We start from the raw sequence: 144179 nt of genomic DNA, 5'->3' as shown, positions 1-144179 counted from the left end.
GGATTTGATGGATGGACCACTCAATGGATTGCGGTCAATGGCTCCGAGTTCAAGTGGAGACCAGTGATGAGTGGCGTTCCTCAGGGGTCGGTACTGGGACCAGCGCTGTTCAACATCTTTGTCAGCAACGTGGACAGCGGGATTGAGAGCACCCTCTGCACGTTTGCTGACAACACCAAGCTGTGTGGTGTGGTTGACACACTGGAGGGAAGGGGTGCTGCCCAGAGGGACCTTGACAGGCTTGAGAGGTGGGCCTGAGCAAACATCATCAAGTTCAACAAGGCCACGTGCAAGGTCTGGTGCACGTGGGTCAGGGCAACCCCCAGGACCAATGCAGGCTGGGTGGAGAATGGGTCGAGAGCAGCTCTGCAGAGAAGGACTTGGGGTGGACAAAAACCTCAACATGGCCCAACAACGTGTGCTTGCAGCGCAGAAAGCCAACCGTATCCTGGGCAGAATCAGAACAAGCATGGCCAGCAGGTCGAGGGAGGTGGTTGTCCCCCTCTGCTCCTCTCTCATAGAGGACCCCACCTGGAGTCCTGCGTTCAGCTCTGGGGCCCCCAACATCAGAAGGACATGGACCTGTTGGAGAGAGTCCAGAGGAGGTCCACGAAGATGATCAGAGGGCTGGAGCAGCTCTCCTGTGAAGACAGGCTGAGAGAGTTGGGGTTGTTCAGCCTGGAGAAGAGGAGGCTCCGGGGAGACCTTACAGCAGCCTGCCAGTCCCTGAAGGGAGCCTGCAGGAAAGCTGGAGAGGGACTTTTTATGCAAGCATGTAGCGACAGGACAAGGGGGAACGGCTTTAAACTGAAAGGGGAGAGATTTAGATTAGACGTTGGGAAGAAATTCTTCACTGTGATGGTGGTGAGACACTGGAAGAGGTTGCCCAGGGAAGCTGTGGATGCCCCATCCCTTGAAGCGTTCAAGGCTGGGTTTGCTGGGGCTTTGAGCAACGTGGTCTAGTGGTAAGTGTCCCTGCCTATGGCGGGGGTGTTGGGACTAGATGATCGTTAAGGTCCCTTCCAACCCAAACCAGTCTATGATTCTATGTGTACTGGTCCCACTGCAAAGTACACTTGTCCTGCAGTGCAGACACAGCTTTACAATAGCTCTGACAATGTGAACCAAGATCAGGTTGTGATTCTTTCCGTTGCCTGGAGAGACGTGTTAAAGGAGTAGTGCCTTGGCTTTTGGAAAGAAAGCATATCATATTTCTCTCCAAAGTCTTTTTCCAGCTGTCCAGGAACTGCATAGTGAGATTGTGGGATTATGACTACACTGTGACATGAAGAGTTGTTAAAGCCTACGGAACCCTATGACTCACGCTTTATTTCCCAATGACTATTAGCCCAGCTGCAGTTTTGACTTAGAACATTCACATATTCAGGAAGAGTTGGCTTGTGTTATCTTTTGGCAGACTGTTCTGTAGCATGTATGGTTTGCTTGTGTCTGGTCCATCCAGACTTAGGAACAATAGCCTAGGCCCATGCTAAAATGTCAGGCATGCTTCAGCAACTATAGGTACCCTTTTCTGCTCTGATACCTGCATTTTATTTTCCTTTCCTTTACTATTAAACAAAGCTTATGATCTTAGAACGGATTCACTATTGCTGTGTAACCTGCACAGACACTACTTTTTCTTGTGCCTCCCAAAAGTACAATGTTTGGGCTGAGACAGACTCTTAATATGGGAACGAGGTTTTAGCTTTGAACTGGGGGTGGGCCAAGCCCTGAAAATGCATATAAAAAACATCAGCAAAGCTGACTTTGTGGCCATACACTGTTACACTGCATATGGAAGGTAAGAGCAAAGAACTATTTGCAGGGGAGGATTCTTTAGGATGGAAGCTGCTGAGTTCAAGATGGAGCAGGGCTAGGCAAGAGCCCAACTTGCTGTGTGCAAAACGTTCTCCATCCCACAAGAGCAAGTTGGGAGGGAAACTGCCTCCAGTCAGCTCACAGCTGTGTTTGGAACCAGATTGCACTGCAAGTTTTGAATGCTTCTTGCTTTAGTTCCTGTATGGTCAGTTAGCAAGGGGAAGATAGATGTCCGAAGGACAGATGCAACGGTAATGATAACTAAAGCTAGGGAGCCATTATCTGGTCAGCTGTTCTCCAGACTCTTGACTTCATGTACAAAGAGAGTAGTCCTGAGGTCTCTAAAAAAATGAGCATGATTGCACCATGAAATATGAACAAAGCTACCTTCTTTGAAGCAGGGAGACATATTAAAAAAAATTAATTTTATTTTTTTTCACCAGTTCATTTGTCTTTCTACTCTCCTATTTAACCTCTGGAACTCCCTCTGCTTCCACAGGGCCTATGGATGCTCCTCATAGGGTAGCATCACTCCCTGCTAAGCCAGAAAAAGTTAAAAAGCTTTACACTACTTCTTTTCTCTGAATCTCTTGGAGTGAGTCTGTTTTATCTTCTCTGCCTTTCAGCTTGTATGCTCTTTTGGCAGGAACTGTTGGCCTGATTCTGATCTTATCTGAAGTGTGTAAATCAGAACAAAGCCCTGTGCCTTCGTGTGAGATATGGGAGCAAACAGCCTGGCATGGTGAATGGCATTAGGTACTGCCAAGAATTCCATTTGGATTTGCAGCAAAAGGGAATTCTTAACCAGGTTCAGTTTATACAAAGGGCAGTTTGCTACTTCAAAGGGAGTCAAATAAATAGAATGACTCAATACTGAAACAGAAGTGGAGGTAGTAGGGATCACAGTAGTGAGTTTTAAAGGCATTTGTTAGAAAAAGTCTGTAGAAGGAGGATAATGTGAAAAAGAGGGTAAGAGTCAATTTAGCACAGGTATGAAGAGTCAGTATAGATTCATTTTTCTGGAACATATTAAGGTGGTAAGACACCTGATATTTTGTTGCAAATCCGATGATTATCCTTTCATTGTCTATTATGACTATGCTTATACCCTCGGAAAGGGATGGAGGCACGGTGGCATCAGACTGAATGGAGAGCAGCCATGGTAACTAAAGTCAGTGTAAGCAAAAGTATAATTTTAAAAAAAGAGTGATTTTCAATTTTAAGGTTCAGTGTTCTGGCCAGCAGTTATTTCGGTAGGAATACAGAAAAAAACATACAGTATTTTAAAGTGACTAGTGGTAACACCACGACTTTTAATTTTTAATTTTGGACTTACACAGCTATGCATCTCTTGGTAACATCTTTGCAATTTGCCTTTGATCTTAAAAGTAGGAAAGAAGTTATCTTTTAGGAGAAAAGAAAATTTCCAAATTCCCAAATTTCTTTCTTTGCATTTTTGCAGTCAATGCTTATGTACACGTATGGATTTACCAACCAATCTATAATATATTATGATAGCTATATTGCTGTAAATTACACCACCAGAAATGTAGTGGAAAAACTTTACGGGGGTTGTTCTGATGGTAAATTTTATTAGGCAGAGAAGTTCTTCAAGGATGCTAACATTTGCTATCTCAACATTTTCCCTGCACTGGAAAGTTTGAAAGCATCCTTGAGATCCATTGCTACTGAAGTTGCATAACTCAGCTAGCAAAATCATGCATCTCAGTCTCACTTGCTTCCAGTACAATATTGCTAAAAGTGGGAGAGCTCAGTTTGTTTCACTTCAAGTGAAGGAAGCACTTTTTCATAATTTATGATTCAACTGCAGCACTTACCAACACAGAATTTTGTGGAAACCAAATAAATTCAAGAAAGGATTAGACCTATGTCTAATTAAGCACCACTGCTGGGTTGCAGACTGTAATTCAAGTAGTTCCTAAATTTCCACTTGTTGGAATCAGGAAGGATGATGGAGATAGACCTCTGCATACCTTGTTCCTCTCTTTAACAGCTTGTAGTGCTTAGAAACACGATACTGAATCATTAGCTTGACAAAGTGTGGCAGATCCTACACTTTTAATACTCATGAGACTCCTCCTGGAGATGCACAATGAAAGGGTAGAAGGGTAAAAAAATTTACAAGGTTTTGGACTCAAAGACCTCCAGAGTCACTTCCAATCTAGATTATTAAATAATTCTGCGATTATCAGACTTGAGGGAACTTGGCAGTATGTCCAAATCACTACTATTGCAGGAAATATCCCCTTTCTGTCTCTTCAGTCTCTTTTACAAGTTGATCAAATTCCCTTTTCAGAATGGGAGGGTCAGTGAAAAAAACATGTCTAGGGAGCTTTCCAGCTTCAGCTTCTGTGCACTGCTCTTTTCCTCTTTGAGGCTAGGTCCAGTGTTTATAATTTAATGTCAGTTACAACTCATTGCTTTCCTCTTCACATAGGATCCGATACCATCAATCTAGAGCTAGTGTTCTTTGACCCACACAGCTGGGGATTCCCTGACTGAGAAGACCTCTCTCTTCCCTCCAGTAACTTAAGAGTAATAACCATTTATGACAGTGTGTCAACTGAGAGATTTCTAACTGCATATATTTGCCAAAATTAGACTTCAGTAAGCCTACCAGAAAGAGATTAGGACTTTTTCATTAGTTTCCTTGCTTTGTGTCTTCATAAATATGGAAACGAAATTCCTTTTCCATTCATTATGCCTTCTGTTCCCAGACTACCAAACTGAGGATCCTGTCCTGCCTGCAAATCCCCCGTCACAGCACTCACTCTTACCTCATTAGACAGCTGGATGAACTCTGCTTTGCTGATAGAGAAGCCCTAAGCTACTCAAGGCCCTGTAAAAGTGCAAACATCAAAATGTGTTTTCCATGGGGAAAAAAAACATCAAGAAAATGGTATTTCTTTTCGTTCCCAGTCTTAAACCTGCACTAGTTTGCAGAAACCAAAATGTTGTGTGTCATATATATTTCATGCATTTTCAGTATTTCCCCATGCTTTTCAAGAATAATTTATGCTTATTTGTTCCCTTAATATTGTTCACCCCTGAAAATATTTTACTTCAGAATTTTTTTTAAAGTTGTCATTATTCCAACATGTGTAATGTAGGTGTACTATAGAGGTCTTCACTTAAAAGGAAGGTTTAATTTAAAAACAATCTAAATGTTAGAAATGTTTTTCTTTTATACCTGGCTCATAACCCTATCGTAGTTCACAAAATATAGAAATCTATTCGTAGTACTTCAGTTCATAAAGGTTTTATTTTGAAAGTCTTAGATCTTGCGATCTGTACTTCAAGTCACACGAACAATACCATCTGTCTTAACTTTTTACATCTGCCAGATCCTCTTCTTGCTGATTTCTGGTTGATTTAATACTCTTCCAGATGAGCAATTGGCCCCTTTGTCTAGTCTCTCATTTCCCGAGTGAAAAGAAGTGACCTTAAGAATGTCCACACTCCCGGCAGCCCAGCCGTGACAGAACTGCCTGCCTGTTCCTTGCGTGCAGCACTTTTCTCTCACAGCAATTTCCCTTCACAGGAATTTCTTTCATAACCAAATTTGGCTGAAAGAGAACAGACTGTGGCTCTCCTCTGTGAGTATGGAATCTCTATTTTTATTTTGATTTGTTGTTTGGCTTTTTGTTGGGGTTTTTTTTGTATGTCAGTGTTCTACATACTTCGCCTTGTCAACTATGTTTACTCTAGAGTAGGAAAAGACATGCTGGTCAGAAAATGACATGGGGTTGAGCAGTTGCTGGACTGCTCTTGTATCATTCTGTAACTGGGTTATCAGCTCACATTCAGGGAGCTGAAACCGGATATTTCTGCATTAGAGGCACAAGGAGAGCTTTTGATTTGAAGTGTATGTTCTCCATATCTTAACTATTTCTTTGTGATACTCATCTTGAGATTTCAAGAGGAAGGTTAAATTGGAGACTTATTTTATAGATGGCTTTAGGCTTTATGCTTCTCTTACTCACTTACCATGTGTTGGGCCTTTCCTGTACCAGGGAAGTTGTGAGCTCTTCCACAGCCCAACACGTGAACTCCTGTTTTCCCTGTTCAACCTCATTGTCACAGTGCACTAGCATTTCTGCCTTTTTTGCCTCTTTGAAGTGAAGAAGTTGGTAATCCAGAGCGGGCTGGCAGAGAGTGGGAGACATCAGAATGAAAAAAATGCTGCTCTGAAAATACCATCTTAATGTTGTGTCCTGATGTTAAAATTCATGTAAGTAGCTGTCAGTGTATGCAGACCAGAAGCTAAAGCTGTTTGTGTGCTGTCTAACATAGCAGGGGAGCCTTTTGATTTGCTGAACAGCTTTGTCTAGATCCATAGCTGCTTCTTTGCATGCTTAATATTATCTTTACAGTTCTAAGAACAGATAAGCTGTTCTGACCCTCAACAGGATCATCAGATAGATCTTCTTAACAGCTATTATACTGATTATTTTTTTAATAGAAAATGCACTCACAATTCTGCACTAACATTGGGATTATTTTCAAGATACAAGCACCCTCAAAAGAGCCTTCAGAGTGAATAGAGCTTTTTTCCCATTTTGTTATCTTTATATCATCAAATATAATCTGGCAATGAGTTTATCTGCTCTGATCATCCTCTCAGCTTCAGTTATTATCCCCCCATAGTCATGGGCTGTCATTAGCTGGGCACACTAGATACTCTAGAGTATTAATGCTTTGTGAGTATCAACGCTTTGCATACTTGCTGGATTGCTTTCAAGCCTGGTAAGTGTCCGGCAATGATAACTGGATAATCTGTGGTTTTATCAAAACATCTATATAGTTAATACTTCAGTTAAACATGACTAATTTATTTCCAAGCACCCATTTCATGACCTTCTTGAGGAATCAGTTCTCTTATAAACTATAGATTTATTTCTGTTATAAGAAGCATCTGCTCTCTGATCACAAGCTAATATTTTCCATTTTTTCAATAGTCCTGCTTTTACATGTGACCCTACCGATAGGTACCTGGATTCCAATCAGCATTACTGTTGTGACATTGCTAATGTGTTTCATCCCATGGATGTTGTACCTGAACTCAGCATAGTGTCTCCACCCTAATGTATTCTAGGTTCTTAACTGGCTTAGGCAATGTTAACAATCCCTTCCACATAACTTCAGCATTTGTTTAGACTTTCTTCCTGAATAAGATTGTGGCACAGTCAATTGAGATTATTTTACAACACAGTTCTTCAGTACAGGCATCAGTTCCTTACCATTTACCTCCAATTGGCTTTCCTTTTCTTTCCATCATGCTCTGTGGCAAGATGAGCTCAGGCTCCGTATTTTGTTAGGCAATTTGGGATAACAGCTAGGCTCTGTTAGGATTCAGAGATGTTAACACATTTGAGGAATACAGCGAATGTAGACAGGGCAGGATGGCATTGTGACAGGAAAGTGAATTTGCGTGGATACTGAGCTGTATTAAAAGGGTGTGTCAGGCCTTAAATATGCATAGCATGTGTTTTTTTCCTGTGATGAATACAGAATCTACAGAATTGGATCTCTGAATCACTGTTGCCATTTCATATGGCTAAAACTTTTAGGAAAGTTTTGAAAATAAGCAAATGGAGGTGACTTGACTGGAAAGCAGATACTGGGAGGTGTTATCCCATAGATGTCTTGATAAAGGCCCTATTTTGTAGCAACTTTTTGATGTCTGAGCTGTGTGAACACATGTTTCAAAGTCAAAAAAGTGTTCTAGAAGTGTTCGTTCTAGATCAGGGACTAGCAGGCCAGGGGCGCTTCCACTCTACTCTGTTTTGGAAGTTGGAAGTTCAGAAATGAAATTTGGGTTTCCTTCTTTGTGAAAGGACTCCATACCCTGTTTTTGCTGCAGGTTGATCTTTGTTTAACAATCTCATAACAGGATGAACAAACAGCTTTAAAAGAGTCAGAATGAAATATCCATTGCTGACCACTTAGAAAAACTCACGATCAGGATCTTTAGTAAGACTAAAGACTTCATCGTCTAAACTAACACACAATATAGATGTTTGTTAGCTTGCCAGCTCCAACGGACTTCAGCAAAAGCTTTAACCAGAGAATTTCAGACTCTGAAAAGGCTCAGTAGTAACTCATGCATAATGTCATATCCTGCACCTTTATTTCAATTTGAAGCACTAGCACTAACCATGATTATCTGAAACAAACTGCATATTGGAGTGCTTCATTTACCAGATGATTCACTGTGGCATACTGTTCTGATATGGCATCCCTCTTAGGTAAGTATTTTGGCACTCTATAAGCTATTCTTGAAAGAACAAATCCATTGTTCCAGTCAATGAAGTGGGAATATTTTCAGTTGTGTAAGTTCTGGATGTACTCATGCTTTTTGGTGAGCCAATTCTTTCAGGTATATTTACCCTAGATATTAACAGGAGTTAACAGAGGCACAAGGAGCCATCTGGTTTTTGTCTTATTCAGTTTTGTTTGGATGACTTTACCTGGTAATTGCTCTGGTTGGGATAGCATTTGCTGTTAATTTTTCAACCTAGTGATAATGGATAAAGCATTATTACCATCCTTATATGTGAGCCTGTTTGTGGTTTAAATCTATAAATCTATGGCAGCAATGCATGATTTGTCCAGATCATAAATTTGCTTTCCTTAAAATTTAAGTAGAAATGCCCTACTGATCTAAAATCTGTTGCTAGGAGTTACACCACTATGGAACATAAACATCACCTCTACTAAAGCACACTCTTATTTCTGTTGCATGCTCACCCTCCATCACTGGCCTCTGGGTTCAATCTGTAAAAACTTTGACTCATGGATAGGCTAGAAAATGAGCAGTCTTTGTGTGCATTTGTACGTGTATGTGTATGGAAGGGGTGAATGAACTCTTAAAACTGCCAAACCACAATTTGCTGACCACTAAAAGGGTTTCTCTTTCTCATCCAACCCATGTTGAAGTTTTCACATGCTGGAAAACTCACAAATAAGCCTCCTATACCCTTTGAAGCTCTGTGCATCTGTGATCATCTGGGGACCTGGCCAGTCTTTTTAAAGGAATTTTTTTCATGCTACCAGGTTTAATGTCTTCATTTAATGTTCCAGTTGTTCCCATTTACTCTTTTTTTTTCTACCAACTGAATTGATTGCTTTTGCTAATTGCACAAAAATATCTCAAAATACCTCAGACTTCCTCTTTCCCAAAATATACATCAGGCTCTGAGTTGTGCTGCCTCAGCTCAAAGCAATCAGTTGGTGTCTTTTTCAGCTCCAGTTGCCTTCCTGTTCAGTGGGCTGCTGAAAGGGAAAGGTTCAAGTTCTATGGGCAAATCCACAGCCTCTTGAAATGACTGTTGCTTCTTTTTTTCTCACCTGATCTTGATCTGCAAGTCCAAATGCATCTGTGTATAAACTAGTTCATTGCCTGTTTATCCTGGAAGACCTTACAAGCACTTGAATATGCCAAAAATACAAGTTTCCGCAAGTCCTTTGCCAGTTCAGGTGGGGTCTCTTCCTTCCCTCCTGACTTCTACTTCCCAGCTGTGGTGTGGCCAGCTATGCCCTGTGCGGGCTGGTTCAAGGGTATCAAGGGCTGGTCCTGGACTGGAGTGATCCCATTTTTTGGAGGGGAAAAAAATTTTGCAACATCGTTGGTGCTAGATCAGACTAGCTGACTGCTAAAAAAACTTCTGCCCTTTTTGACCATCTTGTGAGCCATTCATTTGAGTTTGACATTGAGCTGAAAAAATGCCAGAGCTTGCACTTTGGCTTAGCAGGAATAGCAACTTGAAATTTCTGGGCTTATACTTCAGATCTCATTGCTAACACCACTAATCCCTTTTTGACCTAAGGGGCTCGCCAATTTTAGCTTGTTTCTGTTGGGAGGAGAACTTGACTATGGAGTGAAGTATTTCTCTGGGATAATTCTGTTTAGTTACAAAGAATATGTACTGGGGCCTGTTTGCCCGAGTACAGCAGGGATTAATGACAGAAATCGGAGATCCAGGCCTTTGTCCAGCCAGCCCTCTACTCTAAAACTCTTTTTCTTAACTCTTCTCAGATCATGTCACCTCTGTTTGCCTTGGATTTCTTTTTGCTGCCTTCATTTGTTCTTTCATTACTTCTTTCACATGCTGAAAGATGCAGCACAAAAATTCAGTACAAACCTCTCTGTCATTGCATTTTTAATTGAACCCCAATTCAATTCCTGCCGGCAAGGATCAGCCCATTCCAAAGTTTTTCCGGGGCTTCTTTTCTTTCAGCTGTCACTTAACCAAAGGAAAACTAATGGAAATTATCTCACATTCAGTAGAATGACTTGTTTGTGTGGTACCAACCAGAGTATTTTGAAACAAGAATTCTCCATTGATGTTCACTAGAGCAAACAGCCAACAAATGGAGTCACGTTTCTGTGGGCATGTTCTGGAAGTCTGAGCATATCTCCAGAAAGGCACCCATTTAGGAATTAACGATGATTTTGGTCTCACTGTGTTGAAAGTTATAGATGAATTTGTGGAAGTGGAAGTAGGATGAATGCATCACTTCAATTTAGTAGAATGGTGCATGACTTTTGTTCATCTACCCAAGAAAGGACATACTTACCTCAGAAATGCATGCCTGTGAAACTGAGTTGGGAGTGACTTACACTTGACTGTGTTTTTTGGCTATCTTTTAGTGTTTGGGGAAGAAGGTGGAGGAGGATGTTCTTAACAGAGGAAGTTGTGTCAAATATTATGCCCTACTTTTTTGCATCAGCTGAATTGGAAGTACAAAATGAGGATGGGCATTGGACTTTCAGCTGTAGTGAATAACTTCTAAAAAGGGGTGGATAAGAAAGTTCTGTGACTGTTCAGCCTACAAGTTCTGGTCATCTCTAGCAAACTTACAACCTAATCAAGATACTTGGTCTGTACTCTATCTGTCTTTGGTAATAATATAAAATAATTTGTGAAAGTTTCACCCCCAGCAAAATAGATTACACAGAAGTAGTGGCATCAAGAGCACATGGTAGTATATTAAAAGGTATTTTTAAAGGTTCTGCTGGGAAGGAACAGAAAAGTTTCTATAGCACAATACAACTTTAGCGTTTTAGTGGTTATGATCATATATCATCTGACTTCTCAGTGTGAGCAGTGCTTGTCTTTCCCTCCGTGTAGGGCACTTGCCCTAGACTGGTCTAGACATGGTCTAGAGCTGGAGTTGGTAGCTATCAGTAAACTCCTTGTGACTCTCTCATGTTCAAATATTAAATATTTATTTCATCAGTTTTAACTGGGTACATTATAAATGCTTTTCCTGGTGAGCTGATAGGAAGGCCAGGGCCCTACTCGTGGCAATTTGGAAGTGCTGAGTCTCTTAGTAATTATTAATTTTAAAAAAGAACATGTTTAGTGAGCAAAAGAGACAATTAAGGGCTTAACTGTAGAGATCATCAGGAAATATGTTTTTGATCCTCAAATAAAATCAAGAGAAGCTGAAAAGAGAAAGAATTCTCAGGCAAAATTCCATCTTTTCCAGTTGTGCTGACATTATATTCTAGGTTCTTGATCTTTCTCTACTATGAAAAAAAAATGCCATTAAAATGTTTGGGGGTTTTACCCAAAAAAGAGGATTATTTTCACTACAAAGACTGAGTAACAAATTTCAGTCAGCTTAATTTAGTGTTTTACATATGTAGCTGTGACCTAGGATGGTCACATGTTCAGAAAACATGATGTTTCTGATGCAACTCTAGAGTTTTCAAGGATGTTAAATTAATCATTGAAAAAGGAACATTAAATCTTTTTTTCTCCCAGGTGTTTTGTTGTTACTGAAAAATCAAACTGAGAAGCAGCACACATATTACTTGGGAAGGAGGGAATCTTTCAAACAATTTAGGGTTTTGAATAGATTCACTGTGACATACCAAGGAGGTGCTATCTGAAAAGCGCTATGAGCAAAAGAACAGTTTTTGATGGTCCCCATGCTTATTTATTTTTCCCCTGAACTTGTAGTACCATTCATCACTCAGCACTTCTTCCCCTGAACTCTTATGTTCTTGGTAAACATAAAGCCAGTTCTATTTTGGATAACAGTATGGTTCTGGCAGTCGTTGTGTACTAAAAAATATGTGTTGTATTGGTTGGAGAAAGCCTTTATTTAAATTTAAAATTTGTAGGGCTCCTATTAAAAACCTGGTCTACCCAATAAGACCAAGTCACACAACTTTAGGCAAATGCTGCTTGGGAAGGCCTTTGAATGAGAATATTCAGATTCCAAATCATAATGGGGCTCATTGTCTTTCACCTTGTCCGTAAAGTGATTTGAATCTACATGAGCAAATAAAAAACCACAAAGCAAATATGCTCAAGAACACAATCCTGTCATCTAGAATTGTGGTGACATCCAAACACTAGAATTACTCTCCTCGTCGTCGTGTGTCCATCCCCCCCACACACCCACCCCCCCCCCCCGACTCCTCCTGAGAGACAATTCAGACTTTATCACTATTTCAGACCTTTGTGAAAACAACCATAAGTACATTCATTTGGGTGACAATCATAAATATGTGAAATGTATTACATACTTTGAAGTCTGTAGAGTTCAATCCCTGGGAAAAAAAGAAAAAGTAACATAAAGAGTTTGTAGAAATGTAGGAGCAAGGGTTGGAATTTGTGCTGAAAGCGAAATCCCCAACTCCATAAATGTCTGACCATTTAAAACTAGGGGAATCACTGTAAGTGCTTCATACTCCCTAACACATCCATTCTCATATTAGATGATCTCTGTAGCCCTTTGTACCCATTGTGGCAGATTGCCAGAAAAAGGCATACTTTAGCTGCTCCTCATTAAGAAAAACATCTGAGGAAAATTTTTGAGAACTAGACTTTCAGCTGTATTTCTTCTACATTTTCATGTTCTTAAAAAAGAATTTTTATTGCCACCAAAGAATCTTCAGCGCAAATATCTCCAGGCTTGAAAGAAAAAATGGAAAGCATTGTTTACCGATAATTTGTAAAGTTTTGTGTGAATTTTAGAGCACGTTTTATGTATAGAGAACGTGCACATCTGCCAGCAGAATAAGGGCTCGTGTCTGAACTGCCAACAGCAATAGACTGCGCATGTATCAGGAAGGGTTTGTCAACTGCTCCCTTCTTTTAATTTGCACGGTTAGTGCTGTGAGGTTTATGCAAGGCAGCTCTCAGGGGAGGGGACTGAAAGTTCTTTGAAGTCCTTTGTGGTGGCTGTCTAATCTGGAGAAGAGGATTACTTTCTTTCTGCCAGAAGCACATGACAGTTTGGTAATTAATGAGCATCATAAAGTTCTCTTTTTCTATTAGATACCCATTAGTAAACCTGAGATGGTTGTCATTTTGGACAAAACCATGCATATCCTCATTTTATCCCAACATCAAAGGGGATCTCCTACTGTCTGATGCTGAATGCTCTAATTGTGTTTGCGTTCGGTGGAGTTGGTGCAGAATGCATCTGAAACAAGTCTTGGCATAAACTGTAGGTCCTGTGATTGGACACACAGCCTGAGCCTTCCCAAAGCTAACAGCTTAAATGAGTGGTGGGTTTCTCTATTATTTTAAACATACTGCTCTCTTCCTCTCCTGTCTGTCTGTTTATGCTATTTGTTTTCCTTTGAGAATACAGGAATTAACATACTTTCCACATCCATATCATGCTGAAAAAAAGGAAAGCACTGTGTTGGGCTATTTCCCTTTCCCCTTTTGATATAGTATTACAAAAAGTCTTTCTTTAGGATTTAAGAGCATTTCAGGTATTAAAGCTCTCTTGGGTTGTCTTTTTCACATTATTCTGAAAGTACAGAATGGTTTCCTGCTCTTTATATTTGGCTCTTTTATACTGAAACAGTTGAAAAGTCCTAGTCTGTGGACTTTTTCTTTTTGAGAAAATGTCACCCTTTCTTCCAAAGGGTCCAGTTTCTGAATGCAGTGTAGTTTCTTCAACTGCATTTAATCTCCTTTAGAAATAAGAAGAATGGCTAAGCAGCCTGTTTTATATATTCTGAATTTAAGATTTTTTGAAGGTCAGATGCTCATCCTACACTTGAAATCTATGCCGAATACAGACAGGAAAGAACTCAAGGATATGCAGGCGCCTTTTCTATGAGTGAGGTTGGACCAGAAAGGTCCACTGTAATGAAATGTGATGGCTTCAGAGAGACTGTACGTTTGTAAAGCCAAAAGAAGAATACACATACATAAGATGTCTTATGTTTTATTTCATCTTGTATCATACTATCTTTTTAAGAAGATTATGCCTGGATTATTTGTAGTATCTGATGGGGACATAGTTCTTGTTAGTCTGGATGCTGTACATTGTGACTGTTAACTCAGTATTAGCAAAGAAAGTATTGTTAACTTTTGCACTTCACGTGGAGAAAAAAGTCCTGGTGTTCTAACAACGCAACTGTAAAAATCTTCAGTGTAAAAATACATAAAATAAAGCCAACTGGCTTTAGCTAGCCAAAATGTTTAGCATAACTGAAGGCACCCTGAAGTATGGGTGGAAGGGAAACTGGCAAAAATAAGATGTTCTTCCTTTATAGTAAAACTGGAATAGAGACTGAAATGCTTCTGAAATGAAAGTGCACCTTCCTCACTAAAATCACTGGTAAGATGAACTTAGATAAATAGTTAGGTGAACGAAAATTGGAAAATATTTTTTTCAGATGATATCTTAAATCTTTAAAATATTATAAAATAATACATATAATTATTATATTTGTTATATCTAGGTTCTGACCTTTCAGTCATGATTTTCTGAGTCATCTTTGCCCTTAGGAGATGAAAGGGTTGAGCAATACCACTGATGATACAAAATCACTTGTAATTATAATCCTTGTATTCTCTCATGTTTCAAATTGGATCTGGTCAGAAAATTTATTTGTCATTGCAAAATGGCAATCCATACAAACTTTTGACAATTTTCTATGTATTACAAATATTGGAGCAGGATATTTCAATGGACTTGAAACAGAAGTTCTTTATAGTTTTGGAATAGAACATTTTGACCTGGTAAAGTAGCTTTTTAGCCCATTGTTTAAAACTAAGATGAAAACCTGTGCTTTGTAACAGAAAAAGCCTAAAAACCAGAATGATCAGTTTCAACACCAGAAAAATATTTTAAAAGTTAAGAAAATTTCAAGAGGTTTTTTCCTCTTTCAGAATGATTAAAAAATATTTGTGGAATTTCCTACAAAGAAGAAAATCTACTTTTTGCACAGCTCTGATCCCAGCTATAAACTTGACAAAGGCTTGGACCATTGTAGCAGTTTTAAACTCTTATATTTGCTTGTAATATTTACTTAAAATGAGTGCATAGAATCATATCTGGACTCTTAATTGCTAAAGTGAGAATTAGGATGGCTGGGATATTTTGTGGTCCTTGAAAAAATCAATCTCTTCTGCCATTTTGCACCCAAAAGACTGTTCCATGTTTACTTCTGAGATTGGTACATTACATTTGTAACTGACTCTAGACACAAACTCCAGACACGTTCCACAGCGTAGCCTCTAGCCACCCATATCAGTGTGGGGCTGGGAAAGCCAAAGCCCATCTGGAGTTGCATCTGGCAAGGGATGTGAGAAGGGCTTCTGCAAGTTTATTAGCAGGCGAAATGTGGGTCTGCTGCTGAATGAGGCTCTGGGCCTGGTCACAGAGGACACAGGAAGGCCATGGTACTCAGTGTCCTCTTCAGCTCAGTCTCCACTGGTAAAACCAGCCTTCAGCAATCACAGATTCCTGAGTCCAATACAGGAACCAAATACTGTTTAACATCATTAATGACCACAATAAGACTATGTTATCTGCTATCTTTTAGGTCATTAATCCTGTTTGACCTGATTTAAGACTGATATATTTAAACTCCTGAACTATTTGCCAGGGTCCTCTGAGTATATGTTTCAATTGTGTGAAAGATTAGCTATGAAAATATGAGACTTCATAGTAAAGATAATATAGAATTTATAAACAGAAGCTACATTATCCATCTCGTTGGTTTGTGCTACAGAAAAGAATTTGTGGAGAACCATAGAGTGTTCAACAATAATCCAACAGCAGGAAGAGCTGAAGTATATTCTTTTTCCATAGAAATTTATGCTGATTTGTAGAATTTTAAATCCAGTTTTATTAATGCCTTCCCACTCTCAGTAGGAAATACTCTCACAACATATGAGGAAACTGTCTTATGAAACAAGATTTTATTTTAATAATGTGGATATTATTGTACAGCTACTCAGACATAAAGAGAATGAGTTGTACCTCACGGGTCTCTTGAAATCAGTATGGAGTCTCCAGACCAGTTCAGTGGTTTAGTTGAACTTGGTGCATGCATTTTCTTCCTTTCCTCCATGGGGACAATACTAACTGAACTTCTTCAATTGGTCTCAAGCACTCATGATGCACTTTATTTTTGGTGGCAGGTAGTTTAAGAATTGCTGTACAGGACACTGGTCTCTAATGGTGACCAAAAGCAAATGTCTGGGGCAGATTATAATAACAGGGCTAACATATCATGATACTTCCACTCAGTCATGTGTCGGTCTCTAACAAGTTGTTATTCAGGGAATTTTTGAGTTTGAAATGGCTTCTATGTATTTAGAAATTGTCAGTGGATTTCCCTTATATTGGTTTGCCCAATCTTTCGTTGAGCCTATGTAAGCTAGGGTACTCCTGCTTTTTATTCAGTTAAGAATATCAGAGGACTAGAGGTGACAGAGCTGTTCTTTCACGTATTTTGTCTGCTGGAGGTTGATGGGAATGGTTGGTCTTGTTGCTGGACAGTGCCGTTCCTGTCTGCACAAAAGGACTGATGAGAGCAGACTCCAAGATCAGAGCAGTTAGAAAAGCTTTTTATTGATACAGTGGGTTTTATGCTATTGAAACTTTCTGGTGGTGACATTCTTACTCCTTGCAGAAACATAAAATACACCTTAAAACATTCCACAACAGCCACAAATATGCATACAGGAATTGGCTTAACACATATGTAACTTACACATTGACTGTCTTCTGTGTGATGACAAAGGTGTGATCTCTCAGGCTTTTTATATATGTTCACTTGAGCTGTGTTCAGCTTAGTAGCAATTTGTTTCCTCTGATCTCCTAAATGTTTTGCAGTACATAGTAAGCAGGGGTATTTTTGTGTTTAAAAAACGTCATCTCTCCCTTCAAGACCAAAGGGGAAAGGAACCTTAAGTCTTACACCACATACAGGGAGTGGAATGCATCTCACCCAACTTTTGCTGCCTACAGTATCTTCACTTGATCTAGTCACTCAGTCTCCCCTTATAGCCAAGGGAGGTGAATAGCCATTTAATTTGACCTATTTTAAATGTCTATATTAAGATAAGACAAATCATGTCCCTATTAGTTACTTTTAGAAAATGATTCATCTCAACGTAATACAGACGTATAAAATAGGTCAAATAAACCACCTTTTTCTCTCCACTGACTGTAGAAAGAGATGAAGTCCACCCAGTATTTTCAGGAATGTATATGATTTTTTTAAAATCTAAATTTGATTGAGTAAATAAGAGACTGGTCTATTATTGCATAAAGGCAGTATTAGCCTCAGTGATCCAGCCCACAGTCCTATAAATGCCTCAAAATACTGAAGGAGTGTCCTACAGGGAAAGATTCCCTTAAGATCTTGCAAGAAACTCCCACAAGTGAGGGCAGTAGGTAACGCTGTGAGGAAGTACGGGGTGTGTGGTTAATGTGCCAGAGTCTTTCACTTGTCTGACCTTCTGCTGACAGAACAGAAGCAAAAGAGAAAGCCTGCTATGATGCACTCTGCCTTGCAGGATGCTGGCAGAAATGCTGCCTTGGTTAGACGTGGTCTGGCACTCGTTCAAAACCACCATGGCAAAATCACTGAAAGCCAAGAGAAGAATTGGGGGCTTGTTAGTTTTATGCAAATCCCAGAATTCCTGTAGCTTCTGTCATGTATTTGAAAATACACAATGCAAAAGGACACAGAGTGTGGAGCAGAGCAGCAAAGTGGATCTCCATGGGTTATCTTCACTTCATTCAAACTAGTACAGCCTATCTGAATGCACTAATTATGTCATTAATGCCATAAGAAAATGTTGCAGAGGTACAGTGAACAGGCTACATATACCGCACATAAATTAGATCAATGTGCAATGTGCTGGGTAGGTACAAAATTTTGTAACACTGACAGTTAATGGTAATAGAGAATCAGGAAAGTATAAATTAAATATTCAGAGTTTACCAGGTCATCTTGTGCCTGTCCATCTGCCAGGACTTCAGAATTTTCTTAGCAACAGTGAAGAAGACTTTGGTTTTAAGCTCATTTATGATAGTGTCTTATCTGTATGAGCCAGTCCTATGGTCCCATTGGATGCATCTTGTAAGAAAAAACTAAGTGAATTTTCAAAACAAAGCTGCTTTTCACAGAAAAGTTTAGAGAATATAGTAAAGAAGGGCTGTTTATCTCAAGCTGTTTACGCTGTGCTGGTTACACCAATACAGTTGAACTGCATCAGTGATTTCTGGTTTTCTTGTAAGGAATTCATGCACACAGGGCTCGGTGTGTGTCTCATCACCTGGAGTGTGTGTGTGTAGTGCTGGGCAGTGCTAGCACACTCTCTGCTTCTGCTGTGTGCCTCTACCTCCCTAGGTCCATATCTGAAATAAGTCTATTGCTGGTTCAACAACTTCGGTAAGCTACACAAATGCTGAGCACTGAGCCAGCACCATGCTTTCCGTGCTCCTTGGATGAAGTTCTAGAAAACCTGTAGTTTACAGTTTGGAGCTTTTCTGTTTAAGTCTTGTGTAATTCATCACCAGGACTGTCTGTAAGCTACAGGCAGCCAGGGTCTGCTCTGTGTCCAGTGGAGCACCGCTCCTCACCTCTATCGGTTGCCGTATGCCTGCTGCATCACAAGCTTTGCATCAACACCATTCCTTAGTGTACACAGAGTATCTGTGGGGAAAATCAGTAGTAACCAAAGATTCCACGTGTAAGCAACTTACAAATAGACCTGAAAGTTTATTATGTTGTATCTTAATGTTCAGAAGGTGGCATTCTTTTATAGCCAAGTTTATTTTAGAATGATAAAATACTTGTGGCAAGTCACTGGTGCCAGATTTGTACAGTGACATGGTGGCCCAGACATACTTTTTAGAGTAAAGTTTTCTTTCCCAGTATGATACGGTTATGAGTGAGTTTGCCAAAACACTTTGGAATTGTTATAATTCACCCAGAGCTTAAAATATAGTTTTGTTAACATTTTTTATACTTTTCAGACATCTATTAAGTTAAGCACTTCTTATGCTTACTTATTTGTAAGCGCAGCACCAACCCTGCTTACTATAGCAACAGAACTTCAACAAACTTTATGCTTATTTTAAAAAAACAAGCAAAACTAACATAGAAGTGCTGTGCTGAACCAACACACATTGAATTCAAGCCTTTCACATTTAATGAGAATTTTGCAAAGGCTATCATTGAAAATCAGGCCTGGGTGTCTGTCAAGACTTATAAAATGAAAAATGAAAATAAAAATCCAGCTTCATGTACTTTAAAAAAACTACCATAACATTTAGCTAGCCACAGTAGAGTGGAAGAGCTCAGCTGGCTTATCTGACAGTAGCCATTTGCTTTAATGCAAGACAAGTTTCTTTTGTCCACGTGCAATGAGTGTCCTCTAGAATGGATATGAAAAGTAACAGGGAATTGTATGATTTAATGGTGACTCTCAGTGCCATGCTTTGAACAGACCTATGCTGTCTGTGTTGTCAGCTGTCAGGAGCGAGGCTCTCGTCAGTCATCAAAGCATTTAGCAGAGTTTACAGTCTGCTGTTTACATTACTGGCCAGTACTTTACTTTCCTGAATACAGTTTAACTATTCCACCACCCCCGTGATGAGTATTCTTTTCAGCAGCAGCAGTCCTCACAGCCTTGGAACATTGTTTTTGGACACAAACATACACAAGTTATTAGAACACAAGATCAAAGGAGGTGTCCCACTGTCTTCCTTTCAATGCTCCCATTGTGTTTGTATGCTGAAGCCTGCTAGAGAGTTAGAACCGGAGAAGGGGGAGAAGGGGGGAGGAAACCTTTGTACAAAGGTACTTGTCACTGAGAGAAGCCCATAAAAGATGATGTGAGAAAAGACACCAGGTGGAGTATAAACCACCCTTATTGTTAAGAAATGCAAATAAAACCCCTCTCCTATATTAAAACTTTCTTACTTGTCATTTCTTGGATGCTAAGGGAAATGTTCTGATTATTGAAGTCATGGCATTACTTTTTGCCTTGCTTCTTTTCTTTTCATGTGTGGCACACTGTACAGGATGTCGGCAAAAGTTACTTTTCCTCTTTCTCTGCATATTGTTATAGCTGTTAGCAAATTTCATCTCAGCAAAATATTCACTGGAAAAAACCCTCAGAAAAATCACACTTTAAAATATCTCAAGGATTGCCTTTTTAATGAAGGATATCCTTTCTATTTGTAAATAAACTGCAAGTTAATTTTATTTGGATAGAAACTATGTTTTCCTTGGGGGAACTCTGACAGAAAAATTCCTGGTAATTCTGTATGATCTTTGAATTCTTTCTGGTGGATCTGCAGCGAGATTCCATGCAAGTAGATTCTAGATCCAACACCCGTTAAAATCCACTGAAAAAGCCAGTTGCTTCTAAATTGCTGTAAGCCCTGGTCCAGCTTCCTTCGCTACAGAGAGATATATGGTAGCAACAGTATCTCAGTTGTTCTGAGGCACCATCTCTTGTTTTTTTCACCTTTCCACTCTTCTGATGAGCTGAAGTCAAGATTATTGAGTTGGCTATGCAAGGTCCTTTGAAAGAAAAGGTACAGGACAAAACAAGTGACAATTAGCAGTTCACAACAACAAAGCATTTCTGACAGAGAAGTCTTCCAGCTGCACCAAAACTCAGGCCCTTTGGTGAAGGCAGTTGCTGATGTGGACTTTCAGAGTAATAGATAGCGAGAACAAAGATGAACCTGGCATGACCCTATTTCCTCATCATTGTGGATTCTTCCATGTTAAATGTCTTAGATTAATTTACCTGAATACAATGCAAAGAAGATGTGATACTACCTGAAAAGGAGTATTTTAATGGAGGCAGTACAAAGGACACCTAGCTAGCTGTCTCTTGGTGGTTGTTGTGGGAAGCAATTAATCTGCTGAATCAGCACTTGTCATCCTGAACTACCAAACCTTAAACAACTATCTGTGCATGATGGGTTTTCTCCCCTTTGAAGAGAGGTGAAAGAGGAAATACTTTGATGATGGAAACTATATCCACTGGAGTATGGAGACATAGTGTTTTAACAGTTGAGGACCATGAAGTTTGTGAGGGTTTTCTCCAGCTAATCATCACAGGCCCTTTGAAGAAATGTAGGGATAATCTTGAAGAAAGCCTGGAAAAATTTCTCATGGTATCTGAGCATGTGCAATATCTGGCACGCTTACACAGAAGGACAAGTGATGTAGTGAATGTGCTCATTTGTGATAGACATCTTCCTGCTGAACAGACAATGTTTGAACTTGCTGATCAGTCTTTCTTCCCCCCTAGGGTCAGGGCAGTTGCTGACATCCTAAAAAAACCCAAAGAAAACCTGTGAAGCGAGTAGGTTTGGAGTTGAAAGGATGCCACAGTGCAGACTCATGCCAAAGCTTTGAGGGAATAAGCCAAGGCTGCAAAGTTGCTAAAGCTAGTAGGTGCTGACATGCCAGATTGCAAAAATGCCTGAGGCAAAAGTGCTGAAAAAACTGCCAAGACCATAGGTACCAAAGACAAAGACCCAAAAGCTGAAACTGTGTCTTGTGACAGGCATCCCATTTGTGTGTGTTGGGAATGAAAGAACAAAGCACTCATATGGTCACCAAAACAAAATTTAAATGTCATTAGAAGGATCATTCATACCTGCAAGAGCAGGATTGTGACACTAAATGCATCAGCAGGATAGTAGCTGAAGGAATTGTGAAAAGGTATAATTGCTGCGGGCACTTCATTAACTGAGCAGCCTTCTATAAAATATAGACATAGATTCACAGAATCATAAAATGGTTTGTCTTGGAAGGGACCTTAAGGATCATCTAGTCCCAACACCCGCCCCCCCCCCCCCCCGCCCCCCCCCCCCCCCGCCCTCTGCCATGGGCAGGGACACTTACCACTAGACCACATTGCTCAAAGCCCCAGCAAACCCAGCCTTGAACGCTTCAAGGGATGGGGCATCCACAGCTTCCCTGGGCAACCTCTTCCAGTGTCTCACCACCATCACAGTGAAGAATTTCTTCCCAACGTCTAATCTAAATCTCTCCCCTTTCAGTTTAAAGCCGTTCCCCCTTGTCCTGTCGCTACATGCTTGCATAAAAAGTCCCTCTCCAGCTTTCCTGCAGGCTCCCTTCAGGGACTGGCAGGCTGCTGTAAGGTCTCCCCGGAGCCTCCTCTTCTCCAGGCTGAACAACCCCAACTCTCTCAGCCTGTCTTCACAGGAGAGCTGCTCCAGCCCTCTGATCATCTTCGTGGACCTCCTCTGGACTCTCTCCAACAGGTCCATGTCCTTCTGATGTTGGGGGCCCCAGAGCTGAACGCAGGACTCCAGGTGGGGTCCTCTATGAGAGAGGAGCAGAGGGGGACAACCACCTCCCTCGACCTGCTGGCCATGCTTGTTCTGATTCTGCCCAGGATACGGTTGGCTTTCTGCGCTGCAAGCACACGTTGTTGGGCCATGTTGAGGTTTTTGTCCACCCCAAGTCCTTCTCTGCAGAGCTGCTCTCGACCCATTCTCCACCCAGCCTGCATTGGTCCTGGGGGTTGCCCTGACCCACGTGCACCAGACCTTGCACGTGGCCTTGTTGAACTTGATGATGTTTGCTCAGGCCCACCTCTCAAGCCTGTCAAGGTCCCTCTGGGCAGCACCCCTTCCCTCCAGTGTGTCAACCACACCACACAGCTTGGTGTTGTCAGCAAACGTGCAGAGGGTGCTCTCAATCCCGCTGTCCACGTTGCTGACAAAGATGTTGAACAGCGCTGGTCCCAGTACCGACCCCTGAGGAACACCACTCATCACGGGTCTCCACTTGCACAGTGACCACTGACCGCAACTCTTTGAGTGTGACCGACCCAGCCAATTCCTCACCCACTGAGTGGTCCATCCATCAAATCCATGTCTCTCCAGTTTAGACACAAGGATGTTGTGCAGGACTGTGTCAAATGCTTTGCTGAAGTCCAGGTAGAGGTCATCAGTTGCTCTTCCCTTGTCCACCAACACTTTAACCCCACCAAAGAAGCTTTAGAGATAATTTAATTATATATTATATATATGGATTTTATATATTATATGTACATATAAATTACAAACTATAGATTATTTAATGCAGAGGAGGAGCAGCACAGTTTTCACTTTACTGTCTCTGTGTGCAAAATTTGTTTGAGTTACATGGTTTTTTGCACTTTAAAAAGCACAGGTCTAGCATGATATTGTGCCACTTCCAGGTGGAAGAGAACTGCACCCAGCTGAGACCTTGGGGGGCCAATGCCAGACTTCTTTCATCTTCAGCTGGATAGGATCATGGCAGAAGAGGGGAAGAAAAAGGAAGGAGATAAAGCTGAAGAGCTGGAAAGCAGTATCCTATCACTTACCTCATTACCCAGACAGGAAAATCAGTGTGATTCTTTCATCTATCATATGTATTCGTCCTCCTCCCTCTGCTCCTACAAGTAGGAAACAGCCACCTGGTGGAGGGGTGCATCACTGCTCCCCTGCCTTGGGCACTGAGAGGAGCCGTGTCAGTGGTTCTGGCATGTGGCTTGTGTGCTGTGCAGGGCTGGGCCTTCTCCTCTGGCCCTGTGGACTCTGGGTGTGTCAGCAGAGCCTGCATACTGGGGAGGCGGATCCCATCAGCTATTTATGTTTGCTATGATACGCTGCGTCTCCGATACGTCTACGATACGATCCATGTCTTTGTGATCTCTGACTAAGTTTACCGGTCTAAAGCCAGGTACACCATTAGTGTGTAGTGTACTATTTCTGCCCTGGCCTCTAAACAACTGGTTTTAGGACACTTGCTTTCATGCAGCCTTATACCATACCTAGTTATCATTAGGTCATGTTGAATTGAATCCGAACTTCTTCAGTGCTGGTCTACTTTACCATACACTAGGCTAGCATGTAGCTTTGCCCGCTGTGCTGTAGCTAATATGCAAATACAGAATAAAACTAGACGTGTTGCTTTGGCTGGTACCATTGCATAAAGTACTCCCGGTCAGGATATCGGAGAAACCTTCACTGGCACATACAGGGCTCTTCTCAATCTAACTGACGATATAACTCTTTCTGTTGCAAGTGTTGTCATCAATTTCATTGCACTATTGAATATTGAAAATTAATTTCCAGAGTGGTCTTATTCACTTGTTCCTTGGCTAAGATACATTTATTTCCTATCATCAACTAGTTTATAGTATATCAACGTTCAAAAGGGTTTTCCATCCTCTGAAAATGTCGAGTGTAGTCAGCACTAATGAAAGGGCAATGAATAATACTCTACGTCATGGCTTTCAAACTTTAAGAATTCCACTGGGGTCACTGGGTTGAATTAGAGACCCTTTAATCATTAGTACAGTTTTATGAATGGTGTACTTTACTCTGATATTTTACAAGACGTCACTACTTAACACACTTCTGGCTCCATGGAAGGAAAAACAAAAGCCTTTGTGTGCCTCGAGGTCCCTGTAGTTTTGAGGATCATTATAATTCTACTGAGTCAAATCCTGAGGTCCCTGTTTAGTTGTTATACCATGCTAAATCCTTCTGGAATCAAATGGAATTTGTCTGAGCAAAACCATGCTAAGAATCTCCTGATTTGGCCATTTAAGAGTAGCTAAAGATTTCTCTTTCCCAGATGGAGGAAGAAATAGCTGCAGTTGTGATTCCTACTCAATGTAATGTAACCAGCTTGTATTTGTGTTACTCCTGTGCCCAGGCATTGCAATCATGAATCCCGTTGTATGTGGCACCAGTTGCTGACATTTGGAATTCTTCTGTCAGATTTGCTCTCCTGTGAAAACCTTGGTCTTGTGGGGTGTGTCATTGAGTGTAATTACAAAGGGCTTGCTTTAAACTCTAGCAAATGTTGTGTACGTGAAAGCAGTACTGTACAACAGCGGATGTGTTACAAATGCAAGTCCCTTTGTCTCCGTAGCTGGGACACAAGTGGACCTCTGTAATCTGCTGTGAAAGTGAGGGCTTCTTCCCCTAGTCACTTGTTCAGACCTGCTGAACTCATGACATTTCCAAGGCCTTATTTTGTTCCGAAGAGCTGAATGATGAGGGCACCATTTCACAAAATAAATGAATAAAGCTGTACAATTTCAGGGGTGCTTCCACTGAGGTGTTCTCTATGTCATGTAAAACACTGAAGATAAGCGATATGCCAAATAAAACATTTGCTGATGAAATTACAAAAGGGCACTCAGGTATATGCCAAGCTGAGGAGAAAATAAAATTGGTATTACAATTTTGAAGTTCTTAATATGCATCAGAGAGTTTTTACAGGTTTTCATAGTCTAGGTGAGGCTCACACCCCAAGGAGTCTGCTTCATCTAAATCACTTTCTTCCCCTCTTTTTCCTCCCCAAAACAAGAGGCAATCTTCAAAGGAACAAATATGTCACTTTAAATACACAACATAAAAAATGGGCCAAATAAATTATTAAAATACATAAAAAAGAGATTCGCAAAAGATGCATGTTATTAGCTATTTGACAAGCAATTGATGCTGTTGCAATGGCTGCATTTCACAACACAAGTGTTTTCTTTGCTAGACAGATAAATAGTCAACATAATGTGAGAAATGACTTTGCAGTCATCCAAAGAACAATTTGGCTTTAAATAGTTCATTTAATGGCTTTCCACTGGCTGTGCTGCGCAGTCATTTCATACCAGACCTTCACCACATCCATGTGCTTTGGAATTCCTTCTAAAAATGAGCTCCAAGCCTGACCCTCCTCTCCCCGTCCCAATTCCCTGCAGAAGTGTTACCACATATGCTTTGAATCTTTTTTTCAGATGAGCTCCCAAGTCTAACTCCTTCCTCCCTGTGCTTGAAACGTATGGATTTGAAAGCACTGATGTAGCCTTGAAGTTTTTGGACCAGGCCCATCTGGGTCAATCCCTATGTAGTTTGACTAGTAGTTTCTGGAGTAAAATTCTCAGAAGCCTTCATTTTTTCTTGTTCTGAATCTACTACGCACTCCCTTTTATCTCTCCTAGTTGAACTACAAGGATCTCAAGGGAGATGTGATTTTCATAAACAGAAAAATAATGACCAGCCAGAGGAAGGAAACAAATTTTTAATGACTGGGAGAATTGTCTTTATGAAAAAGTAAGTTTCCTTTTAGTTTATTATATATGTAAAAAAATACATCATTCATCAACTGTAGAAGAAGGGGAGATTTCAAATCTCATCTACTCAATAATAATGATTTTAAAAAGCTCATAGAGACTTTGTCCTACTGCTGCCAACATTTTGAATCACTGAGAAAGGTTTTCCAATCTGCCCCTGAAAACTGCATATTGGCATTAACGGTGACTTCGGAAGGATCACCCGTGTGTGCAGAGATGCCCGTGAAAAACAGTTTGCAGGACTAAGTCAATAGAGCAGCCGCTTTTCCAGGCATGCAGGCTTCCTTCGCAGTCAAGATGCTGCTAAGCAGGGACACGAGGGGCTTCCGGAGCGCTTCAGCACCGCATCCGCGTACCAGGGGCGATGGAAGGCAGTTTGCGAACGGCGCGGAAGGCGTGCGGGCTGCCCGGTGCCCGCATCCCCTCCGCAGCCCTGAAGGGGCGGCCGAGCGGCAGCCACAGAGTCGCGGCTGGCCCGGCGACCCTTCGGCCCGGGTGGGAGGGCTGCTCCGCCGCCGGTACCGGGGGCAGACCCGCGGGCGGCGAGCGGCACCCCGCAGCGCAGCCTGCGCAGGGCGGCGCGGCCCCGGCAGCCCCCCGGGCCGGGCAGGGGCAGCCGGGCGGGAGCAGCTGGGCCGGGGGCCGGCGGCAGCGCGGGGCTCCGCGGGCGGGCCGGGCGGGGGCCGGGGCAGCGCGGCGCATTGTCTGCCCGGCGCCCCCGGGGCTGCGCGGGGAGCGGAGCGGAGCCGGCCCCGCCACCCGTGCCTGGCTGGAAGTGAAACGCGCCCCGGCTGCTCCTTTTTCTTTCTTTCTTTTTTTTTTTTTCTCTCTCTTTTTTTTTTTTTTTTTTTTTTTTTGAGCCTCCAAAAGGCTCACTCGCCCCTTTCATCTGCCGCCGCGGCCCAATGGGAAGGCGGAGGCTGCCTGCAAGTGGTCTAATCTCAATGAGGTGTCAATCATGTTCCCCGGTGGGTGAAGTAAGGTCTTTTGTAACCGCCTCTGTCTTTGGGAAAGAGAGGCGAGAGGAGGAAGGCTGGAGCGGAGAGGGGGACGCCGGACCGTGCTGCAGGAGAACTCAGATTTGATCTCGCTTGTGCGTTAGCAGGGAGAAGCGGAGCACATGGATTTCTAAACACGCTGGGATTTTTTTTTTTATATCTACAAAAATAACAACAAGCGAACCTGACCCTACTGAAAACAGTCAAATGAATCGTAACTGCAGATCAATGCAGAGAGATGGGGAAACTTCACTCGAAACATGGTTAGTTCCTTTCACTTGCTACTTCCTTAGTCCCTTCCCCTTATTCGGCTTGTTCGCGGTTTGTTGCTGTGATTTCTGTACTGGTGTCTAATGATCTTCCTTTATTATTTCCCCGCACACTTTCCTCCGGATCTGCCTAGCTGCCGTTTGTAAACCCAGAGAAAGTCCAGAAGGTAGGGATGGCTCTTTACTGCTCGTAACTTTGAACGTGTTCCCCCGCTGCGGGTGGCTGCCCCCGGCCCCCTGCCCTCTCCCCTCAACTTTCCGGCGCGGTTTGCGAGCTGCGTGCCGGGTCCCGGCTCCGGTCCCGGCTCCGGCGGCGCGCTGGCCGCGGGTCCGGGCGGGCTCCGCGGGCGGCTCAGCGGCGGCATTGTCTCCTCTTCTCTAGGTGATAGTTTTGCGGTGAACGCCTCTCTGGCTCGCAAAGGGCTGGAGGACTGGATGGTGAAGCAGAAATACTCCGGGGGCAGCAGCAGCGGAGGCAGCAGCTCGGGACTCCAGCAAGGCTGCCAGCACCGGGCTGTTTGCAGGCTCTCCAGCGCCAGGGTATGTCAGCTTCCTCGCTGCTCCCACCCCCCCGCCCTGTCTTTTGGAAATAGGGAATACCAAAAGCTCTTTCTACATCCCTCTCACCCTCCCAAGGGTCGGTTGTGCAAAGGAAGGGTTTTCTTTGCCCTAATGCTGCTCCAGGGGGCTGCCCCGTGGGTGGTTTCCTTCAGTCCTTTGATGAAGTTAGGAGCTGCAGAGCAAACTTGGTGCTGGTACAAAAGCCAGAGGAGTAAAGGGACCTGTCCCCTAGTGTCTGGGCAGCGCGATTAGAACAAAACCCTTCATAAACAGGAACAAACGGAGAATCTCTGGGAAAAGCCCAGAACCCTGCCAGCGTGTGTAAGCTTGTGAACCCTGATTGGTGCACAAGTTTGTCTGTGACTTTTTGGCAGAGGAATTCAGGAAAGAAGTCGTCCCCGAAGAGTGTATTTTTATTTACTTGCTCTTTGCTAGTAATGCGTGGCTGACTTTATCTGTAAGAGTTGCTGCACATGTCCCTTGCCCTGGCTGTTACCAGACTGGTCGCTTTCCACCCTTCCTCTTTCCTCTAGTCCTCCTCCCCTGTAAAGCTGGGCTGAAGGAAATGTGTAAATTACCCTCGCCCCCCGCCCTTAATGTTGTCTCTTTAAACAAAAAGGCATGATGGGAGGTAAACAATTCTTAGATATGGTCCTCATAGTGTTTCAGGGTATGATCCAGAGCTTATTGATGCTTACTGAAAGACTCTCATTGACTTCCGTGAGCTTTGGATCAAGCCCTGAAAGCTTCATCAGTGGAAAAGTAACCTGAGAGATGGGGAGATTGGAATCTGTGGTTCCCAGCAAGGAATGTGGCTCTGAAAGCACAAGCAGAGCAGGGCCACCAAACCTCCTGCAGGCTCTTTGCTTTGTTAGCCACCAGTTTTATTGTCAGAAGCCTGGACTTCTCGTGTCTCAGGAAAAATTAACTCGCAAGTGGACAATACTTCATTTAAGGTGGGGTGTTGAAGTGCATAGAAGATGTATAGCTTGGGAAAAGCTAATGATGACTTTTTAGATTTCACCAGTATTGTATTTAGAGGAGGATAAATTGGGAGTCACTGGAAGTAAGGCAAAGGGGGTAAGATAATGATGTGTTTGTAACTGATGAGCATAATCACTTCACATTCAACTTGCAGGTATGTCTGGTTGAAGTGATTCTTAACGTGCTTTACTTGGAGACAATGTGCCAAAGAAAGAAGTTCTCATTAATAACGGTACATACATGTATGATACAGCTGTGAAGAGTAAACCCGTGTGCTTTTAATTATTTTTCATTATGCCCATTTCTGTGAGTCAAGCTTTTTTAGATATATTCTGCCTCTCACATAATATTTTCTAGGAAAGAGGCTCAACTTACCAAGCTAAACATAGGTTTAAATTCAAGAGTTAAAGGTCAAAAACTCTGACTTCAGCTTTGTGAAATGTATTTTCTTCCACAAAGACAGTTTGCTTTTTGAAAACAAGAAAAAAATATCTTTTGTCAAAGATACTTTGCTATACACTGAACTCTTCAGTTTTCAGTTCCATGAGTTCTGCTCAGCTGGAATGGCAGTGGAACAGTATTTCTCTTCTTACTCAAGGTGTCCTCCTCATGATAGCTGAGCAATTAGCAAGCCATTAGCTAAAAATTAATCTACTGGTTTAGTACATTATAAAACTATAAATACATTTAAGTATGTTTAAAAGCACTGTTCCCATGAGGCTTTTTACTGTCATCCTGATAGAGTTGTTTGTGAATGTTTGAAAATATTCACAATTTATTGCCTAATATATTTGGTAGTATCTGTATGCATATATAGCCTGCTAATAGTTTTATTTTAATTGTCATCCTGTCACAGGCACACTGTGACAGCTACATTAAAGTTCCTTTAAAATACGAACTTTTGGTACTATGGAGGGATGCATTTCTAATCCTCCATTGGAACCAGATGTGCCATATGTACAGTCTTTTTGACAAGGATTATGGAGTCGCAGCTTTTGACTCCATAGCTGGGATTGCATGACTGTTTCCTCGTCTGAGATCTTTGATCTCTTGTATAATTATACCAAGATACAAAGTGAATTGTAGTCTAACCTCTTGGCTCTTCATTCACCTCAAGATGTAAAAATACTAGTTACCTCTGCTAATGGTTAGTTACATGGGATTGTGTGGGACAGTTGTATATTCCCCAATAATGTAGTACTGTTACGTTGAATCGACCAAGGGCTTTTATCCTTACTATTTCAGAATACCTCCTAAAATGTTCAGTTAGCTTACAAGGCTCTGTGGAACAGTACAGTTTTATTGTGTCACAGTTGAAACTTTGGCTTCTCATTAAAACACGTTTTTTCCCCCTGAAATAGTTCCTAATTGCTGTGTTTGTGACTTATGGCAGAAGGAGTTAGATCAAACGCTGATGAAAATATCTGCATTCAGAGAAATAACCAGTTGAGCTTAAAAAAAATAATGGTCCTAGAAATAATTTTCCTCCTAGGAATCCTTAACCTGAGTTTTGTTGATGGTGGTTTCATTAGTATGCAGGGCCCTATTTGGTGAAATCCAGCATGCTTCCAAAGACCTGTTGATGGGAGGGGAGAGCACTCAATTGCTTCCACAGCTGAAACTTCAAAGATTTTAATAATTTTGATTAGAACTTGAATGTAATAGTGAAATTTTACTTACATTGCTGTATATAAGCCAAAAATTCTGTCTTGGTTGTAGTTGGAAGACTGTTTTCCTCAAGAACAGAGACACTGAATTGTTAAGTTAGTCATCCAGGGGAGATGACACTGAACTTCAGGGGGATACATGTAGCATTTTACAAGAGGAATGAATGACTAATACAGGAAAGCCATAAAATTTCATTTGTGCTCCTCTCTAAAATGATTGAATTTACAATAGTTCTGGAGGGGAGGTCATTATGTTAGTTCACTGAAGGGGTGTTTGACACAAGGCGAGGGGATTCAAGAATACAACACTTTTCCTGAACTCAAGTTTTGAGAGTTTCTTGGTTAGAGCAGATTTCCCTCAGCAGATGTATCATCCATGTTGTATCCCATCCATCCATGTCTCCCCCTTCCAATTCACTGGAAGAACAGTAACTAGTGTCCAGCTATTGCCAAATGCATCAGACATCTGAGAAGGATCTCATAGTCAATTGTTGGGTGAAGGCAGGAGCCAGGGGAAGGGGAGTGTATCTGAAATATGCGCTTCTGGTGCATATACAACTTTTCTGTTCTAGCTAAGAGCTCTGATCTCATTAAACCATTGCCATCCACCCAGCAGGGGCTGCTCTGCTCTAAATGTTTTAATTACTGTGGAGGCTGAGGGCTGGGCTGCAGCCTTCCATTCCACATCACGTAGAGTTAAAGAAAAAAGGAATTCTGTTGCATCTACGAAAAGTATGAGGTCCAGAGTCATCTTCTAGTTTCAAAGCTAATTGAAACCACTGGGGCTGTAAATCCGTTGAGGCAACCGAATACACTTATTTTGCTGCTTTATGAATGAGTTAACTTGTGCCCAGAAAGGTTTTCTGACACTGTGGATTATCCCATATAATTCTTAAGTTTAAATTTATTCAGTGTGTTTACTTTTACAAACTATTTTTGGAGATCATCATTGTTTGCAAATATTCATGTATTTATTTATTTAGCTGAAAAGTAGTGCTGTGCTAGAGGGGAAAATATTAAATATGACATTTGCTTAGTTCAATTTACTTTTATCTTCAAAGCCATGAGAAATTTTACTAGTTTCTTGCATGTCTCATTGAGATCTGTGCTTGGGATTGGAAAAAAAAATCCTATTTTTAATTTAATCTCAAACCAGCTCACAGTAAGCCAAGTTGTAAGTAATCATTTTAGGTAAAATAGAGCAGTCTTTAACTTACCACTTCTGCTGGGCTCTGGTACTAGTGATCTTCATGTTCAACCCTAACTGATATTACAGTTGAGTATCTGGTCTGGGAATAATACAGTATGAAATGCTGAAGCACATCACACTACTTCAGAGGTGGGGCTTGTTCTCCATTTGTTCTGTGCCTGTAACTGCCAGTGACATTAATGGGCATTCCTTGCATGGCTGAGAGGAGACTACACCAGTGTCAACTTCACTGCATCTCTAGCATGCTCTTTCTTAAATTAAAAAAAAAATAAAAATAGGCCTTTCCCAGTGCCTTTCTGTTAAATAGCATTTGTGTGTGTGCATGTAAAAATATATAGCTTTATGGAAGACACAGCTGGGTAGGTCATTCCTCCAAAATAAAAATAATGAAAGGAAAAGAGACTTTTTTTAGCGATATGTATATGCTATGGCTTAAAGGCTGTTGAAGTGGAAGATTTAATTGTAGCACTACTTTGGGGTCATCTCATGGGTAGAATGACATTTGAAAGACTGCCTTCTTACAGATATGGTGACAAGAGCAATTAAAATTTCCTGGGGTGCTATCTTGTGTTACTGCTTGAAGTAATCTTTCAAACTGAACTATTTTCAAGTACATTAATGTCAGTATTGTATAGACAATTATTTGTATTGACTCTGAGGATTAAAAGAAACAACAAACTCAACAGTGCTAGATACTGGTATGACTAAAAAAAATATTTTGATAAACAAAATATTGTGTATGGCATTTAAAATAAATTGCCAAACTTTGTATTGAAAGAGAGAAGCAGAATCTTATTTAGTGTTGAAATTTGGTGCCAACAAACCAAGATAATTTAATTAGTGGTGTACATAGTATATCTTGACAGCTCTGGTTTGGGAAAATTATAATATGAATATTAACAATCAAAGAGTCTCTGAAAGTATTAGTGCCATGGTGATGAGATTAGTGAATTGGCCAATACTGTAGCAGAAAGCTGGATTCCAAGGGAATTATCCTTGAATGATACCAGTTGGTGCAATTAAAAGCCACAATTCAGTTGCCATATGGAAAGTGTTAGGCATCCTTACATGGTTTCAAAGCTATGTGCCGGAGGTTAAATTGACATGTGAAGAAAAGCATAAATTAAATATTTTGTGTTATGAAATTAAAAGTTGACTTTGCTTGAGCCATATGGAGGAGGTGGATGGAAGACAGTCTGTATTTCATCAGGGCTTGTTTTATAGGTGTTTCAGATTTAATGTGGCACACTTTTAATTTGGCATGTTGATTGGAAAGCTGAATGGCCCGTGAAGTTTCTGCAAACAATCTCATTAACTTTTTTTTTTAAATCTCTAACAACCCTCTTTCTCCTACCCCCTCTAAACTGGAGTTACTTAGGTTGATGTTTGTAAGAAGAAAGTGTATTCTGTATAGTAGCGGGGTAAAGGCCTCATCTAATTATTACACGCTATGTCTCTTGGGCTACTGATAGTCCCTCTTGGTTTAGTGAAACCTTAATTCTTCTGAATGAGAAGGCCTTGGTTATGGAGGACATTTTCTTCTGTATATTGGGATGAAAAGTACTAACAGTATATTATATTCTTTAATGACTTAAATGTAAATAATGTAGTCCAGACTTTACACTAAAACTTCGGTTATAACAAAAATGGGAAATTTGTAGCACATGATTGTCGACATATGGGAATGTTCTTTACAGCAGCATTCATTAACAGAAGGGTTTTCTGTAGGTTTTTGTGAGATCTGTAATAAGACCCAGGAGGAGCTCAGTAAGTGGCTATTTGTAGGCACCCTTCAGAAGAAGATCTTAGTTGACTTTTATGGTTTCTTTTGAATTGGGTTATGAACAGAGAAAAGAGAAGTCTCATGAGTATTGAAACTTTGTAAGAGTTAGTTTTTCCAAAGTTGGGGAAATAATTGTTCAGTGATGATATTTAAATCAAAATGGAACATTGCTCCCTGTGCTGCAGATGTTGGCCTTTATAGAAATCCTTGTGGATGGATTTTGCTTCGTGAATGTCAGCATCAAAACCTGGTTGGAAAGTAAATGGTAGCTGTTGAAATGTACAAAATACTTGAAGCATTTTTTTGTAACTAAACCACTTCTCTAGTTAATATACTAGTTACTCTGAGTATTTGTGAGTTTTCAGACTATGTGATATTTATAGATATCTTTTCATGGAAAATGAGGTATAGTTTTAGTTAAAAAAATTACTGTGAAGAAATGGTGCAATGGACTTTCTCTGTGAATTTATTTAGTCATATCTGCCAACATTGGCAGCAAAACTAAGCTTGTATTTACTCCTACGGAGTAACTACAGCTATGGGAGACTTGAGTTGGCCTGTATGCCATTCAAGAATTATTAACCAAGTTCCAAATGCAAAATCTTCATTGTGTCTGATTTCTTAGCCAACAAAGCGTATTTGTGTTGGAATATCTCATGACATTTGTCTTGCAGTGGTGGAATGCCAGTGGTGTTAGCTGTGGTGAAAGGGCTGTGCTGGCGCAGATATTTTTACTACTGCGTAATCTAAGAGAGAGGGGAAGTTGGCTTGTGTAGGTTCAACTATTGCTGTCCTGGTCTCTGCAAGGGGTACAGCCATACAGTGCACTTGCTTTTTGTGAACTTCTGGATTTATTGTCATCAGAGCAATATGGCATATATTTTGTCTTGTAATTTGCAGAATAGCGATGACACTTCTGAACATGTGAGACATCCTTTCTCGACTCGGAAAGTCCTGTATAGTTAGTGTCCTCCAAATAGACTACTGTCATGTAACCACATGTCCACAGTTCATTAAGGACCAGTCCACTGGCTTGCCATGGGAGCTGGCATTCCAACAGGCTTACATCTGCAAGTAAGTGTTCAGCCAGATCCCTTAATACTTATACATGTGTGTCTCACATGACCTGATATGTGCCTATCGTATGTGAGAAATACTTCTGGTTTAGTCATACAGAATCTAATTGTTTGAGGAAGGGAACGATGCAGTCTTTTGTTGGGAGGTCCTATAACAGCTGTGAAATTGACTACCCCTGGTTTTGTTTGTGTGGTGTGGCCTATTGTATATTATAGGGCAATAAATGACCCTATTGTTTTAGTGTATAAAAGTTCTGGTGGAGTAAATCCTTTTGCTCCTCAGAAGACCAGACTGTGGCCATAGGAGACTGAAATGCCATCAGTGCCTGAGAAGCTCCTTAATGGCCAAAAGGAGCCCTGTAAAAATATACCTAAAAGATCCCAACACTAACCCCTTGGCAGCAATAACGAAGGACCCAGTGGTTCCCTGGTTCAAATCAAGGTCCCTACCAAATGTGAATGAGAAGGAGTTATTCCTTGAATGTGAAGCTGTTGTTAATAAAATTTAATACTTGTGAACAAGACTTATTAGGCAAGCAGCTTCTCTGCTTTTTGTCAAAGTTCTAATAGTTTGATAATTTTCTCCCATAACCCTTCTTGAACTGAAAATTCAGTGGAACTCTGAAACTCAAGTTGACTGTGAAAGGGTGTCTTTTTTTGTACCTTGAGAAGTGCCATCTACCAGTCTTGCTTTTGGTTTTAACAGGTTTGATTTAAATGCAGGCTGAGTGGACTGGTCCATTATGTCATTTGTAATGACAATCCCTTGAGAATATGAGATCCTTCCTTAAAATGTGGGAGGAGATCAGTTATGGTTTGCACAAAATTTGTAGCAGAGAACTTTTGAAGTGCCTGGAATTTTCAGCCACGTATCCTTGGACTTCAAACTAACAAATGCGGGCAGTATATGTTGCTTTAGCTCAGAGATGGATTGGCATGTGGTCAGAACAGTCTACGGACTGTCCATCTAGAGAAATACTTGGTGTTTTGCGATTAGGGTGGAATTTAATGCATTTGGGGGCATTACTGTGGCAGCTTTCAAGGGATTAAGTATATTGAAGTTCCTATTAAAGTATAACATTGTGATTCAAGATCTGTGAAAGAAAATCATGCATGGGTGTTTGATCTTGGGGTGCAGCCACACATGCTGTGAGGCATAAAATAAGGGGATAGACTCAGTAGGGAAGTGACAGAACAAAGTACTGTCTTGCAGGAGAAATGGGATTTGGGAGCAGCCTTGGATCTTTTGATCCATACTCTGATGCGAATGATGAGTGGTATGGAGGTGACAGATTTGTCTTGGGGGAGGAAGGAGAATGGTGGGTAGTGTGTCGCATTGCCCTCGGAGATAGTTTGCTGTCTGATTCCCCAAAGGTTTGATGTGGTAGGTAAGGACTAAGCTGCTTCTTGTCCTATCATAAAAATCTTTTATAATTCCAGAACAGTTAGTTTCAAGAGAGTCAGGTAAAGAAGGTAGTAGCTGTAAAGTTAAGCCTTATGCATTACATGCACCTAAAGAACAAATGCCTGTTTGCGGGAGCAGGAATTTTCTCTGAGCATAGAGTGCCCCAGTCCTGGGCTTACAGAATAACAAGCAGTCTCTGTGTTGCATAAGATGCTGTGGTTAAGCCTGTATCAGTGTTTCTGTAATAAACTACTCTTTTTGAAACAATAAATAATAATTTTGCTTGTGAACTTCCCAATGTTCACATAGCGTACGTGTGTATATACTACAGACACTCATTCCCCTATGAAGAGAGAACATCATAGTCTAGCAAACAGAATATCTGTCATTCCAGCTGAGCAAAGGTCTAAGGCAATAACCCAAAATATCCTGGAAGAAATTCTAAAAAGCATTGAAGAAATCAATCGTCTGATCCTAGAGGAAGGTCTTTGATGTAATCCTGGTAAGTTTATACTGGGAGCCTGCCTATTTCTTTATGGTCAGCCCTAGACTTTCTATATGAAAAGTGGATCAAATAATTTCATATGCTCCTGCTTTAAAAAAAGGTGGTTGATAGTTTTCTAAAGCGTACACACTGTTTAAATGTAGATTGTGGCTTTTAGCCGAAGCCCAGGTGGGGAGGAAAGGCTTTTCAAAACAAGTACTTACAGGAAAATAAATAACACTTTGATATTTTTCCCATGGAAAAACTGTGCCTCATTTAGCCATCACGAATATTTAATTTTATTTTGAGGATAAACTTCATAGATTATCTCAGTTAAAGCCATTTTTATTTATGCAAAGCTTATGTGCATGGTCTTGTTCCTGATGTGGATATGTATGTAAAAGGAGTTTTTCAGAATACCATAAATAAATTACTTTTAAAGGTGTACTTTTAACTAACTCAATGCAGTTAGGTAAGTCTGGTTTTATCCTCTTGAAAAATTCTGCAATATTTCTCTGTTGTGTTTTGATGCAAAAGTCCTGCTGTAATAGAGGGAAAACTTCTCGTTGCTTTCAGTGGTTTTGTATCAGGTTCTCGGCCACATCAGTGGGAGATGAGGGAAGGTTCAAGTGGTGAGACTAACAGTCTTTTTATGTAGCAGCTACATTGCTGGTGGAATGACAACATATTTTCCCCTGCAGATGCAGTTTATCTGATCGTTTTATGACAGGTTCACAAAAGTTTTTCCCGGTTGTACTGCCACTTAAATTCCCATTTGTAATTAGCAATGTAATTTTGCAGAGAGGTTTAAAAGCATGTTTTGAGAGAGGCTATTCCCACAGCACTGCTTAATACCCATTAAAATACCACATTTTTATTATATGAAGGTGTTTTTTTATCTAATTAGGTTGGTTTATTAATGTACTGCACCACAGTCTCATTCTCTCCACCCCTGACCTCCACTCGCCCTTTAAGGCTGTTTTTAATTGTTTATTTATGACCAATAGGAAGCATGCAAAATCTTTAACACTGGACTAACGCACAGTGTAAAGAAGTAAATGAGATATCTGCCTGTCTAAGCTATTGTACAGGGCTTTTCTTTGAAAGACAGTTGCTCTTGGATTAAAACATGGTGATGTGTTACAGAGAAGACAGGAAAAAAACCCCAGCATTGGAAAGGAAGTCTTGTATTCATTGATGCTACATAGACTTCACTGGAATGTGGTCATCAACCTTACCATGGCACTTTTTTCCAGATGTGCTGTTTAATTTCTGGGGTTGGTTTTTTTTTTTTAAATTCAATTTAGAAAAAAAGGAATGAAATAATTTTCTGTGAGAACTGTGTGATGAAAGTCAAAAGTAAGGCATGTTCAAGTAGCTCTGTGTCCTTGGACATTTGCTGTTATCCAGGAGGGACTAGTAGTCTGCAGCATGCAGGTGTTGCCTGTGCTTTGTCAGTGAACATACATGTGCTGTTTAAACACAGAACAAACCTCTGCTAAACCGATTTATTCTTAATCTGTGGCCACCTCTGATTTTCCCCATTTTGGAAAGACTGAAACCGAAGGCACTGCAGTGAGAAGTTCCCTAGATTTGCCAGTAAATGAATAACAGACAATGGGTAATGCCCTGTGGGAGCAGCAAAAAGACTGTGAGGTCCCTTATTAGCTCCCCAACAGGAATCTGACCCTCCTGGTGCGTGTCTGATGGCAACGCTGACAGTCTTGGTCTCCTCAAAAAATGAGGAGGATTTCACCACCATTGGGGAAAATAGGAAAGCTTGTCACATACAGAGCAGAACAGTTAGACAAGAAAAATGTTAATGTCATGCCTTTAGGGGTATGTTTTAAGCAAGGAAGGAGTCCTGGCCTACTGCACAGTCAGAGTGTCTCCTCGCATCAGCAGGAGCCCTGTCCAAAGGCCGGGTGAGGCTTCCTCCTTCCGTGCTCTCCGTAGACACGGGGTCTAGTCAAAATCTGCTGTTCTTGTGTATCCATTCCAATAGCCAGTACTCGCAGGAGAGGATAACCGGTTTTGCTTTCAGTCAGAAACACGTGCAGAGACTTTCCTGAGAGGTGTGCCAGCCTGAGCGACATGCCAGATCAGGGGCAGGATTTGGCTTTCAGCTGCGTTGGCACAGCTTACTGATGCCGGCAGGCGGGGAGCTAATAGCTGACGGCAGGACTGGGTGGAGGGAAGTAACTCAGCTGAAAAAGCAGACTGGTGATGTTCAGTCTTATCTGTCCCTACGTGTCCCCACGTAGTGTGTGTTACCTGGACTTGGCCGTTCACAGCCAAGAATCTTTCTTCTCATGATGATGGTGACTAATGGTGAGTATTTTTTGTCACACTTGGCTGCGTGCCAAACTATATTAGAAGTTTTGTGCACCACTGGTTTGCAGTGGCCCTTCTGGCGGAGTGACACACGCCTTCTGTGTCAGTGCTGCTTCGTCCAGGTAGAGCATCCTTTCTTCTGTTGACCAGGTTCTCCTTTAGCAGCAGGGTTTTCCCAGACTTTCACATGCCTGTTGGAACTGCCTGCCTGTCTTGTACAGAGGGTGGAACGGTACAGGGTTTGCCACACAGTTTTATGACTGTATGCTATTGATAGGACAGATACTGGAGTGAGTGAACTTTGTGGAATATAAAGGGTTACGTTGTTGAAGTTACACAGGCGCCAATCCACTGGCACACCGCAGGTGATCTCAGAGTGAATGTTGTTTAAAGCGCCTGTCCCACGGTTTCACAAATGTGCTCTGACCAGAGGATGTTTTTCTAACTTCAAAGGGCTTCTCAGGCTGGCTCGGTGCCTCACAGACTGAGTCCACAATTCCTCTCTGCTCGTGATGTGTTCTAACCATGTGTGATTTTTTTGGTATGCAATGTTTTCTTAAAGCGGCATTGACCTGTGTTCAACTGAAACTTGCTCTTAAGCTTGTAAACACAAACTTGTCGTGTGGGCAGTTTTCATCTTAACCTGATGTGTGTATTTTTTTTAAGAGCAAGAATAGACATCAAAAGGAGGGGTAATTTATAGGAAAAGAAGGAAAAAAAGAAATAAACTTGCAGCAGCCTTTTGAGTTGCACCATCCAGAGGCTTTTCCTTGAAGATCGAAGTGTGGGTCCTTTGCTGGCCACGAGGAGAAGAGCATATTTCCACCTCAGTACTGGTAGTGTTACAGTAGGCTTCTTTGTCTGAAATGTGCCTCTGCACAAGGGGTGTGCAAAGGAGGGGAGAGCAAGGCAAAAACGAGTAGAAAGTAGAAAGAACCTAGGACACTTAGCAGTGACCTGATTTCCCCCCCTTCCCTCTTTAGCAATGTTATATTAAAGTAAACTTTTAGGAACATGTTTTTAAATATTAAAGGTTTCTTAGGTTTCTTTTTCTTCTGTAGTACTTTGTAGTGTAGTTTTCTGAAGGGGATTATTTTCAGGTTAATGCAAAATACACTTTAATGCTGAGAATTAGAAATGACTGAATCTTTATGGGCCAAATTCTTTTACTGTTGAAGTCCAGTAACCCTCCATTAACTCTGCTGAGAGCAGGATTCGGCCCTGAAACATCTCCTGAGGTACGCTGTGCTACATGAGCTGTGGTTGTGAATCTGGGAGGATGTCGTGTTCCTAAGTTGCATTGGTGGGCACTGGTTTTTGCAATGCTTGTGTGTTTGTTAAGGCTAGAAAAAGTAGGCTGGTTTGAGATTTTGAAGTCATCATTTTTAGTTTACTGTTATTGCTATTACGGATGGGTTTGAGTATATTTAAAAAAATCAAACCACCAGCAAAACAAACCGTTTTTTCAAAGGAAACAATACCTTACAAGTCAGGCCATAATGCTTGCTGTTTGCCAAGGGATTGAAAAGGATCATCTGCTGTGGGAATAAAACATCGTAGTGTGAATGGCATGCCGTGAACAATATATCTCAGCTGTGCAGTGAGTGAAGTTTTGCTCCTCATGAGTAACAGTACTGCGATCTAGCACGTAATAATTAGTCTAGCTTTCAGATGCAGCTTGATCCCAAGGTCCTCATCCGGATAAGATCCTGGAGAAGTTAGTGATGTCTAGGACCTAAGCCCTAACAGCAAACAACCTGTGCTACCCTGCCATCCCATGGTTATCGACAGGAACCATCCCACCACATTTATTTTGGCTAGTTTTAAAGCAGGTGGCCAGGATGAATTCCTAGTTTCAAAGTCACAGCTGCTGCTTTGAAATTGTGTAAGAAGGGCTTTGGTTTCCTAACACAAGATAACTGAGCTGCTGTTTGGTATTAGAGCATCATTATTCTGGGAAATGCACTCTTAATTTTAAAAATATCTTCTGTATGGAAATTGAAAGTTTATACCTTACGATTCTAAGGGCAAAGAGTTGAAAAGATTCCTTGTTTGATTGATGATTGTAAATACTTTAGAATTCCTCAGTAACCTGAGTGAATGGAATCTGAAAGTAGTGTTAAAAACTAATATCAATACTAGAAACACAGAGTTACTGCAGGGATCTCGTTTGTTGGTATTAATTAATTAGTGGGGGGTGGGGGTGTAACTATAATTTAAGATTTTTCTCTTTTAACTGGATGTCCTTATGGCAATTACCCCCAAAATGATATGTCTTTATCATTAAATTGATTAAAAGGACCAAGTGGACTTTGTACCATCACAGTAATGATGATGTGATTAAGTAGAAGGAAATGTTTAGTTACAAATCCCCATTTCCTCTCCTTGTAAAATTTTATTTTAAAATGAGCCTTCTTGGGTGACTTTTTCAGTAGCGTCAGCAACAGTGTCAGCAGAATGGTGAATTTGTGTCGCTGGAATTATAAAGAGAATTCAGAAGGAGTTTGTGTTAAGCATAGTTTTCTTTTTTTATAAAAAAGGATTCTGTTCACTGTGGGTTTTTTCTTTTGTATTCCTTTCCATCTTATGATATTATAATGTTTTTTGCCTACTTTCAAAATTTCATAGATCTATATTTATAAAAAAATATATGTCATGTAAGCCTTTTTCAGTGTAAGAGAAAGTACATTTTATGCAAGGTACACAGCATGGGGTTTTCTGGGCCTTCAATCTCATATGATCCTGTCTCACAGTAAATATATGAAACAGGAATAAGCAAAATGCAATCCCCTCAGGCTGGGTGAAAATGTGCTCTTAAGAAAGAAGATGCGGGAGGGCTGTTTAGAGGCAAGTCTAGACCTTTCATCCAAAAGGAGGCCTGAGAAAAGCGAGTAGGCAGAGAGTGGAGTGTTTCTTTAGCTGATGTAGACAAGCTTGGTAAAGGGTGGAAAAGGCAAAATCAGAGTTCAATTGGTATTGGGGACATGGTCAAAGAAATGAATGTAGGATTCACGCATGCATAGGATATAACAAAATTGTTAACAACAATTGGTTGTTAAGGGGAAGAGGTGAGAATGGGCACATTGGTACAGGCAGTACAGATGAGATATCTGGGCTGTGCCCTTAATCATCTTCACTTGGATCACAGAACAATTTTTGTTCATATTTTTATCTTGTAATAGTAATTGCTGGTAGCTCTCTTGTCTGTTGGAAACTACATGTTCTAGTGCAGCACTTAGATTTATCCATTAACAAGTGGTGCTGGACCATATTTTATGTACAGGTATGGCAGAAAGATCCCCAATAAATTAAAGCTGTCAGTGGTTAAAACGCGGGCTTACTGTGCAATCAATCCTTGCATCTCTGCTAACAGGGTGTGCCGTTGGGGGCTGGTGTAGCCCTTGGGTCTCTACGTAGTGGCTGGGATTTCCTTGGGTAGGATGTCAGCCCTGTTGTACTTAAGGGTAATAGGTTAAATACAGCTTTCTTAAGCACTCTGAGTCACAAGGTAGGTAGGCTTTGAAGTCATCTGAGATTAGCAGACTGGTCTGTGGGCTTGGATGTGAAGGTGGGAGGTGTTTGTGATGTGGGTGATCAGAGATGGATAGCCATTGCTGTAGTGCTGCCTGGTTCTGAAACTCTGAATTAATGGCTTAAGACTGAGATGCAGGAGCCGTGTATTCTAGTCTAGACCCTACCTTTAGCTGTATATCCTTTCTCAGGTTGCTCAAATGTGAATCTTCACAGAGACCCAAGATAGCTAGAGCACTTGCCACTCATTTAGTCTCATTTGTCTTCTCTTTGAACCTACCAGTTTTATCCACTTCTTCCCACTTCCTCATCAGGGAAGTGGGGATAGGTCTCATCCTGTTACCTACCCATGCTGTTGAGGTAGACAGAGAAGTATTTGAAGTTAATGAAGAACTTCAATGCTAGCTGTAAAGTTAGTTCATTGCTATGTTTCTATGAATAAGCCAGGTATTTATTACCTACTTTCCTGAGCAAAGTAAGAAAATAAGAATGAAGAAGAATGTTTGAATTCCCCACAAAGTGTATATAATCCCCGTTTGCAGAAAACCCTCTTACATTGTTTCTTCTTTTGCTCTACAGTAATCTTCCTAAAGTCCTTTTGGAAAAGGGCCTTTCTGAACTGCCCAGCTCTCATCACAATCCAGTGGCCCAAAAAGCCTAACTCTATAAAAAGGGATTTTAATATACGGAGAAAAAGACATTTTACTTCCCGCTCATCCAAATGAGTTTGGACAAGGTTAGAAAGTGGTGGAAGGGACATGTCTTTAATGTATGAGCTGAATCTCCACTCCTTGTGGAGGCCTGTCCAAGGATACGTGCATCCAAGTGATGTAGACTTCCTGCTTATTGCTGTACCTTGCTTTTGGTAATGCATATAAATTCAGTGCAAGATGAGCAGGAATGTAGGGATAGAGCATATGGCTAGCATATGTATAAATCATATTAGGTAAATAATATAGGATGAAGAGAATGCCAGACTTTTACCACTGTTACTAGATGAAGGGGACTACACAGACATAACTAAAGGGTGAAGGGAAACATTTGTTAAAAATTCGACTGAAGATGAGCTCTGATGGACCATCTAGACTTGAGGCTTTGCTGGGGGATGAGCTTTTTCCTGGTGTTTACTTGAATAATGAAATTATCCTCTCTTGAAGGTTATTCTTTGGAGCAGCAGAGTTTGCATATGAGTGAAATGCATGTCAAAATGTTTACAATGAACTGAAGTGGAGCACTGAGTCAAAGCAGCAGGCTTTTGTTTGCACTGGCTTTGTAATGGAGAGCCTTATAATGAGGGTGATCTATGCCTCCTGTTCTGGTGGGCCTTTGTACTATCTGGAGCACAAAGTGGAGCAGGTTTGCAGGTTAATGAACACCTCTTCCCTCCTCCTTGTGATGCTGGCAGTGATGTATCGCCCACAGTCATGTTTAGAAATGGTGACTGATGGTTAGTGATGGATACCTCCAAGCTTTTTAGTTGTTGCCACTGAATTCTCTGTTGGGAACATCATGTGTTCTCTTAAACAATAGAGAGCACGGTTAAATGTATGGTGCTGAAGAGGCACATATTGTCTGATTAGCCTGGCAGCAATGAGCACACCCATACAGCTGTGTGTTTGCAGCCAGGGACATCACAGCCTGTAGCTCCCCTGCTCCCCCCTCCTTACAAATGTGAAGAGAATTCAGGCAAATTCTGCCCGTCTAAAGAGGAGTTAATGGCATCTTGGAACCCGTTATTATGTATTTAAGGATGATTTCTCTGAATATTGAAATGTAAGGATGACTTTAATCTAGTGGCTCTGTGGTTTTGGACAGTTTGGTCAGTCTGGCTGGAATTGTACTTCAGGCTGTGTTGGATATAGGCACTTGTTGGTTTTTTTTTCCTCTCCCTTTGGAGACTTAAAGTTTTCTTTGTCACCTGTTGCCCATGGATGATACTTTCTCAGCAGCTGCCCAGTGCTTCTTTCTTTCCCTCCGAGTTCCTCTAGATGATATGTGTTAGATACCTCTATTTTAACAGCTATTGCCTTTGCCTTACCTTGATTTAAACGTGACATTGTTCAGAAACCAAATCTTGGCGGAGAAACAAAGCCATGTCATGGTCTGACTAGCAGGGTGCATGTCTGGGTGTGGAATATCGAGAATCCTTTTGCCACCTTGCATTGGCTGTGCTGTAACGTTTGAGGCAAGTGTGCACCATACATACTGCCTAATCATACCGTACCCGCTCTACAGATTGCTAACAAAAACCATGTGTAGCATATATGTATTTTTGGAGCTTAAAGAACTTCTCACATCTCCTACTTCCTTACTTGCCTGTTTGTAAGTGGAAAGACAGTGGAGCGGAGCCCAGCTCAGGAGCAGAGTCATGTTGGGAAGAAGACAGTGCAGACGCAGTGCTTGCTGTCTTCCTTGAGGCAGCAGGGAAATTGGAAAGGAAACTGTGATTCAGTGAATCAGTCATCTCTCGGACAGCTCCAGGGGCAGTGCAGCTCTCAGCTGCTGCCTTGCTCACAGTGGATTATAGGGTCATAATACAGCCCACTGTGCCGAAGCAGAAAAGCAGTAAATTCACCCTGGGGAGCTGCTTTATGTTGTCTAGAAATGAAGAATTCCTCTGTAAGAATGTAATGCTTTTTATCCAACTTCCCAATTCCCATGCTTCAGCAGTATATTTATCTTCACCGTTTTCATGCTGTGAATAGAGGAAGGCCAAGAAACATGTATAAAGGACTTCCTTTACAGCCAATGATATGTACAGTATAGCATCCTATAAAGTTAACAGGGATTAAGGTGAATGACCATGTGAGCAAGGGAGGCATCCCATCAGGAAATAATGTCTCTTTCTGTGTAGCAACTAAAGCAATACTATCTACAGACTTTGAATCAAAGGCTTGGACAGCTAAACAAAGCTAATCCCCAAAGATGTACTATTAAACTCATTTCCTATGTATGGAACAAATATTGCAGGAGTTTTGAAAAGCATTTTCCAGATATTGTTAAGAGAAGAGTTGGGGTGTGAGCTATAAAATTCTGATCCGAGTTCAGACTTTCTCCGTATTTGTGGTTTTGGTTTGAGCCTGTCTCTAGTTAGCAGGGATATAAATGTTAAAATTTACCCATGTGGTTTGAGAGCTGTGCTGTGTTAGTAGTGTAAGTCTTGCGTTTTCAGTGCGTCCTTATTTTAGAAAACTTTTCTTTCTGCTGGAGTCATATCCTTTCTTTTACTGGGCAAACTCTGAATATTCTGGCAAATAAGGACAACTTGACTAGACCTAGTAGAGCTGCAAACGTAAAGTGTTATTGTCTTTGAAAATTTCTCTCTCATAAATTTGCTTGAGGTGCAAACTCAGTTTTGTATGCCCTTACAGAGAAGACAGTAAATGTTTTATCATGTTATCTTTTTAGGAAAGCTTTTATTTCTTTATTTCTTTGTTTCAGCTTTGATAGCTTGTTATATTTCATTACTCAAGCAATTGAAATTAATTGGTAGATGTGAAAAGGTTTAAACTGAAGAATGAATATCCTTGGTTTTGGAGAACTTTAAGTGAGAATGATGAACACGTAAGAATTGGGTCCCATAGTGAATGGAACTTTTTTTATATTTTACTTTGAGCCTAAATGCAATAGCAAGAACAACTCTCGCTTTGGGTGAAAGAGCTGTCTGCTCAGATCTGTTAGGCTAGATTTGACTGGGCAGTATGTTTACAGAGTGGGAGGGTAGGGCTTTAAATTTAAATTCTTGTCAGAAGACATAATTTATGAATGGGGCAGTGAGAAATGTTTACCCACATGTGAATAGAACAAATAAGCTAGGCATTGAACATGCTTTCTTCTAGGCTGCTACCCATTGTATCCGTAGCCTGGTGTGTGGCACTTAGTGTAATTTCAGACTGGCTTCATTCTGAGCAAAGGCTGATAATGTGTGAACATGTGTGATGGTCCTGAGATGATGGCAAGCAAGCCCATCAGATGCTGCATGGTGTCCGTTTTCAGAGGGGATTTTGGTGCTGACTTCTGTAGAGGTAGGCTCCGGCAGGCATAATTGCGTAGCAGAGGATATTACAGAAAAGGGTATACAGGCGCTCTCAAATGCTTGGCACTTTGTCATAAAGTTAATCTATTTGCATATTTCCTGTACCTCTGTAAAAACAAACCAGTGGGCAGAGTTCTGAAACCATTTTCTCAGGCAAAGTTCCAGTTGATACCAAAGAGGTCAGGATCGAAAATAATCACTTGTTTAGAAGCATTTGAATGTGACCTTTAGAGAAATCCTCTTTCCTTTTGCTGACTTTTTGAACTCCTCATTAGGGAGTTACTGAAAATCCGTAGGATGTTTCAACGAGTTCAGGCTACAACCCCAAGCTGTCTTTTGTTCCTTTTGGAGCATTGCAGGGGACATTGCTTCTTCAGAAACTAGCATAGACCTACAGCATTGTTACTCTTCACTGTTTCTCATTCCTTGTCAAATTTGCAAGTACTCCTCTGTTAGCCTTGTTAGATCTGGTGGGTAAAATTTCAGCATAGATGCTGAGGCCAATCCAAGGCTGGTATTTTGCATGCATGTAGAGATCTTATCATGGAACCAGTATGGGTATATGGTTCTCTGCCACCATTACAATATCCTTTTGTTTCCAGAGAAACCCCGAAAAAGATATTGGGTGAGCTTGAAGAAATTAATAGAAATGCTAAGGGTGGTTGATCTAAGGTGGCTGAAAGAGTAAATTATTCACTGCTTCTATACTTAGGGAAACTGATAAGAAGGCTTATTGTTACAGACATGGAGTGAAAGAATCAAAAGTACTTTTATTTGTCAGCAATTTTTGTGCTTACTTGTACACACTTGTACAGACTTTTATTGTCATACAGAGTGTTTGTGCAGCCGCTGTTCTGGAATATCTATTGCAATCAGTTTCCATATGTAAACATGCCAGTAAATACTACTGAAGCAATGACCGAATGAGAATTAAGTCTGTATTTTTTGAAGCTTAACAAAGATTATTTAGAACTGTGAAGAAGTGTCACTATGAATAGCAACGGGGAACTTCAGAAAGATTGTGTGTAAAGACATGGTAATTGAGGTCTGTTTGAATGCTGAATAATTATTGGAAAATGGTATAGTTTTTTTTTTTCTCTCAGAATTGATAAAACTGCAAAGTTTAGATCTCTAACTTTCTGAACTATGTAACATATAAAGGTCTTCAAAGTTGAGTCAATTGAACTCAGTCCATTTCCGTTTGTTCTACTGAAAACATAGACTAATCGTGTGCATCTACATCAGTAAAATTGAGATTTATGGAATTTTTCTCCCTTTCAGTGAATATCTTGTGCATGATACCATTCAACATAGAAGTGTTGTTACATTAGTCACGTCTTTAGCAGATTATGCAGACAGCAGTTAGTTGTAACACAGAGCTCTGTCCTTTATAAAGATTAATGATCCTTGAAATAATAAATATATCGGAAATGCCAACCCTGGAAGTTGTTTTCAGTTAATAAATAGAATTGTTTGTGTAACAGTAGACATCTTCCCCTGCTATTTCCTATAAGAGAGCAGAAGTAAAATACTAGAGCAGTAAGGTTTCAGTATCTCAAAGGTGCTATGGGAGAGAAAAGATCCTTTCATGAGGAATATATGTGTTGGGAAGGGCAGGAAGAGGGTGATGACAAGCCATTTTGCAATATCACCTTTGCTTATGGCTTACGGGGAGTGCTGCAAAGAGCTTGAAGCTTTTAACACGTCTGAGTATTGTTGAGTTTTATTCTGGTTGCCATCATTCCGTAGGCAGAAAACAGGTCAGCAGGCACAGGGACCAAAAGCTTGCCTTCTGTGGGTGGGCATTGTTTTGGTGGAGAACCATTAACTTATTTTTAAGTTTGTTACAGTATAGACTTAGCAGTAAATTAATCATGACATTAAGAAAGAATGTATGTATAGACATTACTTCACAGAGTTGTCATAAATTCTGCTCTTGCCATATTTTAATTTCCAAAGCTTTTGAATCTCAGACAAGGTGCTATAGATGTAGTTATTAAATTCTGCAGAAATATTTTTATTGGGTAAGACATTGCTTGATGATGTAGCTGTGAAAGCCAAATTCAGAGACTAGCAAAAGGTTCTTTATCCATGCATTTAGGAGGAAAAATATTATTTTGTAACACTCACTTATTGAAATACTTCTTTTAAATTTACCTTCTTTTTCCTGAATATATGTGTGCGTGTATATATTGTGTCACAGTCGTGACAGTGTAGGGTTCATTCTCTTTGTTATTGGATCATCAATAATGTTGTCACCAATAACACATAGGTGGGAGCACACCTTTGGAAACAGTGATTCTAACTCTTGTGGCTCAGCAGACGCTTGCTACTGTAGAGTGACCTGAGGACATACTGCCCTTTTTCAGCATTTTTGAATACTCCTGGGAGAAGACACTGGGTAGGATATAAAGGGGGAAAAAAGCTCTTAAAAGGTTTACACAGTGTACTACTTTCAGTGCAAATGTTAACTTATGTGGGGGCTGAGTTAGACTAAATATTGCTGAAAAAACAGTGTCTAGTTCCCTGCTTTTCCAAGATTTTTCTTTCATGTGCACTGAATGGAGAAGCCATTTCTCTGCACCTTTCTGCACAAAAACACGTCGCTAACTAGTTGGTTTCTTGTGGGCCTGTTCTTTTGGGTGGTGGTTTGCCTTTCCCTTCAAGCATATAGGGACAGAAAATGTGAGAGGAATCTTAAAATAGGTTGTCTGAGCAGAGGATGAATTGGCAACCAGGCAAAGCATGGAATGGCAAAGTGCTTGAAGAATGAAACCCCACCTCATCCCACCTTATCTGTGTAGCAGACTGTGCCTGGCTGTGGTGGAGATACCTTAGGATCAAGTACCTTGAAGACTGATATGAGGGTTTGGTTGCGGTTTTGGACAGATGGTCTCTGGATAAGTGAAGCTGTGGACACACCAGTAACTGGTTGTTCCATGGGAGTCCTGTCTGCATTCCCTCATACCCGTGGTAAATACAAGGTAATTTGAGGCAGCTTATGCCTTATTTATCCCAGTGGAAGTGTTGACATGAGCTATTACTGTGGAATGCCTGCCATGTAGCCATACTCTCAGATGTCCTAATGTTGAGAAACTAGCCCAAAGCACTTGGTTGACGTTCATCCAGCGAAATTTCCTAGCTCTTAGTCATTTGCTCCATAAACTGTGATAGCAGAGCTGTATCAGTTGGCAAAGTCCTACGGCTCCTTGCTTATGGCTTGGAACAAAATTTAAGAGTTATGTATCGAGTTTAATTTGATGTAATAATAATATATATAGTGTAAACACACTAGATATATATTCTGTTGCTGGATTTAATCAGGAAAAAGTCATGTATGTAGAATTCCCCTCTTCATCTTTCTTTTAAAACCACATGCTTGCTCCTGGTTTGTATTTAACAGCACTGGTAAATGAAGTCCTCTGCCACAAAACAGGTGCAAGCCACCGTCCCGTCCTGCCCTGCCAGCACGCCTCTGTCATTGCTTGGAGAGCCAGAGCTTGGCCTGTCTGGTGAAACTGCCAGTTGTGTTGCGGACACCTACTTAACAGAAACTGGAAGTGAAATCACGTTTTAATTGAACTTTGGCCACCTATTGGATAATTACTTTCAGCCACCATAAGACTGGGCTGGATTTGAAACAGCAGCCTGTTACTGAAAGACACCATTTCCCTTTCTGATCTGCCGAGCCAGCTCGTCCTCCAGAAGCATTTGAAAACATGCGAGCGGAGGGTGAGAACATGAAATTTCCCTGCCTCCTCAAGTGTGTTTGCCTGGGTCTCGTTCTCACACGCACTGTGTAAGCCTTCAGTTCATTGTTTGATCTTTAGTTCTCAGGTGCTGGTCGACACCAGTTTTGATACAAAATTCTTGGAAATCAGAGATGATTTGGAAGGGGATGAAACCCTTGTCCTACCAGACTCTTCCTGAAGCAGGCGGATGGTTTCCTTTCTTGTAAGGAGCAAGCGAGTACCTCTGAGCCTGTGAGAGCCAGCTCGGTTCCTCGCTCTTGACACACACGAGTCAGGACACGTCTGCCAAGAGTTTTACTTGCACTTATGTTAGCGGAAATGTCCCTGATAAGAAGTAGTCGTCGTTGAAGTCTCATCGCTTCAACTGTGAAGGCTTTTCATTTTTTTGCATGAAGACTGCCAATCCATTTATATTTTTTGTTGTTGTTATATAAAAATGTGAGTGAGTGTTTATCTTTTCCTTTGAGATGTATGGAACTAGCTCTGGAATTGCTTCCAAGTTTACAAAACAAGTCTGTGGTTTAGACCTCTCTGATAAACATTTTTTTGTTGCTGTTGCAAAGTTGGATCAGACTTTTATTGTCATAATGGTTGGTGCACTTGGCAGCTTGCATTTTAAATAATTAGGAGATAAAATTGGACTGTGCTTGAAATCCAGCATATCTGTTGTTTTCTTGCTTTACTTGGTGATGTTTTTAATCCCCCTTTTAACTTTGAAGACTAATGTAAAGCAGTTAAGAACTGAGGGTTGATAATTTTTTTTGTCATTTTTGAAACCTAGATCCAAGCCAGCTTCTCTTGCAATTTTTCAGTCTCACCCTCCCAGGACACTCTGAGATAAATCAGTGTCTTTATCAAAAGAAGTAGGCCTTTTGTGGTGGTAGCATTGTAACATAAATATTCATCCTAATTTGCAGAGTTGAGACAATTATATTGAAGTTCCTGATAAACTTTACTTTGGGTTTTGAAGATTTAAAAATATGCTACTTGCTTGATTTCATTCATCAGTAGCCAGTAAGAGAGATTACTGCTCAGATGCATGAGAAGTGAGATGTTCTGAAAAGCTTGTGGAAAATCTTCAGCGCCCTTCATGGCACATGGAACAATGTGACAGAATGAAAGGCAGGCATTGGAGTTCTGAGAGTTTTATCTTTTTCTCTTATTTTTTTCTTGTCCTCTTTCCCTCTTCTTTTTGCTGGACACTGCCATGGGGGTGGTGAGGAAGGAAGCACAGCAAAACAGCAGGCTAAATTGGGAAACATTCTTCCTGCTTAAGGAATTTTCTGTGTTAAATGTATATGTTGAAAATATTCTTTGTATAATTTTGAATCCAGCACACTGAGGAAAAGGATCCTCATTTGCAATATTGTTCAGCACCTTTTAAGGAGCTATTGGTTGCAGTTCTGGTCTGGAAGTGGAGGCATTTTAACAGCTGGAGAAGTAATTTGCTGTATCATTACAATCAAAATTTAAAAAAAAACAACCCACAAACAAACTTGGTTTAACTAACAATAATTTGGCAATATATTCTGCATTCAGCAGAGGATTAACAAGACAAAATTTGTGACAGTGTGGCTCAGGCTGTATCTTCAATATCCAGGCTTGGGAAGAGAGGTGTATTTTGGAATTAAGTAACATACACTGCAAGCATAGAATTCTAACTCATATGCAGATCTTTTTTTATTATTTTTTATTATTATTATATTTTTATTGGGCAGCTTGTGGGAGGAGATCCAGATGCATAGGCAACTGGCAAAGCAGTTTTGTTCTGCTGCTGGTGGCCTTAATTAATCATGTCTAGATTAATTAGCTGATCCATTTGTGGATGCAATGTTTGGGGAAGAAAGTAACTGGGAGTGTTGTGAGCCAACAGTTAGGGCTCTTGCCCAATCATGAATAAGAAAACATACACTAGCTGATATTCTCAGAGCAAATGTGGTCCCTCTTCATGCTTCCTTGTGCATACATATGCAAATTTTAAATGGTGAAAATAGATGTTAAAAAAACACCAACTGAAATTTGAATGATAAAAGTATATACATAAAATCAAGCTGTTTCCTTGTGGAATGCGACTTCTGGGGAGGAACACCCAAGTTTTAAACTTCCTCCTTCAGAATTTATGGAAGCCTCAGAAACTTTACTTTTTTTTTTCCTTTTTTTTTTTTTTTTTTTTTAATACATCAGGATCTCTTTCAGGATTTGACTTTTTTTAAAAAAACGTGTATAACCACAGTACATTTCACAACTTGATTTAATGCAGCTTCCATGTGTCTTGAATACAATAGTAAATTCTGAAACCAATATTTCTTTAGAGAGCAGTAAAGTTGTTTCTTCATGACACCAGTAAGTAGTTCTCTTGCCAAGAAGTATATTGTAAGATTTATTAGACTCTCCATTGCCCTCCCTCAAGTAACCCAGATTTTAGCTTCAAGTAAAGCAAACATGTTCAAAAAGTACTCTTTAACTTCAGGCTAGGCGGATACAAAATAAAATCCTCCAGGGGTATATTACAACTAAAAGATTCACAAGCCCTCCAGGGGGTTTAACTTTTTAAGTAGGCATTTCACAAGTATTTGTTGCATAAACCATTATATGCTCCAGGCTGGAGTTCCTGGAGATTTTTTTTTTAATATAAGACATGCAGCAATAAATGTATTTTTGTGAAAAATAATATCTCATCTTTGCTTAGAAGTGATGTTCTTTGCTTTAGAGCATGTGTTTTCTTGGTTTAATGTTTAATATCAAATTTCTTGGACTGTCATTTTAGTCCACTCAGTACCTTGAGGTGCTGCTGTATGGAAGTGGGGAGCACACATTCCAACTAACTTCCTTCAGTCGTTTTTCGAAATCAAATGCTTTTGGTCTACTGCAACTCCATCTTTGGCAGTTGGAAAAACAAGTTTTGGAGACTGCAAAGGCAAGTGACAGCCATTTATATGTTGGTGTCACATAATTGAATAGACCAGATGGGCACAAATGCTCTGGAAAATATCACATTGGAAAGAGGAGATAGGTAGCCTTTCAGTTTTAGGAGATCTGACCTCACTTTTCATATCTGTCAGAGACTTCCTTGTAAGCTTGGACAAGTCGTGTGTCTGTATTTTCCATGCTATTTATTCTTCTCACAAAGATAATTGTCCTTTATTTGTTTCTTTCAATGTCTAACTCCTGGGGCAGAGTCCCTGTATTCCAGTACTGTAATGTGCAAACCATTGTCTACAGTTTCATTGGAACCTCCAAGTGCTACTGAAATGCAAATGACAAATAAGAATATGAAGAATGGAAAACAAGTAATGCAAGACAACAAAAGGGTCCTTTTAAAATTGTAACAGAAAGCAATATAAGAAGTTTAATCCAACTTTGAGCCTTCCAGAAGTGAATGAGGAGCTGTAACTCAAAAGAGATGTTGGAAGAGAAGCCCTTGAGTATTACAGGCTACCAAGTGACTAGGAGGAGTCTTGATTGGCTTTTTAGATACCTTATTAGTGGAAATGGTGCATTTGAATAAGAATGATGATCAGTTTGAAGTAGAAAGACTAATAGAAACCCTTGTAAAAAGGGAAATTATGTGTCTGTCAGAACAGTGATATTCAAATCGTCAGACATGAAGGATAAAGACAAAATACCGAAAGCTTCAGAAAAGCAGGAAGGGAATGTAAATCCCAGCAAATTTCTCTCTTTCCAGATCTGAGTCCCTTACACAAGAAAAAGGAGAGCCCAGATACCTGTAAGAATGCCTTCTTGAAAGACGGATTGAAGCCAAAATATTGTGTTCATCAGAGCTGAGAATTATATAATAGGTTAGCGGTTTGATAGACTGACAGGGCTCTTGGTGGACAGAGATAGTCATCCTGTATCCAGAGATATTTTGAGATCTGGCAGTAGGAGGATAACTACTAGACGTTACTAAAGTGAAATAGTATTTGTCTTGAGACTTCAGTGTTGGAAAGGCACTCGTCAACACAGTCTCTCGAAGTGGTCACTCCCTACACCTCCATTTTCCAGAAGAGACTACTTCTGCCTGTTTTTTGCAGGAGCATCCTTGTCTCCAACAGGAGCTCATCAAGCTCTGACAAGACAGCTATAAGTTTGCTTCGATCAACCACTGCTTTCAAAAATCGAATCCAGGAACAATGCTTGCTTTAAAACCCCAATTTGTAGGAGAAAGATGAAGCTCTGCCTGCACTACAGTTCAGTACTTCTGCACCGGCTGCATAAAGTTTAGTGCTCTATTGCTGATTGCCAAAGGGCTTTGCTTATGCTTTGTCTCACATAGAAATTTGAAAACTGTTCATGAGAGAGCAGATTTGCACAATTATTGATTCATTCCAAACACTGCATACTTTTTAAGATGTATTTTACATAAAAGCACATGGCTGGTACAATCATGAAGACCTCACTAGTTAATCTAGCTGGCATGGTAACCTGCTGGATTTGTGCACAGCATAAATATGATTGGCTTTGGTGCCTGGAAAAGTATGAAATTTTTCCTGGTGTGGGCATGTGCTGACTGGGGAGGAAAGAGGTGGCAGTAGAAGGTTACCATTAATTAGAAGATGGTTTGATTTTTTTATTTATTTTGTAATTATTTTTTTTTTTTTAGTAAAAGCACACCACTTGTGATAAATCACTTTTTTCACATCCCATCCTCTGTACTCTATTTTAAATTTCCTGCACTGGAGGAGTTAGTTATATTAACAGGCATATACTCAATTATTTATATGCAAGGATTTTTTCTGTAATTTCTGTAAATGTTTTGATGTCTATTGCAGATAGTCTTTGAGGTTTTAGTGTTCTGGCTCTGTCATTTCCATTTGCATTCTTCTATTTGGACCTGACAAATGATATCCTTTTCTGTTGTGGTTATAGCTGATGCTGGTTTTCCATTTTATGGGCCCAGTAAAGTCCTTGGATGCATGTGTGCAGTTCAGTCATCTATATATTTTTTTACAGTCTTCTTCCCCCTTCAGATGCTCATCATTTCAACATGACAGTATTCAAATGTTGCAGCTTCTCCTGGTCTCCTATGGACTAAATAAAGTGAAAATGAGCCAAATTCTTTTCACGTTTACACAAACACAGTGCTTCACTTTGGGAGTGAATGTGTGAAAAAGAGAGATTTGTTTCAACATGCCTGGGACTTTTATGTCTCATACCTGTTCATACAACTTGTGCAATTTTTGCGAAGTCTAACTACATTAATGACAGAGCAAATTTCATTATTAGGAAGCAGTGCTGTTAGTCACATAATATGCTGGAATCAGACAGTTGGCAATAATAACTGGTATTGTTTCAACTCTTGTCTCACTGAAAATTACTAACGTGAAATGTAAATTACATAAATAAAATTACTAGAGGGCCTTTGAGGGCATCATTGTTACAGAGCAGTTCATTCGTTGTTCACCTGGGATGGAAAGAAATGGATTTGAGAGGACACATATACTCATAATTCAAGCTGTCCTGCTTCACAGGTAGAAAGAAGGCATAGCCAGCTGAGGGCTGATCTACTTGTTTATTTCTAGTGTCTTAATGATCCTCTGAAAGTTTTTTAATTTTTTTTTTTTTAAACCAGATGCTAACTAGAAATAAAACCCACTACTAACACATTTACTTTGCATTTAGATTGGAGAGTGTGTTGTTCATGACATAGTTTACAGACAAATTGGAGATCAGGACGCATGATCAGATTTTCTCCATCTGTGGGAAATTCATTGGAAACTTAACATGGAAAGAGGCAAAAATCTTAGATATCTTTCTGGTAGCTTAGATATCTTAGGCATTTTCCTTGTAGCCATAGAGGTGCTAGGATGCTGCTCCGTCTTTGGTTCCTGATAGCTCACCAGCTCCTCTGTAGAATGTTGGGATAGTCCTCCTAGAGAGCTGATGGAAAATCTAAACCAATGTTAGATTGCGTTATCTTTTCTTTGGGGCTAAAGAAGATTTGGAAGGGAGCCAGGGTGATGAACCATCATGGGTTTTCTTTGATCTCTTCCTGACAGTGTGATATGAAGCATTTCCTTATGACTGCAGAGCAGCAGTCAGTCCTGTGGATGCAATTGAAACTCATTTTTGTGTTGCAGATCCAGCTAGTCTCCTTCCTACATTTACTTACAGGAAAAAGGGAGAAGATTAACCTCATTTTGCTGCCTGCATATTACCTTGAACAGGATGGACTGAAATCTGAATAGTGTGCTGTTGAATTCTTGCTGGTTGATTTTTGTGGAGAGCCTGCATGACTTATTTTAATTTTGCTTCATTTTTTTATTTTTCTTTTTCCCTTGATTCTTCCTTTTTTCAGTCATTTGAAATAGGGAATGTAACTTGAAACTGGAAGCAAAAAATTTGCTTTGAGAGATCAAGAGTCTTTTAAGCAGCTTACTGGATCAGCAGTTGCAAAGTTATCATGAGGCCTGAACTCTTTCTATGGGTTTAATGGAAGCAGCACAGTGCAAGAGCAAACATCACAACTCTGTATCCTCAAGGGAAGACTTAGTGCTTTACACATACAAGCAGAACTAAATACTGTACTTTGATGTACTCCTTCTTTTTTTTTTTTTTTTTTTTTTATTAGTTTCAACCTGTTGGGAATAAGTTTTTCTGCACTCATGGTGAAGATTTACCTTGATGTTTTGTGGATTTCATAAACATTATATAAAACTGGAAAGAAGGACACTTCTTGTAGATGGTAACCATCCTAATAGCTAGAAGATACAGATTTGTGTCAGTGTGAGTTTGATACAGTTCCATGTGTAAAACTGTAGTCATCATGTGACGAGATTATTGCAATGTGTAGTATTTGGTCTTTGCCTGGTACTTTTTTTGCTGCGTTTGGTGAAAGCAGAATGGATGCCCGGTGTCCATTTCGCAGAGGTGGGCTGAGCTGTTCCATATGCTGAGTTAGACCCAGTGGGTCTCTGATCGGATACAGTACCAGGACTCCAGTTTTCAGACTGTATATGGTGGGCAGTTACCACAGCACACTGAACTCTGGTGCTAGTCATTATATTATCTGAGTGTAAATCTGGGTGTTGACAGGTGAGATACGGTGGGCTTCACTCCTGTGAGAGTCTCTTTTTAAAATTCTGGGTACTAAGTTCTGTGAGCTTTCTCAAGGCAGGAGCACAGTGCTTCAGCTTTACCAGAGGGTCGGCTAAGCAAGGTCAGCAGCAGCCAGGGAGCGACTCTATCTAGTTTGCCGTATGTTTAAAAATCTTGTTTCTCTATCTAGGATGTCTCATGTGCATTGGGAAAAATGAGGCAAAGAGCTGGTGTAATCCTCTGGGCTGTCAAGGTTATCCCCTGTGGTTCCAGACAGCCATGCCATATAAGCACATTTATAAACTGACCAAGATCCATTACAATAAAATAACCCAACAATGCTCCAGGGTTTTTGATTGTTCATTTTGGGGGTGAAGGGAAGAGAAGATTGCCCCGTTTTTCCCATTGAAAAGGTGTTCTGTTGCTGAAATATGTGTAGCAATGACGTCTAATTGCAGCCTAAATTAATTACCCTGAAATACAGAAACACACCTTTTTAGCAGCAAAAACAAAGCCTCAGAAAAGGAAAACTAATGGCTCGTTCATAGAAGCATCAGGTTTCAACCACTGAAATGCCCTGACACAACAGATCCAAATCCTGGTAATGCCTGTGCTTATCCTTCAAAGGTAAATAAATTAAGCACCATGGACTTCAGTGGCTGGAAATCTGTCATGGAAGGGTAGAATTTCCTTTTGTTCATCATCTTTAAATACAAAGTGTCTCGATGTGCCTGATGTAAATTCCCCCCCCCCCCCCCCCCCCACTTCTCCACTGTATAATGTACTAAACTGATTTCATCAGCTCACTAAATGCTATATGTCAGATTAAGGTATGTTTAAAACTTCCATAAAAACTCCCATACCAGCTGGTACACTGTGGAAATTCAAGTGCAAAATAATAATTTTAAAAAAATCTTTGTTGTAACAGCTGAAATACTTGTATTTGTGTCGACATAACAAAAAGGTATTTTGAACCTTTCCTAGGGTTTTTGTGGAAGGGAAAAATCTGCAGTAAAAAAATCTGTAGGTATTTCTTGTGAGGTTCTGCAATACGTGCAGTACTTCTTCATATCTGGAAATCTGGACTTGAACCAAATTTCCTACTGAAACCAATAATCGTGGTTGAGTAATATCAGTAAAGACAGGGGGACAACCCAAAGCTGGTTTGGAATCCTACTGTGAATTTTATTTCCTAGACAAAGACACACTGTGATAAAACTTAATTTCAAAAATAGTCACATTTTATTCAAAACTGCTGAAATGTTTGATTTTTATGTGTATGAAAAGAATATTTCTAATGTTTGAGCAATTTTTTGTTCAGATATTTCATTTATAGCAAGTAAACAAGCAGAGAAGGTTGAAATTGAAACTTACGTGTTTGAAAATTATCTAAATAAATATCTAGATGCTTTGAATGACCCAGGAAGACTTTTTAGAAAAAGATGAATATGTCACTTGTGGCTTTTTTTTTTTTTAATCCTTCCTTGAGAGGTAATTTTTCTGAAGTTTTGAAAATTGTTGTCCAGCTCTCCAAGGTTTTTAGCTCACATTACATTTATGGAAGTCCATGTTTAAAGTCTGCTTTGATCCTTCCTTGTGTATAGAACTATATGCTATGAACATTTTACAGTTTGTTACCCAAAATAATTGGGACCTGCAATAATTGTATATGCAACAGCATTGTAGTGAAATAATGCTGAACTTCCCATGTGCAACACAAATGTTGCCTCAAATCCAAGGACTCACGTGACAGCTCTTCAAGAAGGTTTAGCAATACTTGGCTTTAAAGGGTGTCTTAGCTAATTAGTGTATTAGAGCTCATGGGCCACGGCTTGTGAGTTCAGAGCTTCTGCTAATTAAGTTTTGAATGTAATTTTAGTTAAACTATTAAAGCTTTGTCCCAGGGCTGTTCTCATTAAGCAGCACTCCAGCTCTCCTGGATTTTCTTTGTTCAGAGCTCTCTTGCAAGTGCATGGAGGCACATCTGGTACTGGCTATGGCATTCACATGGGTCTAAAACTGCTGCAAAAGAAACAATGCAATGAAATTTATCTGGGAAAACAGTGAGATCACAGCATAACATTTCCCTGGAGAAAAGCCTGAACCTTTTTTATGATCTGGCTTAGTACTTAGTACGGTACCCTTAACCATCAAACTCCAGGGCGTATGAAATCTCAAAGGATGGAAATGGAAATATTTTTTTGTTTAGTGAAGGCTAGAGTACACCAAGATAATGATTTCATCTCCTCCTCCAGGAATCATTAAGGGCCTAAGCCCCACTGAGTAACACGTACATAAAAGAATAGTAGGTAGGTAGTTCCTGCAAATGGGTATGGGATCACATACCATGAACCACCTGTGACTTGAGTTACACTGAAACTTCGCAAATCTCTGTTACATTTCTGGTGTTATAATATCACTTTGTTTACCAGCTTTGGGCTTTTAATTAAATTTTACAGGATACTTGCCCACAATATGGATTAGGGCCCATTATGTTACTTGGGGGGGAAAAAAAAATATTACCAAACTCGAGGCTTTAAAATTGGCAGTTGCTCAAATTTATTTTTTCTTAAGACTTAACAGGCATGTCCAAATGAACATGGCAATTTGTTTAGAATATAAATGAATACACTGTTTTGTTGTATCCGAGATCTGTGTAATAGACTGTGACATCTCCTGCTGTGATACCAGGTGAAAAATCTCTTTGAAAAGGGCCAAACCCCACCCGTTCCCATTGGCCTATAATGCATCATTTTCTAGCTGGTGGCCATAGCCCGCTCGCGTGCAGTGGGGGAGGCTGCAGCCTGCTGAACTCGTAAGCTGGCTGCACTTTCACGCTAGTGTTGCTGCATAGCATGCAGATATGGAAAGGTAAGTGGAAAGATAAAACTAAAATGGATACTTGGGAGGTGGCATTCTGTGGAGGTGAAGGGAAGTAGAGGCAAAATTTTTCTCTTTGCATCTCAACAGAGCACCCTATGTAGCAAAAGATAACCTGTTGTTACTGTTTTTCTGTCTCCTGATTTATTTTTTTCCCTCTCTATCTGCCTTTCCCCCAGTCTTTCTTTCCCCCCCCTCTACTTCTCATTTTTTCCTTTCTGTCATCATTTCTTGTTGCTTATGGAACAAGAAGCTGCAGGAGTGACAGGACAGAGTTTGGACTGCTGGGCTAGGGCTGCAGCTGCTTGTCACTGCAGCGGTTCACCACTTGGAGGGAGCTGGAGGCAAACTACCAGCTGGGAAGTGGAGAGGGAAGCCAAGAATGCGTATTTGGTTTGCCACACACAAATACTTTGCAGCAAACAGTGCCCAGCACCTGTGCATGGAGATCCTACCCTGTAGAGATGCTGATAGATCTTTACCTGTTCCTGGGTATAACTTCACTAGGGTGTTTAGCTGTGTTTCTGTGTGTATGATGAAAGTGTGATTTTTCTTAAGTGTTGGGTTTGGCTTGGAGTTCCTGGATTGGGCCAGTCTGAAACTCCAAATGAACCTCAGAAGCTTCTCCCTGAGGAAACCATAGCCATGGTCATGGTTTATCTAAACAGTGGGAACTTGGAGTAGTAAGCTCTCAGAGAACCTTTCAGTCATGTTCAAGGACAGTATTTGCCCTTACCCCTGACTCGTGGACCTGTCCTTTTAACTTCTCTTCCATGCCAGTTATAGTCCTCCCAGTTCTTCCTGGGGCAAGAACTCCGCCTGAGCACCAGCATCATTTCAGATTCCAGCCGCTCTTCCTGTTGTTTCTCTGTTGAGAAACTTGTTGAGCAGCACTTGTTGAGACTGTGGCATGTTTTACTCAAATCCTGGTTTTCTTTTTTACCAAGGAGAAACCACCATTCCCTCAGTTGGCTTGGCAGGCTACCACAGTGAGTTAGCAGTAGGAAGCTCTGTAAGGCTCCTGTTGCAGCTCAAATTTTTAACCCTTTTACTATGTGTCAGGGAATAGTTGCTGCTTTTGAGACTGTAGCAAGGTAGCTCAGGGCTCATCCTGCTAGGCTGATGGGCTGGCTTTGCATGTCTTTGCTTCCTCTAAATCAACACCATTGAGAAAGTTTGTCAGATAAGGTTTATCTATGTCACCTTGTATTAATTTTTCTTTTCACGTACCCCAAGCTAAACATCAAAAGGAAGATAATGGATTGTGGGCATAGTTTAAGCTGTAATAAGTCTTTACTTATGTCTTTGCTATTAATAAGCTTTGGTTACTTCTTTTGAGGGGAGCAAGTTTTCATAACCAGCAGAACTTGGTGAATGTGAGACCAAACGCAAGGACAGTGCTTATACTTCTACAAAGGAGATTCTTTGCATGATGGATACGTTAGTGTGTTTATTAGATGTTGCGTTGGTATGAGGCTATACCTCTTGGAGGTAATAAACAATTCAGCTCTTATTTCCTGTCAAAGACTAGCCCCGTGGGAAAAGTGAATGCATCAGCAGATATGTGTTTTATGTAAAATCCAGTTACTGTATTCTTAACTTGCTCTAATGGTTGCTTCTAAGGAGTGTCATGTCTATGTTGAGGCAGAAGCTTAGGTTAATTTGGTGGTGAGATTATTACTAATAGTTGTATCTAAATAGTATTTGGCATGATAGCCTGAAACGGTGAGTGGTGTGGATGATAAGAATGCTACTGTGTCTGGCAAAGAAAGTAATTTGAATGGCTACGATTGTGGTCAGAATGGGCCAGCATACACTTGTATGCTGTCCGGACTTTTCTAATGTAAACTGCGACTTGCCACGGAGAAAGAATGAGTTTGAGCCAGGCCTGTTTCCCCAGGCTTTTCATTCTCTTATTCCTTCCCCCCACTACAGTAAAACACTGGATATAGCAGTACAGCCGCAGGTCTCTCCAACGACTTGATTACTGTGAGGCTGCTCATCCCTCACCATGCTCGGTGCAGAGCTGTTTCTTACAGCAACCCGGTGTTACTGGCTTGTCATTGAAAAATGGGCCACAGAAAAGGTAATGCCTTGCTGAAGTTGTCTTGGGAGCCTAGTATTAACAAGAGAAGTTATCCTAAAGCTGTGGGCCAATACTTTGTTTAGCTATATTAGGTCTTTGAACTGGTATTTCCCTTTCCTATCTGTCCCCACTTTTTGTAATTGTTTTTTTCCAGCTCAGCCTCAAACCTCAGACTGCCTTGGACATTTCTTTTTCACTTTGTGTTCTGTGTTTGCTCTTTTCTCTCCATGTTGATCTGCGTCCACATCTTTGTTCTCTGAAAAACAGCAGAATTTCTTCTGTGTCCTAGAGCAAAGTTGTACCGTAAGAGATTTCTGCTCCAACACCACCAAAGCTAGACGTAGGTTTGCCTTTTCTCTCTTCCTCATAGACACAACATATCCAATATAGAGATGTGCAAAAGAAGAAAAGTTCAGCTTTTCTTTGAATAATGCTAAAACTGCTTGGCATTGCCTGGCATTGTGTCTGTGTCCATTCAAGAAGGGTGACAAAGCAAGTATTATATGGAACATTTTATCATACTTCTGCAATTATATACAGCCTTAAGGCCATCATTCAGGAGATGGGATGAGGGGACTTCTACACTATTTTCCGTGTTCTGTTGAACCCTTATGGGACTGGGAATAAGTAGTTTCACTTCTTTTGGATCATTTTTCCATTACTATGTTTACTTACATTTCTCACCTATTAAAAATGTGTAGGGCAGGATATATCTTCCACTTGTATTTAGAGTCTGAATATTATTTGGATTTTTAGACACTTTCAAAATGTAACTGGTATTTTCAAAGTTTGCTTAATTGTGTAATCAACTGCATTTCTATGATCATAAATTTCTCTGTTGTCTTAGCCATGAAAGATATCATTGAATCTCTCATATGTTCTGTTCATTTTGGAGGAAATAGACTCCCTTTTGTATATATCAGATTTGTTTAATGGAATTAGCTGTCTTCCTTACCAGAATTATTTTGATGATTTAATCCCTATGGAATTTGATAGGAAATGTAATCTTGTTCTTGTATGTAGCACTTTAGTTATGATGTTCACAGCTGTGAACTGGGTTTCCCTTATGCCTGTCTTACTTCCCCTGTCTTTGTTAATATGAATTTGGCCAAATGTGGTTTATAGTTAGATTTCATGCTCATTACAGTGTGACATGAACTGGTAGCCTGCTGAAATGGGCTTTCAGAGGTTTAAGAGATGGGAAGCCTTACTAGTGTGTTCGAAAAATAAACACTGCGAGGAAGTTTCTTCATTAGATGGTGCTGGGAACTAAACCCTGGGAATTTGAGAATTATCTATGTACATATCTGAGCACTTAGAGCTAAACCAGGAAAGGTGTGAGGTTTCAGCTTAAGTCATACCTGTCAAGGGTTAATGGGAGTTGAAGCTGGGCTACTTCCTTTGCAGCAGTATCCTTTTACATACCTGCTTTTAAAAACCTGCTAACCAAATACAATCTGGCCCTTCCTCAAAAACCCGTTCTCACTTTCCTAAGGTTTAACTAGGGCTGTCTGTCCAAATCTGCTCACATAACGTTTTATATCACATGGGAGAATCGTAACTACCAGTGGAAAAGGCCACAGATTTCTCCTAAGAGCAACGTCTTCCAAGAGTCCGTATCTTACGTGACACCTGAGCTGAGAGCTCAGGATTATACCCACTTGGAGACATTCATTTGTAACTTCAGTTTCTCTTAAATTTGGTATTTGTATATGAACATGCCCAAAGTTTTATAAATACATTTAAAAAATCCTTTTTTTTGGTGTGGTTTCCAGAATTTGCCTTTATCATATATGTTGCTCTGCTTATTCATTTTTAATGAGGACATCTGATTGCTTGCATGATTGACACAATGAAAGGAAAACTCAAAATGGAAATGCAAAAGCACACAGAAGTTGATTAAAAATAAGTAGATTCTAAAATGAATTAAGAATTGCTTTTATTTATGTATTTTCATTTAGGAAAGATATTTTAGGAATTTAGGAAGATATTTTATTGAATGGGGGAGTAGGTTTGTCTGTTACAGCCTTCTCCTATGACTAACTTTGCTTAGAGGCAACTGTTCTCTTTTAAATCAGATCCATGCCTGTTGAGAAGAGCCGTTGGCCAGAAGAAAATTGGGTTGTAAAAGTAAGAGTTCTACAGGTTACCAGATGTGTGTGAGTTCACCCTCATTTTTAGGTCTGAGGTTTGATAAACCCTCCTCTGTGGCAGGTATAAATGACTGCTCAAATAATTTTGAGGGATGCATGTTAAAATCAGGCTGGCTCGCTGTTTTTCGTTACGGTGAGTGGCGGGTTAGCCTCTGAAGCCCGTTATCTTACTACAAGTCCAGGGTGTGCCAGAAAACGTGTAGTGCCTGAGTGTACCTCTAACCATATAGGGATAAGAGTTGTTTTCCCTTTTGTGAACTAATTAAAGATTTTCCTTCCTAACTTTTTTCAGGCATCTTGTTAGTTCAAAAAAGTTGCTCAATGTTTGTAGAAAATGAGAGGGAGTTTGACTTCTGCCTTCTATTTAACCACAGCAGATGCTCTGAACTGTACTCTTCTTCCCAGTAAAGTAATTTACCTTGAAGATGAGAAGTGGAAACATATTGTTTAAATAGCTGACTTGATTACTCAGAAATGAGGCTGACCAAAATGAGTTGATGACTTGTACCTCAAGACTAGGCTATTAAACAAAACTAAACATACAATGGTATCAGCAAAAGTCTGGGAGAATCAGACCTCATTGTAATGGGGACGTTAGGAGTATTTTTTTAAAACAAATAAGCACGCTGAGTCAAGGAATAATGAAAGTGATGCCGCAGTTTGTCTGCAAAACTGCAATTGGAGGTCAGGAGTGAAACTAAGTGGGTAAAACAGCAAAGTGCCAAAAAAGAGGGTACTGGAGGCATGAATGTTGTCTAAAACAATGAACAATGAAGACAAATGTGCTGCATATGACACAATACAGGAAATTATTCTGAATTTTTTAATGACTTGAGCTATCAAGAATGTTGTAAATTATAACTAAGCTGGAAAAGTTTCAGATGCTCAACTTAGTAAAGTTGGGGTCAAAACCTGCAGTACCGACTTGGCTAAATTTCCATAGTTATCTTTCTAAGGTATTCTAAGACTTCCAGCTTTCACAAATAGGAAGTTCATTACTAATTTGGTAACAGTTTGGATATCTTATTTAAATAAAACAGGCATAGGAAAACTTGCAGATTTTATACAACTTGCATGCAAAATCTGCATTTTATTTATGGTTAGCCTTTGTCTTGCTAACACCCCTTGTCACAACTGCTGAGGCACCGTGCAAGTACTCTGTACTTCTTGTCATGTCCTGAGCTCAGTTCATCTTGGCTAACTTTAGATGTCTACAAGGTAAATGTTGACATCTGAGCTAGTCATGCTGGCTCCTTTCATCAGTGGAAAGAAAAAGAACCTTAAGTGAGGTCAGTTTTAACACTTGTGACTCTTTCTGGTAAGCCACGTGAGCAGGGATGTCTATTTTGCTGTTTGTGTTACGCAGAGCAGAATGAGACCTCGTCTCTGACTGGCTCCTCTGGGCAGTACTGTTATATATAGACCATGGGTGAGAATTTTCTTATAGCATTGAGGACGTTGTTATTTTTGAATATATAGCAGGAGGTAAGTAAGGTAGGATTAGCTGCTCAGTGTCTAGCTGCTTTGAAATTTTACAGTTAGTTGTGCTATTTTAACCAGAGGAGATATATCAGGTTTCTAGGGATAGACTTATGTCCACTGTGTGCGCTGGAAGTCACTGCTGTGTCCAAAATTGTCACCTTCTCTCAGGAAAAACAAAAACCCCAACCATGTTCAGTGGCTGAGAAGGAAGAAACTTACCAAAAGAAACACTGCAATAAAAATCTGGGAGAGGGTATGTGTATGTATAAAAGGAGAAGAGCAGACGACAGAAAAAGGAGAAAGGAAGGCTGCCGACTGTCTTTATTCATTGCTGCTTTAAGGAAGGCCATTAAGCTAGAGAGCAAATTGGAATGTCAGCAGCAACATGCAAGCATTAATCTTGCATATCTGAAAGGGAGTAGATTTAGGAACCATTGGCTGTGAAGCTTGGCCTCTGTTGCACTTCATTAAGTGTGGGTGTTTAAGGGACAGCGTGTTTGTGTGTGCATGTGTCAGAGAGAGAGAAAACAGAGGCCAAGGGGCTTATCTTGGCAGAACCAGAACATGACACCCACTATCAACAGTGGGTGCATCTCCTCTACAGATAAGAGGGGGTTTGTCCCTTGATCATCTTGTTCTCTGTGTTTTCAGTGTTTGCCTGTGTGTCACAGCACTGGATAAGCACTCACAGTACTTCCCAGCCTTGTGCTAAAACTATGAATTATCCCGTATATCTTGGTATCTGCTTTTCATATTGATCAGACAGAAAATCCTTGGTTTTTTCCCTAGTGGCACAACTCAAAGTAACAGCTCCGTTATGTTAGAGGTGAGATGTGTGCCAGTAGGAAGAAGTGTGTGTATGTGTAAATAACTTGAGCAACTTTTTAAGTTTTTTCCAGACTGGTTCAAAATATTGAACATCTTTTTCACCATATGTACAACCAGCATAAGGAGCAGGTAGTAACCCTTTCACTCTCCTTTGGAAGGATTATTGGCCAATGGTTACAAAGTAGGTGAGGTTATAAGAAGTCCTGGGTTCTTTGATCAGTCCTCTTGAGCTCTTTAACTTCTGTGTGCCATGCTTTATCTGTCTTGAAAATACCTTTAAAGTTTTTCAATCCGCCTTGTGTCTCGTACCATCCTGTCACCTGCTGCCACTGCTCACCACCACAGCTAGTTGTCATACTTATTTTACGAGGTTCTGTTAATATCTATAAAGCAGTTTGTACTTACTTTCACTCATGGATTTAAGTGTTTTCTTAGTATCTTCCTGATGGCATGGTATTTAGGGACAAGGCTTTGTCTGTTAAATAACTTTTCATTTGAGAGTGAGTAATGCTAGTACATGAGACTTTCTTGAACAAAAGATGATGTCAGCCTCTTGCAGGAAGGAAGAAGCCTTGCCTGTATTTTAGTGGCACAGATAAGAGGAGGGGAAAAAAAAAATATCCCTTCCCTGAATACTTGTGCTTAAAGTAGAAGGAACTGCTATCACTCAGATCTTGAGCTGCTTTATTGTAGCCTGGTCTTCCTCTTTGATGCCTTTTTTTTCCTTTAGAGCCCTGTAGTTAATTAACTCACTTGATTAAAAGCAAAATGTCCAAACTCACGGGTCACCACACTTGGGAAGTTTAGATGTCCCATTTAAAAATAGGCATCAGCACCTGATATGCCTTTTGAAGACAGCGGGAGCCAGTCCTGCATGAGCTGGCTAAATATAGCGGCAGCCCCACCACTTGCCAGAGAGATTAATAAAGAAATTCCATTTGAGCAGGTAGGGTGCAGTAGATCCAGAAGATCTCCTAGCTGTACTGTCTGGTGGCATGGGCTCTTAGAGGAGAATTGCTTTGATTTTATTGTTTCAATATAGCGGTATAGAGAAACTTGCTCAGTCAGATAGTCAAGTTGTGAACGAGAAGGATTTTATGTACCTTTTACTCAGTTATTACTTGGACAGCAGAAGTACTTGAAAATGGCTTTTTTGCTTCACAGCTGCTTGCACAGCTTAGCCCTGTGTGCAACCTTCACTTAGTGAAATAATGAGAAAGCTAAATGATCCCAATTGCACAGTGCACCGTGACTCCATGTTTCAGCTGTCCTGCATTTTAGTTTTGTATTTACTATTCCACATGCACTATTTTTTGCTTCATTTGTGTTATTGTAAATGATTGGCATCAGCTAAAAGGGATGGTGTAAGTCTAGTTAAAGGAGCTGGACTGGCGAATTACTTAAACTAAAGTTTAATTCCACAAATTTATTTCTTGTGTTCCTTGGTTTAGGCATATGTTTTAAGTCTGTGAGATTTGGAAGGTTGGAAGGTTTTGATGTATGTTGATTTCTGTACATAAACACAAGCCACCAGCTGTCCAAAAAAGGAGAAGCTAATCCAGTGAAAAGGCTAAGATCTGAAATGTGAAATAGAAACAGTGGGTAAGAGGAGAAAGCGGAGAGATTAGCCAAGTTAAAGATGCAGGAACAAATTCTGAAGGCTGCAGATAGCTTTTGGAGTGCTTTTGCTCCACGTACTTACACTAAGTAATCCATCCTCTGAAATGAAGCCTGAAAAGTTTTGCTTGCATCAGTCAAAAAAAAAAAAAAAAAAAAAAAAAAAAAAAGCTTTAACTGAAGGAGAGGAGAAGTACTGTTGTGGAATCGTTGATCTGTATGATCAATATAAACTTCCTTTGCTTGACTGCAAAGGTACCTTCCAGTTTTGGACAGGGCTCTGCTGAGTGTAATGTCTTAATATCTGCCTTGGTCTGCAGGCAGCACCAGAGCTGCTTGTTGCTGCCATTGTACTCTTACATTTCAGAAGTGTGAACAGGAATTGTCCAGGACAGTTTGGAACAGCATCAAACAGACTTCTGCTGCTTAGGAGAAATTTGTAATTCCTTCGCGTGTCACTAAAGATGTAAAGTAAATTCAGTGTTGACCAGATTTTGACACACACAATGTAATAGTCCACTGTTAAAATTCAAGTTCATCAAAGATCAGTCAAACACAGCAAATATCTCCAACACAGGAGGCCCTGAAAAGCTGCTGGAGATAGTGTGCCTCTGGGAGTGTGGCACCTCCAGCAACTGAGAAAGAGAAGGTTGATTCTGTACCATGACATTGTGTCTGTACAGGTATAAAAACTTGTTGATACCCTGTCATTAGACCTTATCGCTGCATTTGGTGTGTAGTGAGCAGCATAGGGTTACCATGTATGCCTTGTAATTATAAAGCAGGTTCCTTAGGAAAAAGTTGTATCTGAAAAGCAACTTTTTAACCTTGATTGGTAGGGTTAGTATTTCAAGTATGTGGTATTAATAGATCTTTCACCTTTGTAGATTATTTCATCTTGTCTCCAAAAATCTGATACTTAGAAACACACCCACTTACTGCATACAGATGTTCTGATCTGGGGACCCTCTTCAGGTAATAATTTGGCCTCTTTGAACATAAGAGCTTTTTTTTCCCCACAGGCCACTTGAAGCTGAAACAGATGCCTGCCTGACCAGGAGGGCATACTGATGAACACCAGACTGTCTAAATACTAGCAAAAGAAGGAAAGAACAGTGACTTGCAAGAGTGGGAGAAAACATACTCTAAAAAACCTTCTATGGCCTCTGTATCCATGGTCAAAATATGCTGAGAATTACTCAAACACACCTAACACAAAGGTGGCACTCCTCTCAGTGAGCTCTGTCCCGTATTTCGTCCCAGTAGGTGTGTGATGCAGGCAGGCAGATTCAACATTTCAGGTGGGGCTGAGAGCCAAAATATCTTTGCTTTAATTTCTGAGCTCACATTAATGAGCCTCAGTATCAGTTGCTGATGGAAAGTGTTTACCAATGTCACCGTCTCTCTCCACACTGAAATAATGCTGTTGAAATAATGCCTTTTAGTAATTAAAATAATAATAAAAAAAGAGATATGGAGCTAATTTTGTTTTGTCAATATTGTTGCTAAAGATGGGTCGTTTCAGCAGTTGCAGGAGAGGCACAGGATCCAGATGAGTACTGCAACTGAATGGAGAAGAGGCTGAAAGAAGTATGTATTCCGTAGAAACCCATCAAATAATTCTCACCCCTCTCTCTAAGAAGGAAAACAAAAGCATATTCCCCAGATTCTGCTGCCATTCTCTCCATTCTCTATATATTTCTTTAGTATGGAAAAGATAGAGAAGCTCGTTCCAACAACCTTTTGCATTAGGCAAAAAATAAATTTCTTTTTAACACTTGCACTGCCCTGGGAGGGGCTTGTCTCTGGAAAGCCTCATGTAGAGATGCTCCCCTCGGAGATGATCTGGTGAAATTAAGGCAGGGAGGTGCTGATTCCTGGGGCTTGCTTTTTGTGGGGGATGGCAAGGAGTCCTTTGCACACAGGACAGCTAGAAGCCCACAGGCTCGTTTAAATGGTAGTTCAGTGCTTAGTGCAAGTGGGTTCCAGCTCATCGTCGGGGCATGGAGGCATAGCTGCGATGCAGATAATTATTGTTACTGGCCTGTCACGTTTGTCGTGGTTCTGGCTGGGCTAGAGTTAATTTTCTTCCTAGTAGCTGGCACAGTGCTGTGTTTTGGATTTAGTATGAGAATAACGTTGATAACACACTGATGGTTTAGTTGTTGCTAAGTCGTGCTTACCCCAAGGCAAGGACTTTTCAGTTCCCCGTGCTCTGGCAGGGAGCAGGGGCACAAGAAGCCGGGAGGGAGCAGAGCCAGGACAGCTGACCCAAGCTAACCAAAGGGATATTCCATACCATAGAACATCGTGCTCAGTATAGAAACTGGGGGGAGTTGGCTGGGGGCCAGTGATCACTGCTCGGGGACTGGCTGGGCATTGGTCAGCAGGTGGTGAGCAACTGCATTGTGCATCACTTGTTTTTCGTGGGGTTTATTCTCTCTTTCCTTCTAATTACAAATTATTATTAATATTATCATCATTATCGTTATCATTGTATTCGACTATTATTATTTAATGATTAAACTGTTCTTATCCCACGGGTTTTACTTTCTTCTGATTTTTCTTCCTCATCCCCCTGGGGTGGGGGGGAGGGGGAGTGTGTGAGTGGCTGTGTGGTACTCAGTTGCTGGCTGGGGTTAAGCCACAACACATTTCAAGAGTAAATAGAAGCTAAACGCCATATTAAGTGAAGTTTGAAATAGAACCAGCAAGGAAGAGCTCTACAGCTGGTGTTGCACAGGGGACCACATAAAATCTTGTCTATCTCATCTGCTTTCAGGGGTCTTCCTTTGTGCAGTATGTTTGTATAGAAAATTATCTATAAAAATCTACTTGTGTTTGAACCTTCTGGACTCTTTTTGTTAAAAGCTTTACTGTTGGGAAACTTGAAGAGGGGAAAACTCCCTTCCTTTTCAGAGTATATGCCAGTAGTGTCTTCTGGATACTCAGTCGCCTCATTCTTCCCCTGTAGTTATGTCCTTTCCCCTTTTGTGGAAGAGAGATATTTTAAGTGTGTTGTATTAATTTTTTTAAAGAAAAGAATATGTGGTTGGAAGTAAGCAAATTTCAGGTGGGCCTGGGTGGTTGTTATTCTCCTAAGATGTTGACTGTGTTTCTAATGTCGGGTTCATTTTTACACAGATATTATTTAAAACATAAAAAAAACCCCAAACTTTCTAGTTTCTTCAAAACCATATTGTCCTTCTGCCTGTATTTCCCTTAAAAGTTGTCACCCAACTCTCAAGTCTGAAACTGCAGAAAGTAATTGTTTCAAACAACATCTGGTCTTAAGAAGACATTTTCTATTGTCTGTGCTCCATTAAAAACAATATTTCCCTTTCTGAACTCTTCAGCTGCTTTTCTTTCTGCTGAAAAACTTGGCCAAATCAGATTTAAGGGGAAGATTAACACAAACAAGAGGCTAGAAGGTCAAGGGGGAAGGAAAGTATTTAGTGGTATCACCAGTTTTAAGAGCGTTGTACAGCGATACTGTTGTATCAGTCTTTGGGTAGTCTGTGCTCCTGTGTAGTTTCTAAATGTGTATATCGCATGAGTTTACAGTAAGGAAACTAATTACTTAGTTTAACAGGAGTTGTTTCTTTGGAGTCTTCCCCAGCTTTATTTTGGGTCCTGAAGAAGGTGGATAGAAGCTTTTGGAAATCTGCAGCGTTCCCCTATGCTGACTGTGGAACAGATAGGTAAATCCTGACAGACCAAGACAAATTACATGCACTTGCCTGTCTGTAAGAGACAGTAATATATTGGAAATATATTTCTTTGCCAGCACCTTTCCCACATTGATTCATCTCGTTCCAGAAGCTTAATCATAGCCATTTGAATGTGCCATTGCAGATATTAATTCAGTTTGACACATCCATTTTCCATACACTTGGGAAGGAAATCTCTTTCTACTGGTTCCCTACTTTAAGACACAAAGCAAAACAAAAAACAAAGGAACGTTATGTGATTGGTACCAGCACCAGTTGCTCTATTTGTTTGTAAGTTCTTGTTCTTTTTGAAATAAGCTTTAGTGGCAAGAGAGGCCTTTAGACAATCTGGAGGGGATATAAAGAATGTGCTTTGTTTATACTGAGCAAAAATAATTGGGCTTTTCTGTTGCTGCCTGAAAGCCATGTCTCCTGTTTCTGGGACCTGTTTACTGTGTACTGTACAGAGAGCCTGCAGCCTTTCTGCAGCAGATCGGGACTCCCCTAGCCTTTCTGCTGTTTCCTTTTTTATGGTTGGGCTTTTGAGCAGCATTGGTATGCCCCAAACACCTGCCAGATTTGCATATCATTCTTGCTTGGCTTGAGCATCCACTGCAAAGTTGGCACATGAACTGTGGAGAAGCAGGGCTAGTGTTTTGATTGTATGCCAGAGCCTGATACTGAAATAGGCAGTGGGAAGGAATCCAGTAATTGTTGGCCTCTGATCAATGAAAACTGTCATTAGGCCAGTAAATCGTCGGTATGTGGGCTTAGTTCTATATATCATCTTTGGGCTGGTGTCACCCTGACTCCAGGACGAGAACATTATCAACATGTCATCAAGTCTGCCGGGAGCTTTTTATTACTTTTTCTCCCTTTGATTTATATCCATTCTCAAATTTCACACAGGTCAGGTTCGACAACACGCTGGAGGGACGTTGAGGGGATTGTTTCTTTGGTGCAGAAATAGATTTGCGAGCGCCGACTAGCAGGGAGCCCCTCTCCCTCTCCCCTGTACACCCCAAATTGCTGCCGGTAGAGCTGTGGCCTGGCAGAGCCTCCCTCAGTCGTTGCTAATTGCTGTGGCAGGAAGCAGAGCCTTCCATTATCTCTGCTCGGACCGTTCGCTGGGGTTGTGGCGAGACAACACCTGATTAGCTTTGGCCTTGTCCACACACAAGAGTGGCACAACTTCCGTTTAAATAAAGTGCTACTTTAATTTGGATTCAATGGTGAAGACTCTGTTGCGGGCATTAAGGATTCTGGCTTTTTTGTTTGGCTTGAAATGATTCTGAAGCAATTAAGCCAAATAAAAATAAACCATACGAAATAAATGTCCACGTAGCTTTTTGCACTTTAAAGCTAAGCCTCCAGTTTAAATCCAGTACAGCTTGCTTTTGCAGACAAGCCCGTGCCACCTGTGGTGCTGTGGGAGTAACGCTGGAGCAGCCCCCCTGAGCAGTGCAGATGTACCAGCTCAGGCAAAACTCTCCCATCTTGCCGCTGGGAAATTTAAATCTGTACTGGCCACAAAAGCTGTAGCTTCTGTGGCTTTGCTTATATTTTTCTAAACAGAAAAATGGATGATCATTACTATATGTGGATGTGGGGTGATAATTTCTTCATTAAGGTAGTTGTGAAATAAAGACTTATTCTGCAGTAGCACCTGCAAGAGGGAGATACATTGCTAAAGCAGCAGCAGAATACTCGTAATTGTGATGAAGGCCTAAACCTGCTTTAAAGGAAATCATGAATGTTCTCAGTGTAAAATACTGGCCTTCTCTTTGAGCTGGAGATGGGGAACTAGCAGGTGTTTCCTCAGTAACCTTTTCCGTTAGTCCTAACTATCCTGTATTTTCAAGGCAAAGTAAGGTTATTTCTCAGTTACTGCTCATGAGAACGATTAGCGTTCAAAAGGATGTGGTGTAGGCAATTAAAGCCTATTGTAGTATAAAGTTCTGAATTCAACTCTGAATTGCAACTGAATGCATGTGGTGACTGAAATCTGGAAAAGATCACAGCTGAAAAGAATTTGGCCAGAAAATATGGAAGTTGCCTGTTGGATTACCAGAGCAAGACGGCACATTCAGAGTTAAGGCTGAATGCACCAGTGGCTGTGGTGTACCAAGGGGTTACATGCTGCTGCCTTCTACGTACAGGCACAGCGAGGCCCGATACGGTTAAGAGTCCAGGCCCTGATTTTTCCCACATTTAGTTGAACTTATGTTCTATTTAAAATACCTCTTTGTGGATGCCTTCCTTATATGTCAGATAGCTTTATTTAAAGGCCAAGTTAGATAAAAAGTTGCTGGTTAAGGTGAATGGCTAGCTTTCTATAGGCTGAGTGGCTTTTTTGGAGACCTTTTATTCTAATGAGTAAATCCTCATTAAGGGACATTTTGTTTAAATGTGATCATGGCCCCATTTCAACAAAGCACTTAGCATGTGCTGAAGTATGTGGGAAGTCAGTGAGATTACTTGGATGCTTAAAGTTAAGCAAGTGCAGTACTGAATCGGGTGTGCATGAGCACAAGATTAGTTGCTACACAAGTACAGACCTTATTACTCAAAGTTAAATGTTTTGAATTCTTTTTTAATCTTCTTAATGGGAAAGTGAGTAGGCTGCCTTGAAACTCCTTTCTTGCCAAATTCTGTTTCTTAAATCAAAGCTTGCATTTGAGTTACATGACCACAAAAAGCATTACAAAGTAATAAACCTCTGAATTTGTTTACAGTTGTGTAAATTGAAAAACAGAGAAACCAGCTTAAGATTTCTTTGTTCTTATTTTTGCTTTTCTTCTTCTTTTAGTATTTCCTTTCAGGCTTGGGCCTTTCGACTGTGTTCTTTCCTTGGCTGCATTATGCTCTTCCCTAGGTTGAGCAGGCAAGGAGGGCTTGTGACAAGCTGCCTGTACCGAACTACACAGCTAGCCTTGTTACGTCCGAGCACAAAAACTCTCTTCAAAGGAGCCAGTGTCTTCTGTCAGTACAGTTTAATATGTACAGAGTGACGTACCTGCCTGGCCCAGTCTGTTATCAGAAGGCTTAAATGCAGCCCTGGTCATCGAGGGCTGCACAACCTCTTCTAAATGTCACAGTGTGGTGACTTACTCTGTGTATAATTAGGAAACTTCTATTCTCCCCAGTTCCCCTCCTGCTTTGGTGAGAAGAGCAGAATGCACGCTGTAAGTGCAGAGCTAAAGGCTCTATGTGCAAGGGCATAACAAAAATAAATACAGTGATAATACATTCAGAAAAAAAAGGCAGAGGTCTCTAAACAAGCTTTTGTGTGTTATCTCCAGCAAGCTTATAAGAGAATTCACAGCGTGAATTTGTGTATGTGTGTGATCATTGGCGTGATCATTGGCTTGAGTATGTAGGTTTTAAAGTCTGGTACAAATTGTATTTGTTAGTATTGTCTCTTGTCCTAAATTCTATCCAGAAAGTGAGATCTTCAAGCTATGATAGTTTCTTGTTCCATTTATTTATTTATTTTTAAATCTTTTAAGTTTGTTACTCTTAAATGGAAAAGACACCAAAGCAGAGGAGAAGGAGCTCTGCCCATCAAAACAGGCCTATGGAAATATCCCTAGCTAAAATAAACAGAGGTTTATTGGGCACATTAAGGATTCAGTCAGGATGCAAAGGAGTACCCAACCCATAACAAGCACAGCAGCTGCAAAGTTTGCTTTGTAGGCACTGTGTCAGAGATTCACAAAATTAAGCTGTTAACAGAGATTCTGCTGCCACATTACAATTGGTAAATATTGGGTATGCATACTTATTTGCCATAAGGGCAGAGAAACGTGAAATGAAATGGTCTGTTAATAGTACAATGTGAGCAAATGGAGAATACCTCGGACTCCAGGGCAAAATCCATATGCTGCCAGCCTGTGCGAAACACCTCAGCCCATCCTAGGGCAGAGACTTTTTAAACTGGTGTGCTGAAACTATCCCAGCCACTGTGCTTTATGATCGAAGCCAGGCTGCAGGCATGTTTCCTGAAGTCAAAAGCTTGTTCCATGTTAACAGACGCTCTCCTCCTAGGCTTCCCTGCAATATTTGAGTCTACAGTAGTCATCAATTCAAACGGACCAGGAGGCTGTGTAAAGCTCCGTTCTGTGCACCGCACACCCCTCTGTGCCTTGTTTGCAGAGCCTCTAAGTCTGCAGCAGGTGGCTTTTTAGGGACACTGTCCTCTAGCTCAGGCTGCTGGGGCTGCTGCTGTGGCCCTGGAGACCCTGGAGAAACTGTACAAATAAGGTTTACAATGAACATCTGAGAACTGCATTTTTCCATAAAGTTGGTCTAACTTTCAGGGCCTTCACTTCCATTACGAATGTGTCTTCCCAGCCTACCTGTATGCACTGTTCCTGCTCCTCAGGTTTTTGCTTTGTTGTTTTCTAGCACCCCTGTTATGGATTATCGCCTTTGAGCAATGTCACTAGAGACAGTTTCTCCTTTCTGCCTTGTACAACGCATCTGAAGGGAATGTCTATACTATAAACACTGGTGTAAGAGCAGCTCATGTAGAAACTGAGGATTGCTTTAAAATGTTGCTCAGGACGTACAGGCAGTGCATGGCAGCACGGTGGAGCTTGGGGGGGTGAGATACTGCAGTCAGCTGGCCACACTCCTGCAGCAGAGTGACACTTTGCAGAAGTTTAAATGGATGGAGAATTAACCTGCCTTTTTTTCAATAGTACAGACTGAAAAAGCTTCACTGAAAGACATCATCCACAGATTTATCTTCTTCATACCCAGTTTTCTTTTAAATTCTTGATTTTACTTCTTGCAATGCAGCTCCATGTGTATGTGTGTTGATACCTAACTTTATTTAACATATACACGATCAGGGAAAAGTTCATTTATATGTTAAAGAAACCTGTCTCGCTGGGGCGGTGTTCTCAGTGCTTTCTGAAGCAACAAGGCAGCAGCACATCTTATTTCTGTCAGATAAGCAGTAGAACATCTCCATAATTTCTCAGAAAACCCAGTCTTCACTGGATGTCTGTCTATGCATTTATGCATTACACCCCATTTTGTCCCGTTCCCAGCAATTCATTCTCACTTGGATAAAGGCTGTGGCTGTTGGAGTCACATTGTAAGAAAAATGAAACCCTGAAAGGGCTGTGAGCTGATGACTAAATCTTGCAGATGCACACGGGTGTGCTCATTCAGAAGAGAAGCCCCTACAACTCCAAACCTAGGAAAGTGTTTTAAGAGTTAGACCCAGGTTATCATTGAAATTCACAGCAATGGCCATAGCTTTAGTCTTTTCATCAGGTGTTAAATGTTTGCAGGTGTGGCCCTGAATTAGGGGATAAAGACATCTGGGCATGCCCTTTCTCTTCACCCATCCCATTATTCTTTCTTGCTGTAGTCCTGTCTTCTTTGCCTCATTTTTTGCTTCAGTCTTTCTGATTGCTCCCTTTTCACTGTGTTTTCACTGCATATTCCATTATATACCTTAGCCTAGTTTATATTAATGCTTTTAAATCTTGCCTATATTACCATTTGGATTTCTTGTACCCTTTTGAAGTTTATTTTTAATGAGGGATAATTAGCATTAGTATTAGTTTAATATGATATTTCATATGCTGCTATTATCTTACAGTGATTTTGTATCTATTTTTCATTGGTTTTAAACATTCTTTTTGTATGATTGATCCTGCCAACTATAAAATCTACCCAATTATGGAGTCAAGTTGGTTTCAAAAAAACTATTCATTTCAGTAAGCTTTAGTGTCTGTGTTAAGGTTTCCATGACGGAGTACTTTTAATTTCTTCTGTGCATGCTTTCCAGTCTTCTTTTGTCATTAAGCCTTGCCTCTAACTTCTTCTAAACTCAATGTCTTTGGTGTTTTTAAAAATAATAATGACAATAATTATTGTTATATATGTGTGTAACTTCCTCTAGATTTCTTACTTTATCTTCTTATGTTATCACCGTCCTGGTCCGCGAGAAACTGCCTTGCTCCTTCAGGTCAGTTGGTAGTTTCAAGTAATAACTGTAAGATAATTGTTAAAGCATATAATGGCAGATTTACAGTACTTTGGGGTGAAAGACAACCATAGTCTAAACTGAGACCTGAAAGGCATGACATATGTTCTGGGATGTTGATCTGCAGATGGCCTATGCTATGCAATGGAAATAAGGTCTCCTTCCATTAAAATAAACGGCAAAACTTCCATTTACTTAAATGGGAGAAATAGCAAATCTACAATGTGTTTTTTCTATAATTACACACATCGGTGTGATTCAGACATTCAGACTTCTGAAGGAAATACCTTTTGAGGAAGGTATGTATTTTCCAGTGCAGTGCACAGGTAAATTAGTATGATAAGATTATTGGTGGCTCAGCTAGGAGAGTGTGGAGGCAAGCAGCAAGGTTCCAAGTTGTGCTCCTCCTTTTCCACAGTCCTCAAATGTCTGCTTGCTCCACTCAGCCATTCCTCTTTCCCTCCTTCTCCCTCTCATAACTCTCTTTTGTAAGAGGAAGAGGAAGGCAGGCTTTTATACAAAGCAGATAAGTAGAACAAGGTCTGCAAAACTCTGATGCTGATCGTGGTGAAGAACGCTAGCTTTGACGGCTCAGGTATTGTTGTCCTCTGTTTTTTAAGACCTGAAAGTGGAATTTATGTAAGAAATCAAACATTTGGTTAGGGATAAGTGTTGGTGAGAAGCTGTGTTGGAGCTATGTCTACCTTTCTTCAGTTATGTCTATCAGCTCCAGAATAATTCTTTGTACTTTCTATAACCCTGTGCTCACAAACCAGATTGTAGAAGGCTTGATTGAAGTCAATAACGAGATAAGAAATCTTTCAGGCAATCTAACAGTCTTCAGTCCGTGTGGGGAGAATTGACCTGTCCTTGTTCTGCTTTTCCCATAGAACACTGAAGCTTATGCATTTGCAATATTGAATCTTAAATTCTGTGTCCCTCTAAATCAAATCTGCAATTAGTTGAAAATGCCGGTGTATCTTCAGTTGGAGAGCAATAACCTTTCAATAATCCTTGCTGGGATTTATGAATTAATTTTATCTTAAGGCAATACTTTGTTTAGCTATTGTACATGGTTACAGCCCTGGGCTGGGGCATTGTTAACACTAGTGCTGGGACAGCTGATGTAAATCTTAATAGCATCAGTAGGAAAGACTGATCAAAGTTTTAGGTTTTTTGCAGCCTTGTGCTTCCTTCTTGTGTATCAGGAATTTCTTACTCTCTGCCTTCTTTCTTTTTGTTTGCTGTACTTTATGGTCAGAGAGGAACTGTAGCGTCACAAGAGGTAAAAAAAAAAACAACAAACGAGGAAGCTCTTTAGTGACTAGCATGAGCAGACGACTGTTTAGATAATGAGGTTCATTAAATATGGTGCAAATAGTGGTGCAAATGCCTTCGTCAGTCAAGTGGCCCTTTAGAAGACTTTAGAGCCAGGATATTTCCTTTCATCATTGGAGCTTTGTCAAGGTGCACTGTTGATTAGGGACACGAATGTCAGGCTGTCAGGGTGCTGAGTTGGGAAAGCGTGTCTGAACAGACTTCCAGCAGGAAAATCACTGAACTACACTTAATAGGTGAAATAAGGTGGGAACGGAGAGAGAAAACGGCTGCCACACAAGGCAGCTGACTAGAGAAGAATAGTGGTAAAACCCCTCATTATTATTATCATCATTATTATTATTATCATTATTATTATTATTATCATGATAATGTCATCTTTTCTCATTGCATAGTAAGTGTCTTCTGAGGAAAGACACTGCACAGTAAACAAAGTTCACTTTTTGCACCTTCTCTAAGACTGCACCAGTCACTTGTGCAGATGCTTGGGATGCTCTAAGAAAGCCTTTTTGCAAGGTGCCTTTCTCCATTATACATTTAGCATGTAGAGCGGCTGTCCTTGCAGACTGTGAGAATTACAGACACTGCTGCACTGCCTGGCTACTCACTAAACTTACATATGAGGATGAGTCCTGAACAATACAAGGTAGTAGGACTTCAGAGTCTTTTAAGGTCAAGTCCCATAGTTTAAAAACAAAAACCCTGTTGTATGGCTTTGTGATTTTCACTGTGTGTCAAAAAAGAATGATCTACTAGCTGCAATTACTTTGTAAATTTAAAAAAAAAATGGGTGGCACAATTTTTCTAACACAGAGTCATCAAAATGCAAACCTTGGTACTGGGGCAAGGTGGTGTGCCTGGTGTCTGTGCCATTGCTCGTGTCGTGTTACAGTATGCTCAGATTGTAAGGCTGCTACATGTGGCTGGCAGGACAGAGTCTAATACTCACCTGTGCTGTCACATTCATGGGTTACTGTGTCATTTGGAGGTACGGACTTATCTCTAAAAGTATTTCTGTCCCCTGTTATGCAGTTAGAACCAAAATTTGGCCTTGTAGTTGAGTTAGCAATATGAAGTGTTGCAGACCAGAGCACAGTCGAGTGCTGTTTACACTGAGATCATTTTATGGGATCTTTAATACAGGTATCTTAATCTCTCTGCTTGCTGCTTCTGACTTCTTTGGTTGTGTTGGCCTGTGTGCACCTCTGGCCTTGTCAGTTACTAAATAACAACCCCCCAAGCGCAGACGGCAATCTGAGCCATTAGGCCATGTGCGTGGCAAGATAATGGCTATGACACACTTGAAGTGGAGATGACTCTTTAGTCTTTGTAAGATAATGAGAACACGGTGGCTGAAAAATCCTGCTTGTTAAACCACCCTCCCTGTCTGTGACAAGTGTGGCAGCTGAGGTGCTTTGCAGTGGCTTCCTACATCTTCCCAGCACGTGTTCCTGATTGCGCAGCAGCAGGCAGAAGCCCAGCAGACAGTGTGAAAGGCCTGGCTATGCCGGTGCTCGCTGTGGCACGTGTGCTGTGCTGTGACCATGGGGCGGACGGTTGTGGTGGTACCAGTAGGGTGGGCTGCTGCAAGGGATGAGGGTTTATACAGCAGCTTGGATTTGAAGCAACATAAGGGTGTTGGCTTTGTGCATGTTTAATGGAAACAGCTTCTTCAAATGGCTCCTAGCCCTTATTTTAGTAATTTTTAAATAAAAGTTTTCCATTTAAGAAAGGATGTTGCTGTCTCTTTTGAATGCACCTATTTGCAGAAATGGTTTTCATTCTCATCTGCTTCTCCCTGCCCTTTTTTGTTGTGTGGTTTGTTTCTTTGCGTTGTTTGTTTGTTTGTGCCAAGATCTTTTTTTCCTTTGCAATTTGATTGATCTTCCTTCTTTCAATTCCGCATTGGCTGGCTGCGTATGGAACCCTGCCTGGCTTTAGCCGAGACAAAATCGACTGCACACGATTTCTCTCTGACAGCTTGTACAAGAGCAAACATTTCCGAAGAGCTGAAAGTCTAGAAATTCAATCAGCGGAAAACCTACTGTGTGGAACAGCTTTGCTAGTGCTACAGCTCCCTGCTGGGTAGAAAAGCAATCCAGTTACAATAAATCCTTAAGAGTGGAGTCATTTGGGTAAAAGGAAAAACAAAAGCTGGTTTATACAAACTGATTGAAGTCAGACGTTTTGACTTCCCATTGAAAAAGGAGTCAAGGCCCGGGCTTGCTTGGTAATTTAAAGGGGAGATTGGCTCCTTTCATCTTTCTCTAGAGCAGGGTTCTTAATGTTTTGCTTGTGGAAGAAATATAAAGAGTTTTCAACTTAAGTTAAAATATCTACTTTGATACCAATATTGATGCTGTAGCTGACTATAAAATGAGTTGGTCCTGAATGCTCCAGCAAGAGGTAAAGGCACAATTTTGTTTCCAGCCACTCTGATTTTGTTCTACTGTAGTTACAGAACTGTGAAACTAGGGTAAAACTGGGATGGATCAAAATCAAGGCTTGGATGCCATGCCATGCCAGCTTGGGCAACGATTTGTGCTGTGTTGCTGCTGTGTCGTGAGCTTATGAAGCTGTTGATGCGCTCCAGGCTGCATTCTAACTTCTACCGGAAGTTAAGAGTTGTGCCTAGTGAGTGAGATCTGTTCTGTTTATGTTAATTTTCTTTCATGCTTTAAATACAAGGACTTAAAAATTAGCAGCATTAAAATAATAATTATAATGTAACCTGAGATGCCAGTAATGACTGTAAAGAAATATTTCTCCTAGTTTATATTTAAAAAATTAAATGAAGGTAGCTTGGGGGTAGTAAATTCTCCTGTCATTTTCCTTTATTTTAATAATTATTTGCACCATTCCTCTTTGTGCACCTTTCATACTGGAACACGTTAAATTGACCAACAGGCTTGAATCGAAAAATTAAGGAAACAATCTTCATAAAGTCAACTGAGCAGAGTGAACTGACTGGAAATGCTGAGGTTTCCTGCCTCTAATGCCTTACAGGTGTTTGCATAAGACTAGGTAAAATTTTTCTGGGCAAACGTGAATGTTAAGATGCTGCTGTCCCTTTAATAGCTGCATAGGGTCGGTCAACCGTGCAGCTCTGCATATAGTCTTCATTCCGCTGTCATCTCTCCTCCCTCCCCTCCCAAATGCATCTGGTCCTCGTGGAAAATATTAAAGATTGTATAAACATTGTAAAGGATTTCCACTGGCCTTGCTGTTTAAATAAGATGTTATAAATCATAGCAAATGAGTAGAAAACCTTGCCACAAAGATGGAGTTAAGTTGGCTTTAAAAAGAAAGTAAGGCAGGATGGTAACCTGGTAAAACTCTTAATGTTCCCATTTGTGTCACTTGCTAGTCATAACCACATGAGGAAGACTTTGTGGACCTGTGATGAAACCGAAGAACCCTCAGTTTCTCTTCCAGCTTTTTCTCAGCCTCTCTGAAAGGAGGAAGTGGCCGTTGATCCCAAGTAATGCCACTTGTCAGAGCGTTTTGTGCTAGTAAAGGAGTTGTGTTTCTGATGCTACCTGTTTCAGGGCCGCCCCCTTCCAAGGGGAGCACATCAAGGACTTGCTGGCCCTGGTGATGTGCTCAGAACACGGAAATGGTGCTCTTAACAGCTTTTGACAACATCCAGTATCCTTGGTTTGTTGGCTTCTCCCACTGCTGATTTTGACCTCTCCCGTTTTGTGTCTGACGCCAAGGCCAGCTTTTGCCTGATACATGCACTGTATCTGAAATTACATATAACATCATGCCTGGAGATGGATCCCTGGCATTTGGGGTTGATCTTGGAGTACCCGTGCACTTGTGGAACCTGGACCAAAAGATCCAGTTTAGTTGCCTGAGACCTGTGCACTCATCTTCCTCTGGCCTTGGCCACCATAAGAAGCAAACAAGAGAGCTGCTCCAGATGCTTGGTGGGGTCTTCTGTACTGCAAGCACCTGCAGGTGGCAAGAAATAAATCTCCACATACTTTGTGGAGGGCATCCTCCTGGGCCAGGGGAGGGTTTGTGGGTCTTCATAGCACTGGGAGGCACAGGCAGTGGTCTCTGCTAGAGTATACTGCAGAAGAAGAATAATGACAGTCATACTTGTTCACGGAAATAGTGGAACAAGGTAAAACAAGGCATTGAAGGAGGTCCTACAAATACTAGCTCCCGTAGTGCTTCAGAAACCCGGGCTTGGCTTTGTCATTGCAAGATGAATTCTTTTGTTTCAGGCTAAGGAACTGCATATATATTCTGTAAGACTGCATTACGTTTTTCTATCAGTGTTTCTTGAGAGGAAACCTAATGTTTGGCAAAATTATCTTTTTTTTTTCTTAAACTTTATGTTCTCTTTGCAAAACACAAACACCCCCTATCAGAAAACCAAACTTTTTCCCTGAAATGGTGAAAAACAGCCATAAAAAGCCCTTCCAAGGTTGTTGGATGTTTCTGGGTATAATTCTACCCAGTTCAGGAGACAAAACCATACCAGTGGCCCAATGTTCAGAATTTGGCATGTCCAGAATGTCAGTTGTATCAAAATGAGGATCTGCTCCATCATGGCAGACTGAAGTAGCTTGTTGGAGGTTTTTTTAATTCCTGTCTGTAGCACAGCTCTCGCGTATATCGGCAGAAGTTCTGTTTGAGGAAGATACGCCCATCTAAAAGATTTCTGTTTAGGCCTTAGTGTTCAGGAGGACATGGCTAAAAATACATTGATGTTATCTTTGACAGTCAAAAAAAGAGAAAGAATTTGGCAAAAATGTAAAGAATTTTAATTCCTTTTAATTTGTCTGCTTGAGATTGGAAAGGAATTACGAGATTCCAAGAGCAATCAATAGTGCTGGGCCCCTACTGCTGAGACCATTTGTAGGAGATGCACTTGAAAGATTTTGTGCTTTGGCTTGTCTGTAAGTTGTTTTTTTTCTTTGACAAATTCCAGCAAAAGTAACTTAGCCTATTGAATGCAAATTTTCAATGTATAGAAACAGCTGAGAGAATCTAGCCAGCTTACTAAAAAGCTGGACGTATCAGTTCCTCTGTAATTATTGTTTCAAGTATAGAAAGCAGAAACATGGTATAAAGTCAAGGGTATTGCTATAGGTGCAAATTTTTAAGTCTTTTTTTTAGGCAAAGCATCACCAGCTTTAGGAGGAACCTCAGACTGTAGTCATACTATATTAATACTATATATACTGCTGACTGCTCTCCTGCTGAAGTTTCCTGCCACCTTGAAATGTGGTGTATGACCTCACTACATTCAGTGTTTTACTTACAAAGCCACAAGGCTTGAGGATGCCTGCCTTGTTATTCCCTAGAGGAAAGGATCCATCCCCAAACAATGAGGCAGGAGAGATAATAAGGAATCATTTTATGACAAACCACATTTTATCCTGAAAAATTCTGATAGAAGATTTTAGTTCTGTTTTTCCTAAGCTGTTTACCTGTGTGGTTGGGGGTAATTATTCTGGAAAGAAGGTGTGCATGGGAGTAGCATGAAGTGGGGAGACCATTGAGCTGCTACGAGGAAAAAATTTATGTAGATCGGAGTGGATGAGAAGTGTGGTGCTTTGAAATGAGTGGCAGTGAAAAACTAGTAATTCTGCATATTGTGTTATGGTACTATTGTTTAGATGTGAACCATTCAGAAAAAGAGACCATGTGTTTTTGCTGCTGCAGAAGCAGGGCTGACTGTTTCTCCTCTTCCACCTAAGCCCCTGGAAAAAAACAAGCAGGAGAACACACCTGTTTGTCTAAAACCCTTAAAACTCTTTACATTTTAATTGTTATTTGAGAGATGCCTGTGATTGTGTAGTGGATTAGATTCTCCCTGCCCCGTCCCCTGATATTTTATTTCTTATTGTTACTTGTTTTGCGTGAAATCTGCAGTTCACTGGTAAGGAACTTTATACAGACTTTTATACAATAACTGCAATAGTGGATTTTTAAGGGGTTTGTGTATGGGGGCGGGGGGGAGAAATTTAACATCATTGTTACATTTTCATTTGTTTTGATTTGATATCCATCCTGATGGAGGGCAGAGCACCACCGAGAGAGGTGCTGCCAGGTGTGGCTTCCTACTGCTTTCTAATTCTGTGATCACAGAATACCCGATTCTGCAGTCCTTGCACAGACAAGTCTCCCACTGATTTCAATGGGAAATTTGCCTGCATCAGGGATAAAAGAGCAGGCCCCAAGTTGTGTACAATGATGCAATCTGATCCTCCTGCTGTGGAAATTGATGTAATCGCATTCTCGCCCTCCCCCCTTTTCTCAACCCTTCTTCCTACCAACCCCTGGTGACTCCTGGGGGGCTTCTCACCAAACGGAAAGGAGGATGCAGCTGTGTGCTGAAGCAGCAGGGGAGGTGAGGAGACCTGCTAGAAAAATCTGTGAAGGGTTGCATCCTAGATGTAACCCTAGAAAACAGCTAAGAACACGGACCTGCCTGCCCTGAAAAATGCAGTCACCTGCTTTTGCTACATGAGCAAATGTTTCTTCTCTAGAATTGTGACATTCACGCATGTCCCCCTGCATATGTTGTAAGGCTGAATTCAAGTGCCCTGTGGTTTGAGCAATGTCATCGCTGCCCGCATTCATTCTGTGCAGAGGGACAGGGTTCGCTTTTTTTAGGGCTGCCTGTATTGTTATTGTTGACAGTCTCCGCTTTTCAGCGGTGCTTTTGTGCCCTGGCACGGTGCAGGTTGCTTGGGAATATCGAACGTCGAGAATGCTGCACTTTGTTGCTGGGCGAGCCAGGCGACCTCTCTGATGCTTCCCTCTGCTTTGCCATTTGTATGGGGTTTGGTTTTCTTTTTTTCCTTTGGGAATTCTAGGCTCAGCTGAATTTGTTCTGTGTTTTGCGGAAGAAAGAGCTTGTTAAAGAATTCCCTGATGACTTTGAAGTGAACTATTTATTTTCTCTCAAGGCTTATTCAGTGTAGCCATTTGCCCCCTCTCCTCTGTTTTTTCACCCCAGTGTTTCCTGAGCTACAAGCATTCTTGGAATATATTAGTTGTAATGAGTTATGTGGGCATCAAAAGTTTTCTTTGAAACTATATGGCATCAACATCTGTTAGCTCTTAGAGAACAGAGACGCAGACAAAGGGGCTGAGGGGGGGAAGGAGGAAAAAGATATTAAATTCTGGAGTATGAAGTCTCCGTCTCAAAGACTCAGGGGGAGGGGAAGGGGAAATCTGCTAAACTCCGCAGCTTTGATGTGGTCCTCTGGCCCTCTGATTCCTTTTATGGGAATGTGCGTGGCAGACAGTCCCGCACGGCTCCCTGCCTGCCCTGCCCGCCCTGCCTGCCCTCCCTGCCCACTTGCCTGCCCTGCCCTGCCTGCCCTCCCTGCCTGCCCTCCCTGCCTGCCCTGCCCTGCCTGCCCTCCCTGCCTGCCCTCCCTGCCCACCTGCCTGCCTGCCCTGCCCTGCCCTGCCTGCCCTCCCTGCCTGCCCTCCCTGCCCGCCTGCCTGCCCTGCCCTGCCTGCTTGCCCTGCCTGCCCGCCCTCCCTGCCTGCCTGCCCTCCCTGCCCGCCTGCCTGCCTATCCGCCTGCCCTGCCCTCCCAGCCTGCCTGCCCTGCCTGCCCGCCTGCCCTGCCCTCCCAGCCTGCCCTGCCCTGCCCTCCCAGCCTGCCTGCCCTGCCCTGCCTGCCCTGCCCTGCCTGCCCTCCCTGCCTGCCCTCCCTGCCCTCCCTGCCCTGCCCTGCCCTGCCCTCCCTGCCCTGCCCTCCCTGCCCTGCCTGCCCACCTGCCTGCCCACCTGCCTGCCCACCTGCCTGCCCACCTGCCTGCCCTGCCCTGCCTGCCCTGCCCTGCCTGCCCTCCCTGCCTGCCCTCCCTGCCTGCTTACCCTGCCCACCCGCCCGCCCTGCCCACGCTCACTGCCTGCCCGCCTGCCCTCCCTGCCCACCCTCACTGCCTGCCTCCCTGCCCGCCTGCCCTGCCCTCCCAGCCTGCCTGCCCTGCCCACCTGCCCTCCCTGCCCCTGCCCTCTCTGCCTCCCTGCCTGCCCTGCCTGCCCCAGCACTCCCTCCCAGCAGCCTGCCCAGCCTGCAGCCTAAATCCTGCTACAGCCCTTGTTGCTACAGTAACATTTTCAAGGAGAATGCGGTGTGCTCAGTTCTCAGCTATTGAGATGGAGAATCGAAATTCCTAGTAACAGACGTAACTCTTAAGTAAAAAATAAAATAACATAAATGTTTAGAAGTGAAGTTTTTATTTGGTTGTAATCCTCCTGACCCTGTGGATCAACATGCAACTGTTCATCTAAATCAGGTTTTTAAATGGTGTGTGTCTGTGGTTTTTTATTGCCTGTAATTAAAAAACATGTGTCTGTTTCTATGAACGCAGCATCAATCTGCATTCAGGCATGGTCACTGATGCTGTACTACTTACAGGAATGTGTGGGGTCGGTTTCTGCTTTTTCTTTTATCTTTTCCTGTAGAGCCTCAGTGTTTGTCCTACGTGCCAGGGAGCAGAGGGGAAGAGTAAAAGAAACCTCTATGTCTGTCTTTTCCTCTTATGGGCTCCATTTTTAGTCGTAATGCTGGTGGCATTGTGCTTCAGTGTGACTTCCTGGCCCATTAAAACCCTGACCAGTTATAAAATGATTAGTTGACATACCTGGGCTTTGGGGACAAAGAGGTGGTTTAAAAAGGAATGTGAACCATCTGTTTTGCCAGCACCTCCTGTTGACAGATTTATGGATCAACATTAGCATATGTGTCCAGGGTCACACACCTGTGCTTCCTAACAAGGTAATATTATTTAGCAGGGTATGTTTTCATCCTGAGGATTCAGAGCTCTTTGCAAAGGTGGGCATCAAGCATTCCGTTTTACAGTTGAAAAATGAAGGCACAGAGAGATTTAAGTGACTTACCCTACACCACACAGTGAGTCTGTGGTGGAGCAGTTATTGAATCCAGGTTTCCTCCAGCTGCATAAATATACGTCATCCATTAGCAGGAAAAGACTTAGAGCTATAAACATAATAGAGGAGCATTGATTATCATTCTAGGGGAGCTTTAAGCCCTTGTGCTCTATGAAGACATAAGCCATGTAGGAGGACACAGGCTGTTACCACAAGAAAGGTTCAGAATGCAGTATGTTAAAGCTTTACTGATCACTGAAGTCAGTGGAAAGAGCACCCGTGATTTGAGTGATCACATCTTAAATGAGCAAGTTATTCTGTAATCAAACTCTGTAGCCGTTTTCTAGACACTCGTTCCCCAGCGCACGCCTGGGTAAAATCACCTCAGTGCTCTTAAGTCTGTTTGTTAAAGAGTTTCTTGGTAACCCAATCTATCGTGAAAAGAGGTTGAACAGAAAATCAGATTTACTATATAGCTACACCCGTCTATCTGCTGTGGTGAAGAAGCCCAAAATAAAGAGTTTGGAGGAGTTATTGAGCTTCTCCAGGCTGGAAGGTAGACGAAGATTTGTCCTTTTTTTATTTGTGTCCATAGACTTGTCTGTCAATATAAGCTATGTTGAGGATAAGATCTTGGGGGACATGGGACAATTGATTTTCCAATCAGCGAAGAGATTAGAGGAAAGGTAGAAGAACAAAATAAGGTAAATAGCTGTATCTGTAGAGTAAGTTCATTTATCCTTCTGAAGTAGCTTCAAAGTAAATTTAAATATAGCAAACCCCAGTCATTTCTTTTTTCACTCCTATTTAATCTCAAAGACTGATGATCTTTCTTAGCTGGAAATGGTTGGACCCTTCAGCTGGAAAGTAACTGCTGAATCCATACGTCTATTGATAGAGTTGCTTTCAATTATATCATCTCTTATCTGGGAGAAGTCCTTGAAAAACTGTCTCACCCTATCACACTAAAAAGTAGAAGCCATAATAGTTCCAAAATTCCAATAATAGTGTTAATGGAAGATGTCACTTTGCAACACCTAGCAAGGGTTTCTACAGATTGATGGAATCCAGGGTGAAAACATCACAGAAACAGGAACGTTCTGCCTTGAAACTGAAATGGCCTAAATAAAACTGTCCCCTAAATGGGTCTTCTGACTGTCTACAGGTCATTTGATAATTTTATCTGTTAATGCTTTTTTGGTAGCTACAAGTAATATTAAGCAAGTCCGCAGTATTTTTAAGCTATTATTGCTGGGGTTTTCTTTTTTCCTCTCTAGATATTTTTTTTTTTTTGTATGCAGGATATAAATATATATTTATGAGCATGCTTATCTTCCACAGCACACAACATCTTATGATTCAAGTTAAATGTGCATTCCACAAAAGCTATCAATATGCTCATTGCAGTGATTGACCACTGAAAGAGGATGCTTGTTTACCCACTACAGTAGCGATGAAAAAGCTACCTGCAAAGAGCATGTTTCAGTGTTGCCACTACCTGATTTTCATGGGCTGGGGAAAAGAAATATATCAGAAGAATAAAGAAAGGATTTGTGTTTTATCCTGCTGGAAAGCCAGATCCGTGTGTTGGATTGGGACAAAACAAATTCACCTGCATGTTGCAAGCAACCTGGAGCAAAAAGTACATTTCCTTTCACACTTACTCAGACGTCCGTCATGAAGGCTTTTGTGTAAGTGTTCATCTGCTTTGCGCTTCACTTCCTCAACAGCCTCATGTTCGTGTCCCTGTGGATGGGATATCCTTACAACCATATCATGCAACTAACTGTCCCTTGTACCCATCTGAGGGTCTGTAAGAGGGATGTAAAGATACTGGGGATATTTGTTGCCTCATAAGCCTCTAATAGTCCACAGTCTTCTGTGACTGGAGATTAAGAGGTGGGGTTTTTTTGAGGGGGGTTATCCTGTCTTTATCTTCACAGTATTTTACCAGCAGCTGGAATTGCTCTACAGTCTCCTTCTGTAAGATGAGACTGCAGGGGCTCCAATTCTGTCAGACTGGTGGAAAGAGATGCGGTGATCTCAAACACCATTACCATGTTATTATGGCTGGGAATTACTGATCCTAGAGCAGAGACAGCCAAGCCGAATGCATTTGTGAGCTTCACCATCATAGTTTTTGAGCTGGTATATTTGTGCGAACTTTGTGTTACGGTACCAAAGGATGAATTTCAGTATCTGTTGTGCTACACACACTGTGTTCTGCTATCTCTGTTAGGAGTGCTGTAACTTTGGACATAGAAGCCATCATGGCAGATAAAAGCACTAATATCCTAAACCACAGCAGCTAAACCTATCCAAGATCATCTATCAGACATCTTAGAGGAGAAATATGTTTCCTTAACAACTCTACCTGCTGTGATTATATTATGAAGAAATTTTATCTGAGAGAAGCTTCTGTGCGTGGTGGAGGAAGAAAAACCCATCTGTAATGGATCACAGAGCACCAGGTTCTTGTTTCAGAGAAAGAAACATTATAGAAGTTGAGCTTGCTGCTTCTGCTTAACAAACTGCATTATTGCAGTTGCAATGTATATTTTAATGTTGGTATAAAAGTTAAAGTCACCTTGACTTCTTCTTCCAGTATGAGCTGCTTTACACTTCCTTTACAGAAAGTTGAATTGTGGTGAGTTATGTTTATTATTAAATTATCTGGAATGGCAAACACAAAAAGAATGAAAAAAGTAAAACCTTATGGTTGCCAAAGGAAAGGTAAAATATGCTGCAGGAGAAATAATATTAGGCTTAAACCAAGGCATAGGTGTGTATTGCTCTATAGTGTTTTTCTATATGGTATATGCTTTAATTCTTAATTGTATTTGCCTGTTTTCAATTTTTGTTATAGTGAGGCTTGGAATATATATTTTATTTGTGTAAGGCTGTAGGTATATAGATTACTTATGAACAGGGAAGGAAAGGAAGCTCTCGTCCTAAAAAGGACACTGTAATACAGAAGCATATATTTTATTTGAAAAGGCTTTACGAGTGGGATCTTCAAGCATTTTTGAATGAGAATATTAATATGAAGGCTTCACTTCCAAATGCGGAGAGAGCCAAATGCATGCCCAAAACGCATTCCTATCTTTTGCCTGTTAGTCATGATCACACAAAATTGTGTGCACAAATGTCCATTCCTGTGATATTTGACTGTGTGGATTTGTATGCATGGAAGCTGCTTACTAGCAAAATTTCATCTCCCAGGTGTGTAATTTTCTTTTTTAAATTCATTTATTTATTTATTTAATTGGAGTTTTAAGCCTGGCTGTAAAGCTGTATTTGTAAAGAATGATGATCACCTTAGATGACTGAATATCTGTTTTCACCTGCATTATCCTAAAATGAACGATACTGGTTTTTGAGGTGTGAATAGGTTTCCTAGCAGTGAAGACTAGGCTTGAGTTGATCATAGTTACACAAGGCTATGTTTGTAGTCCATGGGAAATTTCAGGTACCCCAAGGGGTACTAGGTTCCTCCCATCAATTGTTTTTCGAAAAAGTCTTTTACCTCTTTATCTTCAGGTCTGGACAAGATTAAAAATAAAGTAAAACAATAATAATGACTGCTTTGGGGTTTGGATGGGTTTCCTGAAGCATCTTCTAGAGACTAGTTTTCAAAATCTGCCAAGTGCTTGCTATATGAAAATCAGACTCATTTTGGCAACTTGTTTCCTGCAAGTGAGACTGAAGCATTCAGAATAGCCACTTAGCAGTCGACAGAGCCCTCAGTTGTTTGGGTGAAAGGTCAAAGGGCATCCTCATCCTCTTGAACCTCTGTTTCTTGGGATTGCTTTTTGTCTATGTCAAGAATGGAAGCTTGTGCATAGGTGACACAGTGTTCTTGTTGGCAGCTACTTTAAAACCATTATAAAATCTACTCTACAAGACGTTAGAGTTACCACATATCTTGCCCCTTGCAGTCCTGTTGTGAAATGCGTTTCTTCAACTTTGCTCTTTCCAAAAATACTGGAACTTTATTGCATCAATCTGAGAACAAAGAGAGAAAAAAATGCAAGTCTCAGTCCAATGGTTAAAAATAGGGAGGAAAGTGTTCTTGGTTGAATTTGTCATTTTGCATTTGTCATACTTGGAGAAAGTGGTGGATATGATACCTTGATAAGAACTTCACTAAAACAGGAAATGTGTGCATATTTTCTGCCAAAAAATGTGGAAAATTGGGTATCTTAAGGCTAAATCAAAGGATTTTAATGAGGTGCTTGAAGGAGGGGTAAAGCAACTTGTTTCTACTTGTGGAGAACACCTTTTAGAAAAATGTTAATTAACACAGCATTGACTGTGGTGTAATACAGCGAGTAGGAGGGTCCAAACTTTAAAAATGTACTTGTTATCATGATAAGCTACCTAAATCAAACCTTCTCCTTTTACAGAACTAATACATTTATGGATGTAGCCATCTCTACTTACACCAAAAGCAGAACTATTTAACACCATGCTAGTCCAAATGTGAGTTGCCAGAATACACACTCTGTTTGCATTCTGTAGCTTTGGCTCTTACATGCTGGGTGTCTTGGAAGTGGCACAGAAAGGCAGAACCAGGTCAGGGAGAGTTATACTGATGACCAAGATTAAAGGATTCGGTGGGCATAGGGGCTAGGAGGTAGGGCTCAGGAGCGTGAATGCAAAAACAACTGTGTAGATCCTGGAAGGTGAAGACAAGGAGCTTAACCTCAATCTAGGAGCAGAAAGGAAGCCAGCAGAGACATGAGAGGAATAAAGCAACGTAGGCAGAACGATGGGTGAGGATTTGGATGTCAGTGTTTTCAGATAGCTGGTGAAAACTAAGTCAGTAGCTGGAAGCCCCAGAGTGAGTGCCTGGCCTTTAGTCTCTAGAGACTTGTATTAGTAAGAAAACTGCACAGGGTGGTTAGGGCTGACGGGGTTAAAAAAATAAAATTCCCAGTGAGTTGGAATTCATTGGAGTCTGATTGCACAGCAAAGGTGGGAAGCGAGTGACGATTGCCTGACTTGTAACCAGCTGAATAGAAGCCCTGGGGTGTGGGAGATTTTAGAGATTGTTTTTCTTCCTTGTGTATGTATATACTCAGCAGCATTGCTGAGGGAGTTGCAGTAATTAACTCTTCTCTCCACCCCCACCCTCTTAAATCTGAGCTGGGTACAGCAGCACCTATCAGAACGGGATATATGGGACACAGGGTCCTTTCTACCCAGGCCAGGCCACCAGCTGTTCAGAGTTTTGAAGTAGATGTTTGAGCCTGAATCTTAGTCATTTGTGTGATTTGTGTTGGTAACTAATGGAGGCCAATTTATTTCTCTGGGAGACTCCCAGTGAGGTAGAGACGCTTACAGTAGATGGGTTCCTGTTTAGCCACCTATAGAAATAGCATGCTGGAATAATCCTTCTCCGTAAATGTTTCTTTGCTTTATTCTTTCAAGTGCTCGCTGACCTCGTTTATATAGTATTTCACAGGGTACATCTGGTTTTGGTTGTTTCATGACTCAGTGTTCCAGTCTGAAACTGCAGTGTTGTGATTTAAAACATCGTGTCAGGACAGTGATATACAACTACCTATGACCTAAATGTTGTTGCTTTTGCTCTCGGACACGGCTCCTGCCACAGGCCGGGCTCCCGCAGCTGCGCGGGGAGGCCCACGCCGCAGAGCCCGGCTGAACGGCATTGCCGCTGCTGGTTATTTCATCCCCTGGGGCCTGCACTTCCTTTGTGCTCGAACACGCTTCTCCCCAGTGTCAGATATTCCTACCTGGCTCTATGGTGTTTGCTTCTCACTAGAATTTCTTGAGCTGTAAGCTGTGTCTTACACATTGGCCCTTTTCTTGCGCTCTCATCCATTGGCTGAACTTGGGTCGCTGGGGGTAGATGCACTATTTTATTCACGTTAAGGCAATTTGTACAGGTTACTGTGAGAATACTCCATTATATGGTATGAGCTGCAGTAAGAATTGTTTTCTCTGATGCTTGCTCCGCTCTTGTACTTTTCTTTGAGTGTGAGTTTGCATACACTGTCCAGAACCCTTTTCTCAAACAGGTGCATTTTGGTATTTAGCCAGGTTGTGATGTCTGTCTCAGTGGTACTAAAAATATTCAGGTAACTCTCTGCAGGATTTTTGACAGAGTTAATGATAATAAGATGAATGATGGAGTTCGTTTTTTCCTTCCCCGCTCCCCCCCCCCCCAAAAAAAAAAAAAAAAAAATCTTAGAGTTGCCCATGCTGTTCACAGATACATATCTGTCTATCAAAGATAATACATGTCATAATCTTAGACACACAGAGGAACACATTGGAATGAGAGCTGTGGAATTCTGCTTATATGTGCCACTAAAATGTTCAAATGATACTCTCATCAGTTCCAGGATGGATTGTCAGTTTCTGTGCTATTCAACAGTTACATTAGGGTTCAACATCATAAAAACACTTTTGAAGAATTTGGTAATTTATAATAATTTGGTTTAAGGCAGAAACACTTACTGGAAATTTGCTTGCATTAAGTTACTACTTTAACTTAAATAACTAGGAGCTAGAGAAGGAGTGAAACTAGACTAGAATATAAAACATATTTATTTAAGACCCATGTAATGATTAAAAGTGAGAAAATAAGGACGCTAGCTTAATGAATATTAATGCTTCACTCTGCTGTTTTACACTTGTCTTCCACTTTTCTGTTGAGTTACTTGATAATGCATTTTACGTCAAGAAATGTTATGTTCATTTTTAAGTGACGTCTTTTGAAAAATCATAAAAATTAATGACTTGTGGGTTTTGTAGAGGATGAGATTAATGACATCATTTTAACAGGCAACATTTGATACCCAGACGCACTGCTTGCTTTGCTAAAATTTTAAGAGATGGAGGCTACCAGCTAGATAGTACTCTTCTCAGAGTTACATCACAAGTAAGATCGTACCTACTCATTGCATATTTGCTGGTCAGGTTAACAGAAAATATACTTTTTTTCCAAGAAAGCAGTAGGAAACAGGAATTCTGAGATTAGTTTAAAAACAAACACACGCACACCCTCCAAACCAGTTATTAAATATTTACCATTGTGGGAGAGAGCACAGTCACTTCTATGTATCTCATTATCCACAAGAGCAGTCAGAGGTGTACTCACAGAGCTTCATGGAAAATGATGATATGGAGGAATGTGATCAAACAAAAGTATACTAACTTTTACAAGGCCCTGGAAAGACCATTTTCTTGCAGAAATATGATAAGTTATGCCAATATTTAATGGCTTCTTTTCCTTCACTGTCCATTTCTTCCATAATTTTTAAGGTAATGATTGATATTAATCAGCACATACTCAAAAAAAGAGAACTTTTTTTTACTGGAACAAAACCTCAAGGAAACAATGCAGGTTTTGTGATTTGCTTCTTGGAAAGCTAAATCTGGAATGACAGCTTTTATAGCAACATTGTGCTGTGCAGAATCCTAGCATTCTGGCCAGGTTGCCAGCATTTCTCAGAGCCATTTGGTCCATGAATTCTGACTTTATTTCAGGGTATATGTTCATGGACAGAACAATATTTTCGGGGTCTCTGGGGTAGCTATCCAGTAGTGTTTGTAAAATCTAATTTTTAAAATGCTGTTGCAGAAATTGATACTGAAGAGTTCCTAAGGTATGCTTTTGTGGCTTAGTTACTTTTTGATAACTAATCTCAAAGAATAACATCTGGGCATGTGGAAGGCGGAAAGAACCTCTGTCAGCTTTTTCAAGAAGAGGTGAACCGCTTTTATCATGATAAAATTGCTTAACAATAAAGCTAATGAATACAACCAGACATTAATTTTCACAGGTTATTCCCTTATTCTTATCTTGTACAAAAAGCTCTGTGCTGACAATTTCCAGTTCCCAGACTGAAGCTGAGAGTGCAGGCTCTGTGTTCCTGCTATGTTTTTGCAGGTGAAGTTGAAGTGGCCATGAGTGCAGCATGCCACCTTTTTAGGACCATATCCTTCCTTATTATCGTAATTATTTTTCAGTTGCAGAGAGTGTTTGTGGAGAAGCTGGGGAGCCAGAGAATATAATGTAAAGTCAGCGACATTATGGTGATGCTAGAGCCTTCAGAATAAATGGGAGATGGCAAAACATGAGGATAGCTGTCATTGCTTATGGTTTAGCCGGGGTGGGGGGCCGGAGCTGGAAGAGTCTGCTAATAAGAGAGTAAGAATGCTCTTCAGGGTCTTTGTAAGTGGGATTAGCTTCAAATCCCACACTGATGCCCTTTATTACTACTTCAGCACCATTAAAGAAATGGTTTTTTGGGTCTGAGATAAGATCATCTGCATATCTATAGCATCTGCTTCTGTGTTGCTCTAGACATAGTGGGACTGACAAAATTTCATTAATTTTGGGACTGAAGGATCAGGCAGCTCTTCAGATTGTCGTATCTGCTTTTCTTGGGTGACCTCTGGCATATGAAAGTTTTCTGTTTGTTGGTGGAACCAAGTGTTAACATTCCTCTGTAGGTACTGAAGGGCTTATTTCTGCTTTATCGTTTCCATTTGGAGTATTTTTATCTTGCTTGATTGACAGAATGTTGAAATGCTGAATATTAATCTACTTTGTCAAAGGCTTTGAATATGAACTTCTTTTTTTCTTCCCCCTGTACAATCTATTCATCTCCATTAAATTTTTGTCTGAAAGTATGTCCAGAACATTGTAAAATAGCACCAAATGCAGTGACTACCACTAATAAAGTTAATGACTTCTTTCCTGGAAAACAACTTCTGTGCTCTTGTTAGTATTTTAAATTAATCCTGGTGATAATAAATACATATTCTTAACACCTCAGCACTTTGTATATAGTATATTTGTCATTAATTTCTAATTTTTTTTTTTAAACAGGATTTATCTGGGGAAGGCTACAGAGACACTATTGGTGATGAACACTTTCATCTAGAAGGTATTTAAAGAACAAAATTTCTTGGTTAATATTAAGGGATATTGGAGTATGTCAGTGAACAGCTCAGTGTGAGAATGCATATATGAGAGTGCAGTTCTTGATACACTCATGTACAGTTTGCCTGGCAAAACTGTTAAGATGGGAATAGGGTATTATTTCTGTATCTCCCACCACTGTTCTTGTATCAAAAGAAGTCACCCAGTTGTGTCATAGGCACCGAGTGTTTTAATTCAGGGTCTCACAATTTTTTCCTAGGTACCTATTTTGGCATTGGTAGTGGTAGTGAGTATCACTGGCCCCAGCAGAGGTGGTAAATGCATTCACTGAAGATGTTAGCATTGGGGTTTATGGTATGCTGCACACCTTTCTGTTACACAAACCAGACACAGAAACTCCTGCATTAATTTCTGATAAAGACCAGAGACTCTTACTCAATACATTTCTCCTGAATATGAATGGAATAATTATTGCCTCAGACAGTGTATTTCCAAGGCTCATCTCTTCCTCTATGATCAGGCTTCTCCTTGCAGTGGAGATGGAATCACTGTAGTGGGAAGGGCCTTTGGGGGTCTTAAGTATGGACACTGTGTCCTGCGTGCCAGAGAATACATCTGAGGTACCTTGAATTTCAGTTGGGCAAGTGGGGGTTGATGAATGGAAGAGATTAATCTGAGGACATTGTTGCTCATTCTTTTAAAAAAACAAGGAAATAAGACATAGAAACTGTCTGGGATATATATATATATGTATATATGTATATGTATATAAAGAAAAAGTGGTTGCATGTGCTGTGTGCTAGGTTTATATTATAGGATAGTGGAAACAATGTGCCCAACTTATTTAGAATGATTAATCATGTCAAGTTTAACTTGGAAATTTTCTGTCTTTTTATCATCCAGTCATTTGTTTTTGGTGGTAGGAATTTCTGTCTACACAGAACTTGAAAGATTCTCTGTGTTAAGAATGTCTGTCTTGCAGTTCCCTACGTGTGAAATGTGTTAATATACTGTGTTTCTTGGATCCCATATTTCTATCATGCCGGTAGTGTACAAAGGATGTTCCCTTGTATGTACCTGTAACATAGGAGCTAAATTTCAGCTGGTGCTTGTAGGATACTTTTACTTGTCAGTGTTTGTTAAAAGTGTTTCAGCATTTAACTTCACCACAGTTTTCCTTTCTGCTCACAGTAGGACATAACTCTAATAAAGGGTGGGTTTTTTATTTTCAGAAGTATAGGAGAATCCACTTAACACAGGATATGAGATGTCAGCAAGGTGAATAATTTCATTTTTCTGTGTCGCATTCTACATTTCCTTGCTACTAATTATTTCTTACTTTGTTGTATAGAATTGTCTTGCATAGCAAACATAATATCCAATATATAATATTTCCAAACTAGTCGGAAGCAAGATTGTTTTTATTAGAGTATAAAACCTTTTAAGCTACTTTAATTTCAGTCTTTCAGCAATTTTACATTATTACTTCTGATGCGTCTCTTTCTTATGAAGAAGCTGAGTATTGAGAAAAGATTTAGACACCAGGAGCAGGTCCTTTCTCTGTGTGCTGCCACTGGGGAAAAGCTGTTCTGTGGCATCTTTCCAGCTGGGAGGCAGGTAACTGTTCCCACCCAGTGCTTAGGCAAACGCGTGCAGATTGCCAAGGCTTGGTCCTCATCCCTTCTGCTCTCAGGTCTCCAGGCTATGTTTTCCATGCTGGGGACAGCGTTAGCCACTTCATTCTGGAGTGGGATATTAAAAGTCTTATAATTAACAGATGATCCTGGAAGCATTTGTATTAAAGTAGGTTGCTTTCACACTTTTTGTTTTAGTGGCATAATATTTTTGCATGTTTGTGATAGTACTAGCATAAAATTGTGAATATATAGCAAATAAAGCGAAGCTGAAACATGATTTGAGACCTTTGTTAGGGCACAGCTTGAATTCTGTGTGGTACAAGATGGCCACTGTCATAGCTCTTTTCTGCATAGAAATATTTTGTATGAAAATGCAGTTAATATTCAGGAAAGATACTACTCTTTCCATCTAAAGTAGTTGTTCTGCCTTTATTTGGCTACTTCACAATCTTTACCTATGTACTGGTGTAACATAGATGCTGCATGTGTGGTAACGTTAACATTACTGGTAACTAGTTTCAGAGGCAGGGAGCTGTAATGCGCTGAAATGTGGTTGGTTGGGCTGAGCTCACAAAGGACAGGAATGGCAAAACAAAGACTTGAACCTCACTCTACCAAGTACCAGGCAAGTGTCTAGTCAATAAACTATATTCTGTCTTCATAAATGCATGGTGGGGATGGGAAAAAAAGAAAAAGAAACATTTCTCAGATTTGCAAAAAAGCACAGCAGGTGCCACAGTTCTTCTGGGTTAGGGGAGAGTTACAGCCTTCACACTCAGAGACTTTATTGGAGAATAAATCAGAGTTCTTTAGAAGACTCTCACTGAAAAGACAAAGTGGCAATAAGAGAAATAATTGAATTCCTTATTTTGTTTTACATAGCCAAGTTCATTGCCTTTTTTTTTTCCTCCCTCTCTTTCTTTTCCCCCCCTCTTAGCCGTCTGAGCAGTACAGATAAAAAGAACTCTCTTTGCTGGATTTAACTTCTGTGTTGTTATGTAAAGCTTGATCAAATCCTTTCGTCTTAACAGACTTAACTGGCCAACAGCAAAAGGCTCGGGATTCTGGGATTAAGATTGTATTTGGTAAGAGGACTGGTGCATTAGTGCTTTCTTTTGAACTATGGGAAGAACAAAGTAAACATCAAAAGCATTAAGCCATGAGAGCGGATTGTTGACTCAATGTTGCTGCATGACAAGAGGTTAGAACTCAATAGTGGCGACTCTGTTTACCGAGTGCTGTGCAGAAAGAAACAGTTTGACCAGTATTGTCTATTATGTCCAGCACCTGCCTTTGATTTTGCTTCGGGACAAGACACTAAACTGAAATTTTTTGGATATTATTTTACATGTTCCGTGATTTCCTTAGATAAGAGACACCAATGAAAACCTCAGTCTCTTCTTATATTACTCTGTTTCCCTTCTTCCTCTTTCAGTAATAACTCCACAATCGGGCATGTTGGATATGGGTTCTGTAGTGGATTCATTTGCAACTTCCATTCCAAGTTTAGTAGTGCTTTCCCACTGCATTTCAGAGACTTCTACTCATCAAACTTAAGAGTACTTGTGCAGTCTGCTGTGGCTGTGTACAAACTTCTTGTGCTTCAACTTTCTTGTCTAGCATCTGCGCAGGAAGCATGTGCTTCATCCCTCTTCACGTGTAATATAAAAGAGCTTGCTTGTGTTTGCTCTTCCTTGTCCCTAGATAGAATAGTAGGTCTGAATGACTGGAGGGGCTCTGGAAAAATTCACAAAAACTAGCACAGACATTGGGAGATACTTTTCATTTCATTTTGATGGAGAAGCTAAAATGGCTGGCAGGAATTGAATGTAGCACCAAACAGCAAGTCCATCCATTGTGGAGACATGCAGGTAACTCAGAAAGATATCTATTAGTGTATTCAGTGATGACATCCAAGTTCTCTCTGCTCTTCAAGGCGTAAGTAAGCTTTTTAAGGAATCATTCAGGAGCCCTGCTCCTGTTTTCCATAACTTTTTTCACCTCCTTTCCCCAGACCTTTTGGGAAATTTTCACAACTGAAGCCTGCAGACCAGGAGAGCTTTCATACCTTAACCACTCCATGTCTTTATGAAGTGAACTGTGTTTCCTCCATCGTATCACTTGAACATTTGGGTTTTTTTCAGAGCAGCCTGTTTTCTCCCTGCTTGTGACATCTGAACCAGAAGCAGGAAAGTCTCCCTCTGACACAGACTGATCGTGGAAAAAAAGGCAATTTCCTTCTTGTCTCAATACAAGCTTTTTAGAGCCCAGTGGGATATAGCTATCAGTCTACTTCAGCTGCCTTTTGGAGTTCAAGGTGAAGTCTTTAAGCTCAGGAGGCACCGAACCTATCACCCCTATTAGTTAGTTATGTGATAATGTGATTTCTCATGTCACTGTTCTGAAAAGTATGACTAGTTTTTCTACTAACCAGAAATCTTGCATCTCTGTGAGATCAATCTAGTCCTGTACCTGTCAGAGGAACTGCCTCTTATGCTGATAGGAATCTGTTCCCTGTTGCATTTGTCAAGCGAGGGTGATGTCTTGATTATTATTCTCTCAACAGAAGACTGGAGAAGATCCAAGCCTTCCTGGTGCCTTATCTGAACATGATATCCACAGTCCTGCTGAAAGTAGTGACAGAGCTTGACCTGAATCAACAAACCCTTTTTTTGATATGTTTCCCAAACCAGATGTATCCAAATCCCTAGATGTAAGATGTTGCCTTGTCTGGTACCAGAAAGGACAAAATTATTCAGGTCATCTTCTTGCCCATAAATACTAGAGAGCCCTCCAGCAGAGTTCAAAGCACATGTTGTTGCTGAAAAAAAATTCTGAGATCTGTAAAAGAGCTACTTGTAGCACTTTCCACGCACTTACACAGAATTTCTAAACCTGCAAGTAAGGCATGCTGTATTCAGCAAAGCAGAAAAGTAATTAATTATGTTCTTAATATTATTATATGTTTTTCAAGATGTTACTAGTATGTCCAGACAGTCCTTCATCTCTTCTTCCCCAGCATCCACGGAATCTGTGGTCAAGTGGGAGCTGAGGTGTGGTTAACTGAGTTCCACCATGCAGAGCTGTGTTGTCATTTTTGACTTTATTAAGAACTGACAAGCAAACAGGGAGCCAATAGTAAGGAATGAACTAGTGGTTTAAGGGTGCTGATCTTATGCCCAGTGCTGGTCATCCTGCTTCCCCTGCTGTACACATCCCAGACTTCCCAGTAAAGAGATCACACTGGCTTCCACATGGGTGCTGCTGACATACCCATGCTTCCACCTTGCTAGGGCTGCACAGTTGCAAGGGAGGGCATGGGGTGGAGTGTGCCTTCTCCACAGTGCCCTGCAGCAGGGCTGCGCTCATGCATTGCCAGAAAATTCCCTCTCCTCTGTCTCTCCATTTGGGAAAAATTCAGTGAAGGCTTTAGTTCCTGGAGTTGTTTCTACAAGTAGTAATTGAAAGAGTATCTGTTGGGTTGTCCACTCAGAGGAGGAGTGGCAAGGTATGGTGCTTGGGCCCGAATTGTTTAGAAAATTGTCAGCAAAGGAAAAATTGATCAAGCATTTTAACTAGTTTTAGCTAACCTATTTGCCTGTGAGACACTTTTTACCATACTTTGATCATCTCTTAGCTGTAATAAATTCATGTATTGTGCTAGACTGAGCTATGAATGGCTAATAAAAGGCAGTTATTTCAAACTGCATGCTCCTTTCTAGTTAATGCCTTCAGTTATGATGGTTATTTCATTTATTTTCTAAAGCTGAAATAATTTTCTATTATGTATATGAAATTCCAGTGTATTTATAGAAAAGACATAGATTGGATCTTGCTCACGGGCAAAGGTGCTTTATCTCAGCACCATTGTTATTACCTACCTAGTGCTACTGATGGAGGCTTGGTGCTTTGCAGAAAATTAAGGTGCCTTCTCTGTCATGTTCTTAAACCAGATACCTATTCATCGCTGACACTGCAGAGTGCCAGTAATTCTACCTTAAAAGTGCTGTTGTGGTCAGCTTTCTGGGACATTATATGGGAACTCTGCATTTTAATGACTTGTTGCTAATCCTATGCACTTACCATAGATTTGGTGTGCACGAATATATGCCACGTGATCACCTCAGCCTGGTGATCATTTTGCTCACTGGCTGTATTTTTTCAGCTGCCAAGAGGTTTCTGCTCTACCCTTTCCTACTACTCAATATGACATGAAACAACTCTGAAAAATACCTTCAGCTTCAGGGTGACCCACTGGCACCAGCCACCCATTATCTGACAAACAGCTAGTCCCTGCTGAGGCTGGAAGCTGATAAGCTGGTTACTGTGAATTGGAAGGAGTACCAGAGAACATGGGGTGGAGGGGGAAGAAAAGGAGCAGTGGAGAGTGCCAAGAGAAAACTGCTTAGTTTGGCAGTCAGAATAAAAGTCACCAAAGAACATGAGACTGGTAGGATTAGCAGAAGTTTTCCTGTGGTCGTGCACAGATCCAGGAAATTATAAGAAGCAGGTAGGCTGTTTGCCATGAGTGGGAGGAAAATCTTATGGCATAAGGCACTTTAAAAAAAATATTAAAAAAAATAAAAATTGTACAAGTGTTCCTTAACATTAGCTGTTCCAGTTGAGGGGGGTTGGTATTTGGATCAGAAGCTTTTACTTCTAGAGCTGCTGTTTCAAGTGCAGCCAGGTCAGTAGTGATGAAAGACTGTTGCCATCCAATGGTTGTCCATGGCCTGTGTGTAATGAGTTAGTGGTCTCCAGGTGTCTCCAAATGGACCTTTACAGTGTCTAACAGCTCCCACCCATGTTGGCAAGCAGAGCACAGAAAGGCAGTGAAAAGTGGGCTGCTATGTCACCTTGGAGGGCGAGCTTTCCTCCTCACACTGAGCCGCTGCTGTGCGGAAGCTGTGTGCTCTGCTACCAGTGCTGTGCTTGTTCCCTGCATGTTGGGTATCGCTCTCTTCAGCTGACAACCCACCAGCTCCTGCTGGTGCTGCCTAACGGTTTTTGATAGATGATGTGTTTTGTCTACGGTTTGAGAGTTTTGTTCTGAGTTATTAATCCTCTGCATTAGACTGGGAAGATCATACCTGCTGTAAGTAATAGCTTCACGTTGAGCTCTGTATTCAGATCATTCTGCACTGCTGGAAAGTTGTTATTCCTGAACACAAGCAGGTTGTGTGTTTGGTTCAGGGATAAGATAGCAAAGCTGAGAACAGAGCCTGGGATTTCCTGCATCCGTGTCTGTCCCTTACAATATGACAGAGAATAGGTTTTTAACTGTAGCACACAAGGAAACCGTCCAAACTTGCAAGTGGTCTCTCTTCTTCATGGTGGCTGAAGAAAGCCAAATGTTAATATTAATATAATTGTGTGTAACGTATAGAAAATATTTTAGTAAAAAACCAAAATAATGAAAAGGGAAGTGTACTAGCATCTCAAAAAAGCAGTTGATCCCCAGTGAACACCTTAAACATGGAAAGCTTCAAAATAATATATGCCTGCTTGGTATTTCTAATAATATTGGTTTTCAATACTCTTCCTTTCTACTTAAAACTGTCAACTTTTCTTTCTTTCACAGAGAAGCTAATGATCTTTCTGAATGTTCATTTAAAAAAGAATCCATTAACAATAAGAATATTCATTTACTCTCAGTTCTAGGGTAGTCGTATACTAGTTTGCTAGCAGGCAAAATTCACCTGTGGGTATAGCTGTTGAAAAACCTCTGTCTGCACATCTCTCAGGTTGCTTCTCGTAGCATGTGAGAGCCCACCATCAGGGTGCACGTGGGAAGCAGCAGAATCAAAGTGCAAAAAGGGTGTAGCTTAGGGACATCTCATCAAAGGCGTGAGAGCTCTTGTATTTGCCTTCCATATCCTGAAGGTGAGCAGAGCATCACGGCAGAGCTCAGGCAGCAGACTGTGGGCACGCAGCTGGTTGCTTGCATTGGTGAGTGAAGCTCAAGAGGAGCTGCCACGTAGCGCGACTGAGGTAGGTGTGAGAAATGGGTTCCAGTGATACAAGGCTCATGCTCTGTGCATGAGGTTTGAAAGGGCTGGGCCTCAGTAACCTGGACTCAGCAAACTGGTCTTAGTCATTGGTGTTTCCCTTGGGCTGTCAACATTGTGATTCAGAAGAGGAAGGAACTGGTGGCGTGTGTAGGCATATCTGGGTGAGCTGTTCATCTAGCTCAGGCTAGGTAACAATCGCACAGGAATGCAGGCTGGTGCACAGCTCTGCAGTAGCTGCCTCCTGTGAGGCTACGCCTGTCAAACCCTTACCTCCACCCAGGGCTGGCTGGGTTATAGCTAGCCGTGTCTATCTGCACGTCCTGCTCTCCTGCCTCTGCAGTGGTGGCTAATCTGGGAAGCAGGGACTTCCATCAGATACACCTTGGCAAACTGATGGACTTGGACATATCTGTGAAGGACAGCTGATGTAGTGTGTATGGTACAGAGATAAAGCTGCATTACTGTACATGTGCAGCAGGATAAATGTACTTGAACTTTGCCCCAGGACATCCACCACCAAGAACAAAGAATGAAATATGGGAACAAGTCAGGAGTTTGAAAACAATCTCTCTGGAAACATGATGAATACCAGTGGTTTCATTTATTCTACTTGAAGAACAAAGGTCCTTTTCTACTTTTAATTTCCCAGCAACGATTATTACCAGTTATTTTTCTTGTAGCTTTGACCACAGTTCATGGAGGTTTTATTAAACATGTTTTTGTAAAGTAAGTCAAAATGCCATTCTTCTCTGACTCTCTTGTGACTCTCTTTTTTCCCCTTTTTCGTTTTGCTTTCTTTCTTCCATTTTTTTTTTATTTTTTATTTTTTTTAAACTCATATGAAACTAGAGCATATTTCCAGGCAAAGATTTGGGGCCAGATAATACTCTCATGCTGGTGTTCATGGAATTATTTCAGTTTTGCAGTCCTGTAATTGAAAGAAGTTTTGGCCCTTGCTATTTCAGAGGACAATGTATTTGTTTCAAATCCCTCGCCTTTTCAGGAAACAATACATTCATTTTTAGAAACCTTGAATACTGCATTTAATAGGCAGTATGTCCTGCTGCAACTCTGAAATATTCCTAAAGTTGCCAGTTCTCTTGTGTTTGGCTTGACATTGACACAGCCAGGCAACTGAGTTTCAGAGTGCTCTCTGCTGGGTTTTTGGTAGCTTTCTGCAATAAGCTTTTGTTTAGAACCCATGTGCATCCTCCTGTAGGGCCCTTCTCTCCTACCCACAGGGAGAAGACCCAGAGTGTCTCATGTGAGGATGTAGTTTATGACAGAGTTAAATAGTTCTTGCATTTCTGGGATTGAATTTAGAAGCCATCATTTCATATAGACAGCTAGATCGATGTAAAGCCAGGTAGATACCTGAACCTTCGGGCTGGATATTTTAGACACAACAACCTGTCATCCTGCTGAACCTTACAAATACACAAGCATGTACATGCAGACTTAGAGAGGCAATTTCAGTGAAAAGCATATTGCTTTTGCCAGTTGCTGTTCCAAATTCAAAGTGTGTATCAGTCAGGGTGCTTTTGTGTGCTTCAACTCCACTTCTGCTGCAGTAGCTACAGAAACCCAAAGTTTTACCTCACCAGGCAGAACAAGTGCCCTTTGTTACCTAGACAGATTACAGCTTTTTCTAAAGTCTGCTCTTCATAAAAGCCCAGCTTGAACAGTGGAAATTCTGACTTGCCTCAGATACTGAGGAGACTTTTATAGTTTCAAGTAGCTCCAGGGTTATATTTTAAAAGTTGAATTTCATCACATGTTTCAAGTTTGGTGGAAAAAAAAAAAAAGGCATGATATTTTTAGCAGAAAAAGGTCCATGTCCCCCCCCCCCCCCTTTTTTTCTTAACAGATGTTTCATCTCAATCATATCCAAACCTCAAAGCACAAGTAGCAGTCAACCTTATTCTCCTGTGGAGAAAAAGATAAAATGTCATTTGTTTGGAAGAGGGTTTTTTTCTGTAACCACAACTAGTTTGTGAGTAAAAGCAAATAATAAATGCAGCACTATGGGGTTGTGGAAATGAACCTGAAGCAACATTTCTGCTCTTGAAAGAGCTCGGAGTCCAGCTGCTCTTGTTAGATGGAAAGTCCCAACCCCCCAGCCTACCAAAAAAATAAAAATACCAGTAATCACGCTTTTCTTGCTTTATAAACCTAATCCAGCAACCCAGGTCCTTTCACCAGTAAAATATGTTATACAAAGTGCCCAACTTTGTACCAGAAAGGATTTAAAACTGTAAGGGTAACAAAAAGAGTGGAAAGGAATAGTAGTTGTAAAACAAAATATCCAGAAGTAACAGAGCTGCTACCCGAGGAATTTTCACAGGGCTCTGGAGGAGCGGAGAGCTTTGCTGTGCCTTGCAGCTGGGGCTGCGCACAGGGCTCGGTGCCGTGGAGGAGTGGTCGAGGGGAGCCAAGGCAGCCCTGGACTCTGTGCGCAGATTTGTTTAGGAGGGAGTTATAGTCCCTCTTAAGGATTTGGAGACATAAAGCTAAAGCATGTGGTGCTGCAGACCCTTGTTTCGTTACTTTAATGGAGCCTTTGCAGAGCATGGAGCCATCTGGGTGTGGAAGGATATTCTTGGCAAACTGGCCTTCAGGGGAGGACTGCTCTCTGTGCCCGCTACAGGACCCTCTGGGAGCTGCACTGAGCACCCACCCACCTGCCCTGTCCCAGGCCACCTGTGCCTCTGCAGGGGCGGCTGCCCAGGCCCCATGAGCAAGTAGTGATTGCCCCCCAGATGTTAAGATGCTACATATGAACGAAGTTCACGGTGATACTGTCTAGGAGGATATTGCAGGGGTTTCCACCAGAGGGGTTGCTCAAAGTGGGAAGCTGAACCTTGAGTTGCAAAACACATGGGCTCTCTAGAGCAAAGGAAAGGCTGGCTTCTCCCAGCAGCATGCTCCAGCCTGTCTCCTTTTCTGCATTTTGAGCACTACATAGCACAGTGGACTTCCATCTCTGGTTGTGGTCTTTAGGCGGTACAATACTTATAACGGTGAGCAGTTAACCTGCATTTGTTCAGTGAGAATCTTTTCTTCTGATGAGATCTTATGTGCTCTCTAGACTTTAAATAAGGTGGTTGGGTCAGGCCTTGATGAATTTTATTTCTCTGCATGTTTTGCAGTATGTGAAGTATCACCCCAGTACCATTTCTCACCCATGTGTAGATATGAAAAGGAAGAGACTTCCTTCCTTCCCCACCTCTCAGAGTAAGGTGTAGAGCTCTGAGGATGGGAACCGTGAACCTGCTACTGAATATTAACTACAAGAGCGTTGTCAGATGTGCAACTGATTCATCACAGCCAAAATAATGTGTTACAGTACAGGTCCACAACATTGCTCTCTACAAAAGGCTAGCTTTGTGAGGGTCAGAGTGACATTCTTCCTTGTGGGCAGCAATTCTGATGAAACGAGTATTACAGTTCAGATACCTTTAGCAGCCCCGTTATCACTGCAGAGGTGGTGGAAATACAGTTTTTCCTACTGAACATCTAAGTTAGATGGGAGCAAGTTGATATCAAAACCTACATTATTAATAACATTACCTACTCAGCCTTCATTTGAATAAAGGTTTATGTAGTCACTGGGTTTTTTTCTTCTTTTTCTTCCCTTGTGCATCCCAGGGGGAAAAAAATCCAGAGACAAAATTTAAGATAGAAAATCCTATGTGAAGAGCAATATCAGCAACTTACAGTGAGAAGGAATTTTTAAAAAGTAAAGTTGTTACCAGTTACTAACCAAAATCAGTGTATGGCCATCTTTAGAGAAGAGAGGTCTTTCTTCTTTTGCTTTAAGTCACAAATGATCAGCTGGTGTCCCCATCTGTCACTGTTCAGCAACAGAATTCAACACTTTGCAAGCCCATTCAGAGCTCCAGGGATACATAATACTGTTGGAAAGTAGTAAGTGGTCCATATGACAGTAACGGTTTTCACTTAAGAAGTACTTAGCCATGTTAAATGACACAGATAGTTATAGCAGATTGCATTCTGTTAATGTGGCTTTTGATATGCTCACTGATCAAACAAGTCTTGCTGCTACAGGTATCATCCTGAACTATTCTGACCAAAGCTTATGGAGATTCTTCCCCCGTGTCATTCCCTGTCCCCCCTTCCCTGTCCCCCCCCTTTTTTTTTAAGATAGGGGAGGGGAGGGAGAAATGATCTTCTTTGATCTCCGATGAGGAAGGGAAAAAAAAAGACTGTTCTGTTCAGGCTTTTGGCTAACACAACAAACAGTGTTTAAAATTTAACTTTGCTTAATTAATTAGTGATTCTGTTTAGTGCTGTCTGATCTTCATCCAAAAGGTATTTTGAAGCTTGAGAACTGAACATCAAAGTGTGTTGGGTGAAGATGGTCAAGTAAGGCATTTAATCTGGCAGTTGCTGTTGATGAAATACAGCCAGTTGGGGAACTAATTGGAAAAGGGAATCATAATCTGGCAAAATTCAGCAAACTCCCTCCCTTCAGCAAACTCACTCCAGAGAGAGTGTGAGAAATCTAGGTTTAGTGTTTAAGCATGTATGAGTTACACCCTAGCTAGCAGAGAGACTGTATTGTCCTTTGTGTCTGCATCTTTAGCACAATTTTTTTTTTCATAAGGAGATAGTAAAAAATTCCTCCCCACCCCCCCCCCACCCCAACCCAACAGCTGAAAAAAAGATGCCAGACCTAGACAGAAACCTGTGATTCTGTATCAAGGCTTGGAAATACTTCTGCTTAAATATGTGAAATTATTGGTGTTGACAAAAGGAATTGAAGCTTTATGGGAGGTGGTGTTGCACAGACCTGGGAGTTTGACTATTTTTTATTCAGGAGAGAAAATGTTGCCTGAACATTTGAGTGAATTTCAGTTTAGCAATTCCCCAGTGTCCTAGTGGTGACTTGTTGGTTAGAATCATTATCTGATGCCTGAATGATTAAAACATATTTTGGTTGTTTATTTTTGTTGGGGTTTTTGCAAGCCATCACATGGTCTGAGTCACTATCCGTCTGTTTTGCGCTTAACTGTCTCCCCCTGGTCGGGTGCTGGCATTAGGTCTTGTGACATCACAAATTTTATTTTATTTTTTTTACTCTGTGGTGGGCAATTGAACCTTTCATTTGTGTTGTGACCAGCAACAGGAAACAGTGAAATAGAAGAAGATGACTTCTGTCTGTATTTTCAGGTTGAAATACCCATCCCAGACTAGTACAGCACTTGCTAAATTGGTTTTGACTTGTCCCACTGGACTTAAAATGGACAATTAATTTCCCTACAGTAAGTTTCAGAGAAGGCAGCTTGATCTTTGTTGTTTTGAAGGGTGTGTCTAATTCATCAGCTTCAGCTTTCAGCCAGAGAAAGCTGAATACATGCTTTTGGCACTGACCCAGGGTGAGCCTGTTTTCCTATGTGCTTGTTCTGGTGGCTGTGGAACAGGAATGTTACTCCCTTCCTGGTCCTGTTCTGCCTACATTCATTTGCCACTGGAGAAGACGACCTTTGCTCAAGCAAAGCTATCTCCATCGGGGATGTATTTCAGTCAACTCTGTGGAATAAAACCAAAGCGTGTGCTTAATGGGGGTGGTATTTCTTAATCCATGGCCTCCAGGAGAACTTAAAAGTGAAATCTGAATGTGAATGTAATTGTTAATTAAAGGATGACTTCTCAATTTAGGCTTTCAAACATAGTTGTTACTGCTCTGGTTGTTGTCGTGCAGTCAGCGAAGAATGTCAGTTATGTTTGTCAAACCTGATTTGCAATGAAAAAAATGTTGACAGAACCAGATAATCTAGACATCAGAGACTTCAGGAAAAACAACACAATTAATTCTTTTTCTACCCCTTTGGTCCTCAAAGTCTCTGACTTGTAAGTTCTGCTGCATCTGCTGGATCTGTAAATTGGAAGTGAAACCCTTACCCTGTTGACGTCAATAAGAATTTTACTACTGAGCTTGGTTGGACCAGCTCTTTGACGCTCAATCCCATCAGTCAAGTATTGCTATGAAGTTAAATTTGAGCTGTTACAGAAGTACTTCTGACTTCATCTTCTTGCTTGATATGTCTGTTTTTCAGTTTTCCTTTTATCCTACTCCCCCACAAGTCTCAGGTTCTAGTGTGTGGTTTGGTTTTCCCCACATAGAGATAATTCAGTCCCTTTGTTTCTGGTAGTCGTTTTAAAGAATTGCCATGCAATCCAGTCTACCCGACTTGAGGTGAAGGCTAATATTTCATTTCAAAGGGTTTGGCTTCATGTATGCCAGATGCTGACTTGCATAGGTGGCATTTTTGTCAGTTCTCCAATTTTACCTTTACTCTGCTTTCTCTCAAAAATTATTCAGTAATGACCCTGAAGTTAAGATAATAGTCACTGGTAATGTCCAGTCGTAATTTATCAGTGTGGAATTACATAGCTTCTCCCATAGTTCTGCATTCTGAGTTAAGGCCCTGTGATCCATCACATACCTTTTGGAATGGCTGTCATCCCAAAGAGGCTCCGAAGCAGTTCATCTTTAGCCCGAGTTCTCCTAACTACTGTGCAAATTGGGACATGGTAGCTGTAACTGAGACCTGAACATTCATCAGAGTTGCATCCTTTTTTTGTTTCTGGGCACAAGATCCTCTTAATCCATCTGACTGAAACGCTAAACACAGTTGAACAACAGAGTGAAACTGTCCTTGCTTCGAGAAGGAAGATTATTTGCTAAAGAGCAAGGTGCCACGGTGCTTTGCTTGAGATGAGGCTTTGAGAAATCCAAAATGACAAGCCACCTGAGCGAGGGTGAAAGTTTAAGCAGTCACTTTTCCACCTGACTGCAGCTCTAGTCCAGCTCTCCCCCCCAGCCCCTCTCAGAGCAGGGTGGAGGTGAGTGCAGGACAGCTTGGCTGTCTGAAGCCTAGTACTCCGTGCTCATTCAATACTTGCAGCACAGCAATCAGTTTTACCTTGTTTCTGGGATTTTTTTGGTGATTCCTAAGAAGCAGTTGGAAATATAACCCCCATCTTTTCTTAGGAATGAATAAACCCCTGCAAAAAAGACTTAATTTGAGTCTTAATACCTTTAAAGTGGTGTTCATTCTCCCTCTCTCTTCCTCCCCCACCTCAATTACAAGCAATTGGGTGGTAGTAATTAACAATCTTAGAGACAAACATCTGCTAGTACACTTAAGCCAGTCAGTTTGTTTTTCATGAAAGAATGGTATTTCACAATTTTTCCAAGTTAATATTTTTTCTTTATTGTCTTTCCAATTTCAAATATTGTCCAGACACATTTTTATAGTTTCTTAAGGTTATAGAAGTGAATACAAGACCATTAATAATGAACAAGAACAAGAAAAGAGAACGTCGTAAAGAAAACATATGCAGTATTTCAACTCATGAAACATTCTGTTAGGGAGCATTGTTTTTGAGAACATATGGTTATTCCCATGAGAAGCAACATATATATACTTTTTTTTTTTTTTCCTCCGATTGTGGATTCCCACAACAAGGCTACGTTTCTCTGTGTATTCATCTATATAGCGTGTTCTCTTTGTCAGGACTTGTTATCTGAGCGGGGAGGTAAGCAAGTATTTTTGCACAGATGATATATTGTACGTGGACCTATTTCTGATGGGCTAGACTTTGGGAACACAAGTTTATAAATTCTCCACACTCCTTTGAGATAGCTATCTTGTCTGGTCTAGTTTAATATCATTGGCAGAGCTGAAAGGAAGTTCACATTGTGAATATATCTGAACCTTGGCATGCGGCTCACTGGTGGATCTCTGTTTACAGGCTGCCAGTTTTAACTGTCCCAAGCAGACATTCTCATTTTATTTATAAGTAGGTTCAGCATGTGTTTGTATCCTTCATGAAGCTGAGCGAGCGCATGTCAATAGTCAAAACTAAGTATAGAAACAAGATACCAAACACTTACCCTTCTTTTCTCAGACAAAACACTCGTACTCCAGTATGTATTTTTAAATGTTCATTGGGTTTGGGTAAGGCACACAAGGATATATGCACAGACACATTATTTGATCACTCGTAAATATTAGTTTAATACCTCCATATTCCCCTTTAAAGTTTCCTCATTTAGATTTAATTTTTCTTTGCTGAATGAAACTTGACATCAGGATGAGATCACCAGATTTCCCCATTTCATCTGAGCTCCAGAATGAGTAACTGATTTCAAAGGATAATTCCCCAGAGCAGCAAGGCCAATGAGTTCTTCAGATCAAAGGTCAGCGAAGCTCAAAGAGGATAATTTCTGGCATACAGTATTTAAACTCTCTCAAGGAGTGTACTGCAAGATGTATCCCCTCCTTCCCCAACAGTTGAACTCTTGTTTTTTGAGAAGACTAATTTGTCAGAGCACATTTTTCCTCTGGTATGTGCATTATACATTAAAGTGAAAGCTTCCGATCGGAACACACAAACTGTATATCCAGAAAGGTTATGAAATGTGCCAGTGGAAGGGCTGTTCCTGAACCCAGAAGGTAACTGCGCCGTTCCTCTCTGAAGCACCCTGTGGGCTGGGGAACTCTGGTGCACTTTGCACACACCAACAGCTTTCAGCACAGTGCAAGAGCGCAGTGGTGGAAGGGAGAGAATGGTCTGTAAGACGTTTCATTTTGACAGAAAAAACCCACAAAGAGCATTGGGGCAAGGAACAGTCACCTTGTGCAGGATCAGTTCTCTCAGCCTAATGTGGTTTGCCATGCCAGTGCCATTTGGGATGCTGTTCCTTAACATATACAAGACCACTGTAGAAGTCTTTTGGCCATTATATACATTTAAAACTGTGTGATAACAGGAGTGGATTTTTTTTTTCTTTTCAATTGGTTGTCCACTGTTTCAACAAAGCTAGGGGTCATACCTGCCCAGCTTTCATTTATTTCACATTCTCTAGAACAAGTTGGTGAAGGATTGCAAGAGCCCCTCATACACGTCTATCAGCTTAGTTAGAAATGTTCATGTGAGAAGCTTATTGCTGGTACCAATGAGCCACTGAAAATCTAGGGGCATGTATAATAGTTATGAAGAACCACTGTCAGTGTAACTGTCCTTGTTGTGAAGGTCTGTGCTACCTTTTCATTTCTTGTTGATTTTAGAAGGAAACAACAGGGCTGGGCTAAGGTAGACAAACAAATGTTGTCTTTTGTTTTACGGGGGTCTTTCTGTGGCCTTAGTTTGAACTCCCAAGAATATGGAGTAGTATTTATGGACCGGGTGAGTACAAAGCAAATGGCCCTTCTTCAGATATACTTCAAAGTTCTGCATTGTAGGTAATATTTATTTTAGTATGTGCCTTCATTATGATAAACACTTTACAAAAACCTCCTGAGGAACAGTCCCTCCTCATCCGACAACATCAGGTTAAAAGCACAAGGGAAGAAACTGCTGGAAGCAAACTTTTTCTTCCTTCAGCTGACCTTCCTGCTTAGCTTATGTTTGGTGTTAGGGAATCCTGGCGTGGCTTGGAGTAGAAATCAAAGTGTATCAGTGTGTCAGTATGTGTATAGTAAATGCCATGTCTGCTTGCATTTGCACAGTGCAAATTACAGGTGTGTGTTGGGAAGCTTGCGTCAGTATAATATCAAAACTGCAAATAAATATCAAAGACAGGAAATTCCAAAGGTTAGGGTTTCTATCTCATTCCCCCTTTCTTTACTGCACGTGCAGAATCTTCTATAGACCACTGTTTTGAAAACAAAACAAACAAAAAAAAGTAATACAATAATGTTAAATTTAAACAAAGAAATAAGACTTGATGGCGTGATATATATCGCAGGGTGGCAATGAGAATGTTGTGGCAGAAATCTTAGCTTTTGGAATTTCTGAGTACAAAGCTATGGTACGGGTAGTTTTTTGTTGTGGTTTTTTGTTTGTTCATTTGGTTGGTTGGTTAGTTGGTTTGGTTTGTTTTCCTAAGATAATGGCTCTGTTTCAAATTTGAAAGAAAATGCTGGAAAGTGGCTAATATAATATCTTAATTTCTAGTGTGTTAGTGACTTGTTTTCCTGGGAGAATGATTGGGAGGCACCTCAGTAGTGCTGAACACCAGGAAGGCCACAGAGTAAACCCAGTTTGAAATGGGTCATCCTGAACTGGAGGGCATTATGTCTCCGATTTTTCAGGAGTCTGACTTTACTGAACTGGCACTTATATAAGATCTTACTTACAAAGGCATCCCCAAGAAACAGTTCCTGCTTAGCATTAGGATAAAGGATTTGGGTAAATGCAAACGCGGCAGTGCAAGAGAAAAAACGCTCACTTTTAAGACCGGCATTTTCACAGTATATTCTATGTTTTGGGGAGCAGGCAGGATTGCTGCTGTGCCTAATGAAATATGGGCATAACATTGTTGGCACAGGTATGGATGTATAAAAAAATCATCTAAAAAGTTCAAGGGTAGGGTTAAAAAAATCTGTGTATATTTTCATAACGCTAATGAATACAGAATTAATTTTCTTCAGATACAGGGTTTCATCATGTGCAAGGCTGAGTGCCTCTGCAGGAGACGAAGGCACAGCTATTAAGTTCCTGGGTATTTGTCTTTTAATCCATGTGAGAAGTATATGTATATCTTTCTGTATTATATCTGATATGATATGTTGTGATATATGTCTGAAAGATGTTAATATTGATGCTTTTTATGAGTGCTATTGAATTGTGCAAGTACATAATGTTTTAACTTGAAACTTAGGTGAAATACACTTTTTCATACGTACATGAAAAAAATGCAGCTTAGCCTTTTTGGCAGGTAGTGTTACCTTCTTGGAAGGTAGTAATGTTTTGTGTATTTGAAGAGGGGAATTGGAACAGGGTGAAGACTTCATTTCAGCTTCAGTACTTCATTCACTGCTGGTGAATGCAATGTGTTTTTGCAGTATGTCACAAACTTTCAATATTTTGCAAGTTATTAAACTTATTTACAGTAACAGTTCTGCTGATTTATATTCTCATAATACTGTGTGTGAACTTCCTGTGACTCTAGTGATGTTTGTAGGAGAGGCTGTGTACCAAAAGCTGTTGATAGATTGTCTGCTGAAATTATCCCAGATGTATAGTGAACACAAAAGCAAATCAAGTATAATGATCCTCTCATACAAGTTTGCTGAAATCAATTTCACCCTAAATATAAAGACAGATTTGCAAATATAAGGCTGCTTTGACATTTCCTTGTAAGTGTTTTTTCTTAAATATATTTTTTGCAGTGGCTTTGCCTCCAGAGAAGACAGATGGAGTTTGCAGTGGAGATGAAAAGAAAGCAGAAAAAGAAAGTGACACACGCACAGGTTCCAAGAAGCAACTGAAATTCGAAGTAAGTCCTCTATATTTTAAAGTTTCGCTGTACTGACATAATTATGGTAGAAAAATAACCTGTGGACCAAATAGTGTCCTCTGATGCATATATATAGCTACCAACAGTTGTAATGGGTACAAGAGGAAGTAGAATTGGCACAAATCAGTGTCTTACTATTGGTGCTTCTTAGAGAGTGATTAGTGACATTTATTTCCAGGTACGGAGAGAGTCAAATGATGATCATAGGATCTGTAGGATCTGAAATGTTTAGTAAGAGGCAGCATTCAGTTTAACCCTTTATGGATGATCCTTTCATTAGTAATTTATTATGCCAGCTACCATGTTATCAGATCTTTAGATTGACTTCCATGGACTGTTGCACTTGATTAAATCTGCCTGGTGCAAAAGGTGTAAGCTTCTTTAACCATCGGTCTTCTGCGCCTGGGCCTTCAAAGCGAAATAACTCTGGCATGCTTCACAGGAAATCCATCTGATCACATGGCAGAAGGAAAAGGATTCTGGAGGGCAATGAGTCTGATGGTCTGTTTCGTTTAAGACTTACAAAAATCATAAAACTGCCAAACAGTGTGTGCAGTTGGCAGGTTCTGTTTATAAAGGGAGTGATTTAATAAATATAAGTATTGAAACATGCTGTCATCCAGCTAGAGGGTTGTCTGTCTTGGTGAGGAGGAAGATACTGTGGTACCGGCAAGAAACAGCGTGATTTTTCATCTCTCTGCACTCCAGCAGACATGGCAAACTTCTACCTTTCAGTGCTGTCAGCCTGTCACAGTAATGAGCTTTGCGTTCCTCAATTGTTATTTAAAAGACCATGCAGCCACCTTGCAGCATGGCTTGAGTGTTCATTTCCTTCTCTAGAGCAGATTCAGTCGTCTGGTATGATTTATTTTTTACTGTTTTAAGGCTGATTAAAAGGACGTCGCTTTCCCATAGGCAGTTCAGGTGTTGCTAGGTGCTTGTGTGCCTTCTGGGGGGAGGTGACTTTTCCTGCCTTTTTTTTTCAACCCTCCTTTCTTTTTTTTTTTTTTCCCTCCACAGCAATAACTTTTTCTAGGCACATGTTACAGCTTACCTTAAGCAGCAGACACTTGCAGACAGGGAAGGCATGATAAATTGCAATTAACAGTGCCTTGATATTTGACCGTTGGAGGACACCTGTCAACATGGCTGGTGCCAGAGTAGCTGGAACTCCACCATACCAGCAGAGTCGGTGTTTGTTCCCAAGTAGTTCTTGGCATGCCATAAAGGTTAGCACTTGGTGCTAGGCACCATGACTAATGCAGGGAAGGTTGCCATGGCTCTTAACTAAGCAGGGCACATCCTCACATAAAGATGTTATGTTAGGCAATGTGGGACAGGGAAGTATTAATATGTGGCAAGAAACCAAGTATTGATATTTTTTCCCTTGTTCTACAAATGAAAGTTTTCCAGCTATATAAGCTAGGAGCTAAGAGATCGGTGAATGTTTCAAAAGTATAAAAGAATCCGAAACACAAGTGTTGAGACAAGAGGTCTAAATCCGAGGTGGATGTGATTTGGCTTTTAAAGGTGCTGGGAATGTTTATGTAATACGAAACTGTGTTTCCACAGTAGAGTGTGGGGCACTTGGCAGCTTTCAGCCAGGCTTGTTATAACTGAGAGCAGACTGCCTTTGAACTCAGCAGGGGACAGGGGGTACCCGTAACTGCTGTAGGGAATTGGTTTCAAGTCAGAAGATCAACCAGGTATTTTGAGCTCTATCATGCTGAAGCTATTTGGAGCTGTTTATTTTACTTGCATACAGTGGCTTTCATTTTAATAGCACTGTAACTTTTCTGTTTTGCCTTGTTGTGGCTCTGGATAATTCTGATTGCACAGGTTTTGAGAGAAAGCAAACGATTTGCACCCAGGTGACTGGAGTCAGTCAAAGTGCATCCTTTGTTCTTGACTGAAGTCTTGGGTTTGGTTTGGGGATTTTTTTTCCCTGTAACAAATTGATTCTTTCAGGCTTTCCACAGATCACGCTTTCACTGACAGGAGCACAGTTAAAATAAGGACGAGGCATTGCTCCCAGGTTGTTCTTACCTGCCAGTTCCTAGGCAGGCTCCATTTTGGGAGCCTCAGCGGTGTGATGCTGTACTGCACGAACTCTTTGGGTATCTTTGGGTATCAAATATCTGTGTCAAGGACAGGTGCCACTGGTGGGGATTTGTGCCGCGTGTCCACTTTGTGTTGATGACTGCGGGCACTGTGGTGTACCGCCTCATTCTGTGAGTCTCTTTCTCTTATCTTTCTCTGTCTGAGTTAAGCAGAGTTTTCCTTCTCACTCTTTAGTGGGAAACCTTATTATATTTCCAGAGCTTCAGGGAGTCGTTTTCTTGTACCTTTTTGTGCTTTCTGCAATGAGGTGGAAAGCATCTTGCAGATTCCCTGAAGTCTAGCCCAAGGGAGTTAGGATTATCGTGTGACTGTGATGAGACTCCTTCCTTGTGGTGGACAGAGGCCTCCCCGGGACATATCCTGAAAGCTTCCTCCCACGAGAGAGGGAGGAAGGAAGCAAGCAAGCAAGCAGCCTCCTTCCACAGGCTCTCCTCTGCAAACAGGCCGTTCGCTTTAGGTAATCAGCTGCTCTTTGCATGTTTCTTAGGAATTGCAATGTGATGTGTCTGTAGAGGAAGATAACAGGCAAGAATGGACCTTCACACTGTATGACTTTGATAACAACGGAAGAGTCACACGCGAGGTAAGCAAAGTACAGCTGCCCCTTTGTGTGCAGCGTTTGCTAACAAGAGAAGTGTTTTATAACAGGAACATTTTTTCTTATATGAAATAGAGGTGTCCTGCCAACTTAAACAGCAGTTTCCATGGACCCTTCACTCCTAGAAACAATCCCACCAGTAGTTTACTGTTTTCAAATGTACTGTACCACTTTTTAAGCTGGTCGTTGTTTAATATCTGGGATTAGCCTTTAAAAAATAGTACTGGCATTTGAGGACAAAAAGTATCTGAAACAACTGAACAACTAAAGACATTGTCAAAATAAACCCCTGCAAATGTATATTGTTCTGGCTTCTATCCTGCTTTTCAGAGTTAAGCTAACCAAATATCAAGGTTGCTTTCTGACATTCTTTCCAGTAGGACTAACTATACTGTTCTGTTGTTTTCATGAATATTAGTCTGATCTCTGCCTTCTCCCTCCAAGTATAAACAGCATTGATGATATTTGCTGGAGGACCATAGTGAATGCCTGTCAAAGCATACCCATGTGTATTTTTTATTATCAGGATGTCTTCAAGACGCATTTCCTGTGCAAATAAGAAGCCAAATAAGAGGATGTACAGATTACATTTTCAGAACTTTTTCTATCTCAATTGAATGATACTTCTTCTAGAATAACGTCTTTTACTGACGTTTACTGCAATGTGCTGTCATTGATTTTTTTTTTTTTTTTTGTGAGGTGTGTTTACAGGCTCCCATGCTTTCAGATAATTAGCCGAAAATTGACAGATTTTGTCTCTCTTGGCTCTTAATGCTGGTTACTGTGAAAATTACTAAGAAGTGGTTGAAAGGAATAGGGTAAATACTGAAAGTGTAGTGGCCTTAGGCACCAAATGAGGGCAGAATTTTTTCCTAGAAGACTGAAGCAAATCTCTTTTGGCATTTATGAACAAATTGCCAAATGTGGTAGTTGTTCAGGGGTTTTAATATATATATATGAATATCATTACTAGGCTTTTTTTAATGTCTCTACTCTGATAGTTCTTTGAATATCCAAATGAAATCTGTGCCCCTCATGCAAGAGAATAAGCAGACGAAAAGTTACAGGCGAAGTCCAGAATTCAAATGGGAAGATGAGACAGAGAGAGGGGGCAAGGAGAAGGGTGGGATGGGGTGAGGAAGTAGTATTGTATTTGTTAATGTATGGGGAACAGAGACCAGAAAAATGTAAATAACTTGCCTGAAGTCTCACAAGAGCGTAGTGGCAGATTGAACCCAGATCTTTCAAGACCCAAGGCTAAGTCTTCGTTACAAGATTATCGTGACTCTCAAAGAATAGGGGAAAAACACACAAAACCCAAACCCACACACATGGGTGTCCTTTACATTCAGGCATGGAATTCCCATTAATGTCAGTGGGAGTTCCATGTGCTGAACATAACAAGAATATGCTTTTAAGTATGTATACAATAATTATTTGTGATTATGTGGTACACCGAAGAGCTTAATTTGACTGTACTTAGAGAATATGTTACAGCCAAATTCTACCTCTCCCTGCTACAAGAGCAGACTGCAGCTTAACTGAAACCAAATCTGTGCAGGGATTGGAAATTATACTACTCTGAGGTCTAGAGGTTGCTATGTTCAGGCTTGAACCTGTGCCAAAAAAAATTCTTTTAACCAAGGGACCAAATAGGTTGATAATTTTCATCTCTTTACATGTGACCAAAGATAGAAACAAATAGTATGCACCATTGCACTTACCCAGTTAAGTTTCACACTTCTTTTTCAAGCTGTTCCAGTGCCATTTGTATAATCCATCTTGATGGTTGTCTTCTGTTGAATCCAGATGCTATTTAAGAGTTGTTTGTGCAAGAATGACTAATGATAGCAGCTTATAGATAATCTTGGCCACAAAAGAAGAATTTCAGTCTCTTCATATGACATAGACTTTCTCGTTCTATTAGTCCCTGAGAGACTGGCAGTCAGCATAGTGGGTCTGATACTGTTGTTTGTTAAGCAGCTCTGTTCCTGATCTACCAAAGGCCTTAATGATGGCGAACATTAAACATGTGAATAGTTTCAAATAAAATGAATGGGACACATGCTTTGAATTAAAAGTATCGGAAGCACATTGCTGGATCAACGGTTGGAACAGCCAGTCTGAGGAAGAGGACTGATCTGTACTAGTGCCATTTAGTGAGCTGATGAAAATGCTTTCAGAACTGGTCAGCTTTTCTAAATGAAGGTCCAGTGTTCTGGTGAGAAAAGCTAGTGTGGACCTTTTCTCCTTCTTTGAAAATTTCACTGTAATGTCTCCTGGATTTATAGCTGGATCTAACAGAGAGATGAAATTTCTTAAGTCATATTTCTATCTGTAGACCTTAAGCTTCTTCACAAAAAGAAGCCAGCCTTGTCATTCTTATTTTTCATGTTGGAAAACTGAGACGCTGGAAAAGGAAGTGACTTGCCCACCCACATTCATTTAATTTGATTCAAAGTCATGGTGTTTAAAACATTGGACTTCATGTCCAGAGACTTTCCAAAGTAATACAGAGTGTTAAGTTTGTAAGAGATGTGTAGGTGGGGTGCAATTTTACAAGCAGTCTAAATGTTTTTTTCATTAAAATGTTTGAAAATTGTAAATAAGAGATGGGTTTAGTTACTGGATAAAATTTCCCTTGGGTTTTACATAATGACAGATCACCACAAGAGCATTCAAATTCCATCATAGTGAAATTTCTTCTGGACCTTAACAACATCTTCAGAACTTAATACTGCTTTGATTTCCTCCTAGAGTCTGTATGACTTATTCCGTAGTCCTTATAATTAGAAATTCAGATCTAGTCATGCTTCTTGAAGAGAGACACCCGTTATGAAAGCATAATATTGGGATGGCAAATTATAAAATTAGCATTACTGTATGTTATTAAACTACTGCTTTTTCTGTCATAGACGACCGTTATTTTTCAGTCCTTTTGGTGTAGTGGGTGATAACTTTTCGTGCTGTGATATGTATATTAGAAAATTTGGCTATTAGTGTTCCCCTTCATTCCATAAGCCAGAAGAGGACAATTCATTATGTACTGCAGGCCTTTTCAGAACTGACAGCTGCACTGTAATTATCTTCACATGGATATTTGTAATCGGACTTGAAACTTGGATAATTGAACTAATGTGTTTTGATCCGGGAGGTTTTATATTGAGCTCTCTGAATGTAATTATACTTCATAAACACTAGCCTTTTTTCTTTCTTTTTGCAATCAGGTCTTTCTTAGGAAATTGAGTTTCTTTGGTGAGTGGCTGCACAGGAATAAGCACACAAGAAAGTTGCTTGTCAGGAGTTAAAAAGAGGGAATTTCTTCTAGTGTAGTTGTTGAGTAGATAGCAAGTGAGGCTCCTTTCAGGTTCCAAATAAGAATTATTCAACAACGTATGTGATCAAACAAAGCTGATGTTGCAATAAAACCATCCTGCTGTATGTAAAAATCAAACTACAAACAAAGTACAAATAAGACATTTGTACTTTTCTTTTTCTGCGGGAAAGGTAATGAACTGATATTGATGTTTCTCTTCATGCATTTTTAATGGTAAAAATGTTCTTTGTATCTTAAATACCCAATTTTTCCTCTTATGTTTCCTTTCTTCTTTTTTCTTTCCCTTTTTAGTTATTTTTGTTCATATCCTCTGTAATGAGTGAAAGGGCTTGAGGTTATTTCTGCATTCAGAACTCAGCACTGAATCTCTGACTTTGGGAAGAATACTGGCTTTTTGGGGGCTACTGTTTAGCAGTCTGACCCTTACATGAAATTTGCTAGTTTTCAGTTTGTCAGCACCGTATTAAGTCATGATTTAGAAAGAGCAGTGGAACCAACGGGTAGAGGAGTACTGCCTGTCTGTGTCACAGGGGCTATCATTTCAACCATTAGATTTGGTGGATTTGCATCAGAGAGAGATATTAAGAGAAAATACCGCTTTTCCTTTTGGTTTTGAGGGGAGCCAAAGACATCTCTGCCAGCCAAGTTACAAAGAATCAAATTGAAGGTTTTCTTTCAGTGTTATTAAACTCATTGGGGTTTTTTGTTTGTTTGTTTGTTTGTTTTGTTTTGGTGGGGTTTTGTTTTCGTTTTTGGAGAGGGGTGGGGCTTGTGCCAATATCTCATTCTGTTAAATTAATTCTGCTGGAAAAGCCTCGTAGTTTCCTTTACAGAATCTCTAGTTTGCTAATTAGTCCTAAAATGAGAAGCTATGCTAATACTGGAAAAACAGGGTTGTCCCTGTGCCACTAATGTTCCTTAGAAGTAAAAGGCATAGGAACCTTCTCCGTCACATGAGTTCTGTGAGGGATGAATAATATTTCCATGTAATTTACTCTTGTTCTTTTTTACAGACCCATTAGTTTCTCTGAGTATTCTAAATTCCTGGTAATCTCCTACTGGAGATCTGTAAGGTATTCTGTGGATAAACATGTCAGTTCAGCATACATGTGTGGCCTTAACTGGTCACTCTTAAATATTTCAAATGAAAGGATTTCTGGCAATCTATTAAGGTTGCTCTTTTTAATATACTTTGTTGAATTAGCTGCTTGATAAAATAGCATGTGAAGAACACACAGATTAACACTGTTAAATCCTTCAGCCCTGGAAAAACCAACTGTAGTGTTCAATAAGCAAGACACAAATAAATCTGGGTATGACACATGGTGGCTGCTTGGATACTACCCAGCAAACCTGTGTTTTGCTCTTTGAGGAAAAATATCATAGTTTCAGTTTTCTTAATTGATTAAACTAGCTATCCCAGCAGAAATTCCACATGCTATCAGCCCTTCAGAAGTTACGTTAGATTCATGCAACCTACTTCCCAGCTAAATATAGTCTGTTTTCTGTAAAGGAGAGAAAATAATTTAAAAAAAAATTATTTCTCTTACCCATTTAATATATTAGTTTAAAAATCCACAGTGATTTGTAATTAGAAATGGTTTAAAAGTACATTTCAGTTATAAAAACAAGCAAATGATATTTTTGGAAAAATGGGAAACACTGAAAAATCTGTTCTTGTTTATTTTTCATGTAAAAAGGGAGAAAGTTTGAGAAATGTGGGATGAAACTTCTTGCGTGGGAAGTGCCAAGCAGTCTTAAGCAAAGCAAAGCAGTTGCAAAATTATGTGACTACTAAAAATCTTAACCATTATGCAGAAAAGTTAGATTCTTTGGTAGCAGTTCTCTGAGACATACTAGCTGGTGAACCAGAGAAGAGGAGAATTTAACTACCTTTTATTCTTAATCTTTGATGCTGCATTTCTTGAGGACAGTGAAATGTGCAAGCTGGTGTGTAGAAGGTAAAGCTGTCTCAATGGTTTTAGGGAGTTCTTTAAGGAATTTAAATACAGATAATGTTCAGTGGGATAGCTTTCAAGGGGAACATAAATTGCCTCAGTCTTCTGGCAGGCTACTGGAAGATGAAAATTCTTTTGGGGGTAAATACAGACATAACTATAAAATACAAATTTTGTACCATATATTTTAATAGTCTAGTGCTACTAGTTTGACAAGAAGCCATTACCATCTTAGCTGCCAAAAAAAGGGCTGTGAGACAGTAGTTTTAGTCACAGTTCAAAACTTGGTGACGAAGACCATTCCTAACAGATCAGTGCCTCAGCAATTCATATGTTATGATTGTGAAGCAATAACTGGAAAGCAACAGGAGGCTCAGGCTGCCTTGTAGCTGGTACCTGCTTGGCCGAGACCCTGGCAGATGCCAGAGTAGCGAATGACCCAAGCAGAGCTGTTTGACCAAATGAGAACTGTCAGTTTGCTAGAACTCCTAACCTCAAATTAGGACCACAAGTAAATGAATCCTATAATAAAAATGTTGGTGTTTAAAAGATCAGCATAAGCATCCCTGACCTCAATCTTGGTATATATCCAGTCTGATGACCACGTTTGTTCAGTGCTAGAATGCAGATCAGTTCAGATCATTGTGGAGGAAACTGGTCATTAAACATGTAATAAAATGCACAGGCAGCAGAGCGTCCTGATACCTCTGTGCAGCCTCTTAAACTGCTTGGAGCCTGGACATCAGTTTGGGTTAATTTGGGCCTGTTTGGCCAAGAGATGTAAGTTGTGCTGATGCGGTACATGCGTGCACATATTTCTGACTTGCCAAGTATGTGTCACACAAATGCTGCATCTTGGGCTTCCTTGGCAGAGTTTGGGAGTACTCGTTAAACTGCCGAGTCAAGCGTCTTCTTGAGAAAGACCCTCACAGAACACAAGGGGCAGATTGTATGCCAGTTAGCAAGTTAGACTTCATCACTGGACAAAAATCATGTGGAAGGACAGTGGGAGTAAAGACTTCTCTTGTCCTTGCCTATTGGATTTAAAGTAGACTAGATGATCAGCTTGTCAAAAGTCTGGTGTAGCAGAAAAAAGGAAGGAGGACAGATTATGGTGAATGAAAATGGGGCTAGTAACCTCCTGATAGGAGCTTTGTGTGGAAAAATGCCATGTTGGCTAACCAGCACTTGTGAAGGAATGCATGGGAAAGGCTCCATTCACCAAAGCGCTGAGTATATGAAGCCCTCTTAAGAATAAATATGGTGCTTAAGTATTGTGCTGAAGGGGAAGGTCTGGCTTATCAAGGTGCAGGATTATAGCACAATGCTCCTAGAACATAATTTATGGAGGGCATGTAAAACAACAGATATGTTTTGTTTGTCTGTCTGTGTTCTTGCTTAGTTGGGTGTTTTTTCTCATAGATAAAAAAGATGCAGCCCTTCAAGCTGGCTGTCAGATACAACTGTGTCTATTTAGAGGCTGGCTGGGTTTCAAATTAGGGTGGCAGTGAGAGAAGTGAGATGTGTTAAAGAGCTGTGAGGTGTCCACCAGATTGTCACTGAGCAGTCTTTCCCTCATTCAAGCTTTAGACAATAGTTCTTGTCAAGAGGATAGAAAGCAGCTACTGACATGGTAGTAACAGCCCATACGTAGAGACTCTTGCAGCAATGGTAGAAAAAATATGTCAGTGGGGAAATAAAGGAGACACTGCAAATTCTACTCTCTTTTTATGAATATATTGTCTTAAACTCACAAGTCTGGAGAAATTCCAAAAAGTTCAGAAAAGTTAGGGTGCATGTTAAGGCAAAGTCTGGACCCTCTAGGATTTAGTTATTCATTCTGTCTTTTGAGTTGGAAAATCACCTACTGTAAAATCATTTGTCCTGACCATAAGGTCAGTATTTCCGTAGATTCTGTGTGACTAGAAATTAGTATTTCTGTGTAACCTTTAAAGCTGGTTAGCTAATGAGGACTGTGTGCTATATTGACTACTAAAGCGCTGGTACCCAGTAGGGCATACTACGAGCTGCTGTTATTATGGGCAAGACCCCTGGGAAAAGGAAATATAGTGGAGGTTTTGAATTTTTATAGACCTGACTCTTGATCCTCAGAACCACGTGTACTTACAAAATGATAATGTAGATATTTCCGTCATGCTCACAGGCACCTGGAAAGAGGTTATGTACTGGGATAAATCAAGGAATAGGGAAGACCAGCATGGAGAAATTCTCAGATATTCATTGAATGGGATCTTTACAGCCTACAATGATCAGTAGTATGCTTTGGCCTTAGGTTGGTGCCCAAGATCAATTTAGGTGAAATCCCTTTGAGGAAAAGCAGTGAGCCAAGAGATCTGCTTTTCATCCTGGCAATTTAAGGCAGTACCTTATTTGAGACTGGCTGGATTAGATCAACCTGAGAGACCTCTGAGCATCGCCAGCTACCAAACAGTGTTCCTCTGCTTTGAAACAGTTGGCTTATTAAAATTAGCTAGTGTTCTTTCTGATATAGCCAGACATGAAAGCATTTGTTCACATCCCGTTGCCTTCAAAGAGAAGTGTGAAGACTGTTCTGTAATAGGCCTAACTGGATAATCTTTGCTGTTCAACAATGTATGCTTAGAACTGGTTTGAATTTTGCAAAATAAACTAGACCCCAAAACACATATAGTGGTGACATTCAGACATCATTTATTTCCAAGCCTAAGGTTTACAGTTCCGCCACTTCCCTTACTGGTTTTCCTCTATATAATCAATCATTTAACTATCCCAAGAAAAAAATCCCACAAAGTAGTAAGACTGTGATGTCCAAGATTTTCTTCAATTGCTGTATTTGTTTTGGTCCTGTGAACTCAATTTTAAAGTGCAGTATGAATTCCTGGGTTCTGTTGAAATCAAAAAGAAGGGGCAGAACACAATTTTGCTGATTCAGTTTTGGGAAACCTGCATACCTTGTGCTGCTTTTCAGTGTTTTGATCTGGTTTGCCCCATTTCATAGATCTTATCCCACTTGATGAAGGTTTTAAGGTTCTGTGCAAGTTCGGCTCTTTTAAATTCAGTGAATTCTGAGGATGTTTCAGCATTTAATAGTCCCCAAGCCCAAAATAGTTATAAGTATCAAAGCACTACGCTTCACACCATTTTCACAATAGTTTGTCTTTTTGTGTTTCAATCCAACTATAGGATATTACCAGCTTGCTTCATACCATCTATGAGGTAGTTGATGCGTCAGTAAACCATTCTCCTAGTTCCAGCAAAACTCTGCGAGTGAAACTTACTGTGGCACCAGATGGCAGCCAGAAGAAAAAGAGTATCTTGTTAAATCATACTGGTAAGGATGCGCAATCAGCCATTGGAAAAAAAACAGGAAAAACTTCAAGACTCCCTTAAAAATCCATCTTCGTATGTTGTTAATACAAATAAATATATACTTAAAGGAAAATAATTATGTATTTTAAACCCCATGAACCTGTTTTAAGACCTTGGGTGCAAAGTTGCCTACCCTTCTTTCAGTATCTCTTAAGGAGATTAGGGTTACCTCTTCTGACTGACTGTTTCTTTTTGGAATCAGCAAGTGTTGTCTAATTGTCTTTGTGTACTGCAAGGCCTTTTTGACTTGTACCACTTGAACTCTGCTGATATTACAGTGCTCAGTTTGTGTGGAAACAAGTGTAGTGATATAAAACGTTTTTTGCAAGTGCATAGTTATCACTGCTGCTGAATAAGAATAAACAATTCAGCATAAATAACTTTTATGCATCCATGCATAAAATTTGCACATTCTTCTATACTGACAGAGCCTGCCATTATAAAATGGCTTGTACTCTGATGGCTTATTCACCTTATATGCACTGTAATAATAGTTTTATCAGCGTAATTACCTCAGTAAGTAAAGTAGTACGAAACTGAAATACTTTAAAAAGTAATACTTCCGTAGAAAATGTGGGTACCTTATCCAAAAGGAGAGCCTTTTTACCTCAGTTTTAATATATACATCCACTCAGTCAAGTGCAGACATAAGCAAATTCACACTGCTGGGGAGCTAGGTGTTGCACTAGTACAGTGTCAGGCTCCTGACTACGAGCCCTCCTGAGGGGCAAGTCTATCCGTGTGAATGTGGCTCCATTTAACCTGCCACATGGCTTGCAGCCTAACCATGAGTAGTGTCCTACAGTCAGGCTGCCTAAAATCTATCATGTGGACAAAATTACTTTTGAGAAGTTTACGCAAAATGATACATTACATCTTGATCTGCTGACAAGAAAAAAATGTATTTGCAGTGTAGCATGTTGGTTATGCTGATCAGCAGGGACAGTAAGGTGAGAATAATGTACTTTCTCTTGGCAGATTTGCAGAATGCCAGACACAGAGCTGAAAGCAAAGCTAATGAAGAAGTAAGAAGCTCTGAGAAGAAGCAGCGGGCTTCTCTCAGGTAAGGGGAAAGAACCCTGCCTCCTGACAGGCACTGGGTGCCTCTGAGGAAACCTCAACCACTGCTTGCTTGGTTGCTTTTTAAAAACTAGAGGAATTACAGGATTTTTCACTGTGGAACTGCCAGCAGATTCCATGGATGGATAGTTTGTATATTAAAACAGAAAAGCAATCAGTAGCACCCATTACTCAAATTTTCTTCTGTTGGCTTTTTGGAGGACATGCAGTGTCTTTTTAGATGCCATCTGCAAATATTGGACCTACTAGTGGTGTTTATAAGCACAGCCTTTTGTCTAAAAGTTTCCTAAAACCTTTCCATCTTCCTAGGGGCCTTTCTCTTGTCCTCCTTCCAGCCCTTCTTTTTCACTGGTCAGCTCAGTTAGCTCCAAGCTTTATTAAGTCAATCTTGTTTATTAGGTCAGAACAGACCTGCTTCTCCTTACCACCTTTCCATCTAAAGGAGGAAGCTTTGAGCTGGCGCTGGGTGTACAGTACCTAGCAGAAGGAGGAAAGAAGGGAGCTCACAGCAGAGCAGCAGTCAGCTTTACAGCAAGTGGGCTACGTAGGCTACGTCCCACAGAGTAAGTGACAAGCAAGAGCTTCCAGCAGGCTGCCTGCTCCATGCTCCATTCTGCTGAGGTGGTTCTGGTTTAGAGCAACTGGGGGATTGCTCAGCTCCACTTGCAAAGTGTGTTTGCACGTTCGGTAGAGGAAAATTCATCTCCTTCTTGCCGCCTCACAGTGACTTAGCAGAGCGGTCATCTCCGCTGGCTCCCATCTGCCAGAAACTGTGCTTCCCCGATGCCACATCTGCTTTAGGTCAACTTCTCCCTCACAGAGTTAGTCAGTAGGTAGTACCCCTGTAGGAATTAGCCTGCTTTGCTTAGAGCCAGTATATTTAATGTAATCTTGCGGGACAACTGGGTTAATTTAATTTCTCTCTTTTAAAAAAAAAAAAGTTTCAGAATTCATTTCACCATTTGAAAAAACACCTGTCTGTTATCTTTCAATGGAATCCAGCCTGTGTGACTCAGAATGCATCCATTTCCAATAAAGCACAAGCACAGTGGCTTCTTTTATGAAGGGCTGCAGGAACACTTGCAGTCATCTGTTAGGTAAAAAAAATGTTTTGTTGAATGTACAATCTTATTTTGGATGCCAGTCCAGAACAGGCCTTTCTCCTCTGAAAATGTGTAATCTTGTGTATCTATCCTGTTATCATGAGTTCTACCTACCTGATATTACCTGCACTGAACTTCAGAGTACGTGATAATAATTTGCAATGTATTTTTCAAGTAATAAAACTTTTTAACAGCTAAGGAAAATGTTAATCTCTCAGTCACATGTAGGTGTGCTATTCCTTTTCTGAATTTGCTATTTTAATAGATAGAAAAACAAATCAAAAGCAGATATTTTTGGTGCATTTTAATGTAGATCAGTTCATCCAAACAGGTTGTCTTGATGTATAGGTTTGTTTTAGGATTTTGTGGTTCATGCTGAGGCAGAGGGAAGTGTTTGCTGAAATGCTACAGTAATGACATTGAATCATTAGTTGTGTTTGTTTCTTCAGCTGCAAATTAAAAAAAAAAATAAAAAATCCACTTTTGGCATTCCTTGGATTTAGGGATATTTGTCCAAATACATAATACATTTATCAGGAGAAGGAGCATTCAGTCTTATTAAAAATGACAACAAAACAGTGCCTCCCTTTTTTTGAAAGAATAAAAATGCTAGTGAGTTATCCCAGTGAGTAAATCCCAGTACAATCACATTTCAGATTAAAAGAAGACTAAAATGACTTCTAATCTTCTGTTAGCAACTCTGTACAAAATCCTCTGTGAACTAAAGAATGCTCCATGGCTTTGCTTGCTGGCCTAGATGTGTTGTTCAGATCCCTCTGCCCATTAGCAAAGGTTTGCCCTGTGTGAATTGAATGGACTGCTTTTGTTTGATAACCTATCAAACTAACCTAACAAAAGCAAAAATCCCCTTTCTGTTTGAAGTTCCCCTCCCATCCACCTTAAATTCCTGGTTTTGCAAATGTAGTGGTCTTATGAACAGCAGCCATTTCCACTTAAATCCAGTCATAGAGGCATCAAATGTTGGGGTAGAATCTTGCCTCTGCTGCATTTGTCCTTCTCACCCCCTAGACAGTATAAATCTGTATCTTGAGCAGAGTATGTCCGCATCAGACAACTGTCAGCATCTGACAGTTTTTCTTGCATCTCATTAAATGTGCACAGGATAAAGAATGTCCTGTTCACACTGTGTATGTTGCAAGGATGTTTGTGCACTCTAGCCGAATTGCTAACCCTCAGGAAAGCTCCCTGAGGCTCATATCAGAATCTCACGATATTAATGCAGAAGCTTCCCCTTTGAAAGCAGCAATGAGGACTTGTGAGAAGTGCACAGATTTCACAAATTCAGTCACTTAGGAATTCTAGGCAAGATGTGATTAATATTCAAGATAAAATGGATTAAAATGTTTTTATCCTGAAGGCGGGAGATAGTTGGGTTAGATTTTTCATCTGCTGGAAGCTACAGGCAGGAGCTTTCACCTGTAGGGCTAATGCAAGCATCAAGATCAAGTAGCTAGATTCATAGCTAGCGTGTCTGGCACATGTGGTACGAAATGGATGGTGGGAGAGCACTGGCAGGCAGCCTTGTGGACTGAGTATCTTCATGCCATTCTAGTTTATATTTTGTGTAGTGCAACAGGGAAAATATGATGCACACTGGCCTCTAAAACATCCTCCTTTTACCTGCACAGATACGTTCTCACTCTCATATTTTTTTTCTGCTTAAGTGATTTCTCCCTGACTGACTTAAACTCTGTTACCAGTGTGCGTAGCTGTCAGGAAGCGTCCTTGCTTTTTTCTACCCAGTGCTCTGTCACTGCTCTGTTCCCCTCACCTACTACACTGCTGTGTGCTTATTACCATCAGCATGACACTCCAGTGTGGGAATTTTAAGAGGCGCTTTCATACACGCCACAAACACTTAAGCAGATGCCTTTTTTTATTAAAAACCAAACCAAAGCAAAGCAAAAACCAGTAACAGTACTACGTTTTTACACACTGTGCTTGATACATGGCTGATACATGCCTGTGTCTTCCCATGTGTATGCAGGAGAGAATTGTGCGGCTGGATGCCAGACGCTTCAGTTCTCAGAAGTATTGAAAGTTCTCTTTGACAGTGGAGCCCATCTCTCATCAGTATATAATTGCTTCACCATGTATATGTGCATGAATATTGTTGAACGTCATCTTGTATGTAAGAAAGCTATTAGAATGCAGGGCTGTGGCAGTACTGGCGTAGTTTTCTCCACTGTCTTGATGAGAGATGGAATTTATTACAGTAACAAAAACCCCAAGGTTCTCTGTTAACTTTGTTTTCAACAGACAGTGCTGTATACAGTGTTGCTTAATTGTGTTGGATGAAATGCAATGATGTTTTTTCTGGGTTAGCTGTGCATTGTCTTCCGCACATGTGTGCAAGTCCCAGGGTTTCTGTAGGCAGTTCATGCCTACAATTTCACTTAGCCAGGTTCTAGCCCCAGAGGTCTTTTATGTTGACCTGCTAAAGTGTAACAGCCTGTAAAGGTGTTATGGAGTTGGCTATGTATCCAAAAAAATAAAGAATATCTGGACATTCCTTCTTTTTTTGACAGTACCCCATGTCACTTCTGGAGTTCAAAGCAGACTCAGAGTCTTTAAAGCTTACCTGCTTTCCAGGCAGACTCTCCTCCATTCAGGAGACTCTACCTCTATCAAAGTAGAGCAAAAATGATCTTCCAGGTAGGTCAAGTCTTACGACTTTTATCAAAGAAACTGTAGACCTGTATCTGACAGAGGCATGGGGGACTCAGTTCTGTAATGTCCCTGAACAGTACTACGCTAGACCAGGAAAGCAGTTTGTGCCAAAGCTCAGTGGGATCAGCAGCTTCTGGAAACCTGGAAATGTGTTAATAAACTAAAAGTAGAGTAATGGGCACCACCCATATTTAGCAACTGATGTAGGATGCAAGGCCAAATTCTGGTCTTAGGTTGACATCAGTGCAATTGCAAAGAGAAAGAGCAAAGCCTATCTTTTGTTCTTGGAGGCTGAACTATCTGAATGACAAGCAGAGACTTAATCAAGAGTTTTCTGCTTGTCCTGTGGGTTATATTGAAAATATTGTTCATATCGGCAGACATCCATTTAAATTGCTGAATTAAATTGTTCGGCATTATGGGCTACAATACTGTAAACCTCTGTCTGACTTCTTTTCTGCCTCATAAATGAATGGTATTTCAGATATTCATTCTCAGGAAATAGTTCTGCTATAAATAAAATTGCAAAGCTGAGCAGGAAAAGGAGTTGAGATTCTGAAGCCAGCGGCTGATCTGACCTTATTAATTGTATTTTGGAAAGCGGTGGTTATCTCTGGGTGTCCTACCAACACCTTCCTTTCTCAGGCTCTCTCTAGTTCCTACACCTGTCCTGCTGCCTGTCTTTCTGAAGCAGATACACACGTGAGCGTTTATCTGACACAAGGCGTACCCCAGCGCTTCCTGACAGCGGTGGCAACAGTTGTGAATCAAAGAGCAGTTTTTCTTTGGTGTGTCCAAATTGGAGAACCAGTTGAATGGTTTGGCCCTAAGACAGAATGTAATAAACCCTAGGAGCATTTTTATTTGTTTTTGCATGCATGATGCAATTTGAAAGCCTCCTTTGCCTTTCAACATTGGGGGGAAAGAACAGTCAGTTCAGGCCTATCGACTTAGCAAATCCAGTCATCCAGAATTTCAAGCGTTTGTTGTTTCTTTGTGAACAACTCCTGTCACTTCAAAGGGGCCATTAGTTGTTGGTTTGCAGATGGTGATCACAACTTTAAAGAAGTTCTGCTGAATTGTAATTTTGCTTCCTGCTGACAGATACCACCAGAGTGAGAACAATCCAGAGCAAAGTGGGTGCTATCGTCATTGTGTTGATGAGAACATTGAAAGGAGAAACCACTATTTGGATCTTGCAGGAATAGAAAACTACACATCAAAGTTTGGGCCAGGTAATTTGGTAATTTATGTTGCAATCTTTTTGTCCTTTCTTTCTTCAGTTGCATGTTCCACATCAGGGGCAGTGAATTGTGAACCTGTGTGATTTGTCTGTAGTGACTTACTGGAAGGAATAGGACTGTGTGAATACTGCAGGATAATTATTGGTGAAGGTGGTATCACAATGGAGTGGCTAATGTGCTGCAAGCCTGCTTTGAAGTACTTGTTTGTGTAGCTAAACTTGGAGGTGAGCCTAGAAGAACAATCTTTACATCTGAATTATTAAGTTTAGTCTATGGGTGAGGTGAAGACTGTGATTTTTGAATGCTGGGCTCGTTCCCAAGATGCTACCAGCACGTATTTTGTACTCACTGCTGACCCAAAAATAGGAGAATGTGGGTTCATACCTGGAATTTTGGCTTCTGTTCCCAAATTAAAGGGATCTGGATTTCCTCCCTTTCCCTGTCCTCTGCCAAGATTTTGGTATTCCACTCACAATTATTTTGGTGAATTTCAGAGAGATGATGACCAAGAGAAGGTAATGGAGAGCCTTCTGTACACACACACATTCACTCTTACATAGATATGTACATATATCTGTGTGTGCGTTATTTACTAGTCAGAATTATTAAAGGTAATTAAACTAGACAGCTATAATTGCATTCTCTTCCTTAGGAAAAAATCACTCTGCCGATAATGCTACCCCTGCCAACTGCATGCTATTAATTAAAACTTTGAAATACTAGATGACTAACTCAGCTTGTTATTTCCTAGGATCTCCTCCAGCAGCTCAAAAACATGACCCACCAAGCAGAGTTGTGAATCAGACTAGATCCCGTTCTCATGAACCTGAAACCTTCCATGCTCACCATAGGAAATCTCAAGTGGTTGATCCAAGCCACATCAATCTGGCTGAAAGTTCATATGCCAAGATTGCAGAAATCCAACAGAGGCTTCGGAACCAGGACTCAAACAAGCAATTTGTGAGGTCTCCCAAGGCCCAGGGCAAAAACATTGCCCCTGTGCATCCTGGAAGGGCAGTTAGAAATAAGCCTTTTCAAGGGGCACCCATGCCAATGGCTTCCCCAAGTGCACGGGTGGGCCAGAATGTTCCTTACCTCCCCTTGCAATCTCAACAGGTTCACAAGAAACATAAGCAGAGGGCAAAGGATAATCACCAAATGTGCAAAACCTTCCAGTCTCCAGGGACAGTTGTGGAAAAGGAACATGTGAGAGACCTGCCCACAGTCATTTTATATGAAGGCCAAGTTGGACAAATGATACAAAGACATGAGCACCACCACCACCATGAGCACCACCACCACTACCATCACTTCTACCAGACATAGAAGAAATCCCACCAACATCCTCCAAGAATCATCCCATATGAAGGAAACATGTTCTTGTGATACCAGAACTAAGGCATTACTATGATTAATATTATTGTTACTCCATTAATATTCAGCTAGCATATATTTTAGAGGTTATATGGAACTCTTGAAACTTACCCTATTTATATGTTGTGGAACGGCATAGCTTACTTAAACACCTTGTGGATTTTTTTTTTAATTTTATTATTTTTTAAAGTGGCTTGTAAAACAGCAAACAGCCATAGCTTTTTGAGCTGTGATTTAATACAGGTCGTCAACGCACTTCTTTACAAGTACTACTTCCATTGTAGTAGGAAAGATACTTCAAACATTATTGCAGACATCTAGCTTACCACTCTGCTGTATGTCGGCTGATCGCACACAAGCCTTTTATCAGGGGAGCAATGTTCGAAGGGTTGGACTCCAGAGATACTCAGAATAATGGAAAATACAAACAGCTGCTACCTCTAGTATTATTCAGATTTTATTTTCTTTTTATTGATTGTAATGTGCTACAGGGGGGATTTTAATATACTGCATTCATGTAGCCTGTTTGTGTTCACATCCTTTCAAATTATCTTAATAATTACAAGGAAATATTAGCTATACTTGTCAACAGAGCTACATTTGTTCAACTCACGCTTTAATTTTTTGGAGATTCTTCGCTGACACAAGTACAGTCTGTTATATACTGGGTAATATTTAAATATAGTTCTTTTATTTTTGGTTTTAATCTTGCTTACTCTCCATTCTGTTTGGGGTAACCATTTGAAAAGAGGAGGATGTGAAATGGGGTTTTCAAATGCATCACTAGACTTTAGTGCTTGGGCCATAAGTATCATTCATGGGGGTTTGAGAAGGAGAGGGGTTGTTTGGGTTTTTTGTTTTGTTTCGTTTTGGTTTTTGTTTTGTTTAAATCCACAGTTCTTTGTTTTGAGGAATTGAGGAAAATATACTTTCTCACTTTAAATGTTGGCAAATATATATAAAATATAAATATAAATATATATATAAAAATATGCACACTCTCAGGTACATTTTGTTGTGTTTTAGAAATCTGTGGTTTGTATATTAACTTTTTTTTTTTTTCCTCAACAGTGACTTTTTAGAAACATATGCCATGGCATTTTCTTAGGTGCCTCCATTTTAAATTTCCCCAGCACCTACCAATTTGTGCGTTTCCCATTTTAGAGACAATTCAACATGTAGAAAAATATCATTCACAATCATTCGGGCCTCTTCTGCTTTTTCTGTATCAAAGGGCTTCCATTCCATGAAGGAGAATGAGACCATACTCACAAGAACTTACTGGCTGCTGAGAAATTTGAAAGTCAAAAGCTAATTGGAAAAGTGAAAAAAAGGGTCAGAACGTTGAAGTTTTACTTTCTGTGGGGCCCAGATTTATAATACATTCAGTTGGATTTTGTACAGATCACCATTTTGCAGGTAGACAAACACCTACATTGCTTTTGGAACATTAAAGCCAAGGAATTCTCACAGGAAAACATAATTGTTCTATAAACATACTTACTTTTGGTTTTAATTATTTTAAATGTTGTGGTATTTTGTCTATAGTATATATTGTAAAGTGTAATTATCCCACATTGTTATAAGCCCTTTATGATTGGGGTGGGTTTCTTTCCGACTAGAGTTTTGATCAGTCCAAAATGGAGTATTACCATACTGCTGACCAGTTGTAGAGGGATGTTGTCCTTTCTAAGAACAGGGAATCAACTTTTAAAGAAAAATAGAAACCCTTGCCTTCTTGTGGAATTGGAATAGAATCACTGTTTCATGGTAATTAGGTCCACCTCTTGTCTCCCTGGATCAGCAGTTGTTTAGACTTATTGTCCTCTTTAAAAAATCTGGTTTGTTTTTTTTTTTAGCTGTCAACCATGTGTTCTGTTAAATCTAACAAAATGTTTTTTAAAATGTGTTTGATCTGTGTGACAACTATACTGTTCTGTTTATTTTTAAAATTCCTAAAGTCCAAAAATATTTATATGCAGAATTTTCTGTAATGAAAATATGGAAAGGCCGCAAATTTGGTTAGTTACCACTGAGTTGTTCTAGTCTAAGCCTTTTTTGCTGCTTGTGTATCATTCTTTTTCAATGTATATATAATTATGGACTGCAAAAAAAAAAAAAAAAGGCATTTATATGTCTAGTAGAAGGAATAAGCTTATTTATATTATAGTGTTAACAAAGTCTGATGTATTCAAGTGACTTATGTTATACCGCATGCAAACACACAAGTGTACATTCCATCTAAGAAGGGATGCCATGCTATTTGTTTTGAAGATGTAGTTAAAGCTGTTCTCTTTTCAGTAGAGCATATGCCAGAAAGACTGGGAGGTGGGAATTGTTTCTTAGTCAATCTTTTTAATGCAGATTGCTGCTGAAAACCAGAAGATGTTCTGGAAAGCTAGAATGCTTTCAGAACCGTGGGTTTTTCTCAGAGAGGGCAGCAAAGGGGCATAAATGCTCTTTTACCCAAAGATATTTTCCTGGAAAAGATAACAGCACCAATAAGAAACGATTAAAAAGTATGCAGTAGTAGCTGTGCCAAGTGAACGCTGAAATGTAACACAACTGACTATTGGTTACAACCTTGCATTGATTTATTTTGGTTTGTTGTATTTGGAGATTCGAAAGACAAATTCTACCTTGCTCAGATTCTGTGAAATACAAATACATTTTAATAACGTGGCATCCCCATAGAAAAACTTTACACCAGCCATGTATGAACATACAGTATCTAAGTACTGTGTTGCAGTTGTTACGTGCATTAAGTGTGAATAACATGTAGCACAGTTTCTTTTCACAGAACCTTAAATTTCCGTATCTTCTAAAAATGTTTGCTTTTCAGTATTTTGTATAGTAAATAGAGATGGTTTTGACTAAATGCTTTATTTATTTAACAGCAAAAACTGTGCCAAGAGAACCCCCTGTTAATTAAAGTTTTACTAGTTCAGAAAGTATATTTCCTTCTTCTTGTTGTGGATTTCAGGGGCTTATTGCAATTGCTGTCAGTGCTTGCAGATCCCACTGATCAAAGAACTTGCATTAACAGGATCAGGCCATAAGGTATGGACTGGATATGCTTTGGTTCCATATTTAAACTATCAAAATTCAAAGTTATATTTCTTGTTCCCTACCGTTAGGTCTGTGTTGAGTAACTGATTTTTCAGCTTGTTATTAATTGGCAACCTTTGTGTGCGTGTATATATATGTATATATATATATGTAATTTTAAGTTGCTCAAAACTGTGGCTGAATCAAAATTTAAAATAGATTAGTTTCTGGTTAAACAAAACATTTCAGTTCCAAGGAAAAAAATATTCAGATTTGAGTATATTATTACTGTTTAAAAGTAAAATGGAGTGCCATGAAGTCATTTCAAATGAAAACTCCAGCCTTTTCACTTACTACTTCTGTTTTTACAGAAAGCAATACAGCAAAACTAAGCCAATTCCAAAATTTGCACTACTTGCTGAAAAAATTTTAACAGAAAAATTTTGCTCACCTCTACCAGCTGCAATTTTTGGGAAGCCAGGTTTTTGAAAAGAAGGATTGCTTAGCTCTTCTCACAACTTCATGGCCACCTAATACAAAGTAAATTAAGCTAAGGATTGTGAAGTAAAATCTCTGGCAAGACTGCCAGATTCCCACTGGCTTCAGGGTGCCTATAATTTCATTCCAGGAATGTGGGTTTGAAGTCTACATAATATGCAGACAGTGATTTCAGTATTTATTTTTACGCATCTTACTGCTGATGGTTTTGTAGTAGCTAATATGAAATGGAAGTGTATACTGTAAGAGATCAAGCTAGTAAATTAATTAAGATCAGCAGCAAATACTGTGCTTTACAGTCATGTCATTGGAGGTCCTCAAGGCACCTCCAAATGTCTTTGAAACATCCACACGTCATTTAGTCAGTATTAGAAATTAAGACCCAGTTCTGCCCTTGGATGAGGAAGTACAGGTTCTGCTAGCACATCGGCAGATCAGCCCCTTAAGGCCATACCAAATTAAAAGGCCCAAAATCTCATCTTTATAACTGCCTTCCTACTTTAGCGATCATGAGCACAGAACAGCAAAATATAGCTGGAAAAGTACCTTAAAGGTGTGTGTGTATATATATGTATGTGTGTATATATACATACATATGTGTGTGTGTGTGAGTGTGTGTCCTCTGGCAGAAGTTAGTGAATGGCACAAGATGGATTCTGACAGAGGTGATCTTTTGTAAAGGGATTAAGTACTGTGTATGCTCAACAGTCTGCAAGTTGCCACATAAGTATACAGATACGATGAATGCTTACTGTTCTCCATATGTCATTGTGTACCTCAATTATTGAATGACAGATTTCATTTGTATTTCAATTAACAGGAAGGTTGGGCCCCTTGGGGCCTAGATTTTGCTTGAGAAAAACTCATCATGCTAGAAAATTTGCAAAAAATGTTCACCATAATTTTTGCCTGGAGTACAGGCAAGAACGTTCATGTTTGGAAACGTGTCAGCTAATCAAGTCTCACCTTTAATTACCTTGATGCAATTCATCAAGATCTGAAAGTATGTTTTCAAACATGACTTATTCATGGTTTTGCTGAGAACCAAGTTATATTCAGCATCCTGTTAGTTGTCAGCCTTCTTTTTTTAAAAAATGTACCAAGCAGAAACATGTTTGAAAACCCATGAAAGAAAAATTGAACTTAATGTGCTTTCTAAATAGCTTCTGGAAGAAGATTTCTCTTCTTTTCTAGTGCACTTAGCAGCAAAACCAGCCTCGATTTATCACATAATAAATTATTTTATTTGCATATTTGACAGATGTTCAGTTGATTTGACTTGGAAGGGGCTGTTTTGGGATTTTTTTGGCTTCTCATGATTCTAGGTAATTGGATCCTACTGAGCTAAAATGATAGAAATCACATGGATGAGATCTTCTAATGTCTTTGTTTTAAAACAGCAGGACTAAAGGACTATTCAGATGGATTGCTCTGAGGGTTGGAGCTGTAAAGAAAGACTGGCAAGGAAAGGATGGAAAGATTTGAGAAGTGTAGGGATAGCACAGAACTGTCCAGCAGAGGGGTGGGGGAAGACAGGCAAGAGGCAGGAAATACTGTAAGGAGAAGCTATATTCATATTTTTTTGAATATTTTATAGTACATTTGTTGCTCATAAAACAGCAACAGTAGTTTACACAACGCTTTTCACTGGGAGAGCTTGAAAAACTGTCTAGAAGAGGTCATTCTCCAGTGTGCAGCAGGAGGCGCAAGGAAGGGGAGTTCTAGATAATCAGCGCTAGGGCTGTGGCAGAACAAGGAATTATGCCCCAGTTTCCTGAGTCCCTGTCCAAGCTGAGGGAAATTTTTTTTTCAGAAGCGGAGGTGTTTCTACAGATGTTTTCAATATTCTTTAGAATATGTTTTGAATAGCAGCATTCGTTCTTTTTCTGTTTGATTACGAACGCACATAAGTTGGTCAAATGTTGCCCAAGGCTTTGATATCTGTCCTGATTTTTCTAAACATTAAGCACTAACTATGCTTGTGAAATCTACTGACACAAAATACGATCTTTATATCACAAGAAATGGCAGACTGGACCTATCGATTGCCTTGCCAGCCTAGTGTTTCGAGGTCTGAGAGAAGGAAGTTCCAGAAGTTTTGTAAGAATGTTGGAGACATGATATTAAGGGGCTTCATAAAGTTGGCAATGAGCAAAGATGAACAGTATCAGGCATACTGGTAATTTTGTGCACTGCGCTTTCTGTTTTTTATGACAAGCCTATGAAGTGGGGTTTGTGTCTTCCTTCGAGTGCCTAGTCCATATAGACAAAGCAGCCTGTAATTGCTGCCAGGTAAGAGATGTACTCTCTTGGTGAGCCTGTACTTTGTGGGTGAAGATATGGGGTTCAGATCCTTCTAGTGCTGAGTGCTTATTCTTGCAGTTAATCCTCCCCATACTGTTCTGTTCACAAAGTATAGCACGTTGAGGCTTTGTGAATTTTCTAATAAAGCACCTAACAACCTGGGCCAAATTTGTCTTCAGCTTCACAAATGGAAGCCAGAAGAGCCCCATGCATGTCTTGGAATTTGGACCTTCAGTTTGCTATATGAGTCATCATTTTTTCTTGTATTAATTTCAGTAATTTGATAAGCTCTTTTTATGGTTTACAAGTTTAAAAAGACAAATAAAACTTTGTAGATTAAAACACTGGTTTGGAGATTGTATTTTGTATGTTCTCACTGGAGTCCTGTGAATGGTCTTTTTCTGTGGGCTTTAGCTTAAACCTACAAAGTGACTCTGGAGTGGGTGTTTATAGTTCTTCGCTTGCTTGTTCACAGGATAAGGCTGTTGATAGATGAATAAAGTGCCACTTGAGGTTGTTAACAACCAGGACTGGTAACGCTAGCTCAACTAAGATAAACAGTGAAATGCTATGGCAATTAGTATTAAGGTCTCACTTGGCCAGTGCTGATTTTTAAAGTCGTAGATGTGGTGCCATATAGATACCCATGGCTGTGAGGTCTGGAGCTATTTATTGCGTCCTTGCTCCGAGCGCTGTATAGACTCCCGTGCAGTGCGTGCCCAGGGCATCCTTACATACTCAACGTGCCATTAGGAAGCAGGAGCATGAAAATTGTAGTGTTTCAGTCTGAAGCAATTAACCCTCTCGCCCTGCAAGGGGTGGAGGGGAGGAAAAGCTCAATTAAGGAGACTTGGAGTTTCCAGTAAGTGCGAAAGTATGAAGGGAAGCAAAAAGCAGCACTGTGGGCCTCACATTCCTCCTGTCTCTTTATAGCCTTCTCAGGGAGTATTTTTTACTTTTGATGTCTATAATCGCAACTTCTTGCCATTTGAGTATGCCATCTGTTAAGGCCATAGCCCTCAACGGCTCTGCACACGTGACTTCAATGGGTTTCAATGGAGACTTTGTGTAGCTGTACTGGATCGGCAGATGTAAACAGAGGTAATTCAATTTACACTCGCTTGGAATCAGGGCCCTGGGACACTCATAGCTTGGACTGCTCACGGACAGGTTTTTGTAACAATTTTCCTGGTCTAATAAATGGATGCTAAAATCAATTAATTTAAAGATTACAATCTTGACAACTTAGGAGTCTAAAATAAGCAGTCATTTTAGCTAGTGACCATGACTTATAAGTGTAAGTCATAGTGGTTTTGGGAGCAGGGCAAGACTTTCATACCTTACTCTGCTAAAAACTTAATCACTGCACCCCCTTTCCTTATAACTGAATCATAAATTCGGCGTTCACAGGATACTATGTGTCTGCTGACCTTTCTAACAATAGTTGATGAAGTTGGTTTTTTTACTTGGAGCCTTTGTTCATATAGATACTGCTTTTGTTGCCCACAAATGTAAAGGAAATTCTGTGAACAGCAGGCCTCACCGTGAGCATCCTGCGTGCCCTGCTACCCACCTCCTCAAGGATGTGCAGGACGGAGTGACTCCAAAGAAATGGTCCAAAATTTCTGCTTCCAGGCACACGAGAGGTATGTTCAATATGTCGCTAATCCTGACAGAGAAAATTTAGGAGCCAAGGTGATTCTGAGGCAAGTAACTGAATGTCTTAGCTTTTCCTCAAGAGGATCATCAGCATCCCATACTGCCTAATTGCTCCCCTCAGTGCCAGCGTGCTGGGTTTCTGCAGATGCTCTGGGACACAGGACAAGCAGATGCTTGTACTCAGTGAGGCCTTAGATTCCAAAATGCTCTTCCATCCCTTTAGTCAGTGATAGGAAAAGTTTGGAAAGATGTCACCGTGAAAAGAACTTGAACAAGACAATTTTTTGCTGTTGACTCTCTGCTGTGCCCTTTCATGGGTTTAAAATCCACTTATCTGAAAGTGTGCAGCTACATTTTGTCCTTTTTCATCATTTAAATGCATCTTCTTGATCTGAAGAAATAAAAGCAATTTAAAAAATTAGAGATTTTGTTTTTATATGTGCTGCCAAGTCTGATACTGCAAAGTAACTGCTGAATTGGCACAAGCAGTTTGAGAGAGCCAGCAGATTTAGGAAGGGAGAAGATAAACCTTATTATGTTTCTTTGCCAAAGGAGAAAAGAAACGATATTGACTTAAATGTGGGAAATTTAAAAGGGGCCATATGTTCTCACTTTGTGCTTTGTTTCTAATAGATAGACAGAAATCTTTGAAGTGTGGATTGGCACAGTAGGGTGCATGCTTCTGTAGAGAAAAGATGCTAAATGGGGAGGATGTGAGGGGGCACATGAAACTCTATTAGCCATGCAACAGCAAAGAGAGAAAGGCAAATCCAATGATAATGTACATCTGTTTCAGGGAATTTATAAGCTTTGAACATTTTTTATGTGCAGATAAGTGGATCCTTTTCTTACCATAACTTAGAACTTCAAAGCAGATTGTGTGGATAATGCAAATTGCTGAAATATGAGATTTTCCTACAAAGAGGTTTCCAAAAAAGAAAAAAAAAAAAGAATTAAGGCTAATTGATGCCACAGTCTTTTATGTACAGTGTAAAAACTCTACAAAAATTGATTTTTATGAACTAAGAAATTGATGAAAAAAATGTTGAAGTCTGCTGTTTGCATTCAGAGGCTGTAGTTTGAGGTTCTGTGAATTAAACATTTGTCTCCAATATTACTACAGCAATATTGTAACATAAATTAAGATATGTAGCCAAGCTGTAATTGTATCAAAGTCTGCCATGTCCTAGGAATGTAAAACTCATGAGTGTGGCATGATATGCAGCACCTGACGTTAGCATCACTGTCAAGGTAGCAAAGGAATGTCTAGGATATGAGAAAAAATGATTACAAGTGACAAAAACTAATGAGGGTAAGGCATGAGGTGGAGGATACTGATATGGTAAATCTTGGGAGTAAATGAATGTTTAACTTCTTAACTGCTCAGAAAAATTAGTTGCTCTCTGAACTGGGAGGTTATGGCCAGGCTTTAGGATGCCGGATACATTCCAGCTGGGAGATACGAATGTCCCAGCTGAAAGTGCAAGGCGATGACACCCTGTGTGAGAAATGACATGGGTGAGGGGATGTGGAAGAGTCTCATTTATTGCACGCCCTG

The 144179-nt window shown here is 40.5% G+C and overlaps 1 protein-coding gene across 3 annotated transcripts; it reads left to right on the top strand.

The window, feature by feature from the left end:
* The first annotated feature begins 27146 nt into the window (after positions 1-27146).
* NKD1 (NKD inhibitor of WNT signaling pathway 1) lies at positions 27147-141298 on the top strand. Of its 3 annotated transcripts, XM_055726797.1 has the most exons (11): positions 27151-27492; positions 27633-27665; positions 27881-28038; positions 29198-29275; positions 97201-97258; positions 116110-116216; positions 118846-118941; positions 127435-127582; positions 128599-128683; positions 133599-133729; positions 134490-141298. In XM_055726797.1, the coding sequence occupies exons 1-11, from the start codon at positions 27468-27470 to the stop codon at positions 135062-135064; spliced, it is 1494 nt and encodes a 497-aa protein (XP_055582772.1). In that variant the 5' UTR covers positions 27151-27467; the 3' UTR covers positions 135065-141298. The 3 variants fall into 3 exon arrangements, with proteins under 3 accessions (XP_055582774.1, XP_055582772.1, XP_055582773.1); XM_055726799.1 differs by lacking the exon at positions 118846-118941 and having other exon boundaries at positions 27147-27492; XM_055726798.1 differs by lacking the exon at positions 29198-29275 and having other exon boundaries at positions 27157-27492.
* Positions 141299-144179: the final 2881 nt, after the last annotated feature.

Source organism: Falco cherrug, chromosome 14 (assembly GCF_023634085.1).
Source record: "Falco cherrug isolate bFalChe1 chromosome 14, bFalChe1.pri, whole genome shotgun sequence".
NCBI lineage: Eukaryota > Metazoa > Chordata > Aves > Falconiformes > Falconidae > Falco > Falco cherrug.
This window is presented reverse-complemented; position numbering and strand designations above follow the sequence as displayed.

What these genes read in the sequence shown, in the direction of transcription:
- NKD1 (XM_055726797.1), top strand. Translation starts at nt 27,468, where the DNA reads ATGGGGAAACTTCACTCGAAACATG. An exon ending in ACCCAGAGAAAGTCCAGAAG is followed by an intron (nt 27,666 to 27,880) that starts GTAGGGATGGCT and finishes CCTCTTCTCTAG; the next exon opens with GTGATAGTTTTGCGGTGAAC. An exon ending in TATCTTGTTAAATCATACTG is followed by an intron (nt 127,583 to 128,598) that starts GTAAGGATGCGC and finishes TTCTCTTGGCAG; the next exon opens with ATTTGCAGAATGCCAGACAC.